The 141,400-nt window shown below is 42.3% G+C and overlaps 2 protein-coding genes and 1 pseudogene across 7 annotated transcripts; 1 reads left to right on the top strand and 2 right to left on the bottom strand.

Moving 5' to 3' along the window:
- Positions 1-62,644: 62,644 nt before the first annotated feature.
- LOC142836633 (CDK5 regulatory subunit-associated protein 2 pseudogene) lies at positions 62,645-65,542 on the bottom strand (annotated as a pseudogene).
- Positions 64,369-68,237, top strand: Gpr160 (G protein-coupled receptor 160). Its single transcript, XM_075950752.1, has 2 exons — positions 64,369-64,504; positions 66,815-68,237. The coding sequence occupies exon 2, from the start codon at positions 66,878-66,880 to the stop codon at positions 67,940-67,942; it is 1,065 nt and encodes a 354-aa protein (XP_075806867.1). The 5' UTR covers positions 64,369-64,504; positions 66,815-66,877; the 3' UTR covers positions 67,943-68,237.
- Positions 68,238-69,939: 1,702 nt separating this feature from the next.
- On the bottom strand, positions 69,940-134,439 carry Phc3 (polyhomeotic homolog 3). Of its 6 annotated transcripts, none has more exons than XM_075950746.1 (16): positions 134,402-134,436; positions 130,622-130,787; positions 126,286-126,441; positions 122,558-122,635; positions 116,730-116,888; positions 114,477-114,575; positions 107,328-107,571; positions 101,053-101,924; positions 100,716-100,763; positions 96,181-96,334; positions 95,208-95,458; positions 88,549-88,708; positions 84,133-84,247; positions 81,939-82,071; positions 81,617-81,848; positions 69,940-77,865 (listed from the first exon to the last, which is right to left on the bottom strand). In XM_075950746.1, exons 1-16 carry the CDS (start codon positions 134,413-134,415, stop codon positions 77,711-77,713), a joined length of 3,036 nt encoding a protein of 1,011 aa, XP_075806861.1. In that variant the 5' UTR covers positions 134,416-134,436; the 3' UTR covers positions 69,940-77,710. The 6 variants fall into 6 exon arrangements, with proteins under 6 accessions (XP_075806861.1, XP_075806862.1, XP_075806864.1 ...); XM_075950747.1 differs by lacking the exon at positions 134,402-134,436 and adding an exon at positions 133,809-133,913; XM_075950749.1 differs by lacking the exon at positions 114,477-114,575 and having other exon boundaries at positions 134,402-134,439.
- Between the last annotated feature and the right edge of the window lie 6,961 nt (positions 134,440-141,400).

Here is a 141,400-nt window from a genome sequence, read left to right as displayed (position 1 = left end):
CAGTAATACTGAGCTTTCACATGTCAGAATCTGCTAAGGCACACCCATGAATGAAAGCCCAGGTCTGCCACCATGGAGCTCCACGCAGTGGGATGAGCGCTGGGTGTCTCTTACCTGCCCAGCTCCTCTTTGGTTCTGCCCACTGAGGGAGACCTGAATGGAGAGGAGCAGTTGACTCTTGTTTCTTCTGATAAGTCCATCACTGAGGGAAGCCAGGGTAGGAGCCAGTGGAGACCTCACAGAGGAATACTGCTTAATGGATCTCCCTGTGACTTGCTCAGTCTGCTTGCTTGCTGTATTGTTGTTTGTTTGGTTTGTTGTTTTTTTTTTTTCTGGGGGATTTTGTTTTATTGTTTTGGTTTTTGAGACAGGGTTTCTCTGTGTAATAGCCCTGGCTACCCTGGAACTTGCTTTGTAGATGAGGCTGGCCTCGAACTCACAGAGATCCACCTGCCTCTGCCTCCTGAGTACTGGGATTAAAGGTGTGCGCCACCACCACCTGGCTTCGGTCTGCTTTTTTTTAAATTATGTTTTGAGACTATAATTACATCATTTCCCCTTTCCTTTACTCCAAACCCTCCTCTATATTCCTCCTTGTTCTTTTTCCAAATTTCTGACTTCTGTTTTTATTAATTTTTGTTACATAAATACATTCCCAAATATATAAGTAAAACCTGCCCAGTCTGTATAACGTTACCTGTATGTATGTTTTCAGGGCTGACCGTCACTTGGTATTGAATAACCGATTGTTATGTTCTTAGAGAAGACCATTTCTCCTGTCTGAGCATACCTGTAGCTCTTTGTGTAGGATTGAGGCCTCATGGAATTTCTCTATTCCATGTTACCATGCCTGTTGTCCTTGTTCAGCTCATGTTTAGGCAGTCATGTTGGTGACTTGATGGGTGCAGTTTCTGACCTTAATAGGAGACAGCAAACTTTGAGATCCTCTGGCCCTTACTGTACATGAATAATAAAAACAGAGACAGATATTGGGATTCAGCCTGAAGATCAGAAAAGCAAAGCAACTAAGCCACTAGAAAGCTCTTATCTCTATGAAATCTTCAGGCTGAAAGAGTTCCTGTCTCATCCTGTCTTATATCCCCTCTAGTGCTGGCATTAGAGGTGTGCACTACCACAGTCCGGCCTCCAAGGCTAACTAGTGTGGCTGCTGGGATTAAATGTGTGTGCCACCATTGCCTGGCCTGTATGGCTGACCAGTGTGACTGTTTTGTGTTTTGATCTTCAGGCAAGCTTTATTAAAATAAAAATGAAATATCAATTTTGTCTGCAATAAAAAAAGGCTATAATTAGCCAGGCGGTGGTGGCGCACGCCTTTAATCCCAGCACTCGGGAGGCAGAGGCAGGCGGATCTCTGGGAGTTCGAGGCCAGCCTGGTCTACAAGAGCTAGTTCCAGGACAGGCACCAAAGCTACAGAGAAACCCTGTCTCGAAAAACCAAAAAAAAAAAAAAAGGCTATAATTAATATAAGAAAAATGGTGCAATAAGAACAGTAACTATATATAATATATACAGGCAATAAATACATTAACAGTGTCTGCTGTGGGACAATGGTCTGTACCCTGTCACTTGTATTTTAATAAAATGCTGATTGGCCACTAGCCAGGCAGGAAATACAGGATGGGGTGACTAGAACAGGAGAATTCTGGGAAAAGGAAAGTCACAGTCTACAGTTGTCACCCAGATGCAGAGGAAGGAAGATGAGAACACCTCACTGATAAAGGTACCAAGCCACATGGCAAACACAGACAAGAATTATGGGCTCATATAACTTTTAAGAGTTAATAAACCTGAGCTAATAGGGCAACCAGTTTATGATTAATGTAGACCTCTGTGTGTTTCTTAGGGACTGAATGGCTGCAGGACCAGGTGGGACAGAAAACTCTGTCAACAAATGTCTAGTTCATTTGCATTTGACAAATTCAGAGAAAATACTTCTTATCTGTCCTGTCTTGGTGAGTCCAAAGTCTTGTACCTAATTTACTTTCTATCATAACTAGCTTTCTACATCTGGTAAACAAGGACAACTATAACTATCTAGTCTTCAACTCCCTCAGAGACCCAAGAAGTAAATAATAGTAATTGAGTAAGCAGGAAGTACAAGTAAGTGACTTCCAAAAAAATGTGAGAAATGACAGAAACAGCTATCTACCTAGGAAGTCACCCAAAATTCCTCTGCAATGTTGGGGCATCCGATCTTTAGCCTATAGGCCAAGGCAATCCAACAAACTTTTCCATGAAGCAGGATATATTGAGGGACTGTTCCTCCTGTCTTGACAATGTTTGGCAGTCACTGTCTTTTGTGTCCTACTTGTCCAGTTAAGCTAGTATACTGTCAGCAGTCAAGGCAGGGACATTTTCTTGCCCAGTGGCTTACTTTTACCACAAAGTAAACTCCATGTGGAGTTTCTTCCATATCCATTGTCATCTCTGGAGTAGATTGGTGCTGCCAGGAGGAGACATGTCTCATTGTCATAAAAAAAAAAAAGAACCCATGCTATTAAAAAAAAATCTTAAATGTTATATTCTATAAATCTCTGAAATGTTTGAAGATGACTTATCTAAAATATCTTTGATTAATCTTGAAAACATTCATAATGTGACTATAAGTTTAATTATAATAGGTGATTTAACTACTAACCTGCATTTCCTTATTATCCTAAACAGTTGGTAATAATAATTTTCAAAGACTAGAAATTTGCATTACATTGTTAAATAAGTTATATAGGTACAATAACTTGAACAAGAGTAGAAATGTATGTACAATATGTTCTAACACAATTTCAAATTTATGTCAATATAAAAAATTTATATACAATATACAAAAGTCCAATCCAGTGTAAAACTAGTAGTTGCTTTTAAAAAGTAGATTCTAAAATCCATGCTTTTATATCCTATCTTTATTTCCTTTTTCAAAACAAGAACTCTGAATCTAATCTCCCTTATTCAACTTTGCTCCTGGCCATAAAAATAACAACTTGTAACCAACCCCTGTAAACAATGACAAATATCCATAACCCAATGAGAGACCCAAAGCCACCTACCTACCCCACCTCTTGGAAGTTGTGTTCCTAAATTTATTTCCTGCTCTCTGGGAGCAATGGCGTTTTTAAGGGATCCTGAAAATAAAAATTGGGGTTACTTGTCAAGTCTTGAAAGAGGTAGCTGTATCACTTGTTGCCCAGTTTCTGCATAGTGAGAAAACGTAGGGCTTATCTCAGTTCCTGGGTAGAGTAGTCTGTGAGGCTGGATTATCTCAGCTAACCACCTTGAAATTGTTCTGATCAGTTTGTACTCCAAAGCCAGTCTTTAGGTGTGTTTTTCGGCTGAATGGTGTTGTCATAGTCCTGGAGGAGTTGTTGTGAGGCCACATTATCCTTTTTAAGACTTCAGAGGTCAATGCTAGGTGTGCTCATTGTTCTCTGCAGAAAACTGATAAAGATTCAAACCCAAAGTCATGTACAGGAAGGTAGATGAAACCTTTTTTTAGAATTAGTTAGTACCATTAATATGTATACATAATAATATGTATATATTAAGTTTACAAATCTTGCACCTTAAGAAAAACTGTTAAAGAGTCAATAGAAAACCAAAGGATTATGAGATTAGGGACAATAAAGTAGTCCTTAAATTTTTGTTTTTCTTCTGTACCATATAAGGTGACTCTTCTGACATGAGACAGAGATTTTGGATTTCACATTAATAAGCATGCTTGGGTTTAGAGAAGGAGGAAGCCACACTCCAACTCCAAAGCAAGCTTTATTTTTTTAATTGGACTGGGACTACAAAAATACCATTTGTATTATATGTCTGTAGAGAATAGCAGAAACAAACATTTAAGACAATTTATGAAATTTTATCCTGTTGGAAATGTGGTGTACCAATAGGCCAATTAACTCTTTCTTGAGACATTTTTTTCTGGATGATTTGTTCTTTTTCTTCATATGTTTCCTTTGTCCAGTGGTCTTCAGATTTCTTAGCTGGATACCTTTATTCTCCTGAAAAGACAGAAACAAAACCCTTCCCCAACCCTAATTTTGGGGAAGATTCTCTTTTACCAAGTTATATCTGATCAAATGAAAAGCACTCGTTAGTTTTATAGGTTAGTTTAAAACATGCTGTTTGATGAACTATCATCTCTCCTAATTAAGAACTGTCTCTTGTTAAAATCACATCTTTATTAATTTTGATGATTCCATAGCTTTTCTTCTCCTGTGGAAACAAAAGCAAACCTTTCCCAGTGCAACACATATCCTGGTTTCCATTCTGAGGTCATTATATCTTATTCCAACTGAATTAATTCTGTAGTTTTTTCTACTATCCAATGTCTCTCTGCAAATGCTGTTCCTTTCTCATTAACATTCAGAAAATCCAAAGTTAGTAAGTTATACTATCTATTTCTGGGGGTATTTATTAGCCCTTTATGTTTATTTAACATTTCCCTTTGAATTCATTTTGGTCTTTCTATAACTGCCTGACCTGTAGGATTGTGTGGTATACCTGTAATATGCTTTATATTATAATAAGCAAATGTTTATTTATTTATTCATTTTGATAGAAGCATATGGTATAGCATTGTCTGTCTTTATTTGTGCAGGTATACCCATGATGGCCTTAACTTGTAGCAAATGTGTCATTACCAAATCAGCCTATTCTGAACTCAAAACAGTTGTCCATTGAAAACCTGAATAAGTATCAATACTGTAGTGTACATGTGTTCGTTTTCTAAATTGTACAAAACGGAATACATCCATCGGCCAGATTTCATCCCTTTGAGTACCCTTTGGTTTACTTCCTGCAGGTAGTGGTGTTTAGTTGTATAAAGAACAAATAGGACATTTCCTTATAATTCCTGTGGCTTGTTGCCACATGATGGGAAAATCTTTTTTAACCTTTGGTATTGACATATCTTTATGAAATTCTGAGTCCTCCAGCACATTTCTAACCAGTAATTAATCCATTTCTGCATTACCTTGTGTTAGAGGACCCGGCAGATGTGTATAGGATTGAATGTGTGTTATGTATATGGGAAGATTCCTATTCCTGAATGTATCTTGTAACTGAATAAATAATAAAGTCAATTCTTTATCATCTGGTATAAATTCAGTGGTTTCTATATGCAAAACAACTCTGCATATTAAAAATCAGTAACTATGTTGACAGGTTCTTTAAAATCCCTTAGTACCATGAGAATAGCATATAATTCTGACTTTTGGACAGAATTATAAGGGCTTTGTTCCACATTACCTAAATTTTCTGATTTGTAACCTACCTTTCCTGATTTATTTGCATCAGTATAGAATGTAGGGGCTCCAGTTATTGTTTTGTCCCATTCAGTGCAAAGAAGAATCCAATGAGTTCTTTTTATAAGTTTAATTCTCTTGCTTTTGGAATAGTTGTTGTTAATCTCTCCCAAAATATTACTACAGGCTCTTTTCTATAATTTATTTCTTTCCCATAATTTGTCAATTTCATTATTATTAAAACGTACTATACTTTCTAATGGGTCTATACCTACTAATTAATAAAGTCTCAATTTTTCTTTTAGAATTAACTCAGAGACCTTCTCCATACAAGTTTTTAGTTTTTTACTCGATTTATGTGGTAAAAAAGATCTGTTCTAAGATAATAACTTCCGTCTGCATTTGAATTTCTGTACGGGAATATTTGGAGGGTGATATAACCAAATTCAGCTAAGATCCGGAGCCACACAATCCACATGAGCATTCTGTAATTTCTCTTCTATCAAAGCCAATTCTCTCTTTGCTTCAGCTGATAATTCCCTGGGACTATTTAAGTCCTTGCCACTGTCTAAGGTTTTGTTTAACTGAATCAGTTCATCAGGTTTTATCTCAGTAGAGCACCATAGATGGGAAATGTCTCCTAGCAATCTCTAAAAGTCATATGGAGTCTGCAATCGATCTCTACTAATTTGTACTTTTTGAGGTCTAATTTTTTGTACATATTTTATACCCTAAATAATTAATATAATCACCGCTTTGCATTTTTTTCAGGAGTAATTTGTAATTCCCAACAAGGCAAAATTGTCTTTACTTCTTCAAATATCCTTTCTAAAGTATCGACATTTGAGTCAGATAGCAAAATGTCATCCATGAAATGATAAACTATAGATTGAGGAAACTGCTTACATACCATTTTCAATGGATGACTTATAAAATATTGGCACAGGGTGGGACTATTTACCATTCTGCATGGGAAAATCATCCATTAATATCTCTTAGCATTTTGAGAATTATGATAAGCAGGGACCATGACGGCAATTTTTTCTCTGTCTTTTTCTTGTAAAGGTATAGTGAAGAAACAATCTTTTAAATCAGTACCTATAAAAGGCCATCCTTTAGGCAACAGAGAAGGAAAAGACTGTAGAGGACCCATTGGCTGAATCACCTTGTTAACAACAGCTCTTAGATCTGTCACCATGCTCCATGTCTCAGATTTCTTTTTAACAATGAATGAAGGAGCTTATCAGCTGTATGCGTTCCCTTATAGAATTTTTGGGGTCATTTATGTCTACTATCATATCATCCGCAAATAGCAAAAGTTTGATTTCTTCCTTTCCAATTTGTATCCCTTTGATCTCTTTTTGCTGTCTTATTGCTCTAGCTAGAAGTTCAAGTACTATGTTAAATAGATAAGAGTGAACAGCCTTGTCTTATTCCTGATTTTAGTGGAATTTCTTTGAGTTTCTCTCCATTTAAGTTGATGTTGGCTGTTGGCTTGCTGTACATTGCTTTTATTATGTTTAGGTACGTTCCTTGTATTCCTGATCTCTCCAAGACCTTTATCATAAAGGACTGTTTGATTTTTTTTCAAATTCTTTTTCAGCATCTAATGGGATGATCATACAGATTTTTCTTTCAGTTTATTTATATGGTGGATGATATTGATAGATTTTCATATATTGAACCATTCCTGCATCTCTGGAATGAAGCCAACTTGATCATGGTGGATGATTTTTTTGATGTGTTCTTGGATACTATTTGTCAGTATTTTATTATTTTTGCATCAGTGTTCATCAAGGAGATAGGTCTAATTCTCTTACTTGCATCTTTGTGTGGTTTGGGTATCAGGGAAACTGTCACCTTGTAAAAAAGAGTTTGTCAATGTCTTTTCTGTTTCTATTCTGTAGAATAATTTGAGGAGTATTGGCATTAGCTCTTCTTTGAAATTCTGGTAGAATTCTGCAATGAAACCATCTTGCCCTGAACTTGCTTTGACTGGGAGACTTTTGATGACTACTTCTACTTTCTTAGGAGTTAGAGGATTATTTAAATTGTTTGTCTGTTCTTGATTTAATTTTGGTATGGGTACCTATCTAGAAAATTGTTCATATCCTTTAAATTTTCCAATTTTGTGGAGTTTAGGTTTTTGAAGCATGACCTGACGGATCTCTGGATTTTCTCTGTATCTATTATTATATCCTCCTTTTCCTTTCTGATTTTGTTAATTTGCATACTCTCTCTTACTCTGCCTTTTGGTTAGTTTGGATAACAGTTTGTCTATCTTGATTTTCTCAAAGAACCAACTCTTGTCTTATTGATTCTGTGTATTGCTTTCTGTTTCTATTTTGTTGATTTCAGCCCTCAATTTGATTATTTCCTGGCATCTACTCCTCCTGGGTAAGTTTGCTCCTTCTTGTTCTAGAGCTTTCAAACATGCTGTTATGTCACTAGTATGGGATTTTTCCAGGTTCTTTATGTAGGCACTTAGTGCGATGAACTTTCCTCTTCCACTGCTTTCAAAGTGTCCCATAAGTTTGGGTATGTTGTGCATTCATTTTCACTGAATTCTAGGAAGTCTTTAATTTCTTTATTTCTTCCTTTACCCAGGGATGATTCAGTTGAGCATTGTTCAATTACCATGAATTTATGGGCTTTCTGTAGTTAGTGTTGTTGAACTTTAAGCTATGGTGATCTGATAAAATACAGGGGGTTAGTCCAATTTTATTTTTGTATCTGTTGAGGTTTGCTTTGTGACCAAGTATATAGTCTGTTATAGAGAATGTTCCATGAAGTGATGAGAAGAAGGTATATTCTTTTATGTTTAGGTGAAATGTTCTGTAGATGTCTATTAAGTCCATTTGAGTCATGACAGCTATTAGTTTTCTTGTTTCTCTGTTAAGTTTCTGACTGGAAGACCTGTTCATTGGTGAGAGTGGAGTGTTGAAGTCTCCTACTCTTAGTACGTGGGGTTTGATGTGCGATTTAAGCTTCAGTAATGTTTCTTTTACACATGTGAGCACTCTTGTATTTGGGGCATAGGTGTTCAGAATTGAGACTCCATCTTGATGGATTTTTCCTGTGATGAGTATATAGTATCCTGCTCCATCTCTTTTGATTGATTTTAGTTTAAAGTCTATTTTTTTTTTAGATTCTAGGATAGCTACACCTGCTTGTTTCTAAGGTCCATTTTATTGGAAAAATATTTTTCTAACCCTTTACTCTGAGGTAATGTTTATCTTTGAGGTTGAAGCATGTTTCTTTTATGCAGTAAAAGGATGGATCCTGTTTTCATATCTATTCTGTGTTAACCTGTGTCTTTTTATAGGTCAGTTGAGTCCATTGATATTAAGAGATATTAATGACCAGTGATCGTTCATTCCTGTTATTTTTTGGTGGCAGTGTTTGTGTGTTTCCTATCTTTGGGGTTTGCTACTATGAGGTGTGAGGTTACTTGTTGCCTATTTTCTCATGGGTGCAGCTAACTTCTTTGGGTTGGAGTTTTCCTTCTAGTACCTTCTATAATGCTAGATTTGTGGATGGGTAATGTTTAAATTTGGTTTGTCATGGAATACCTCGTTTTCTCTATCTATCGTGGTTGAAAGCTTTACTAGGTATAATAGTCTGGGCTTGCTTCTGTGATCTCTTAGTGTCTGCAGCACATCTGACCAGGACCTTCTCGCTTTCAGAGTTTCCATTGAGAAGAGTCAGGTGTAATTCTGATGAGTCTGTCTTTATATGTTACTTGGCCTTTTTCCTTTGCAACTCTTAATATTCTTTCTTTATTATGTATGTTTAGTGTTTTGATTATTATATGGCAAGGGGACTTTCTTTTCTGGTCCAGTCTGTTTGGTGTTCTGTAAGCTTCTTGTACCTTCATAGGCATATCATTCTTTAGGTTGGAAAAGTTTTCTTCTATGACTTTGTTGAATATATTTTCTGTGCTTTGAGTTGGACTTCTTCTATCCCTATTATTCTTGAGTTTGGACTTTTCATGGTGTCCCAGATTTCCTGCATATTTTTTGTTAAAGATTTATTGGGCTTAACATTTTCTTTGACCAATGATTCTAATTCTTCTATCGTATCTTTGACTCCTGAGATTCTCTCTTCCATCTCTTGTAATCTGTTGGTTATGCTTGCAGCTGTAGTTCTTGTTTATTTACCCAGATTTTCCATTTCCAGAATTCCCTCAATTTGTGTTTTCTTTATTGCTTCTATTTCAATTTTCAAGTCTTGAACTGTTTGCTTCACCTGTTTTTTTTTTTTCTTGGTTTCCTTGGGTTTCTTTAAGAGATTTTTTTTTATTTCTTCCAATTTTTTGATTTTTTTTTCCGTTTCTTTGAGGAATTTTTTTCATTTCCTTCTTAAGGGTTTCTGTATCTTCATAAAATTATATTTAAGGTCTTTTTTCTTCTGCTTTTTCCGGTTTAGTATGTTCTGGTCTTCCTGTTATCATCTTCCCATCTCTTCCTCCAGTTGGTGAACGTGGGGCCTGTGGCTTAGGTAGTCAGTCTTCCTCTGTGTACAGGTGGGTCTGTCTCTACCGGATGCTGATAAAGCTCTACGGCTCCTCTCCAGGGGCAGTCTGGGCCAAGGCTCGGGTGGTCACAGATGTGGTGGAAGATGGTAGCCTTGTTACATTTTCAAACTGTCTAACATATTATCATACAGAAACACAAATCTCTCAATTATAATGGTTTACCCCATTTTTTAATGTGGGGGGGGAAACTCTGTTTTAAGTAATTCCTGTCTTAAAGAATTCCCAATTGTCTTACCGAATCTGCCTCTGATGTTGATGATCTGAGGCTTTTTTGCTTCTGTGTAGAACAGTAAAAGCCTGACCGGATTTCAAGACAGCTGCCTAGTTTGGCAGCAGCCTAAGAAGGGGATTCAGGGAGAGGCTGCCAGGAGAAAAAAAAAGAAAAACTTAGCCAGTAGGGCAAAGACTCTGGCCTCTTGTAGCTCTGGCCTATGCCAGTGGCTATAAAACCACAGACAAACGGCTTTTGTTTGAATTTGTACTCCAAACATTTGGAGTAAAATGTAGCATGAATAATAACTCAGAGACAGATATTTGGGTTCAACCTGAAGATCAGAAAAGCAAAGCATCCAAGATACTAGATAGCTCTTACCTGTATGAAATCTTCAGACCAAAAGAGGAGAGTTCCTGTCACGTTCCGCTTTTTACTTCTTTCTAGTGTTGGGGTTAAAGGCGTGCACCACCACTGCCCAGCCTCTATGGCTGACTAGTGTGGCTGCTGGGATTAAATGTGTGCCACCACTACCTGGCCTGTATGGTTGACTAGTGTGGCTGTTTTGCATTCTGATCTTCAGGCGAACAATGGTACCTTCTGGTACTGTGAGATAGTACTCAGGCATTCCGGTCAGTTTCAGCTCAGGGACCTCTGGGCCCTGTGTCGGAAATAGTGTTTCATCACTCGGCCTTACCTTCCTCCTCTGCTAGGACAACCCCGGGTGATGGAAATAGCCTGTAATGTTTGGGAGTCTCTTGGATGGTCATGACCAATAGCTTAAAAGAAGGCTTCTCATACCTGATGTTAAATTATCTTCATCTCTTGAGAGCATTGACAGCCCAGATGGGAAAGTATATGTTTATTTATACACTGACTTAAGTATTGTGAATATTTTTAGGTAGATAGTGAATAGCATGATTCTTTATGACTTTTTCAGAATCTTTATTGTTGTCTTTACCCTCCTTTTTTCCTGTATTTACCAGCCTGCTTTGTGACAGGTTGTGGGACCACCAGCACAGGTGTGGGACCACCTACAGAGAAACGGGACATCCCTATCAATCATCAATAAGGAGATGCACCACAGGCTAGCCTAGGGGTCAGACTGTTGAGGACATTTTCTCAGTTCCCTCCTCCCAAATGATTGTGGCTTGTGTTAAGTTGCCATAAATCTAGCTAGCACAATGTACAAATTAAGAACCGGCAACAAGCTTGGTTTGCCCCTGAAACTACAAGCTGTTCAAGTTTACCTAGACGAGTTTGTACCACAGGAAAGATGGCTGCATTGGTCCTTAGTCTGAAACATAATATGTCCTCCCAGTGAGAAATCACTGTGCTGCACACGTGGAGCTAAAAGCAAAGCTATTCAATGTGCTTGTCTGGCTGGAGCCAACGCCAAGGAAGAGCCAGCCTCAAACAGAAGAGTTTACTAGCTTACGTCACCAGAGGCTTATGCATTTTATAGATGCTGTCATCCTTAAATCTCTGTTATGTCCCATCCCTGTTACACTTGGAACAATTTAAACAGACAGGAGACCGGAGTCTGACCACTTGGGCAGATGGGAGATTTTCACAGCAGATACTGACAGAATTGTTTCTTAAATTCATCAGTGTTTTCTTTCTTTTCAAAATGACGCAGGGTCATTCTGCCTACCTGGCAGAATTATGCTTTTCCTGATAAGGGCACAGGGTACGTAATGGCAGAGGAGGACTTCACGGCTGGTTGTAAGTCGGGTCTATCTTCGTGTCTTTGTTGTGGGAACAGAGCTAATAGCTGATGAATCCTGGTAAACAAATACCTTACATCGCAGAATCCTAAATTGTGCTTCTCTCTAACAGGCCCGGCTAGCAAACTGCTTCTATTCGGGGTGTTTTGGAGGCAGTGCTCCTTTAAGCTCCACTTGGGTGACTTAATGTCTCCTAAGCAAATGTATTAGTAAACCCTTTATAACATGACTTTTACTACTTGGAGAGCACACCCTCACTCTGCAGCAACATGTTGCTCTAACCCCGATACTGGGTGCCCAGCCAAGCCTCTCACCGCCTTGGGCTTCTTGAGTTCCAAGGACCCTGTGGACCAGAAGACGGCAGGAGCAATGTTGCCTCCCCATGAATGAAACTTATCTAGAAATAAAACCCACACAAAGCAAGCAGAGCCAAGAAGAAGATGAAGAAGACACAACACACCAGAATGTGGCCTCCAGCTCTAACTGCCCTGAGCTACCCTGAGCTTTTCAGTCAGAAGCCAAAGAATGATTCACTTTGCATAAGCTACTTGGAGTGAAATTTCTGTCTGGAGCTGAAAGATGACTTGCACTCTCAGTAATAAGTGCCAACACTTTCAACAACAGTGAAAAAGGATTCAATCAAATTTGCATCTTAAACCACACGTGATTATCCTGGAAATTCAGCTGCTCCGGGGCAGTTTTTATTTTGTGCTATTTAATTTTGGTTTTAGACAAGGTTTTGTTATCTAGCCATGGCCCTTATCTCGCAACCCTGTCAGTCTCAAAATGCTAGGGTTACAGGCATGAAAGGAATCTTGGAAAGAAAATTCTGATTTTAGTAATTATTAAATTCCCCCAAATACTTGTTTACTCTTAGTTTTACACATTCTAACTACAATATCTATTCTAGATTTTTAAATATTATAACAGAAAATACTTATAAAACTAAACAGGAAACTTAGCCGCCCCTTCCACAGACAGCAACTCGTGTGTTTTGAAATGCCTGTCTGTATGACACATGTGCCTGTGTTTTCACACAGGTGGGATGAGATCGTACCATGGGTACCTTACTCTTAGAGTACTGACAAATTAATGATCTGGAAAATAGTACGTGGGAAACCAGAACCACCAGCTTCAAGCTTTGAAGTAAGAACTCAACCCTGGAATAAGCACATGCCAAACAAAGACCATTGCTGTGTTAGAATATGTGTCGTGATTGGCATATATATGTGTTCTTTGTGGCTTTTAATATGTTTGCTGAGAAATTTGATGTTATTTTGCTGTGTTGGCCTTTGTGAATGCATTGGCTCTTTCACTAGGGCTTTCTATATTTGTTTAGTGTTGCCTTACAGACTCAGCATAGTCACTGTAATGGGTTCGTGTCTGTTTGAGATTCCAAATGTCGATTGTATTTGAATGTCCATTTATTTCCATGAGTTGGTGGAATTTTCTGCTATTATTTTGATTAGATTTGCTATGCCCGTAAGTTTGCCTATGTGTGCACATGTGTCTATGCACAAATACACACGTTATGGGGGTGTTCATGTGTGGTGGTACACATGGTGGGTATGTGTACACACGTTATGGGGGTGTTCATGTGTGGTGGTACACATGTGGGTATGTGTACACACGTATGGAAATGCACATGCGAAGGCCTCGGGTGCCACCCACTCATATTTCCTTTAAGACAGGGTCTCTTACTCGTCTAGAACTTGCCAACAGCTGGCTAGCCAAAGCTCCAGGAATCACTTGTATTTCTCCTCCAGCTAACTGCTTAGCTTTGTCTATGAAGCTGGCACAACCTAGAGTCATCTGAGAGAGGAATTGCCAAGATCAGATTGGCCTGTGGACATGTCTGGGGCAGGGATCTCTTGATTGCTAGTTGATACAGGAGGGCCGAGTCCACCGTAGACAGTACTGTTCCTAGACAGCTTGTTCTAAATTGCGAAAGGAAACTAGCTGAGAAGCTAGAAAGATTGCTTAGTGGTTGAGCACTTACTGCACTTCCAGAGGACCAGAATTTGGTTCTCATCACCCATATAGCAGCTCACAACTGTCTTTAAATCTAGTTCCAGGGGATCCAGTATCCTCTTTTGGCCTCTGTGGGCACCAGACACACATGTGATACACATACCTATGTTGCGGGAGCTCCTTCCACTCCTTCAGCCAATAGCTGCTGAGATACCAGCCCATTGGGGCGTGGTCTCTCTCTCTTTAAAAAAAGCTGCCACTACCCTCTGCTCGCTCTCTGGCTTCTGGCTCCCCTTCAGGCGACTAGGCTCCCTTCCTGATTGCGCAGAGGGCTGTTGTCTGGGACGGTGATCTGTAAGTTTTTCCCCCTTAAATAAATAACCATTCTATAAATCATAATTCCAAACTGGTGTGGGATTGTTTGTGACTTACGCCTTTATACCTACATTCAGGCAAACGTTCACACTCATAAAATAAAAATGAATCTTAGAAAGACTGATGCTAAAGCTGAGGATAAGGCAACTAGCAAGTCCCAGCATCCTTCACAGCTCCTGCTATCTTCTTGGCTGTGAACTGAGCTGCCTGGTTGAAGGTGGTTGAAGGTATTGATGTGCGGAATAGCACATGGGCCTGCCTTGAGCTCCTGCTCTAACTCCCATCAGTGATGGACTCTGACTTCTCCTCTCCTAAGTTGCTTTTGGTAATGGTATTTGTCAGAGTTACAGAGAAGAAACTAGAAGATTAACACTGGGATTGCACGGGCACACTGACATGCCCAGCCCTTTTATAAAAGTTCTAGGATCAAATTCCTACTCGTGCTTGCAAGGGAAGCACTTCACCAACTGAGCTATCTCCCCATCATGCACGCACGAACACCGTGTGAGTCAGTACTATGAATGCCAGGCCACAGTTACATGGAATGAATAATTTATGGATAGCAGAGAACCAGTTTCTGCCAGTTGGAAACTCAAATGCCTATCCCTTTGCCAGATCATATTCTTATTCCACCCTGTACACCCTGAGAGATGTGATTGACAGGTACTAAGTCCTGGAAACCTGGCTGGGGTGAGATGGGAATGAAGAAACAACAGACACATACAGAAAAGCAGGGTCAGGCGGGCTGTAAGGCTTACTCTGATGGAGGTACTGATACGAAACCCAGAAACTCAGGTAGCATAAGGAGAGGCGTCAACTAGTCTCAGTGGCAGGTCTCTGGAAGAGCAGTCTCAACTGTAAAGGAAGTCTCAACTTCCTCCAGAGTAGGAAGCTAATCTATACTATTTATACACTGGCCTTAGCTAATGGCATTCATTGGTCAATAATACTTGAACCCAAGGACGGCTTTGTCATTTCTGTAGATCTGATGCATTCGTGGTATTGATATGGATGTTCCCCTGTTAGCAATACACATTCACTCAGGCTTCCTCCACTCGCCACAGACAGAGATGAGGAATGCCAGTTAGACTTCCAATACAACCCACAGGTTGGTATTCGGGATACAGGCGCAACTCTACAACACCAAGGCAGAACGCGTCCTGAAAGTGATTCCAGGCCACCAGCCTCTCCTGTCTTCACTCAGCCAACACTGACTGAGCATCTATCGTGATCTGAACAATAAAGTTAGAAACACGAGCCCTTTGTAGTCTCTAAACCCAGGCAACAATCCAGGAAGGAGCAAAGAGCCAACATCAGCCTCATGGGACAGGAAAACAGGAAGGGATTCTCTTTTGCCCTAAAAACTGTAACCCCTGTCATCTGAAAACTGTTATTGTTAAGGACATGGTAAGGGAAGTGCAGAGTAGAGGCCTGTGTGCAATGATGGTCTCTGAGAAGGAAGAGAACGAGAAGGAGACCTCGGGCAGGCCGGAGAGAGCTGCGGGGATCCTCAGGGAGGGCTGTTAGCTGCTGCCACTCCTGACTCCGTCTGCTTCCTTCTTAGCGTTGATGGGAACACCTCCCCAGATTTGGAACATTGCCTTCCAGGGGTTTTCAATGAAAGATACCTGTGATCCGTTAGAATAGAAAACAAAGGCGCAAGAGAGAAAATCAAATGGGCCTCTTGGTTTCAGATGCTCCAGCATAGAGTCCTAACATCTGGGACACTATCAGATAAATTATGTTTGTCTATTAAATATCTGCTGTTTTATCAACATTGAAGTTAAGCCTGTGTAAAATGAAATTATAACTTCAGAAGAGATAACTGTTTACCCTCCTCCTGCCACATTAGAAAAAAAGGAAGCACAAAAGAGACGTTCTGTGCTGCTGGGAGCCGAGAACAATCCCGTTTCCTTCCCGTTGGCTGTTTTTTTTTCCCCATGGACTTTTTAAAGTGTCCAGCAGATGTGTACTATAGACCTCAGTGCTTCCAGTGGACAACATGAGTTTCTCCCAACAGGCAAAGAGAACCGGAAACCCACAGGGAAAAGGGCTGGCTATAATGTGTACAACTCATTTCCTGTTCTATTTTGATGTTCTGGTGCTAGCACAGCTTTATTGATTAATTTATTTCTTAATTAATTATTAACTAATTAATATTTGTATAGTACTGGCTTTATCTTGTTAAAATTAAAAGTTAAACATTTGAAACACCATACTGATTCTGATTTTCCACCCTATAATCTTTGTACTACATGACACATATACTGCCTATTTTTAATAAGCTTTTTTAAATTATTTATTTATTTGAAGAGGGGTGTGCATATGTGTAAGATGGTCACAGGACAACTTCTCTCCTACATGGGATCCAGGGAATGAGGTTGGATTTCCAGGCTTGTCTGCAAGCACCTCTACCCACGGAACTATCTCCCTGACCCCAAATAAACTCTTAGAATGGGTTCAGCAAACTTAGAAAAATGTGCATAAATAAATGAGTTTCCATGAGTTATCACAAACACATCAGTCCACCCATGCCCTCCCAGTCTACCGCCTGTCCCCTCCCCACCACACCAATTTTGAAAATATGAATTAGGTTCGCCTCTGTTTGAATTCAGTGCAAGTGGGACTAAGTCAGCTTTTGTGCACCTTTTCTGTCATTTGGTTTGGTTTTTGTGGGGCTGGAGCCTGAGCCCAGTGACTTGTGCATGCTGTGCTCTGAGCAGCACCCCAGCCTGAGCCCAGTGGCTTGTGCATGCTGTGCTCTGAGCAGCACCCCCCTTTCCTCCCTCCCTCCCCCATGAGATTGGGCTGGGAACTCAGGGTGCCTGTCAAGCACTCTACTGCTAAACTGCTCCCCCAGCCCTTTTGCACACTTCTGACTCTCAACATTGTCAGCATGTAGTAGTAGCCTTTCCTTCATCATCTCGGTACAGATGATTATCACTTCCTGGATGAGAGAGAACTGTACAGATGGGTATGAGAGTCCTCACAGCCTGGGACTCCACTTAAACCTCCATTTCCTTATCTTCCCACTCCATGTGAGTGTGCAGAGCCACCACTGTCTACTGAGGGTGTGTTTCTGCCTGCAAGAATACTTTCCAGAAAACTCTGATCATTGTACCTCAGCCCTGTGAGGAACATGTCTCTGCTTATCTCTGTGAATTCAACCAGGCTTTGCTGAGCCCTCTGTGTGCACTCTGGGCTGTATGAGTGCTGCTAAGCAGAAGGAAGCTCGGATTAAAAGCAGCAATAAGTCCACTACACAGGTTACTCAAGGACACACTCTAATTAGAAATGGTAAGAGAGACAGGTGGTGGTGCACTCCTCTAATCCCAACACTCTGGAGGCAGAGGCAGGCGGATCTCTGTGAGTTTGAGGCCAGCTTGGTCTACAGAGCTAGTTCCAGGACAGCTAGGGCTACACAGAGAAACCTTGTTTCGAAGAGACCAACTGAAGAAGAAGAAGAAGAAGAAGAAGAAGAAGAAGAAGAAGAAGAAGAAGAAGAAGAAGAAGAAGAAGAAGAAGAAGAAGAAGAAGAAGAAGAAGAAGAAGAAGAAGAAGAAGAGAATGGTAAGAGAGATTCAAAGTAGTTCAAGAATTTTTAGAGACCAACTGAAGAAGAAGAAGAAGAAGAAGAAGAAGAAGAAGAAGAAGAAGAAGAAGAAGAAGAAGAAGAAGAAGAAGAAGAAGAAGAAGAAGAAGAAGAAGAAGAAAGAGAATGGTAAGAGAGATTCAAAGTAGTTCAAGAATTTTTAAAGCCAGCAGAAGCTTCACTCATTTCTGGGATCAGAAAAACGTTGAGGAGGTGGCTATAGAGGAGAAGACAATCAACAGGATAATCTGTGGACATAATCTAGGTTATGATTATATCCTTAGTAAAACCTATAGAGTGAGGGTGTAGAGACACGTGTGTGATCCCAACATTTAGGAGACTGAGCTAGGAGGATCATGAATTTAAGGCAGTCTGTACTACATCTGACCTGCTTCAAAAACAAAACAAACATGCCTATAAATCAGGCATTTGTAGATAATATTGAATGTGCAGTTTGGCTTGATCAGAGGGAATACTGTGGCTGGGTCTGAAAGCCAAGTGGAAATCAAATAGGAGAACTCAAATGTCAAGATGAGGAAGGAAATCTGCACCCATCCTTTGAGCTTCCAGAACATGTTAATGCCCTCTTCCAACAGCTAAGTCCACCTACCTTGCTGCTCAGTGAAGTGTCAGTTTCCATTATTCTTTTGAATAATGCTCTTTTTTCTTTTTCCACTTTCAAGTGTGTGCTGTGCATGTGTTTGTAGGCATCCCCTGTGTACACAGGTGTGCATGCATATAGGTGCACATGCATGTGGAGACCTCATCCTTTCAGGTAGCGTCTCATAGTCAAACCCAAAGCTTGTGGATGTGACTAACCCCACTGGTGACCCGCTCTGGGGATCAGCTGCCTCTGCCTCTCAGGGTTGGAAGTCCAAGCAGGTCAGCATGGCTCATCTGGCACCTCCACGAGCTCCAGGGATCTGAACTCTGGTCCTCATGCATGTGTGGCAGGTTCACCGCCGGCCCACACCCCCACTCCTCTGTAATTTAACTATAATCTGGATTCTGAACCCGACATTCTCGCGGGAATATTCCTGTCAAGATACCGTGTTTCTGTACTTTGTTTCTAACAACAGAACCCATTCTGTCTAGAGGAAGAAGGGAGGGGATTCGTGTAGAGGAGCACTGAATTATTCCCAAGATTGGAAGGCAGTCTAGGAAAATGAGCATAGAAAATAGAACAGAAGAAAGAAATCTCTGGTATCCTAAGACTCTGCTCCCAGACCAGACCATCAGGTCTTCATGACCATTGAATATGTAGCAAGCTTTCTTTGTCAAACTATCTTTGGACCTCCAGCCTGAAAATAATAACCCAGAGACTTCTTACTAATTATGAGATCTTAGCCTTAGCTTAGGTTTTTATCCCCCAACTAACTCCTGTAATTTATTTAACCCATATTTTTTTAACCTACATTCTGCCACGTGGCCTGGTTACCTCTTCTAGTGTGGCACTTGCTCCTAGGCTATTAGTGGCATTGCCCACCTACTTCCTTCTCCCAGTTTCTCTGTCTAGAAGTCCTGCCTATTCTCTCCTGCCTAGCTATTGGCCATTTTGTTCTTTATTAAACCAATCAGAAGGCACCTTAGGCAAAGACATATCTTTAGAGTGTAAACAAATATTCTGCAACAATTGAACCCTCCCAGAGCATGTCAGTATAAGTTCGACCTGGGCGCTCGAACTCTTGCAAAAGAGTCAAGATCCTCAGCGAGGGGAATCATCTGTTTCAACTTAAGTTATGATCTACCTCTCTCCCTGGAGCCAAGAGGAAGAGCAAGCAAGGTCTTTTCTTGATGATTAGATTTGATTGTTAGCTTTACACAACCTAGAATTGCCTGGAAAGAGGACAGTCTAAAGTAGGTTGGCCAGTGGGTATGTCTGTGGAAGAATTGGCCAGTGGGTACGTCTGTGGGAGAATTGCCTTGATTCCCATTGATGTGGGAAGACCTGAAAAAAGCTGAATGGTCCTGTAGAACCCGTGCCACTAAAAGATGGTACATGAGCTGGGAACTAAGCTGGAGACTTAAAAACACATAGACTTAAAAAAACATGGAGACACTGGGGGGTGGTCATCCTTGATACAAGAATGCCAAACCCTATTGTACTCAGGGGCAGCTTATAGAGGGATCCTTAGCCACACCCAACTCTTGGGATCTTTCAGCTGCAGACTCCTCAGGCTCAGAGCATCTGCAGGCACAGGTGTTTTTGCTCAGTTCACTCCAGCAGGCAAAGGGTCTAAAGCAAGCAAAGAAAGTCAAGGGGCTAGGGGTCTGCGGCTCCCAGCAGAGCCCTAACTGAAAGTGGTTTGGGATCCAGGACTGTCCAAGAGTAGATGAAGCTGGTAGGGAACTGAACATGTGCACATTCTTTGTCTGTGCTCTTGACTGTGGATGTAACTAACTGCTCCAAGTTTGTGCCTTGACTTCCCAGAAATGAGGGTCTGTTACCTAGTTCTCTTTAAGTTGATTTTCATCTGTGTTTTATTACAAAAATAGAAATACAACTAGAACAGCCCCACGAATAGACGATATTTGGTATAATCTCTCCCATCTTCTAGGCTGCGTAGTCTCTCTCTACGTCTCTGTCTACCTCCACGTCACTCTTCAGCACCAGCTACTGAACACGTCACTTCCTCAGCTCCAGGGAAATGGCTTTTTCCTCATTCTTCTTGGCCTTTCCACTTCTCCATTCCCTTCTTAAGTATCAGGGCTCCTCAAATTCCTGTCTTGGTCCAGCCTCACCTCACAAACTCCTCGGGTAGCTGGATTCATTTCATCAGCTTCCAATATGAGCTTTAATCTTTTGCCCCAGGCTTTACTCTTATCACAGGGCTAAGTCACATGGTCCCTCAGTGACAGCATGTCCCGAATAAAATTTTAATCTCAGCTCCTTAAAGCTTCTCAAATGACAACTGGCCCCGTTAGAAACACAGTCATCCTCAGTTCCCAGTTATATAGACTACCAATTTTATTCCTGCTACTTCAGAAGCATTCCTTTGCTTAAGAGATATTTCATGTCACCTGACTCATGCTGCTTCCTAATAAATTGAATGCTTTATTGTCTCATGAGGAGAGTGACAGTGTACAGAACTGAGGTAGAGGGGGTGACTAAGAAGATAAAGGATGCAAAGGTGGAGAGAGATGGAGGCAGAATAAGAATATAATGAGAAAGGATTCCAGGTTTCTGGGCCAACCAACCAGAGAAGCCAGAAGAAAACTGGGACTTTAGAAGAACATCTGGTTCGAAAGGTAGATGAAGATCGTTCTTCAGTTTTGACCATGCCCTATTTGAAATGGAACACCTGGATTGAAATGTCTAGTGAACTGTGATATAATAATGACAGGTGCAGAGAAACAAGAGATTTGGAGGCCACAGTCTTGTGGTCATTCATTCAGCTATCTGTTGGTGGACAAGATCATGGCAGCAGGTGAGACAGACAACCAGGAACAGACAGAAAACACACACACCTCCCACAAGAGGCAAGTCATAAACCAATCTCTAGCTAAAATACCACCTGGGTATTTTATTATTTATTATAATCCCAGTATGGATCTGCTCGGGAGGCCTCCACCCCGGTGGGTGTGCTGCATTGCTCTGGTGCACGTCCTCTGCATGTACTCTGGCCTACTCCCAAACTCACCTGCACTCCTCAGGAAGTAGGTTATTAGTAAGGATCATAAAAATATCATGAAAGGCGAGACTGCAAGATTGGGTAAAGTACTGGAATTGTTTTATGAACGAGGTAGAATTAGACTTGTAAAAACTCGGTTTCTCTTCTATGTGAGAGAGTTCTGAGAGATAGAAAAGAATGAGGACCTTGATCCACACCAGCTAATTCTCAAGTCACTACACCAATGAAATTACTGGGCATGAGAACAGACCATGAGATACACAACAGAACCCACTTTAAGAGTTTAATTGGGGAGAGAAGGACATGTGTGCAGGCCTGGGGAGCCTGGTGCAGAAGAGAGCCTGGAGCGACCTTGTCTAGCTTTTAAAGGCTGCCTAGTGCATGTGCACACATAGATCACATTGGCCTTGAGGATCCTGGGTGTCTAGGTAACTTGTCTGAACGCTTGATGGCACACGTGTGGCTGTGGAACCCAGAAGTGCCAGCACATGGAGTGGCTAGACATTTTTCCAGAGCTCTGGGTGATGGAAATGATTACAATTAGGTCCGCTTCAAAAACATATCCTGCACAAAATTGGAAAATCTAAAAGAAATGGACAACTTTCTTGATAAGTACCATATACTAAATTAAATCAATACTGGATAAACAATGTAAACAAACCTAAAGTTCCTAAGGAAATAGATACAGTCATTAAAAGTCTCCCAACCAAAAGCAGCCCGGGGCCAGATGGTTTCAGTGCAGAAGTCTATCAGAATTTCAAAGAAGAGCTAACATCAATACTCCTCAAATTGTTCTGCACAATAGAAGCAGAAGGAACATTGTCAAATTCTTTTTATGAGGCCACAGTTACCCTGATATCTGAAAAGTTTATGCACCCCAATAAGCATCTCTGCCAATGCAGTAGTCTGAATCTGACTAAATCAAACCAAATTTTTAAAAAGCCTAGGTTTAATGGATGGAAATGCTCCGGATAACTTTCCAGCCCCCCCGAGAGGAGACAAGACCTTTGAAGAGAGAAACTGGGGAGGAGATCAGAAATGCTCATGGGTTGGCAATATCAAATAGTAAAAATAACAATCCTACCAGAAGAAATCCACAGATCCAGTGCAATCCCCATCAAAATTCCAACACAATTCTTCACAGACCTCAAAAGAACAATATTCAACTTCACTTGGAAAATCACAAAACCCAAAAAAGCTAAAAACAATCCTGTACAATAAAGGAACTTCTGAAAGTATCACCTTCTCTGACTTCAAGCTCTACTATACATAGTAGTAAAAATAGTTTGATATTGGCATAAAAACAGACATGAGGATCAATGGAATCAAATCGAAAACTCTGACATAAATCCATACACCTGATTTTTGACAAGGAAGCCAAAAATACACAATGAACATTAGCTCAACTATGTTCATAACAACATTACTAATAATAGCCAGAACTTGGAAACAACTAGATGCCCCTCAACCGAAAAAATGGATAAAGAAAATGTGGTACATTTGCACAATGACAATTACTCAGTGGGAAAAAAAATGACATCTTGACATTTGCAGGCAAATGAATGGAACTAGAAAAAAAATCATCCTGAGTGAGGTAACACAGCCCCAGAAAGACAAACATGGTGTGTGCTCAATCACAAGTGGTTATTAGAGGTAAAGCAAAGGATATTCAGGCTGCAATCATCAGCCCCAGAGAAGTTAGGTAACATTGAGGACCCTAAGAGGGATGCATGGGTCTCCCCGGGAACAGAAAATAGATGAACTATCCTGGGCAAGTGGGGGTGGGGGGAGTAAAGGTGAAAGGGTGGGGGAGGGGAACATGAGAGATCAGGATGGTTGAGTTTGGGGTGGGACAGAGGGGCAAATATCTTAAAGGAGCTATCTTGATAGAGAGGGACATTATGGTGTTAGGGAGAAACCTGGTGCCAGGAAAACTTCCAGGAACCCACAGGAAAGACCCCAGCTAAGACTCCTAGCAACAGTGGAGAGGGTGCCTGAACTGACCTTCCTCTGCAATTAGATTGGTGACTCCCCTAATTGTCATCATAGCGCCTTCATCCAGTACCTGATGGAAGCAGATGCAGAGACCCATAGCCAAGCACTGAGCTGAGCCTGGGAGTACAGGCGAAGAGAGGGAGGAGGGATTATATGAGTACGGAGGGATCATTACAGGCCAGAGAAAACTGACCTCAGCTTGTGGGCGCTCACCGACTCTGGACACAGAGCTAGGGAGCTGGCAAGAGACCAGTCTAGGCCCTCTGCATCTGGGTGACAGTTGTGTAGCTTGGTCATTTATTGGGCCCTAGCAGTGGGACCAGGACCTGTCCCTGATGCATGAACTGGCTCTTTGAAACCTATTTCTTGTTCATTCTTGATGCATGGGGAAGTAGCTTGGTTTCCGCCTCAACTTGATAGGCCATGCTTTGTTGATTCCCAAGGGAGACCTTATCCCATCTGAATGGAGACAGAAGAGTGGTTGGGGAGGGGGAAAGAAGAGAGGTGATGGGAGGGTATGGGAGGAGAGGAGGGAGGGGAAAATTGTGGTTGGTATGTGAAATAAAATAAAGGAAAAATTATGTTATTTAAAAAAGAAAAGAAAAAGAAATTGAGAATGACAGAATAGAGCCAGAAAATGCAAATTATGAGAGCACTGGGAGGAACTGCTGAGGCTGGGAGGGGCTGCCGGGGTTGGGAGGAGCTGCCGAGGCTGTGATGGGTGGCCCAGGGCTGTAAGGAGCTGCCTAGGCTGGGAGGGGCTGCCGAGGCTGTGGGGGGGGGGGCTGCCTAGGCTGGGGGGGGGGCTGCCTAGGCTGGGGGGGGGGCTGCCTAGGCTGGGAGGGGCTGCCGGGGCTGGGAGGGACTGCCGGGGCTGGGAGGGGTGGCCCAGGGCTGTGAGGAGCTGCCTAGGCTGGGAGGGGCTGCCGAGGCTGGGAGGAACTGGCCCGGGGCTGGGAGGGGCTGCCGAGGCTGTGGGGGGGGGGGGGGCTGCCTAGGCTGGGAGGAGCTGGCCCAGGGCATACATCATTTACCTGCTCATGCGAGTCAGTGCACCCAGCAAATATAACTGCCTGGCAACCCTAGTGATTAGTTGTTTGAAACACAGATATGACTGCAGTCTGCAGTTACATTTAATAATGATGCTACTTAAATTGTATCTAGAACTTCGGGAAACATCCAAATCCCTTGTGATATCATTATTCACAGCACTTTGTGTCCATTCTGCTTACAAAGAAAGTGCCAACTGTAGAAGGAAAGAGTGGGGGTTTGGATTCAGATAGCCCTGGATGCAATGCTCTGCCTCACCCACTTCTGTCTGGAAAGTACTTTGCCTGGGAAGGGTCGGCGTCCTTCACACACAGCCCCTAGGCTGTCATTTCGGCTTTAGCTTGGACCACCATCCAAAGTCTGGGCCTGATGCTCCAGCTTTGCACGAGTCTTAAAGACATTTGTGTGTGTGTGTGTGTATCTGTCTGTGTGCATGTGTGTGTATCTATGTGTGTGCATGTGTGTGTATCTGTGGGGTATGTGTGTGTGTGTATCTGTGGGGGGGTGCATCTGTGTGAATCTGTGGGGAGTGTATCTGTATGTGTGCATGTGTGTGTATCTGTGGTGTGTGTGTGTGTATCTGTATGTGTGCATGTGTGTGTATCTGTGGTGTGGGTGTGTGTATCTGTGTTGTGTGTGTCTGTGTGTATCTATGGTGTGTATGTGCATGTGTGTGTATCTGTGGGGTGTGTGTGTGTATCTGTGGTGTGTGTATGTGTACGTATCTATGTGTGTGTGCATATGTGTATCTGTGGGGGGGTGCATGTGTGTGTATCTGTGGGGTGTGTGTGTGGTGTGTGTGTGTGTGTGCGCGCCACGCGCGCTGACTGAAATGGATGAGGCTCAAGTTCCTCCCACATCCTCACCAATACGTCTTTTCTCCACATTCTTTATTACAAGCATCTCAGGCAGAGTTGATTTCCATGCTTTGTAGCTAAGATGATTGTGGATAATCTCAAAATGATTGAATCCTAAACCTTGCAGATAACACCTCCTCTCACCTTTGTTTGCAACACTTCAACTTTGGGGAAGGATTAAACTTATTCTTTGACAATTTCATACACACACACACACACACACACACACACACACACACACTGCAGTCTGGTCACACTTGCCTCCCATTCTCTTACCCCTCATACTAACCCTCCCTTCTCCCAACAATTTCACCTCCATTTTCGCGACTTTTTGCTTTCAGACTCACTGAGTTTTGCAGCAAGGATAACCCACATGAATGTAGCTATGAACTATGTACTGGAGCGTGGGTAGCTCTCCAGAGTTCACACTGACCCCTCTCCGCAGCAGCCATCAACAGCCACTACTTCCCCAGGAAGGAACAGGATACCATAAGCCCTAAAATATTTTTCTAAGTCTAGAAACTACTTTTCGACATGAGGGTAGAACATCAAGAAGTCAATACTGCGTAACTACAGAAGGCACAAGCGTACAAACCATAGGAACTGTCCACACTGTTTGTAACTGGACCCTGCCTGCAAATCTTAGCACCTGGAGTCCACACCCAAATCTAGTCCCAGGCCCTGGGTTAGTAATATATCCTGAGAGTCTGAACCCCAGACTGCTGTGAGCTGATGGGTAGGCAAATGCCCAGCTCTTCTCTGGGAGAAAAATGTTCAAAAATACTTTTATCTCTTCGTTAAATTGAGAACTCAAGAACAATGGCAATGGGTTTCTGATCCTACTGCACGTACTGGCTTTGTGGGAGCCTAGGCAGTTTGGATGCTCCACTTACTAGACCTGGATGGAGGTGGGTGGTCCTTGGACTTCCCACAGGGCAGGGAACCCTGATTGCTCTTCTGGCTGGGGGGGGGAACTTAATTGGGGGAGGGGGAGGGAAATGGGAGGCGGTGGCGGGGAAGAGACAGAAATCTTTAATAAATAAATAAATTTTAAAAAAATGAGAAAATTCATACACCATAAAACTAATTTCAAAGTTTTATTTCAATGTTTTAATACATATTCACACCGTTATATGACTATTATCATTGTGAACAAGCCAACAACAGCCTCTGCCATCCGCCCACAGGCACCGCTGCTGTACTTTGGATGGGTTAGGCTACGCTGGAAATTTCACATAAGCAGATTCATGTACTGTGTGGCATTTTGTGATTGACTTCCTTCCCTTACCATGATGTCTTCTGCCCCATTTATTATATCGTGCATCAGTAATCCCTTCCTTTGTACCACTGAGTCACATTTCAAGATGTGGATAATTCAACGTTTGTTTACCCATCATTCCCACTTTGGGTAACTCTGAGTAATGTTGCCATGAACATTCATACAAGTTTGTGTGTGAGCACGCTTCTCCAGCTCTCTCAGGTATGTATAACTAGGAGTGAGCGGCCAGGCCACAGGGTAGGTCCGTGTTTAGTTCTCTGAGGGAGACGGAAACTGTCCTCCAAAACAGCTGTGCGTTTTTTATTACTCCCATAATGACTAAGAGTTCTAGTTCCTCTACGTTCTCACCAACACTTAACATTAGAATTTTTCTTTTCTTTTCCTTTTTAGACAAGGTCTTCCTATGTAGTCCTGGCTGGTCTGAAACTCATTGAAATCCATCTATCTCTGCCCCATAAATGCTGGGATTAAAACTGTGTGATATCACACCCAGAGTACCTTCTTTCTTTCTTTCTTTCTTTCTTTCTTTCTTTCTTTCTTTCTTTAAAATTTTCACCTCCTCCCATCCTCCCATTTCCGTCCCACTCCCCCCACTCTCCCTCCCCCTCACTCTCCAGACATAAAAGAAGTCAGGGTGCCCTGCCTTGTGGGAAGTCCAACCCCCCCCCTCCATCCAGGTCTAGGAAGGTGAGCATCCAAACAGACTAGGCTCCCAAAAAGCCAGTACATGCAGTAGAATCAAAATCCAGTGTCATTATCATTGGCTTCTCAGTCAGCCCCCATTGTCAGCCACATTCAGAGAGTCCGGTTTGATCACATGCTCATTTGGACCCAATCCAGCTGGTCTTGGTGAGCTCCCATTAGATGAGTCCCACCGTCTCCATGGGTGAACGCACCTCTTGCAGTCCTGATTTCCTTGATTTCATTGGCTCTAAGCAATAAAGAAACTGCTAGGCCCATTGGATAGGCCCACCCTTAGGTGGGTGGAGTAAACAGAACAGAATGCCGGGAGGAAGAGGAAGTGAGGTCAGACTCCACAGCTCCGCTCTCCGGAGCAGACGCAGGAGAGATGCCATGCTACCTGCTCCAGGGAAGACGCACACCATGCCCCAGCTCCGACCCAGGATGGACTTAGGCTAGAATCTTCCCGGTAAGCGCACCTAGGGGCGCTACATAGATTATTAGAAATGGGCCAGAGCAGTGTTTAAAAGAATACAGTGTCCGTGTAATTATTTGGGGCATAAGCTAGCCGGGCAGGGCAGGTGGCTGGGGTGTTTGGGGACGCAACCCTGCCGCCGCGCCATATTACTACAGCTCATGTTCTCCCTCCTTCTGCTCTTCATCTGGGCTTTGGGAGCTCAGTCCAGTGCTCCAATGTGGGTCTCTGTCTCCATCCATCGCCGGATGAAGGTTCTATGTATGGTGATATGCAAGATATTCACCAGTGTGGCTATGGAACAAGGCCAGTTCAGGCACCCTCTCCTCTGCTGCCCACAGACCTAGCTGGGGACATCCCCTTGGACACCAGGGAACCCTCTAGAGCAAGTACCATCTTTTGTGAAATCATTTTTTTTTCATTATAGAGTAGGCGTGAAATAATCTCTGGTTGTGGTTTAAGGACGAATGGCACTAGATGTATCAGTCTTGAATGCTCTGCCCATTTATATTATCTCCTTTGGAAAACAGAGCAAACATGCGGATCTTCACCCATTGTTGTGGGGTGCTGGTTAGTACCGCATCCAGGCAGCTCGTTCTTTTGAGACATGTGCCCTGTGCTAGCTTGCTTGATGACATGCGTTCTTTTCATTTCACCATCTGCATTGGTTTTTCTAAGTCTATTGTAACAAAGTACCACCAATGTGGAGCCTAAACCATGAATCTCCACAGCCTCTGTCTGAAGCCTGAGATCTGAATCAGTAGTGTGGGTCCTTCTGGGAGCTTGAGGGACTTCTGTTTCATGCCTCTCCTTGATTCTAATTATTTTCAGGTAGTTTGTGGCGTTCCTTGCTCAGGAGAAGAATTAGCCCACTTTTGGCCTTCCTCTCCTCTTAGTGTTCCTCTGTATGAATATCTGAACCCTAATTTCCCTTTCCAGGATGACACAATCACACTGAATCCTACTTCAGTATCATCTCTTCCTAATTAAATACATCTGCAATGACAATCTTTCCAAATAGGATCTCATCTGAGGTCCTGGAGTCAGAACATCAGCATGTGAGTTGGGGCGAGGGATTCTTATGAAAGCTGATGATCTCTCCTGCCTCTTCCTGATGCCGTCTTGATGCTTCTGAGGTCACTGTTTGATACGCTACATGCCCTCAACTCCTTATTGTAGAGCCTGCTTCTGGAGATATTAAAGTTAAAGCAAAAAGGGGGGGATGTATGGGAAAGGGGCCAGCCAAAGAAACCCACCCTGGCCCTAGAGCCAGTGAAAGAAAACACACCCTGGATCTGAGACCTGAGCCAGTGAAAGAAACACTTTTAGCCCTGAACCCAGGATCTAAGAAACATGCCCTGACCCTGAAATCAGCGACTAAGAAATACACTTTGTCCCTAGAATCAGAGCCAGTGAAAGAAATACGCCCTGGCCCTAAATTAGAGCCAAAAGTCTAAAAAGGACCAGTGAATAAAAAACACAGTTTGGCCCTGAAATCAGAGCTATCTCTGCCCTCTGAGCAACTAAACTAAGTAATCCCTAAGCAGAAAAACTTCTCCCTGGGAAAATCCACCTTCAAGAAGCCTTATATAAGTTCCCTGCAAGTTCAGTTGGGGCTGCTGTCCTTTCCCACCCTGGCAGAGCATGGACTCCTCCTTCCCAAATAAATCTCTTTCTCAAAAGAGTCTTGGGTGAAGATCTTCATTCCCCAGCACCGAACAGAAGAACCTGGCTGGGATGTCCCTAGGGGACTAAGCTGAAAAACCTTGCTGAGATGTTCTCTTAAGGGGCAGGGAAGGGGGCCGAGCAAGGCTGAACAGTACAGAAGAATCTTGCTGAGACATTCCCTTAAGGGGGTTGAGCAAGGCTGAGCAGAAAATGTAACTTTTCATGGGAGTTGGAGGAGTTTGCTACATTACTTCAGCGGCTTCCTCTTTAGCAGAGTATAGCAGAAGTAACATCTTGGGGCACAGCAAAAGAAGCAGATAGCTCTGCTAGGACGCTCCCTTAGGGAGACAGAGCAGAGCTCGGCTATAGCCGCTCTATAGGAGAGGGGTGGAATTGCTACACCTTGCAGGGAGACCATCTCCCACAACACCCCAGCTTCAGGTAGCTTCCCAACAAGTCAGAGCACCTTTCCTTCCAGGGCTGAGTGGTCCTATTGAAGCTCCAGCCTCTTCCGGAGCTATCTTATTGCGGCTCTACCCCTCCAGAGCTGTCCTATTGTGATTCTGGGCACAGCCTGGATTCCTGATAAGTCAGGATATCTTTGCAACTCCTACAAGTCAAGACACCTTTCCCTCCAGGGCTGAGCTGTCCTCTCATGACTCTAGCTTCCAGAGCTGTGTCCTAATGCAGCTCTAGGTATAGCCTGGCTTCTTGATAAGTCAGGATATCTTCACAGCTCCAGAGCTGAACACTCACACACAATCAGCATCTCCTGTCCTTCTGACAGGTTGGGAGATTTCAGTAACCCTCATTTTAATGCTCAAAAAGTACCAGAGGTTTTGGCTAGACGTTCTAAATCATGGGCCTTTCCCAAAGAATTGGTTATGATGGTAATTCCAGGAATAGAATTTCATTCAGTAAAATTTTGCAGTTTATACTGTAACAAGTCTCAGACCTGAGTAAGCCCCAGGGATTAGCACAACTGACTCCATGATGGAAGTACCATTCAGGCCATAAAACTCAGCACATAGACAACACTGCCAACCAAAACAAAAACAAAGATCTAATCCATCAAAGTCCATAGTTCTGAGAAAGTCTCTAAATGTACTAACAATGCTTTTTGGCTGCTATAGTTCCAATTTTAACTAACTGTTCTTGTTAACTAAAGTATGACAAGCCAGGACATGGTTTTTGTGCATAAAAACGCACCCTGAGGAAGGCTCAAGGCTACATTGGGACTACCCAATGTAATCTCTGGCCAGCTGGCTTAAAGCTGTGTCTGAGCAGTCGTCTCTGGTAGATACTTCAAAGCTATCTGGGGAATTGTCAAGGCATAAGAATAATTACAGATGAGGTAGTACTTCAGGAGGAAAGGTTTGGGGCAAATTTATGCGGATTGAATATGAATCCTCACCACACAAATTAGATTTTTGTATCCACAAACACACTAAACTTCCCCAGGCCTTAGCCCAGGATCTACCACCCACAATGCTCTTGTTATCTTTCAGTTACAATTCAGATGTGTCTTCTTCTATCAGGTCATTCCCCAGTTAGTCTAACCAATGGGGAATCCGAGAGTGATGTGGGAGCTGCACCTCCCTGGCACCGCCGTATCAGACGGCAACAACGGCAGAAGTCTTGAGGCCAGCACAGCTGCTTGACAGATGCAGCCAAACCGAGCTGCATGATGGTGGCCGGGCCTCCTTCGTTTTCATCTCCACCTGCTGCATACTTGGGGGGCTGTTAATATTTGTACAGTTTGGGGATATTGGATGGATGGAAATTTTCTTATGAATCAGTTATGCCTTCTCCCAGGAGTACTGTTTCTAAGCTTCCCCGGGAAGCTCCTGAACAAGCTACCCCTCCTGCTTTTAGGGAGGTATCCTTATCTACTTGAGAGTCTTCCTTATGCCTTGGAGGCTGGGACACACAGACAGAAGCCACAGGTCTCTTTATGAGGCTCTGAGGCATTAGGAAACATCTGTCCCTGTACTTATGCAGGAACAAGATATTCAAAACAAAGTAAACTCAGAGGGCCAACAAGATTCGGTGGGCTGGAGGAGTTGGCCGAGTTCAGACTGCAAGCCTCTTCCCACTATATACTCAGGCAATTACACGGCATGTACGGCAACTTCAGGTTAGCTGAGTTACCTCTGCCCTACACAGGGACTTCCACTGATGACCAAAGTATGGCGTGGAAAGACGATAAAGAATGAGATGTCAGGACCTCCCCTTCTTAGAAAAGTTAGCCCATGCAGAGCCACTGCATCATCAGAATGCCAAGATTAGACATAGAGACAAATTCTATAAAGAAATAAATGTAAATATTGTGTTATGCCTGAATCTTAATAGTCAGTAGCTTTGGCCTGAGGATAGTTCTTGGCACTCTAACCATGAACTTAATAGACCACTTGGGAGGCAGAGGCAGACAGATTTCTGTGAGTTCAAGACCAGCCTGATCTACAGAGTGAGTTCCAGTACAGGCTCCAAAGCTACACAGAAAAACCTTGTCTTGGAAGGAAAAGAAAGAGTTAATAGTCCACTGTTTGGAACATGAAAATCTGCCTGGACGAGCTTGGAGATTTTGTTTTGCTCTAGTGTCCTTGTAGCCACAAAATCGACCAGCCCGAGAATAGGCCGTCAAATGTCCCTAGATTCTAAAAATTGGGTTATGGGGTTAACGAGTAAGAACGAGTATAAAAGATAGCTCTGCTCATCAATGGTGTCAAAACTTGAGGGAAAATGATTGGAAATGACAATGCTGTTCTGTCATAGTTAATTAACGGTGATTAAAAGACGAGCAAGAGGGAGTGAAATAGATACAGAAATAAAAATGAGTCATTCGCTCCGGGGTAGTTGTTAAAGCTGGGGTGAGTATGTGAGAGTTCCTCATACTCTGTGAATGTGTCAACATTCCGTAATAATAAAATCAGGAAAACATTCCTCCAGCTTTAGTGAAGTAAGAAGACCATAGGAGAATTGGGCACAGATGTGAGGAGCCAGGCCGCTGCTGTAAGCCAGGGGAGAGAGAAAATGGAGCCTTGGCCTAGTGGGAGCAGACGGGTTCTCGGAACACGGAGGCCTTGAACTGAAAGGACTTGCTCACCAGCTATGCACGGGGTAGAGAAAGAGGGTGCTGTCGTGAGTGCAATCTGAGTGAACCACCGACAGAAAACCTTGGGAGAGTCTCAAGGCCTTGAATTTGGATCAATATACAAAAAAATCCATACCAATGTAAAATATTTGAGACTAGTGGTTGTTTAAAAATAGACTCAGCCACCCACCCTTTTATCCCATCATTCTATACTATCTTCCCCTTCCCCTTTCAGAAAGAGATCCCTGAATCTAATTGCCTTTGTTTAGCTTTCTCCCTGACCATGACCAGTAACAATTAGTAACCAACCCCCATAATTGTATGTGCAGTCTGCTCTAACAAAAGTAATCTCGACTTTGTATCACTATACAAAAAATCCAAGCCAATGTAAAATATTTAAAACTAATAGCGTTTTGAGTTTAAAAGCAGATTTGATAATCTACCCTTATATCCCATCATATCCACACCCCCTTTTTTTCAAAACAAGAACTCTGAATCTAATCTCCTTTATTCAACTTTATTCCTTACTGTAAACAATAACAACTTGTAACCAACCCACCTAAACAATGAGAAGCATCCATAACCCATTGAACAACCAAAAATCACCCACCCCACCTCTTGGCAATGTGGGTATCACATCCTTAAATTTATTTTCTGTGGTCTGGGTGTGGCTGCATTTTTAGGGGATCCTGAAAAGAAAAATTTGGGTTAATTGTCAAGCCCTGGGAGAGATAGTTGTATCATTTGTTGTCCAGTCTCTGTGTACTGGGAAAGTGCAGGGCTTGTCCCAAGTCCTGGCTAAAGAAGTCTGTTAGACTGGATCATCTCAGTTAGCCACCTCGAAATTGTCCTGAGCAGTGTGTAGTCCAAAGCCGATCCTTAAGTGGTGTTTTTCAGCTTATGGTGTTATCACAGCCCTGGAGAAATCATCATTGTGGGGCACCATCCTCCTTTTCGAGACTTCAAAGGTCACTGTTAGGCATAGTCTTGGTTCACTGCAGAAAACTTAACTATTTTAAATGTCACATGCAGCAGATCTCAAAGAGGTTAGAGGATCAATAAGTGATATTTACAGCCAGGTACAAAAACTTACTTCTTAGTTACCTAGTTACCCAAACCTGAAATCATGTACAGGAAGCTAGATGAAGCCTTTTTCTAGAAATAGTACTCTATATGACCACTGATATCATTATAAAAAAACTTTAAAATAAATATATTTTAATCTTACAAATCATTAGATAATATTTATGGCTCAAGAAAAGATTCACACACACACACACACACACCTGCTACCATCTTCCACACATCCGAGACCACTGGAGCCTTGGCCCAGCCTGTCCCTGGAGAGCCTTGGCCCAGACTGCCCATGGAGAGCCTTGGCCCAGACTGCCCATGGAGAGCCTTGGCCCAGACTGCCCATGGAGAGCCTTGGCCCAGACTGCCTGTGGAGAGCCTGGGCCCAGACTGCCCTGGAGAGCCTGGGCCTAGCCTGTCCCTGGAGAGATGAGCATCTGGATTCCAGCTGGAGGAATCAGCTCTCTAGGCCCTTGCTCTGGAAGATGTCTCTGTGATTTCTAGAGTTTTGTAAGTTGCTTACTTCTCATTTACTTAGGTAATATTGTATCTTTCTGGAGTCTTTGGAGTTGAAGAATAGTTAGTTATAATTATAGTTTTCCTTAGTTATGATAAAGATTATTGTAATTTTTACTTGATAACTGTTTTGTTATATGTAATTTTGCTATGTTAAAGTTAAAGCCTTTCCTTTTTGTTTAAACAGAAAAAGGGGAAATGATGGAGGAAGGTCATTGGTTAAGTAATAAAGAAACTGCTTGGCCTCATAGGTTAAAACATAGGTGGGAGGAGTAAACAGAACAGAATGCTGGGAGGAAGAGGAAGTGAGCTCAGAGGCCATGCTCCCCTCTCCCGGGCAGACGCACGCGATGAAGCAAGCCGCCAGGTCAGACATGCTGAATCTTTCCCAGTAAGACCGGTGCTACACAGTTTATTAGAGATGGGTTGATCGGGATGTCAGAACTAGCCAATAAGGGCTAGAGCTAATGGACCAAACTCTACCTGGACAAAGCCTTGGCCTAGCCTGCCCCTGGAGAGGAGGCTAAGAGGCTTATCAGCACGGACCGACCTGCACCCAGAGGAAGAGTGACCACCTAAGCCACAGGCCCCACCTTCACAGATTGAAGGAAGAGTGACCCCAGAAGCGCAGGTGCCACCTGTGCCCCCTGGTGGAAGAGATAGGCAGACAGCAGTCTAAGAACATATCCAACAGCATAAAGATCAACAGGCCACCACCAGAACCTACTGATCCTAGAATAGGAAGGCTTGAACATCCTAACCCAGAAGAAGCAAAATAAAATGACATTCAGTATAGTTTCTGAAGATGATAGAGACCCTTAAAGAGGCAATAAAAAGTTCCCTTAAAAAAAATGGAGGAAAAGACAAACCAAAAAAAATGGAAGAAATCAATAAATCTCTTAAAGAAACCCAAGAAAAAACAATCAAACAGGTGAAGCAAACCGCTCAAACAGTTCAAGACTTGAAAACTGAAATAAAGGCAATAAAGAAAACACAAATCGAGGGAATTCTGGAAATGTAAAATATGAGTAAACAGGAACTACAGATGCAAGCATGACCAACAGATTACAAGAGATGGAAGAGAGACTATGAGGAGTTAAAGATACGATAGAAGAATAGTTAATTGGTCAAAGAAAATGTTAAATCCAACAAATCCTTAACATAAAATACTGAGGAAATCTGAAACACCATGAAAAGACCAAACCTAAGAATAATAGGAATAGAAGAAGGGGAAGGGCAGGGCATTTAATCCCAGCACTCAGGAGGCAGTGGCAGGCAGATCTCTGTTAGTTTGAAGCCAGCCTGGTCTACAAGAGTTAGTTCCAGGACAGGTTCAAAGCTACAGAGAAACCCTGTCTCGAAAAAAAAGGAGAAATCTGGCTCAAAGGGACAAAAAAATACTTTTAACAAAATCATAGAAGAAAACTTTTCCAACCTAAAGAAGAATATACCTATGAAGGTACAAGAAACTTACAGAATACCAAATAAACCAGACCAGAAAAGAAAGTCACTTGCCATATAATAATCAAAACACTAAACATACATAATAAAGAAAGAATATTAGGGACTGCAAAGGAAAAAGGCCAAGTAACATATAAAGACAGACTCATCAGAATTACACCTGACTTCTCAGTGGAAACTCTGAGAGTCAGAAGTTCCTTATCAGATACGCGACAGAAACTAAGAGATCATGGATGCAAGCCCAGACTACTGTACTTAGCAAAGCTTTCAACCACCATAGACAGAGAAAATAAGGTATTCCATGACAAACCAAATTTAAACATTACCTATCCACAAATCCAGCATTATAGAAGGTACTAGAAGGAAAACTCCAACCCAAGGAAGTTAGCTGCACCCATGAGAAAATAGGCAAGTAACCTTACACCTCATAGTAGCAAACCCCAAAGATAGGAAACACACAAACACTGCCACCAAAAAATAACAGGAATAAACGATCACTGGTCATTAATATCTCTTAATATCAATGGACTCAATTCACCTAAAAAAAAAAAAAACACAGGTTAGCATAGAATGGATGTGAAAACAGGATCCATCCTTCTGCTGCACACAAGAAACACACCTTAACCTCAAAGACAGACATTGCCTCAGAGTAAAGGGCTGGATCAAAGACCTCAGTATAAAGCCAGACACACTAAACCTTATAGAAGAGAAAGTGGGAAGTACACTTGAACGCATTGGCACAGGAGACCACTTCCTAAATAGAACCCCAGCAGCACAGACGCTGAGAGAAACAATTAATAAATGGGACCTCCTGAAACTGAAAAGCTTCTGTAAATCAAAGGACATGGTCAACAAGACAAAACGACAGCCTACAAAATGGGAAAAGATCTTCACCAACCCCACATTGGACAGAGGGCTAATTTCTAAAATATGTAAAGAACTCAAGAAATTGGTCATCAAAAAAACAAATAATCCAATAAAAAAAATGGAGTACAGACCTAAACAGAGAACTCTCAACAGAGGAATCTAAAATGGCTAAAAGACACTTCAGGAAATGCTTAACATCCTTAGCCATCAGAGAAATGCAAATCAAAACAACTCTGAGATTCCATCTTAAACCTGTAAGAATGGCCAAGAGCAAAAACACTGACGACAGCTTATGCTGGAGAAGATGTGGGGTAAAGGAAACACTTCTGCAGTGCTGGTGGGAATGCAAGCTGGTAGATGTCAGTATGGCAATTTCTCAGAAAATAGGAAACAATCTACCTCAAGACCTAGCAATAACCACTTTTGTGTATATACCCAAAGGATGTTCAATTTTTTCCATAAGGACTTGTGCTCAGCTATGTTCATAGAAGTATTATTTGTCATAACCAGAACCTGGAATCAACCTAAATGTCCCTCGACCGAAAAATGAATAAGAAAAATGTGGTATACTTACACAATGGAGTACCACACAGCAGAAAATAACAGTGACATCTTGAAATTTGCAGGCAAATGGATGGATCTTGAAAACATCATATTGAGCGAGGTAGCCCAGGCCCAGAAAGACAAATATCATAAGTACTCACCCATAAGTAGTTTTTATACATAAAGCAAAGAAAAAACAGCCTACAATTTACAATTCCAGAGAATTGAGACAACACTGAGGACCCTAAGAGAGATATGCATAGATCTTATCTGCATGGGAAGTAGAAAAACACAAGATCTCCTGAGTAAATTGGGAGCATGGGGACCATGGGTGAGAGGAAGAAAGGGGAGCAGAGAAAAATGTATAGCTCAATAAAATCAATCAATTAAAAGAAAAAAGCAGGTTGAGCAACCTATGGGGAGCAAGCTAGTAAGCAGCTCCCCTCCGTGGCCTTGCATCAGCTCCTGCCTTCAGGTTCCCTCCCTGTTTGAGTTCCTTTGATGAACAGTAATGTGGAAGTGTGAGCTAATGAACCTTTTCCTCCCCGGGTTGCTTTGGTCATGGTGTTTCATCACAGCAACAGACCTCTAACTAGGACAAGATGCTCTGCAAGGGCTACAGGGGTGACTCAGTGCTGAGAGCACTTGTTCCCCTCCCAGTGGACTCAAGACAGACAGCTCACAACTGCCTGTAAACAGCCCCAGAGGGTCAGATGCCTTCTCCTGGCTTCTATAGCCATCCACACACGAGGCATACACAGACACAGATACATAAGTAAAAGGCACTAGGCCATTGGTGCTATGCAATGAAACTTGCTATTGCAAAAAAAATATTAATATCTGAATAAGCAGAAAGCAATTGCCTTCAAAAGTGAAACTTGGAAATGAATATTGTCGAGTTCAAAGGAAACTCCCCTCCCCCCAGTTCTGGTGGTTAGACAAAAGCCAACATTTCTCAAGAATTTATGAGGCGGGTTCCTCTCTAACAAAAGAGCCAGTTCCCGTGTCACTGGCAGAAGAGACAAATGTCTAGCTGTGGCCCTCCTAGCACAACAAAGTGCATGCTGGCCTCCTGCTCTCTCAGTGTCACAGGTGCCTAGCTCTTCTCCCCTCCTCCCCTCCCAGGAACTTCTCCACAGGAACTTCCCCCAGCCCCAGCTACTCCTTTCTCCTTCTCAGCCACTGTTTCCGCTGTCCTTCATCTCTTTTGCCCCTCTCTCTTCCGTCTTCCTATCCTGGTCCTCCTCTGCCATCTACCTCCCCTCTCCTGGCCAGGCCGAGGATGCTGGCTGTGTTCAGTCTACTACTTTCTCTTCCTGCTCTGGATTCTTATAGATGCTTCTGACTGTACACAGTCTCTCTCTCCTCTCTCCTCTCTCTCTCTCTCTTTCTCTCTCTCTCTCTCTCTCTCTCTCTCTCTCTCTCTCTCTCTCTCTCTCATACACAATAAAACCTTCCCTCAGCCATACCTTGGAGCAGCCACGTCCTCAGTTTATACAGAATGCTGATACTGAATTTTGCTAGAGAAAAAAACTGGTGGAGGTTGGGAACTGGTAGCTATCAATGATTACTGATAAATCATTTTATATATGCCAAGCACTATGTATCATAGGCTTTTTTTTAATGATAGCTTTTGATTTTTCAATACAAAATCTAATTTCACAAAGTTAGGCAGCTAACATAATCAGCAGAGCTGAAACTAAAACCTGGTCTATCTGATGCTAGAAAACCCCTCTTTCTGCAATGATACCCTTTTAGCGAGTGCGCCAAGCAATGATTTTTTGGCTTGTCTTCTGAAAGTACAGCATCCCTGCTACTGTGAGGCTCATTTGTGTGAAACCGTCTTGGCCAGGAGTTAAACAGCAGAGGAGTTTGCTTTTTTTCTGTTATAAGAAGTCTGGGCACAGTGGGTAAGGGTGGGTACACCCCTTTTTCTGTTGAGTGTTCCACCCCTGCTCACCCCAGGAAGAAAACTGGGGAGGGAGGAGGAAGTCTTCCTTAAGAAAGCAAGCCTTACTTGGACTTCCTTCTGCATTTCCTTTCTTCTGCATTCCGTGTCTGGAATTGTGTAGCTGTGTTCTTCCCAGCAACGACACCTGCTGCACTTTAGCTTGGTAAATTGCTTCCCTGGAGGAGAAGTCGAGGTGGCATCTGACAATTCAGACGAGAGCTAGCTGAGACAGAAGCCTCAGATCTCAGTTTCTAGGAGCTTGGAGCACCTGTCCTAATTCATTTCTCCATTTCTGTGACAAAATTCCTGACAGAGTACCTGTGACCAAATAAGCAGGTAGGCTCCTTTTGGCTCAGTCTCCAGGCTACAGCGCATCATGGCCTCGGAGGCAGGAGTGGAGCCAATGTGGCCAGGAAAGAGAGAAAGAAAAGCTCAACTCGTTTTTCTCCCTTTCGTTCACTCCCAGACCCCCGTCTGCACGGATGCTGTCACCTACATTCAAGGTGGGTCTTCCCACCTCGGTGAAGCTTCTTAGAAAATGTCCTCCCAGACACATTCAGAGGTGCGTTTCCATGGCACTTCTACATCTGATCAAGTTTGCAAGGAAGGTTAACTGATGGAGGAAGGTCATTGGTTAAAATAAAAGAAGCTGCTTGGCTCTCATTGGTTAGGAGATAGGTGGGAGGAGTAAACAGAACAAAACGCTGGGAAGAAGAGGAAGTGAGGTCAGACTCGACAGCTCTGCTCTCCGGAGCAGACGCAGGAGAGACACCATGCTGCCCGCTCCAGGGAAGATGCACGCTATGAAGCTCCGACCCAGGATGGACATAGGCTAGAATCTTCCCGGTAAGCGCACCTAGGGGCGCTACACAGATGATTAGAAATGGGCTAAATTAATATGTGAGAATTAGCCTAGAAGAGGCTAGAGAGAAATGGGCCAAAGCAGTGTTTAAATGAATACAGTGTCTGTGTAATTATTTTGGGGCATAAACTAGCCGGGCATGCGGCTTGGGGTGTTGGAGACGCAGCCCTGCCGTCGCCCCTATTACTACAGTTAACCATCACAACACCCTTCTGAATGAATTTTGTTTGAAGGGAGGCAGAAGAGGCTGGAAGGAGAGAAACTGGGAAGCAACGGGTCTGTCACAGTCTCCACCACCAGCACCCTGAACACGCCCCGGGGAGGGTGCAGTCTGGTAAGTAGTCGTTCTCACTCCTCTCCATTTTTTTATTTTTTTATTTTTTTGGTTTTTTCGAAACAGGGTTTCTCTGTAGCTTTGGTGCCCGTCCCGGAACTAGCACTCGGGAGGCAGAGGCAGGAGTTCGAGGACACCTCTTCATTGGAAAAGCCTCAGGACAGTATTGATAAGAAATTTGGGCATAGAGGGGGAACAAGGGCATGTGAGGATTCTTGGTAAACTAGGAGCATTTGAAGACCAAGTCTGCCTCCTGGAGCACTGAGTAAGGTTCTATGAAAGCGTAGGCTGGCTCCTCGGAGCTACTTCTTCCAGCCCTGATGTTACCAAGGCACCTCTCCTTCTGGGATCGTACTGCCGGGTGTGTTAAGTCTAGCAAGTAAGGATGGTGTACACCTAGTTTAGAGAGATGGATGGCTGGCCCTGTTTAAAGAACACACTCCACAGATAGTGGCTGTTGTTTTTCTTCTGTCTGTGATCTGCCACTGCACACCTCCTGCATCCTGCCCCAACACAAAAGGATCCCCTAGTCATTTCTGGTGCTCTACCTTCTCTTTGCGTGGCGGGAGGGGAGCACAACCACAGCTTCCCTTGAGTTCATTCACGGCTTCTTTCTTCCAGGATGCCACCTCTGAGATAGGAGGCAGGCACACCCCAGTTCCCCTTACAGCCCACATTTAACACCCGGTGGCGGGGGGCTTTATTACCCCGTCAGGCCATTTCTGAGTTCCTTGCGAGGTCAGTTTAGCCCCCTCGGGAGGGCAAAAGGCCTAGACTACAATCCTGAACTTGGATCTGCTTGAGACAGTGGGAGAAAAGCATGTGGTATTTTAAATAACAAGTCATAAATTCTCAACAAATATTTACTGAATTAACGCTGGCCAGCAAAGGAAAAAACCACAAGGTATACTACTGCAAATTTTGATTTTTTTTTAAAAAATCAGAATTTACAGTGCACTAAGGCAATTGCTTAGCAGCACAGGCGTCTCAAGTCATGTCGCCTTGGGAACATCCTCATCTGCAGACAATTGCCAAGGGTAAACCTGAGAAACTGACGGCTTGATGGGAGCACCTCAGGCTGGGCTTGGGTCCTCAAGGTCTCGCACCAGGGAGGGGTGCAACCTTCTGCTAGCTCTATCTTTTCCAGCCTTCCCGGTGTGGCAGCCTTTCGTTGCCTCACCGGCAGGGGACGCCCTACGCACTGTCTAGGGAGTGCGTGCTCACAAGCCAGAGCCTGCTTTTTCCAGTATGAGCCAGATGGGCGATCTCTGCGTGGACTCTGACAGCTTACCCAGAGCGCTCTTGGCCAGGCTGGACTGCGAGAAAAGAGGAGTGACCAGATTGCTCTGTTAATAACCTGGGACAGGAAGGGGTGGGGTGGGCGGGGCGAGCGGAGGTGAGCTCCGCCCCTTGTGGCTCACCTGGGGCGAGTGGAGCGGAGGTGGGCGGGGCGAGCGGCGCGCTGCCCCGCCCCACGGGCGTCACGAGGTTGGAGGCTTGAAGCTGCTCGCGCTAAGCGGGGCGCCAGCCGAAGTGAGCCCACGCCTCTTGGGGGCCACTTGACTGTCGCGTCGCGAGGAGGTTTCCCTACCCGGGACTCGGGGTGGCGCCGCGGTGGGCTTCAGCGGAGCCGAGGCGGACGAGGAGCAGAGTCCCGCGGGCGGCTGGTCCGCACGCCGCGGTTCCCAGGCTTCGGCTGCAGAGGGCTGAGGTGGGTGTGTCTCGTTCCTCGCTGGCTTTCTGGCACACGCCGGAGCGCACCCGGGCGCTGCGACTGAACCTTGGGCTCTGCCAGGCGGTTAGTACTGGAGCGCGGCGACTGGCTCGGGACCCTCCCTGGGAGCGCGGGGTTGAAGCTACTTCTGCGGAGGTGGGCGAGCGGTGGCACCCCCTCCACACACACACACACCTACACACTCCTGGACTGCAAGGAGAAGGAAACACACCAGCTTCGGCTCCAGCTTGTGCAAATGATCCGATAAGGGCTTTGCTGCTCACATCCCAGAGGTAAATAACACCCGTGGTTAGAGGACACACGAAGGTGGTATCGCGTGTGCTTTATATTTATGAATATAAATGTAAACACTGACACACATAAACATTGACACATTGACAGGGCCTATGCCTAGCCTTTCGTTATGAATCAAGTTTTTAAAGTTACTGGAGGTCGACTCCTATGAAAACTGCAGGGGTTGGAACCTGTTTCGACTGTGTCCTGTGTGGTTTTGGAACGTTCTGGAATTTGAGGAAAGTTTTTACTTTTAGAAAGGGTATCATACTTACTTTTACAATTTTTTAAACACAGTGTGCATCTCTCTCTCTCTCTCTCTCTCTCTCTCTCTCTCTCTCTCTCTCTCTCTCTCTCTCTCTCTCGTGTGTGTGTGTGTGTGTGTGGTGTCTCTCTGTTGAGGTAAAAGGACACGTTTTGGGAATAGTTTCTCCACATGTGATAGTGGTTCTGACTTAATGGCAAGAGCCCTGAACCATGTTGCTGGCTTCATAATTACATTACTTAAAAACTGATTTTTTTTTTTTTAGGATTACTGACTGAACTTGACATATGGATTGAGAATTTGATTCAGGGTTTGGGGTGCAGGAGTGCACTGGGCCATGAGAGGTTAGCAGCCAAAGATGGATGTTCGGCACGCAAGTCTTGTCTGTTTTTGCATGTGTTGGGTCTTTTAAAAGTTGCCACACTGCTTTTCTCACTTGTTTTCCAGAAAGGAAGTTCAGCACTGTCCAGGTGACTCTAGTTTCAAAGCCTTTCATATATCAATTATTTTTCATAAGTTGGATGTGAATACGGCCTCATCAGACTGATCCAAAAAGATCATAGTCTCATCTGGCTTACACAGGCTCACAGGTGTTTGTTAAGTGGATCAAGTTCATGCAGGTGGGTGCTGGCTCAGCTTTTTCTGAACACACACCATTGGCAAACCTGGGGGTTAGGCTGCCTCCAGTCAGGCGGTTTGTATCAAATGTGTTAGCATTTTTTTCCCAGTGGCTCAAATCCCCTCTGAGTTATACTCAGCAGAAAGCTAGGCCCGGGCTTTGGGTCTGGCTCAGCAGTAGAGCGCTTGCCTGACAGGATCCAGGGCCTGGGCTGGGTCTCCAGCACCTTCAACTCCCCAAAAGAGACCAGAGTAGTGAACTACACGTGTCCTCTTGGGCTCATGCACACTTCTGGAACATTCTGTATGTCAGTAGTTTTGTAATGATGAAGACAACATAAGATGAGTGGGGATGTACTTAACCCTTGAAAAGATCTGTATTTTTTCCCATATTTATTCCACTTTGCTCTCAGGATCATGAAACAAACATCCAGCCAAGAACTGACTCCCACAGTCACATGGTCCATGCCGTTCTTTTCTTTTTGTTTGTGTGCAGAGATAGATACATTCATCTAAATTATTTTCCTTCAGATTCTAACCTGTAAGTCTTACCGGGCTCTGTCATACTTGATTGGCAATTTGTGAAAGCGTAGATTCCAAGATGGGACAGTTGAAGTACAGTGGATGAAGACAGGGAAGGCAGACTCTGCAGCAAGAACCCTTCTTCTAAGTAACTTCACTACAGCTGGATTGAATGTTCCTTTGATTTAAAAAGAGACACCAGAGAGAGCTGTGCCTGTGATCGTGGATTGCTGAAGTGTTAGAAAAATCACCCCAAAGGGAAGTACGAGTTTATTCTTGAGTCAGGTGTGAAGGACCACGGTCTAGGAACACAGATTCAGGCTTCCCAAATAAATGTTCTAATGTGGAAATGGTTTCATGATGTTTTTATAGTTAGAGGACAAAAGAAAGGCATAACTTAAGTCACTTAAAAACATGCATTGCAGAAACATCAGTTAGGCAATCGCAGCACAGCGGGGAGAGCCCTGCCTGATGCTGGCTGGTAGACCTTAGCTCTGGGGGGATGAAAGTTAGCGGTCTACTAAGTTAATACAGTCCAGAGGATTTTACTGAGAGTCACAAGGCCATTAGGCCAGACAGAATTGGGCAATGAGTGGTTGTTCAGGGGACTAAAGATAACACAAAATGATTTTATCTAGATCTACAGACTTCCTAGCTGTCCACAGTCATGGAGTTCTCATCAGCTAAACTGTTCACAGGTATGGTGGGTTTCTGGATGTTTTCTGTTTTGTTTTTCCTTTCTGGGAACTTGGTTCCCAGTACCTCGGTAAAATCAGTTGGCATATGGTTCAGTTTTCATTGTATGAATGAAAGAAATATGCAGTGGTTGCCAGGCACTTAGATCCATAAACCCACTCCCTTAGTTTCCAAGGAAATAGGAAACCAAAGGTGACGGACTCATTTACAGTTTTGCCAAAATGAGGTGAGAGGTCTGTGTGGCTTTTCACCCCTCTGCTTGTGGCCGTCCCGCCGTTACGGAAGGGTTGAACATAAAGGCTGTAGCATGTAGACTTTGACCCACACTAAGTTAACAAATCCTTCCTGTTGGGAAGGAGGCCTCGGCCACAGGTTACCTCACTGTCTCTGCGTTCGGTTACTTGGCTGCTGAATGTTACTTAAGGAGCCCCACTGTTTAAAGAAGAGTTTCAGTGGTTTGGGGTCTGGTGAGGTAACATCATCACCCATTTCAGGCCTGTCAGAATTCTCTGTCAGTAGACCCTATTTCCTTTCTTTATTTCTGTTTTTTTTTTTTTCAAAGACAGGGTTTTTTTTGTAGTTTTGGAGTTTGTTTTGGAACTAGCTCTTGTAGCCCAGGCTGGCCTCGAACTCACAGAGATCCTCCTGCCTCTGCCTCTGGAGTGCTGAGATTAAAGGCATGCGCCACCACTACCCAGCTAGACCTATTTCTTTAAGAGATACAGCATATCCTTTTTTAAAAAAAAAAAACAAAACTTTTTTTTTAATCTGCTCATGACAGTTTAAAATTACCCACAAACTAGAAAGAGCAAAGTTCTCTATATAAAGGAAAATATTGATGTACTATATAATATTAAATAATATGTATAATATAGATCTCAGAAGCATGATGCTAAGTGGATTAATTAATACATAAACACCTACATTTAAAAAATAATTTAATTCTTTGAGAGTTTCATATAGTAAGTTTCGATCATGTTCACCGTTGTTCCGCTCCTCATCGTCACCTCCCTACCCACCCAACTTCTACTATTTTTTTTTTTTTTTTGCCCATCCTGTCCAATTTATTGCCCAACTCCTCTTGGGTGTGAGCCCTGCCCTGGAATGTGGCTGACCTACCAGGAATCACACTTCCAGCAGCTATTGGATGCCAGCAGCTCTTGGGCTACTGGGTGGGGTTTTATGCCCCCCATTGTCTTGAGCAGTTTTGTGCATGTTGTCACAAATGCTGTGAGTCTGTGTGTTGTTGTCCTGTTGTGTTTTGAAAACACTGTGTCTTTGATGTTATCTGCCATCTTGTTGCTTGCACTTTCTCCCCCTTCTTCCCTGAAGATCCTGACCCTTGGGGAAAGGAGTTTGATATAAATGTCCCATTTAGATATTTTACTGAGCACCGCAGCCTTGTTCTCTGCATGTTGACCAGTTGAGGATCTCTGTGCTAACTAACGGTCATCTACTCGAGAAGCTTGTCTGAGAGGGCTGGGCAATGTGCTCATTGACGGGATAGCCGAGAGTGACTAGGGGTTGTTTTAACACTGTATCCATCTGGCAGAACAGTAGTGCCAGGTTCTCCCCTAGGAGCTGTCTAGCCACAAGTTCTGGGCCCGGCCAGCAGTGTCAGGTATACGGTCCATCTAACGCAGTGGACCTTGGATACAGTCAGGAAGTGCTTGCTCACTCCGTAACTGCTGTGCCTCTGGTTTGCCACTGGAGTAGCCGTGGACATACCTTGTCAGACCATTTCTGATTGTAGTTTTCAGGGTCCACAGTCCAGTGGATGCATAGTACTTCCTAGCAGTCCAGAAGCTATAGCCAGGTGGGGTGAAGCTTCCCGTTGAGTACCAGCTAGATCAAGTATGTAGTGTTTCCAGCAATAGGGTCTTACTGTCCATTTCTGAAGAGTAACCAAGAGCGTTAGCAATAGCCTGTACTGTTTGGGGGTCTCTGGAGCTCCATTGGCTAACACAGAGTGACCTTCTGTATCTTTTCTGTAGAGGTCATCAAACTTAGGATCCTTAAAGCCTGTAAACACACCAATTTTTGTTTTATTTTGTTTTCCAAAACGGGGTTTCTCTGTGTAGCTTCAGTCCTAGAACTTATTTTGTAGACCAGGCTGACCTTGAACTCACAGAGATCTGCCTACCTTTGCCACTCCATTGCTGAGATTAAAGGCCTGCGCCCCCTAATTTTTTTTTAAAGAAAAAGATAATGGCAGTCTGACATCCAGAGTGACCCCCAGAGTATTAGCATGAGATCACAATTACATAACTACCCAACACAGTTTTCTCCCTAGTCCTCTAAAAGAAGATGTTGTGGAGAGAGAAAGTTGCCAGGTCCCTCCGTAGCAAGGCGATGGCCTGATGCTTTCTTTCTCCAGATAGATAGTGCTAAAAGCTGTTATAGCCCTACAGATGTGACACCATCTTTCTCCCGACTTGTTTGCCTAAAGGGGATAAACACATTAGAAAGGCATGTTGGTGCCCTCTTTGGCCTGGATGTGAGAAGGGGAGGAATGGCAGCCAAAGTCAGCAGCCATGTTTGCAAACACAGCTGTCATCTGCCTCAACCTTCTCGCCTGGGAGTGGGGGGGGGGGGGTTGATTTCCTTCCTTCCTTTCTTTTTTATTTTATTTAATTAATATTTTTCATTTATTTACATACTGACCACAGTTTCCCCTCATGCTTTGATTTTCAATGAAGGGTGACTTTGTGGTCTCATGGAGCCAAACATTGACTTTTTTTTTTCTTTCTAAAGATTTATTTCCTTTTATGTGTGTGTGTGTGTGTATGTATTTCTGTGTGTTTGCCATGTATGTGTGGGTGCCTGAAGTGGCCAGAGGAGGGTGTCGGGTCTGCTGAACCTGGAGTTACAGATGATTGTGAGCTACTTAACAAGGATGCTGGGAACCAAACTTGGGTCCTCTGGAAGAGAGGCAAGCACCTCTAACCTCTGAACCATCTCTCCAGCCCTCTTTGTTGTTGTTTTTCTGATACAGTGCCCGTGTAACCCAGGCTAGCCTCAAACTCTGCCTGTGCCTGAGATGACCCTGAGCGTCTCCCACACCTGCCTGCACCTCCTGCTGTGATCCTGCTCTTGGCTTTCCACAGTCCTGGGGATTAAACCCACAGTCTAATGTGTGTGGTGGGCGAGACATCTCCAGTGGGTCTAATGTTCTCATCCTTTTACCACTTTTTTAAAGTATGGAAGAAGAAAAATTTAAGAGTCCATGCTAGTCTTGTTATTAATCATACACCTTTTAATTTTTTTTTTTTTATTTTTGAGACAGGGTTTCTCCGTAGCTTTTGGTTCCTGTCCTGGAACTAGCTCTTGTAGACCAGGCTGGCCTCGAACTCCCAGAGATCCGCCTGCCTCTGCCTCCCGAGTGCTGGGATTAGAGGCGTGCGCCACTACCGCCCGGCTTACACCTTTTAATTTTTGAGATAGAGTTTTACTCTATAGTCCAGGAACTCACTATATACTCCAAGCCAGCCTCGAGCTTATGGGCGATCCTCCTCCCTTGGCATCCTGAGTGTTAGGATTACAGGCATGAGTCATCTGACGTTGTGTAGGGCAGGGGTGGAGGTATGTGTCTGTGCACTGGTGTGCTCACCCGTTCCTGGAGGTCTCTGGAGGCCAGGGGGTGCTGTCAGGCATCTTCTGCGAGACGATCTTACTGAACTTGGAGCTCGCCATTTCGAGTAATCTAGCGAGGTTGCAAGCCCCCAGGTCCACACCCCGCCACGCCTGGCTTTTTCACAGGGATTCTGGGGACCGGAACTCACATCCCCAAGCTTCACCCGCCAATCTGCCCCACCGGTCCTCTTGACAAACGCATTCGATTCTCACAGATCCGCCTTACACTGGGTGTCACATCACAGCCCGTTTTCGGAAGGGAATCATGCTCAGAAGACTTAGTAGTTAGCTTGATGGCCTGTGACTGGCAGCATGACTGCAGCTTTAGAGCAGAGGCCTGAGCTCATCTTCAGGGAAACATTAAATGGAGTGGAGAAGGAATTGAGACGGGCGGGCGGGCGGGAGGTATGTGTGCATGATTAAGCAGCTCTGATTGTCGGACTCGAGCGTCCAAACACCGAGGAGGAGTCGCCCCCAGAGACCATCTCACACACCACAGCCGATGCAAAAGCATGAGGATTTTATTAATTCTGTCGTGACAGGGTCCCCCAGCATTCGGGAAGCCGAGGGACCTCGAATAGCTGGTACAGTCTACTTTTAAAGGGGCCACAGAAGCAAGGGGGGTTGTTCTTTGACTATTCTGATTGGCTTATTCGAAAGGGCTATTACCAATAATTGACTGGAGTGCTGTTGCCAGATCAGATGAGGTAAGAGGTCATTTTGACCCCGTTTCCCAGGGGACCGAAATAAAGCATACGTATATGGGTAATTGTTCAGGAACTGAGTACGTGCGAGTGTAGCTGTTAGGTCTTTGGTTCCCAGGGGAGGAGGGGAAGCACTATGGCACAGAGGCTGAGAGGATTCAGAATTGTCAAAAATGGCTTCAGGATTGTCTTAAAGTCTTACATGATCAAGGGTGTCTGCTTGGCCAGTGTCTCAGTTCTGGTTCTGCAAGGTGGTCTAAGGAAGTTGTTACCTCTCTCGGCACTTTAGGGAGCAGTCTGGTTCCTACAGGGTGATTACTTCTGCTCTCAGGGGGGCCTCACCCAAAAGAGATGTTGCCTTTATCTTGAGGGTAATCTGTCCTGTGAGGGTTCCCTGACCCTGGATGCCTTCAGGGAATGAGCGAGGTTGGGTGTATTGATGTTTCATTTGTATTTTAATAAATAAAGTTTGCCTGAAGATCAGAGAGTAAAACAGCCCCACTGGTCAGCCTTATGACCAAGCAGTGGTGGCACACACCTTTAATCCAATTAGACACACTAGTTTGCCATAGAAACCTGGCAGAAGTTGTGCACGCCTTTAATCCCAGCCCTAGAGAGGAATATAAGATGGGAGAAGACAGCTCTCAGTCTCATTCTGAGATTCCTGGAGGCAGGATCACCATTTCAGACTGAAGTCAAGGTAAGAGTCAGTGACTGGCTGTTTTGCTTTTCTGACCTTCAGGTTGAACCCCAGTTCCTGTCTCTGGGTTTTTATTAATGGTGCTACGGCTAGATAGATAGCTACTCCCGGAGTGGGTGGCATGCGTGTAGGTGTCTGAACCAAAGCGAAGGAAGCACAGCGCTAGACTTTCCTCCAGGTACTCTGCAAGCCTCGGCGCCTTTACCAAAAGTAGAATCTCACTGCCTGGTGCAGCAGCCTCCACCGAGCCCTCGCTGTGAGAAGTGAGCGCTGCATTGTTCCCAGCCTCTCTGCAGTGCCACACATTCTCTAGGATCTCTGCTGTGCACCAGCTGTGCATCATCTAGGTGCTACCCTGATAGTGCAGACTCTCCCAGCACCCTCCGTGGTGACATACACCAGCTGTGCATCATCTAGGTGCTACCCTGATAGTGCAGACTCTCCCAGCACCCTCCATGGTGACATACACAGCTGTGCATCATCTAGGTGCTACCCTGATAGTGCAGACTCTCCCAGCACCCTCCATGGTGACACTCACAGCTGTGCATCATCTAGGTGCTACCCTGATAGTGCAGACTCTCCCAGCACCCTCCGTGGTGACACACACAGCTGTGCATCATCTAGGTGCTACCCTGATAGTGCAGACTCTCCCAGCACCCTCCGTGGTGACATACACCAGCTGTGCATCATCTAGGTGCTACCCTGATAGTGCAGACTCTCCCAGCACCCTCCGTGGTGACATACACCAGCTGTGCATCATCTAGGTGCTACCCTGATAGTGCAGACTCTCCCAGCACCCTCCGTGGTGACATCAGCTGTGCATCATCTAGGTGCTACCCTGATAGTGCAGACTCTCCCAGCACCCTCCATGGTGACACTCACAGCTGTGCATCATCTAGGTGCTACCCTGATAGTGCAGACTCTCCCAGCACCCTCCGTGGTGACACACACAGCTGTGCATCATCTAGGTGCTACCCTGATAGTGCAGACTCTCCCAGCACCCTCCGTGGTGACACACACCAGCTGTGCATCATCTAGGTGCTACCCTGATAGTGCAGACTCTCCCAGCACCCTCTGTGCTGACACACACAGCTGTGCATCATCTAGGTGCTACCCTGATAGTGCAGACTCTCCCAGCACCCTCCATGGTGACACACACCAGCTGTGCATCATCTAGGTGCTACCCTGATAGTGCAGACTCTCCCAGCACCCTCCGTGGTGACATACACCAGCTGTGCATCATCTAGGTGCTACCCTGATAGTGCAGACTCTCCCAGCACCCTCCGTGGTGACACACACCAGCTGTGCATCATCTAGGTGCTACCCTGATAGTGCAGACTCTCCCAGCACCCTCCGTGGTGACACACACCAGCTGTGCATCATCTAGGTGCTACCCTGATAGTGCAGACTCTCCCAGCACCCTCCGTGGTGACATACACCAGCTGTGCATCATCTAGGTGCTACCCTGATAGTGCAGACTCTCCCAGCACCCTCCGTGGTGACACACACCAGCTGTGCATCATCTAGGTGCTACCCTGATAGTGCAGACTCTCCCAGCACCCTCCGTGGTGACACACACCAGCTGTGCATCATCTAGGTGCTACCCTGATAGTGCAGACTCTCCCAGCACCCTCCGTGGTGACATACACCAGCTGTGCATCATCTAGGTGCTACCCTGATAGTGCAGACTCTCCCAGCACCCTCCGTGGTGACATACACCAGCTGTGCATCCTACCCTGATAGTGCAGACTCTCCCAGCACCCTCCGTGCTGACACACTGGGGACCCAAGTCATGGCCAGCCAGATGAGTTAAAAAGAAAACTGAACCTGCATGGAACATCAGATCTGGACCCAAGAGATGGCTCAGAGCGTCCATCTGAGTTCCCAAGCCCAACAACCTGACTTCAGCCCCTAGAAATCACATGGTAGAAGAGAGCTTGCTTTTGCATGTTGTCCTCTGACCTCCACACACATGCCATGACACGTGCTTGAGTATGCACATGTGTGCACATGCACACACAAAATAGATGTTTAAAAAAGAAAAGAAAATTACTTTTTTTTTTACATGATCTGTTCTTCTAAGACATGTTCAAGGGATACTAAACTGGTACCTCTGTAGTGAAAGCCGCTGGGTTCTTGTTCCCGCAGGTCTCCACTATCCTCCAAAGTGTTTGCCGTCCTCGAGTTTCTTCCTATTTCAGTAAGTGTATCAGGCATGTGGGCAGGGAGCATAGATTTGGGAGTGGTGAGCCGATGGCGGAGGCCGTGGCACAGAGTCGAACCCAGTAACTTGTTTGTTGCCAGGCTATCAAAACTGGTGTCCCCCAGTTTAATATCAGGACAGAATTGGTTGGGTATAGTGGAGCGCGTGCCTGTAGTTCCTGTTGCTCTGGTTACTGAGGCAGACTCATAAACAAGTTCAAGGCCAGCCTTGACAACTTAGCAAAATCCTTTCTCAAACAGACACACCCAGGGGCTGGGGCCATAGGCCATGGTAGAGCCCTTGCCAGCATCCTCCAGGCTCTGGTGCATGTTTACATATGAGGGACACGCATGTGGAATGGCATGCTGGTACATATGTTTGCATGCATGTGGGGGCCTTAGGATGACGTCGGCATTGATCCTCAGTCATTCTTGCACTTTATTTATTCACCCAGAACTCCCAGTGTGGCTGGTTTGCTCCAGCGATCCCGTCTCCACCTTCTAAAGCTGGGATTGCAGGCTGGCTGCCACGCCACCCATTGTTTACTTGGGTTCTGGAGACTCAAACCCCAGTACTGAGTCTCACTCAGCAAGTACCTTAGCCACCCAGCCATCTCTCCAGCCCTCCAGTACCAGGGGAAAACAAAAAACAAAAACAACAGAAAAACCTAAAGGGCCAACCAAAGGTAAGTGCAGAGGCTCTTGACCTTTGAGAATGGGAGAAGGCTTGTGTTTAATATCGCATGTGCCTGTGTCGGGAGAACGCAAGTTCGGTTGCTGTGCTGGCTGGCTTTATGTCAACTTGTCAGAAGCTCAAGTCTTTCGGGAAGAAGAAACCTTAATTGAGAAAGTGCCTCTCCCCAAGTTGGGCTGCAGGGAAGCCTACGGTGCACTTTTTAACCTTTAGATTGATGTGGGAAGGCCCAGCTTACTGTGGGTCATGCCAGCTCCAGTCTGGTGGCCCTGAGATATAGAAGAAAGCAAACTGAGCAAGCTGTGGGGAGTAAGCTGGAAAGCAGCAGTCCCCCATGGCCTCTGCTTCAGCTCCACCTGACGTCCCTGGATGATGGCCTGCAGGCAGTGAGCTGGAGTCAGCCCTTTCTGCCCCATGTTGCCTTGGCCATGGTGTTTATCCCACCGAGAGCCCTACGGAGAGCAATCACCATCCTCACGCTCGTCCGCTTCACTGGTTTACATGACGCTCTAGCTGTGCTCAGGTACAGTTGGTGTTGGGGGCCTCAGGGTGGGGAAGCAGTGCCCATAATAGTATGCCACAAGCTCCTTGGAAGTCGGAAGGTAGGGCTAGTGCACCCTGGGAACTCCAGCCTGATGCTGGGAGCAAAGTGGTCCTGAGGCTGAGTTCTGGAATTAACCTGAGCTGGATCCCAGGCATGCTGAAAGGCTGCCAGGATTTGCCCCTCCCCGTTTCTGCTCTGCCCACCTGACTCCGGTCAACTGCAAGTTCACTTCTATATGCTGCTTAGAAGTTCACTTCTATATGGCTTCTCAGAAAGCTTGGCTTGGATGAGGAACTGAGGCACTGGCCCACAGTCCGGCCTCCCAGATGCTTCCGCAAGTCAAGTCTCAGGTGGCTGGATTTCCTCAATTTGAAACTTTCTGTTATGGTCATGGGGTCGGTGTTCTCGTCTCTGCTGTGTCTGCAGTTTCATCACAGCTCAAGTTCTCTTCAGAATATGGTTTCCTTCCCCAGAGCCTTTGTGTTCCACAGGCCTGGGCACGCACAGAAATGGAATGGTTTCGGGAAAGGTACTGTCTTGAGGTCTTTGTCAACAGACTCACTGCAGGAATGTCGTCTGGATAAGGAAGCAGCTTACCGTAGGGCTGCAGATGGAGTTCCTGCTTAGGCCCACATACATAAGCCCGTCTTATAAACTCACAGGTTTTGTAAATGGCAGGTCAGCGGGCTGGTGGTTGACCTTCTGGGGTCTCTGGGATTCAGGTTTGACTCTGTGCTCTGTCAGGATCTCCTTGGCCAAGTGAAAGAGGGCTGCCTGACTGTTGGCTTGAGAACAAAGCAAGAGAAAACAGTCTGGAATGAGGGACTGGGGTGTGTGGGGGACTGGGGTCTGCGGTTTCCATCCCCTCGTGTATTACAGGTCCTCCTGTGTTTAGCCTCTTCTTGTCATACCTCTTGTCTAAAACAGTTAGCAGCAATGTCCTCCTTGGAGATGAGGCTCTGTTAGCGCCTGCATGGTAGAAGGTCATGGGGGTAAGGTGTTCCCTGTTGTTCTTGGCAGTGGGGTTCCCTGTTGTTGACTGAGCCCGTGTGGCTTATTTACTCTGTGGACACGTTCTCTACCCGGTAATGCTAGAAGGAAGACAGAAAGTTACAGGTGCTCTCCAGCTCTAGCCTGTCTTTGTAGAAGGGGCTGTGGGCTGCCCCATGACAAGTGGTGTTGTGTGCTTCCTGCACCGGCAGCTTTGAAACGGGTGCAATTTGCACCCGTGTCCTGGTCTTATGCTCTGTTATTTGGGAAAATCCCCTCTGACTGTGACCATATGGAAACCCGCCCTCTGTGTTCATGAGAGCACCAATGCCCCCCCCCCCCAATGTGAAGAGCAGGCAGGCAATAAAGAGAAAGAGCGGGCAGGGGTCTGGGGTAGAGTTGTATTTGTGCCGACTCGTGTACCAGCTGGGGATATGCGTACCTCACAGATGGCATGAGGGCCAAGAACCATTTTTGAGATCCTGCTTTGGGCACAGTGAAGAGCGCCATCCAACTTGCTTCTGAAAGGGAATGAGAGCGCGCAGTGAGCTGTGAGTGACCACAGTCTGGGAGCAGATTCTGTGTTTCAGTGTGAAAGCAGCCTCATGAAGTCTCTAGAGGCACAGCATGAAGAAGCCACAAATCACGATTCTTTTCAAATACTTAGTGGCTGCATCAGATAGGAGGCTTATAGCAAAGTGGGGCAGCTCTGCCGTGGGCCTCAGACGCTACCACCGCCCTCAGCCCTTCGATTGCTGGAGACTACGGGTCTGCTCGTACAGTCCAAGGCCAGACACAGAGGTAGCCGAGGAATGACTGTTTGGGGTTAAAGCTAGCCCAGGATCATTGGAATTAGGTTATGGACTTGCAACATTCCGCCCTCCACACAACACTGGAGTTGATCGGACAGCCAGGCTTTGTGCAGTTTGTGTCTAGAAGTTCTTACGCAGTTTGTAATGGAAGCTCCAGAGCAGAGTACAGTTTACTTTTGAACTTGGAAAAGTATTGTATTATTAACTAATAGTCCCACTTGGAGTATTAAGCACCTTCTATCCCCTTACAGGGTGCTGCCTGGAAGGAAAGAGGGACATGAACTGAGGTTCTGGGGAGAAGTAGCCTGGAAGTGGGCATCAGACTGGGTGTTATCTTCTTTATCAGAGATAGGGGTGTGCCTGTCCATTGCTTACACCTTTAAGGCGTCCATGAGAAGTGTCTGCTTCTGGGGAGTAAGCTAGCCTGGTCCTGCCTTCCCAAGCCTTGAATAGTTTCCGTTCTGTCCCCTGGCCCTGCCATTTTCCAGGGACATCCTCACCTCCCAATCCTAACCCTGCCCTCGTTCTTTCCTGTTCTACAAAGTTTAAAAGGAATTGAATATTTTTTAAGTGAAATGCTTACAGATTTCTGTGTCATCCTTATATGGGGACCATGGTAGCCTCTGTCCTTCCACCTTTAGTAAACACGCTGAAATGGACCTTTAACCCCTGTGTGAAGAGTAACCACTCCAGTGACAGCTTAAGAGATGCCTAGGAGAGTCCTCAAGCTTGTCCCTGGTGTGACTGTGATGGTGTTTCCAGAGGGGACAGCAACTGAGGGTGGGTTTGGTCCAGGTGGAACAAAAACTGAAGAAGACAGAAGCCCATGGCTACTAGTTATCTCTCCTCTCTCTTTCCTTACGTCTGTCACAAAGTGGGCAGCCTCCCTCTGCTAGGCCCTTCCACCAAGAGGTTTCTGCCTACATGGGAGCGGTAGAGCCAGCTGACTATAGACTGAACCCAAACCATGAGCCAAACAAAATAAATGCTTCCTTCGGTAAGATGATTTTCTTAAAAGATTGGTGGTGGTGGTGGTGGTGGAGTGTGTAGGGTGTAAGTGTATGAATGCCAGCATACATGTGCCATGGAACATATGCAGAGGGCAGAGCACTACTTCAGAGAGTCAGTTCTGGGGTTTGAACTCAGGTCATCAGACTTGTGAGGAAGCGCCTTACACACTAGGCCATCTCACTGGACCAAGATGATGGTTTTTCCTGCTCTTTCTCACAGCAACAAAGTGACTAATACACATACCTTACCCCCTCCCAAGGATCCAAAGATACCAACATTTTGGTATATTTCCTTCTTTGTTTAAGATAGATTCATGCTGTAGCCCATGTGGGCCTCAGGCACAAGGTGATGTTTCTGTATCAACCTCCTGAGTGCTAGGATCACAGATGTAATCCAGCTTTCCCCCAAAACTTAGTACATTTAACAAACAATGTTGGCATTTTAACCCAGTTGTCATGCCATGACTAAAGTTTACCATTTTGTTTTTCCATGCTTTGTAAATATTAGCAGCCTCGTGGCCTTTCGGCGGTTTTCATCCATTCTCTTAAAAATTAGAGGGCCGGGGCTACAGCATCGTAGCAGAGCATTTAACATGTGCAAAGCCTTGGGTGTGAACCCCAGAGCTAAAATAATAATAATAAAATAAAATTTAATTATTTATGCCATTGCTCATTTTTATTTTAAGTTATTCTGTATTGACCATAATAAACCTTTGATCCCATTTCAGAGTATTCAAGATGGTTGTCGTGGTGGTTTGAATAGGAATGGCCCCAATAGACTCATGTGTTTGAATGCTTGGCCAATAGGGAGTGGCACTCTTAGGAGGTGTGGCCTTGTTGGAAGAATTGTGTCACTGTAGGGGTGGACTTTGAGGTCTCACATGCTCAGGCTTCTCCCACTGTGCCACCCAGTTCACTTCCTGTTGCCTACAGATCAAGAGGTAGAACTCTCAGCTACTTCTCCAGCACCTTCTCTGCCTGTGTGTTGCCTTGCTTTCCACCATGACAATAACGGACCAAACCTCTGAACTGTAAGCTAGTTCCAATTAAATGATCTCCTTTATAAGAGGTGCCATGGTCTCGGTGTCCCTTTACAACAATAGTAACCCTAACTAAGACAGTTGCCATAAAAATAGTTATGTATTCAAACGTTCTGCAGAATTACAAATGTACTTTACCTTACGGACTAGGTAAGATGGTATAAAAAGTAAATTGTGCCGGTGTTCTCCTGTGTTCACCTGGAGATGGCCATCTTAGGTTAGTGACAGGGGCACCCACTTTATCTGGGAACTTGATAGAATGCGGACTCTTAGGCCAACTTCAACATACATTGAACCAAGATCCTTCTCTTAACTGTGCCGTCTTTTCCCCTTCCTGAGGATGGGGGAATTCTGTCAAGCGTGCCTCTGAAAGGCCTGCTGTGTGTGGCTTAGTCTTCCATCTCTGGACACTGTTAGTGACGGTCTTTTCCTGTTTGTTCTCTTTCTCCAGAGCGTTGTATCTCATGGCTTCAGGAAACAGTCTCTCTGCTGACTGTGGCATAGTTCGTTTGACTGATTCCCATTGTTAGCAGGTTGTTTTGATTCTCAGCAGGGAGGGCATTTTATGGCTGTTGGAAATACACCAGAATGAGCTGGTCTGGTGGTTCCCTCCCCACTTCCTTTTAGTTAATTCTTAGAATGCTGCTATTGGACCGAAGGTACGGTTGCTATAAATATTCTTTATGTCCTCCCGGAGTGTGCAAAGTGCCCCATGCTAGCCTAGGTCTGTGGGAGTGGTCTACAGACAGTGGGGGAGCAGAGCTTATGGCTCCATTTTTGTCGTGCCTCCAGGACTGGCTCAGAGCAGACGCTGAGGTCATTCAGGGTGAATGGAGAAGGGAACGTAAGTGACAGAGGGATGGGCAGTTGCCTGTGGTGGCAGGGTTCTTTCCTGGCCGAGTCCTGCGTGGTCACAGATACCACTGGCTGGGAAGTGGCCTCTTCTCTGGTATGTGTGCTGTGTGCACAGTTCAGACTTTCCTCCCAGTGTCCCAGGGTGCAGGCGTGAAGTCTACCTGTAGTAACTGCTGGTGTGAAGTGACAAGTCTGTAGAATGTGACTGTGACCAGGCTTGGGTTTGCTTCTTAAGTCTGACACTATTAGGTTTCAGAACACCAGGTGCTCATAGTATGTAAACTTTATTCTGGAAGGTGTCCTAAGATTTTTTTTTTTGATAAAGAAAAAGTCAACTGTCATAAATGTGATTCAATTAGAGTTTGAACTTGTGTACACACAGAAAGCGAGGGGGGGGAGGCAGGGAGGGAGGGAGGCAGGCAGGCAGGCAGGCCGGCCAGAGCGTGTTGTTTTTGAGATTCATCTCTGTGACTGTATGTTTAAGAGTGAGTGTGTTGGATGCATATGGTTTCTCTGTCATAGCGGCTCTCAATCTGTAGGTCGTGACTCTTTTGGGGGTTGAATGACCTTTTGACCGGGGTCACCTAAGACCATCAGAAAACACAAATATTTACATTAAAATTCATAAACAGTAGCAAAATTACACTTATGAAGTAACAACGAAAATAATTTTATGCTTGGGGTCACCAGAGCATGAGGATTAAAGGGTTGCAGCATTAGGAAGGCTGAGAACTCCTGGGGTACCACTTTTTGCCTTACTCCCTTGAGACAGGGTCTCTTACTGAACCTGGAGATAGATTAGTGCCAGTAAACCCACACAAATCTCCCATAGTTCTGAGTTACAGGTGTAACAGCCTTACCCAGCCTTTTACATGGTTGCTGAGGATTTGAACTCAGATCTTCATGGTTGGTCAGCAGTTGTTCTTGGTTCTTACCAACTGAGCATAGATAGATGTGAACCACAGTGCAATTGCTGGGAATTGAACTCAGGACCTCTGGAAGAGCAACCAGTGCTCTTAACTTCTGAGCATCTCTCCAGCCCCTCTTAAGTAGTTTTTATTAACAATTAATATTTTGTTCCTTAAATAAATCATAATTTTTCCATGTATCTTCTGCGGCCCTCTGAGATGCCACTGAGCTGTCATAGATAAAGCTGCTGTAAACATTCTTGTAGAAATCTTTAACACCGTCTTACTGAAGCCACTTGGAAGTTCTTAAGTCTATGTTTTTCAAGATTTGAGCTGTTGTCACCAAGTGCAGTTTAGAAATTCCTGTTGTCCCCAAACCTTCATGTCGATCCTGCCCTCTGCTGGCCCTGAGCAGCCAGCAATCTGTTTTGTCTCATAAATACTAAGGTATGTTATCTAAATGGAATCTTAGTACATGGTTTTGGGGACTTGACTTTTGATGGGGAAGTGTGTACGGGTGTGGGTGCTCATGGAGGCCAGAGGACAACCTCGTGTATTTCTCAGGAGTCTTTTCTGAGACATGTTCTTTCACTGGCCTAGGGATTCCCCCTGTCTGCGCCTGTCTAGCTGGATCACAAACATACATCACCAGGCCTGGCTTTGTGTGGATGCTGGGGCTGAACTCAGGCCCTCATGATGACACACAAGTGCTTTAGTAGAGGAGACAGCTCCCCAGAGTTTGACTTCTTAACTTCCATTTTTGAGATTAATCTGTGTTGTAGAATATATCAGTAGTAGTAGTAGGCTATTCTTTTGTATTGTTAAAGGATTTGCTTTTATGAAACAACATCATTTCTTATCTATGAACTGATAGGCATTTTAATTGTTTCACTTAATTTGGTTTTGGTTATTTATATAGTTTTGGTTATTACAAATGCTTCTGGGAACATGTTGTTGTGTATATGTATTTGTATAGATTTCATTTTTATGTCTCAGGTGAATTTTTTTTTTGATTTTTCGAGACAGGGTTTCTCCTTAGCTTTTGGTTCCTGTCCTGGAACTAGCTCTTGTAGACCAGGCTGGCCTCGAACTCACAGAGATCTGCCTGTCTCTACCTCCCGAGTGCTGGGATTAAAGGCGTGTGCCACCACCGCCCGGCTTTCTCTGGTAAATTTTTAAGAGTGTAGTTGTCAGATCAAGTTTATGTTCAACTTTTTAAGAATCTGACAAACTATTTTCCCAAGTGTCTGTGCAGTGCTAGACTCCAAGCAACAGCGTGTGAGGGATTTGATTTCTCCACTTTCACAGCAACATCCAGTGCTGGCCATATTTATTATAGCCTGCCTTCATTACTTTTCTGTTGTGCTGAGACACCATAGCCAAGGCAAGCTTATAGAAGAAAGGATTTAATAAGGCTTTACTGTGGAATAATAATCCCTTTGTGCCCTGTAAAGATTTGTCACTGTGATTGGTTTAATAAACAAATTGGCCAATAGCTGAATAGAATAAGGTAAGATGGGAGAGCCAAACAGAGAATGCTGGGAAGGAGAAGTGAGGAGTCAGGGGTTGCCAACCAGACACAGAGGGAGCAGGAGATGAATGCACTATGCTAATAAAGAAACTACCATGTGGCAGAGTGTAAAAAAAGTGTAAGAGCTAGTTAGTAATAAGCTTGAGCTATTAGCTGAGCATTTATAATTTAAATTATGCCTCTGAGTGAGTTATTCAGGGAAATGGCCTCTGGGTATTTGGGAACAGGCAAGTGGGAGAGAAATGTCTAATTCCAGGGCTTACAGTTTCAGAGGGTGAGTCTATGACCATTATGGTGGGAGCATGGTGGCAGGCAGGCAGGCAGGCAGGCAGGCGTGATTCTAGAGTATTAGCAGAGAGCTTGCAACGACAAGGCAGAAGAGATAGCTGGGAATGGCTTGGGCTTTTGAAACATCAGAGTTCTCTCTTGGTGATGCACCTCCTCCAACAAGACCACTTTCCAGAAAGTTCCACCAGGTGGGGACCAAACATTCAAATATATGAGCCTCTGGGACTATTCTTTGTTTTTGTTTTTCAAGACAGGGTTTCTCTGTGTAACAGCCTGCTGTCCTGGGACCAAATCTGTAGACCAGGCTGGCCTCAAACTCACAGAGATTCTCCTGCCTCTGTCTTCCCAGGGCTGGGATTAAAGGCATGCACCACCACTCAGTCTAGAGTGCTGTGCTTATTCAAACCACCACACAACCATTCTCTTGAGCATGTGACAGTGTAGCATTATAGTTTTTTATTAACATAATTTTTATTGATTATTTGGGAATTTCACATAATGCACCCTGATCTCCTGTTGAGGGAATTTTGATCTCATTGTTTACCTTGAATGGGGGTGGAGCTAGCAACTATCTGACTGGAATTGAGAAACCAGCAGTTTGAATAGAGAAGACGCACAGGAAGGAAAGGACAAGGACTTGAGCTTGGTGATTCCTTTTGGTTTTAGGACCAGTGAAGAAACACAACTTCTGCTAGGTCTGCAGCCGAAAAGCAAGGTCAGCTTGTTGCTTCTCAGCTTCTCTGGTCTAACAGGTTTCCACACACACACACCCATCTGACTTCCAAGTCTTTTCTGGCAAATAGAATGATAGATACATAGTTTAAACCTGTATATCATGGCCCTGGCGGCCACGGCACCAGAAGGTCCTCTAGGCCTGAGTGGCCATCAGGGCATTGACTGTGGGACTGTGGAGCCCAGATGGTAATTGAAATACCACTGCAGGAGAAGCTTCCTTGTCCTTTACAGCCAGCTGGAACACGGATCATGAACTTCCACAAACCACAGACCTCCACCTGGCCTCCAGCATCAGCGCCTGCCACAGACCTCAGTTGCTCCAGTGCGCAGACCAGACACCAACATGATCCCCAGCAACAGCCCGGCCCACAAACATCCACCTGACCTCTTCTCCCAGCTCTTCAGAGAATCCCCCACCTCCCCTCCCACTGGTCACTGAACTTTTAGAATTTTACCAATGAAACAAGTCTCATAGATTGCCAGTGGGCGATTTCTTTCCTGTTCTCTTTTTGTATGAGAAACTACCGTTGAACTTGAAGGTCCTTTGGCAGGTTGGCTTTGTAGGTAACAGTGATTCTTTCATCTCCTCCTCTGACGAGTGACTTGCCTCCATCTTGAACATCTAGGGCTGCAAAATGACCCTTTTCAGGTTTTATCCTTCCTTTATTTGACGGTTGCTTGTCTACACTGTTCCGTCTCCAGGTGGCGCAGTAGTGCAGGAAATCCAGCAAAAACATGTCGCTCAGTATTTTCTCATTTAAGAATAGTGATTTGGTGATTAGTGTCCTCCAATGTCACAAATAAGGCATTCTTCTTCATTTTCTCTGTATGTGTGTGCGCATGCCTGTGTAGAAAAAACCAGTCTTCAAGGAAGACGTTGTTTTCACAGATTAAATCACCTTGCACTTTCTTGGAAAATTAATTGACCATAATTTTTTGGATCTGTTTTTTTAATTCTTTTCTGTGCCACTGACTTATGGGAAAGTCCTTATGCTAATACCATGCTGTTTTTGTTTCTGTACTTTACAGCAAGTAAAGGTAAGTTATATAAATTGTTAGATAAAACATTACATAAAATCATTCATACAAATCATTTTCATTCTCCTGGGACATGTATCTTTCTAGATAAATCATAAGTCAGTTTCCACAAGATAAGCTTTCTGAGTCTTCTAGTATGTGTCTCTCTTCACTGATTTAGGACTTCTCTTCCATAATAATTTTTGGTTTTCAGAATATTGTGCTTTGTCAGTTGTATCCTTAAGTTTTTCTGATTTGTCCTGTTCTTGTACAGCTTTGTAGTATTACATAAATATAATCATGATTTGTGTTAATTAGCCAAGCTTTACTTTGGTTCCATAAAATCCCCTAAGTACATGGCCATGTCTCCCTTTCCTTCTTTTTAGTCTGTGTTCCTTTGAGTTCCTATTCCTGCACATTGCGTGGGTGGGGGTCCCTAGTGAGACACTCAATAGGCATGGCGAGTGGATATAGGATGATCTCGAGGGAAACTGCTACCCTGGGAACTAAGCATGAGGTGTAGGTGTGTCTTAATCTTGCCTGTCTGGTTGAGAAACTTCCTTTCTGTGGCTTGTGAGTTTGTATCCTGTTGGGTTCTATGAAATGCTTTCTGTATTTCCTCTGTGGATCTTGAGGCTTTCCCTACCCTCAGCTAACATGGGGAGTTACTAGTTCTAAACTGTTTGGCACTGGTTCTGTAGGACTTTGTGTTGGTAGATTCCAATGTGAGTGTTTTCTTAAAGGTTTGTGTTATTATGTTCATAAAGTATGTTGATTTATGATACACTTTTCTTGAACACAGTCCATACTTACTTTTTTTTTCTCAGAACCACAAGCTTTATTAGCCGGAAGATGTCCTCATGAGCCCAGACTGCTGGAACTGGATGTTCCCGAATGGGCAGTCCTAGTCCTAGCCCTTTGTTCCAGGTTTCGACTGGCCTTTTGAAGGACTTGGTGAGTCATGACCAACTGATCACACATGACTTTCTCCTGGTGCTTTTTCTGCTGCAGAAGTTTTGCTGGTTCTGCAGCTTCTTTTCCCGTTCAAACAACTTTCTGTGTAGTTTGGCGATCTCTGCCTTCCTTTCTTCCATCTGCTCACAGCGAAGTGAACACTGGCCATCTTTGGGGACTGAGACCTTCTAGAAGAGTGTCAGCAACCTTGAGGCTTCTTCCAGGATCAGCCTGGCTGTGCTCATGCTGAAGAGAAACTTGCTCAGAGGTACAGAGAGTGGAATCGTTGGCCCCAGTTTTTGACCTGTGGGGCTCAGAACCTCTTGAGTTTGAATGTCCATCTCGGCAAGCATTCTCTGGCCACGGCTGATCTGCTTATGGGGGGGAGCATCATAGTCCTCAGTGAGGCCCAGCATATGGTGGCCACTCTTGCTTGCCCACACATGGTGTTCAGCAGTCAGGCAGGGCATGCAAGGAGGACGGATGATGGACGTGCTACTGTCACAGGAGAGGGAGTCCACGTCAGTTCCAGAGAGCAGAGGCGTCCGGAAGCTGGTTTCGGTGCCATTGCCCGGGTGGACTCAGATAGATCAAGTGAATTATCGCTGGCCTCAGGACGTTTGTTGACATCATGTTTGTCCTGCTGAAGGGACCACTTGGTGACAGGGCCTTGACAGCCAGAGTGAGGCCCCTTCCTGGGGTGTCTTCACTCCCTGTGACAGCTGCTCCCCAGGGTGTTGTTAGTCTGGATGCCCCTCTGTAGCTGCTCACGGAGAGCCCCCATCTCTGTCAGGAGGCCACGCAGGTCGCTGAAAGAATCGGGCCCATTCCAGGCTTCTCTAGATGCCTCGCCTTGGGCCTCGTTCTGTAGCTTCCTATGTTCCTCATCCAGCTTCTTATCCACCTGCAGCTCCACTTGGAGGGCTGGCGCAGCTTATCGTTCTGTGAGAGCAGCTGCTGCCTTGACTTCACTTCTTCATGTACCTGCTCAGCTCCTGGCGGCGGCTGCAGATCCCCTGGGTCAGCTGCCGAGCGTGTCTCTCCTCCTCGCTGATGTCTCTCTGCAACCTCTCATTTTCCCCCTTCACACTGGTGTGCTCTAGCTGAAGGTGCTTGAGACCTGCAGCCTTCCTAGACAGGGACTCAAGTCATTTCCCATTGCCTTTCTGTTTATTTCTGGACCCTTTCTCGAGCGTCATACGGAGGGCCTGGTTCTGCTTCCTCAGGAAATGTATCTCTGATGCCAGAGAGCTGTGCAGCTCTGAGCGATAAGCAGAAACATTTGTGGAACCTTGGTCAGTCTCAGACCCCTGCCGTTCCAACTGTTTCCGGAGCTTCTCATTTGTTTTAATAGGTTCATCCAAACGCTTTCTCAAAGTTCGAATATCCTGTATGTGTTCCATTAGTAAGTCTTGAGGAAAACGGCTCTTTATACTCGGGAGCTTCCCAGTCTTGTCTGCCTTCTGGTCTCGGGACAGGAAGGACTTCCCACACATCCCACCATCCGACAGTGTGTGAGAGGCAGAAGGCCCAGGAGAGTCAGGCAGGAGGTGATGATGGGTTAAGTCGTCTTCCTCAGTTTGTAACCTTTCTTGCAGTTTCTGCTCCGGCCAACACTCCATGGAGAACCAGCTTTTCCAGTTGCTCAGGCAGCTCAGCACACTGTGTTAGCTGTTCCCGGAAGCCCTCAGCCACTCAACTATCCACATCGCTGGCCTGCAGAAGCTCCTCGCATGCCTTGATCATGGTGCTCATGTGTTGACGGTAAATGACAGGTGTCATGGCTATCCTTAATCTGCTGCCGCTGAAAGGGGAGCTCCCTGGCTTGGGACTGGACCAGTGAATCCTATCTTGACGGGGAGTGGTCTCAGAACTTGTTCTCCAGGTCTTGGATTTCACTGAAAAGTTTCAAGTTAAAATTCTGCTCCTTCTGTAGCTCCTTCTGTTCCACCAGCTGCTGAGTGAGGCTCTCTGGCATCCCGCTGTCAATCATCTCTGGGGTTAGTGGACAGAGGATTTTCATATGCTTCACATACCGTACTTGATGCAAACTTGAAACTGTCATCTCTTCATCTGTTTGGCCCATAGGCTTGTTCAAGCCATCTTGAGCCCCATCTGCCCCACAAAAATCTGTGATAATGGCCTCACTGCACTGAGCGGCTTCTGTAACTGGACAATGAAGTTCCGGTAGCTATCCAGCTCAGTTTGCAAGGCATGGGTTTCCTGTTTTAAGTCTTCTGTGTCATTGGGGATATTGATGTTCTCAGACTGGTCAGTCTTTAATGGAGAGTTGACTCTTAGAATTCAAGTAAGTGGCTACAGAGGTTGGGCCTAAGAAGTCTCCAGTGTTCTCTTTGCATGCTGGTAATAGGGCAAGGTCATCAGGTGGACACATTTCAGAACCCATCTCAAAGCTCGTGTATTGGTCACTGTCCACTTCCTTGTCTTTCCAAGCAGAGTGTGTGGTTTCAGGTCCTGCTCTCCTGGGTTGTCCTGGTAGGCCGCTCTCACAACAGCTGCAGGCCCATTCAGCAACGCAGAGCTGGGTAGTGCATCCCCCTCCATCACTGCCTCTGCCAGAATTAGCTTGTCATGGAGTTTCTTATTGCATGGTTCACACTCTTCCAGCTCCCCCTGCAGCTCTAGAACCGGAACCTGGAGCTGAGCTACCACCTCTGGGGAAGCAGGAAGGTCATACACACTTTCCAGTAACTCAGAAGCTTTTAATTGGAGCATCAAGTCTGTCTTCTCAGCATCCTTGTTGATTGTACTAGGAAATGGGAGTGGCTCATAGCCCTGCATCTCACACAAGGCCTCCTCCTCCTCCTCCTCCTCCTCCTCCTCCTCCTCCTCCTCCTCCTCCTCCTCGTCCTCCTCCTCCTCCTCCTCCTCCTTCTCCTCCTCCTCCTCTTTTGGGTGTCTGTATTCATTCAACACACATGCCACTATGCCTCTATGTTGCGTAATATTACACCTTATATTTCACTTAAAATATTGTAGAAATTTATCGTTACTTTAATGTGTGAAGTTTCAGCAAGAATAGAAATAGTGCTTTCACTAGAATTAATCTTCCTATCTGAATAAGCTTTTTAATGTTGTTCTTGTAGAAGGGATCAAACCCAGGGTTGTGAACATACAAGGCAAATGTACTACCTACCACTGTGCTACATCCCAGCCCTCTTGATATTTTAATGGCTGCATACAGCACATCTTAATGATATGCCTACCATGTGTTGGGTTAACCCATCTAATTGTTGACATCCCTCAGACTTGTTGTTAGGATTCCGCTGTTTTTCTGGCTGGTGTGTGTGTTTGAGATATATGTTGCTGTCTGGGGTTTTGAGAGGGTAGAGTGCTGGAGATTACTCCAGGAGAGGTTTTGTATATTCCAGACAATAAACTTTATCCAATCTCTTTTTCTTGAAAGGCCATTTCTGGAATATTCTTCCTCTCTGACTGCTTTCCCACTTGTCCATGCATTTGACACTCAAGCTTCAGCTCCCACCCTTTGCTCTTGTATTTTTGTTCTCGGGCACCTATGCCTCCTCCAGTCCTGCTCTTTCCTGCGTTCTCTGCCCAGCTGCCACATTTAAACAAGTGTATCCTGAGGAGAACTCCTGCTCTTTCATAGGCTCCCAATATTCTCAACCTAGTGATTTTTGAGCTTCAGAGAAATCTAGATGGAAAAATGTGAAAATGCCTACTCAGAATGGCCCCTACACATAAGCTCTAAATTTCACTGTCAAAAGGACAAAAAGAGAGCTTGTCTGGAGCAGCTGATTACCCTGAGCCTGCTTCTTCTAATGTTCTGACTGAGGTAAATGCAAGTTGTTAAAATTATACATAATAGAGAAGTCACACTTTTATGTAATATTTAAAGACAGCTCAAAAACTGACCACGTTTGATCGTGATCTCTATTCATAGCGTTAGGAGAGATCACTGTCTGTGCATCTGTTTGTCACTAGAAGTGCCACTTCACTCACAAGTCACGAGTCTGTGAGATGGAGAAGCAAGTGAGGTTTTACAGTAGAGAGACCACCGAGATAACATCAAGGTTTTTCTTCTTTTTGCAGGGAAAGAAAACAAAGTGAAGCTGTTTCTTGTCCTATGTCTTCATCAGATCGCCTTGAATTAAAATGACAGCTCTTCCTTCACACCAGTCGAAGCAGCCCGTAGATGCTAGCTGTCTGTTGTTCCTCATCATCCTTGGGAAAACGTTATTGAATATCCTCATGCTAGGGCTGAAAAGGAAAGACACCCACTGGGGCTTTATGGAGTGCTTCTGCTTTTCACTAGCATTTGTTGATCTTCTGCTGTGGGTTAACCTTTCCATTCTGTTCTACTTCAGGGACTTTGTAGTTCTAGGTATTAGGTTTACACAGTATCATATCTGTCTGCTCACACAAATTATTTCCTTCACTTATGGCTTTTTGCATTATCCGGTTTGCTTACTAGCTTGTATAGATTACTGTTTGATTCTGTCTGGAGCCACCAAGCACTCATCTAAGTGGCGAAAGTTATTTTATTTCTTGACAGTCATTTTAACTTGGATTTCAGTCTTTATGTATGTTCTAGGAGAGCCAGCCATCTCACAAAGCCTGCAGACACACCGCGCTTCTCTGTACCAATGCCCTTCCTATGTCAGTACACAGAGTTACTGGCTGTCACTGTCTATGCTGGTAGTTTTATGTGTGGCTTTTCTGATTTCGTGGCCGGAAGTTGTTGCCATGGTACAAGCTATTAGGATAGCATCCTATATGAACAAGACCATCCTCTACTGTCCCTTCCCATCCCACTCTGGAGTGAGCGCTAGAGAAGCGCTCTTGCCCAGGCTTATTGTGTGCTTTCTTGGTACCTGGTTTCCCTTTGTAGCACTTCAGGTCCTCACCCTCTCACTCAGAGTTCAAATCCCAGCATACGTAGAAATGAATGTGCCCTGGCTGTACTTTGTCAACAGTTTTCTCATTGCTGCAATTTCTTGGTTTAACTGCCAAAAGCTTTATTTAAGGGACAGCACATTACCTCTGGATCCTTTTGTCAACTGGAAATGCTGTTTTGTTCCAATCCATAGACTTAAGCAAGTGGAGAGGCCCGTATCCATAATCATCTGTTCACAGGCTGCTGTGCTGGGAGGAACTCCAGAAGCACCACGGACAGACCTGGTGGCTCCGGACACAGAACTGAAGCTCGTGTGCCCCTAACTTAGAACTTCTCAGCACAGCCTCTCTGTAGTGGATATTAAATAGTGCTAAGGACACAACAAAGTTTCTATGCCTGTTCAGCAACACAGTGTGAGTATTTGATGTTAATCCAAAAGTAAAATAAACACATTAACGTGTGGCCAGCTTGATGTTTACTCCAATTTGAGATTTCACTGCCAACTTTAAGATCTGAATTTAAATATTTTATCAACTTTAGAGAAAAAAATAGACTTAAAATTATTTGGTATAAATAAACTTTAAGGGAAATATTAGCTCATTTTATTTTTTATTTATTTTTTTATATTAGCTCGTTTTAAATATAGCTAAGATATTATAAATATTCATGGAAAGTTTCAGCTGTTCAGCTTATGGAACTGGGATCCATAGGGGCTCTTGCCATAACATACCAATTGCCAGATCATAATCATGTTAGCAACATAGACTATAAAAAGCCTCAGACTCTTATTTAGGGCTAGATGATTCTGTCTTTTAGGGTAACTCCACACATTGTATAAATGCCAATGACACCTTCCCCAAAAGTGGCAATCACATATTCCCAATAGGGCTAGATGATTCTGTCTTTTAGGGTAACTCCACACATTGTATAAATGCCAATGACACCTTCCCCAAAAGTGGCAATCACATATTCCCAAACCTCCTGGGCACAACTCCTCATCACTTCCAATCTTCTGGGAAAACAACCCCTAAAGAGAAGCAATGTAAGTCAGAATAAGCTGAACTCATGTTATGAATTAAGCTACATAGATATGTTGACTGCTCTTTAGAAACACCATGTGTTTCAAGAACCACTCCTAGCATTTCTAACATGAGTAGCTTAGAGGCTGGGGCTAGACTCACTAGGAAGAGTGCTTACAGCACACACAAAGTTTATGTATGCTGTAGTGTAGTAGTGTGTGCCTGCAATACCTGGGGAGCTGTAAGCAGGAAGACAAGAAATTCAAGGTCATCCTTATAACCTTGAGGTCAGCCTGGGCCACAAGAGATCTTTTAGTCTCTTTCCCACCAAGCAAAATGTTTTAACAAGTACTTGTGACCTGCGTTTGATACTTAGGATATCAAACATTCCAGACAACACTTTGTGTTGCAAATCTAACCCGAGTCATTCTAAGAAAAAGGGCAGGGGGCTGGAGAGATGGCTCAGAGGTTAAGAGCATTGCCTGCTCTTCCAAAGGTCCTGAGTTCAATTCCCGGCAACCACATGGTGGCTCACAACCATCTGTAATGAGGTCTGGTGCCCTCTTCTGGCCTGCAGACATACACACAGACAGAATATTGTATACATAATAAATAAATAAATAAATATTAAAAAAAAAAAAAGAAAAAGAAAAAGGGCACAGGCTGGGTCACGGTGGCACACGCCTTTAATCCAAGCACTCAGGAAGTAGAAGTGGGCAAATCTCTTGAGTTCAAGGCCAGCCTGGTCTACAGAGCAAGTTCCAGGACAGGCTCCAAAGCTACACAGAGAAGCTTTGTTTCAAAAAACCAAAACTAAATAAATAAAAGCGCTGGCACAATGAGGTGGTGAAATAAACTAGGAGACGATCACTGGGATGTCATGTTTCATTTGTTAATGCAGAGGAAATGCCAGCTGCCTATAACCTGAGCTTTTATTATCCCAATTTATGGCTCCTATTTTCAGATATAAAACCTCGGTGAATGGCTGACCTGATTTAAGTCATTGCTGATCTGTGACGCTTGACGCTGGGGACTGAACCCAGGGCAGCAGACATGCTCCTGTGATGGGCACTGAGCTCAGATGTCGGGAGCTGGCCATGTAGTTCGTGGTGCACGCTTTCCTCGCCATGTTTGTCCCCGCCTTCCAATGGCCATACATGAGAATAAAACATACTTAGCTATATTGAACTTAATGTATATTTTTAGTAGATTGTATGCTAGGAAATGTATAATCAGTTCAGCCCTCCATTAAGGTCTTTACTTAGATTTTCCCATCTCTCAAAATCTTAAAGAAGTAAAAATACAATAACCAGTCAGGTTTTTATTTGTAAAGAACTGAAGTTACAACTAGTCTACAATATATTATTGTAATATAAACAACATAAATAAAAGATCCTGTAGGCCCACCACTAACTTCCACCCAGACCCACTCAAAGCCTTGTTACAATACTCTATGTGAAAGTGTGCAGGTAACAAAGGTGCAATCCAAGCAAGTTTAAGCAGCAGAGTATAAGGTGCTTCCATTAGCAGTTAACATCGCCAGCAAACATCTGATGCTCCGTTTTACTCACTGAATAGACATACGAACAGGAAGTCTAAAATTCATACACATGCGACTTAATATGAAAGTGCTTTCTCTTTTCTTAAAAAAATACATCAAATGAACAGTTTTTACATAGATAATGGTGTGCTCTTATAATGCAAAATTAACTTCATTTTCAGGTTATACATTGTAAAACTGTAGCTATGAACACCAGTCTAGGAAGTCTATGCTAAGGCGCTACAACTATGTCATTTTCTGTGAGGGCTCTAATACAACATCCCATGTGAGACACATCCATAAAACCTTAATATTTGCTTTCTCTAAGATTAAAACACATTTTCTTTCCCCGTTGGTGGTGCTTTTTTCCTTGATGAAACTTTGATTATAGAACAATGGGAAGAATCAAAAGTAAGATTATTTTTTTAAAATGTGCTTAAAAAGGTTAAAAAGTAGTTAATCACAGCAACTTGCCCCTGTGGAACAAATCTGAAGCAGTAAAGAGAACATTCTACCTGAATCAAGAGGCTGGAGTCCTTTCCTACCGTCAGCATCCGCTCCTGTGCACACTGTCTGCAACACACAACCTGCATTCCTAGCACAATCCTGCACTTTCTAAGAACGTCTCAATTTTGGGAAAAAAAAAAAAACAATAAGACCCATCTTTTGAATAAGGTGATTAGCAGTCCATCAATGTGAGAAATCACACACAAAATTACAATTTCTGTATTCTTGGCTGAAGTATGAAGTTCCAAGAATACATCTACAAAATCAGTGTTAATGCTACAGAGATCTAAATAGCATGGGATATTTTACAATTTAGGTATACTTTAAAGAACTTAAAACACTTTAAGAGTGTTAGAACAATTTAAAGGCCAGATTACTGGGCTATTTAGATTAGTATGCCTTAAAAAAAAGAAAATCTGTTCGAATACATCCATTATATATAGTCATCTAACACTTTACTTGGACATTTTCCCATCTTAAAAAGCTACAGCTATGATACATAAAAGTTTTTAAAATATATTTTTATATCTTTATAAAGAATGTTAGTATCATCAACTGATATTAGTATTTAAAGAAAAAATTACAACCTGATTCACAGAATCCCAGAGTTACAAGAGAATTTACCCAATTATAACTGATTGTGACTCCATGTCTATTCCCCAAACACTTGCCAGCGCAGCAGGACCTGCGTTATTACCAGTCCTGTGTGTCATGACGCAGTGCATCCCTCCTCTGACTGACAGCAGCGCACACCACAGTCAACACTGGAGAAACAGCAGCAGCCTGTTCTAGCCTCCTCTCAGATGTTTCTGTTTTGGAAAACTGCTCTTATCAATACTGGATCTAAAGATGTCTAAGATTCCACATCAGCTTCTCATCTGCCACACGCCATGCCCAGGACTAGTCTACACTGCCTGTCACAGCCCTCACAGCTGTCACGGCAGGTGTTCTCACTGTTGTCGACAAATGTGCAGTGTGAGGGGGTGATGTGACTGGACCCCTCGGTTGTTAATAACCCCAGTTCCCAGGCAACAGGGCATTAACTGGGAGTGAGTACATATATGCTTAAGCAGCAGTGAGGCTGTCTGGGAAGACTGGACTTGTTACTTTGTTTTTAGTCGTGTATGCTGCACACAGCAAAGTGTCCAGTAGTGACAAATGGATGAACAGGTGCGTGTGGAGAGTAGTCACCTGTCGTTCAGTCACCTGTCGTTCAGTCACCTGTGGTAATCCCAATTATGGAGCTCAGGACTAGTTTTAGAGCTGGGGGAGGATATTTCTTCAGTAATTACTTAAGCCAAAAATCAACAGTGCAGGAATCACACTGCACATTCAAATGAGATTACAAACCAAGCTAATTTGCCATCTGGAGCAATCCCAAGCTCACAGCCACAGTGTTTCATCTCCATCAGCAGGGCAATGCAGCTAGTGGATTTATGTTACTCTCTACTAAAGAAAAATAGCAATTTTGCTCATTTTTTAGTACTACCAAAACATTTAACACAGGTACTAAGTACATGAACTTTAAACACTGTACATATTTAGTTTACTTGAGGCAAGACTACAAAAGTCCCTTCTACAGTGGGTTCCTGTTTGTTTCAATGATGTAATCTCCACACCTTTTCACCACTGTCAGAGAAAGTCCACAAAGCAGTTAACACTGACGTACTCCATTAAGCCAATAGGGACTATGACATCTAAGATGACGACTGATGTTGATTTAGACAGTATAAAAGGACTTAATACATCCCTCTTATATTTCATAAAGTTATGCCATGCTAGCATGTTTTAAATTTATACTGATTGTTTCAAAATTAAAATTCATTCATTACATACCGTCTTTAAAATTTTTCTTTCTACAGATTCATACCCAATACCAGGAATATCACGGAGAGCAGTAGGTGTACACTTGAAAAGCAACAGAAAGACCTCTGCCTAAATATAAGGTGTTAGAATCTCATTTTGTACCTAACATTTTACTTTAATTGCATTTTTAAATAAAACACAATGTCCACAAGCTACCAAAAGGGAAAAAAAATAAAATCACCATGGAAATAATTTCCCGTAACGATGGCACTTGCCAGAGAGTGTGGACACACATGGGACTCTGACTTAGGGAAGCTGGGACCACTTCACAACAGAGGGCAGGACCTGCTAATATTTTACTCTGGAACATGATGGTAGTAATTGTTTTTCAATTGGTACCTTGTAACTTTCAAAAATAAAAAGAAAAATTTCTCTTAGTATAATTTCAAAGTAGCTTGAACTCTAGAACTAATACGCACAACTTATAAGGTCTTAATATTTTAGGTAACTTTTTAAAAAAGCTAATGTCATTTTCAACATTTTAAATCGAAGAAACAGCTTTTATTTCAACTATAAACTATAGGGTAATGCATTTTATAATCTTCTAACACAAAAGAAATATCTTCCCAGAGAATTTAAGATATATGATTCAATAGGTTAAAATTAAATATTAGTAACATATTTACTATTTGTAACACTTATTTTTACTCATCTAAACTGAAAACTAATCTTTGAGATGAAACAAAATATTCTAAATGGACTGATAAGATATCAATACTGGTGGCTGTGAGTTAAACAGTTCATGTCATGAACACAGGCAGGCTTGTGCTTACTGGGACCCAGTCAGGGGAAAGAGCCAGTCACTGATCCTCAGACTGAGACACAAACTGCCTTACAGTGCCCTGAAGACTGTGTCAACTGTGATATCCAATGTGGAAACTCCTCTAATTTCTGTCTACTCACAACAACTTCTAAGTTCTGACAGATACTCTCTGTCCCCCTCTTACTAGTTATCCTTAGAAATTCAGGACTACTCACTTGGGTACCAGTGGTACCAGTAACATCAGCCCACCTCAGAGCAGGGTCAGGTGATAAGAGAAAGAACTCATTTGATTAAAGGCAAATCTTGACATTTAAAACCACCAGGGCTAGGTTTGGCATGGTGGCACAGACCTGCACTCCAGCACTTGAAAGAAGGCCAGAGGATCACAATTCCAGGTTAGTAAAGGCAATCAAGCAGAAAGCACAGGATGTAAGCTCAGAGGTGGAGTGTGAAGCCCTGACCGCAGACCCTAGTACCAGCAAACAGAACAACTAACACACTGTAAGACCTTCACATTGCTACCGTGGGAGTCCAACCACCCAGCACCATGGGTCTTTCTAAGCTGCTAATGACCACCATCATGTTAAATGTCTTCATTTAGCTAGCCATGTCGTCTTCCTGTCAGCTCCCAACCACACACACACACACACACACACAAAAAAAAAAAAATGGGTCCAAGGTCCAACTAGTCACACAGTTAGATGTACGGTGCACAAGAAACATACCTAGGAAATGATTTGCATAGATGGACAAACCTTTCATTGAAATACAACTGGTATGGTTATAAAGGTCTAGCCCGTTACAAAATCCTGAAGATTTCCAAGCAGGATACTACCCAGCCCCAAGCCAAGAACTAATAAGAAAGCTCTATGCAGCTTATTTGGGGTAGGATTGGGGGCAGAAGGGGCTTAGTGAAGGAAATGAGGTGAAGCCATTCCATGCCACTAACGATACCAGTTGGCAGCAAGTGTTGCCGGCATCACAAAGGATGAAAGTCTTCAAACCGCAACATACAGCCTCTCAGGCTGAAAACACGTCTGAAATGCGTTAACAGTATTACCAGTCAGAGTTCACACAATGACAGCAGCTGCAAGATCAGCTTCATTCACATGCATCAGTAATAATTTATTCTAAAATCACGTATACACATGAAATCAAAGCCTAAAATCACACGACTCTATCTCTTCCCTACCTCTCTGGTTCAGGATCGTACTGAGTCCCTTAAAGCATGGCTCTGAGTTCTGAGGCACACGACTAAACAAACTTGTAAGAAACTGTGTCCTGTGCAAGACGTCAATCCAAGACTCGTATTGTAAACAGATCTGTGACTAACAATTTTGCACTTATTATATGAAGATTGACTATGTAAAAAATTATTCAAAAGCATGGTCCAATACAAACAACAAAAAGAGGAAAGCAGCAGGATTCCTAAAACACACACAAAAAAACCCCACTTCTATTTATTTAGGTAACCCAAAAAGTGCAGAAACGTGTTCAATGCTGCAATAATGGAACTAACACAAGTGGGAAGTCCCATTCGCCTCTTAGCCACTCTCCAGCTCATTCACTGCCATCTCTCTTCTCTTTTCTGCATCTCTCCTCCCAGGTGAAGCTTTAATCCGGATGTCACAATGTGAAAGAACTCCACACAAATGGAAGTGAATGTAACCATCGCAGTTCCCTGCCCGCAAAGCTGTCACGGACGAAGACAGCATTCCTCTGCTGTGCTGATTTATAATGAAGCTGTGTAGCTGTGCCCTGCACACGTCTACACAAAGCTTGTAAGTACTGTCATATAAAGTAACTTTTACAAGCCAGCTGTTTGTTTCCCTAAGAACATAGAACTTAAAACAAATAAAATGTGAAAGGTATGTCCCATGGTGGAAAGGGGTTTAAAGTAAGGAAATGCAAACTCGAGTAGCAAAAATAGGATGAACCCATATTCCCCTCTGCTTGTCATTTTTTTTTTCCTCCAGGAAAGTTCTTAAAGCACTTAGTAAAACAACAGGGAATGAAAATGGCATTCTTCCTATCTATGTCCTACTGAACAGTCTAGTGCTCAGGAGAGAGAGGGACATACATATTATTAAAGCTTTCAAATTAGGATGATTAAATTAAAGAAATACCTGCAGCAATGGGAGAACTACCAAATGACAGCAAATAAGCCATTTCTTAATAAAACAACCCACTTGTAGGGGAAAAAAGTGTATTTTCTTGTTGAATTTAAGTGCGGACAACAGAAGATCTGGACTACATCTAAGATTAAGGACAAGAAGGCATTCTCCAGTAGAAACTCTTCTTGTACGCTGCTTAGGGATACTTAAAGGCAGTGCTAGGCCCAGGGGCTTCTCATAAGCACACAGTGGGCTGATTCTAGTAGAACTGTAGAGTTAATACCTTAAATGCTATATATATAAGCATTTGCAAGAGGGGAAGCATTATTGCTGGAGGTCTATACTGGACAATCAATTCTGTATTAACTGTGGATTACTACAATCCAGTTTTAATTCCAGAGGAAATCTACCTTTGTGCCTCCTTCATATAGTAGCAATCTCTAAGTGCTGCTTAGTCTATGTTTAGGAGGATGAGGGGAAAATCTATGACAACTCCCATGACGACTCATTACTACCAATAAATGAGATGGACTGGAGAGTACCTACCTTTCTAGAAACGTTAATAACAAAATGTGATGCAAAGAAATATGTAACAGAGACTATACTACTGTAGGTTTGAAACATGAGCCTCCTGCTACTTTCACATTCTGAGTCTACACAGGACTACAGTGAACACCTCTTCAACTACTACGTTAACAGTCCCACAAAGCATACATTCAAACAAGAGGCATCTAAAGATTAAAAAAATTACCCACTATATTTTTGTATAAAAATAACCAACATTTTCTAATGTACACAAAGACAAAAGATAAATATTTGTGATACCTTTGTGACATCTGTTAGTCTTCTACTGGCTCAACAGAGTCTCTGGAAAAAGCAGTGAAGATGAGTAAGCTTAGACTCTGCTGTCTCTTACGTCTGTGGCCAGGATTTGTGAGCCGCTCCTTTAACTGTTGAGATTTCTCAATGATGTAGTAAAGATCTTCTGATGCCCAGCACTTAAGGCTCTCAGAGCACCCACAGAAATTTCTGTCTTAACATCCTAACTCTACAAGAAATAACTGCTGAGTGAACACTCGATTAAGAGAAATCACTTTCAATGCTTTATGGGAAGAATCCAAGCAGGGTCACACCCACTGCCAACTCTCCCAGGCATGACTGCATCTTCCACCCTCACCAGTACAGGGCAACAGTCAGGAAAAGGTGACCAGTGCCGTACACCCATCAGTCACATGTTCTGTGAATTACGCTAATCTTGTAGACCAGTTTTACGGATTTTCTTCCCTTTTCTAGTATATAGTTAAAGTGTAAAAAAAAAAAAAATACTTCAGCAGAACATTAATGCCATCTGAATAATACTTGGCTATACATGTACTCCTTATCAGACCTTATCTTTAAAGTATGTTCCCTGCACGTGAAAAAGACCAACACGCAGCACTCCTTGCGCACCAGCTTCTGAACCTTGGCACTACTGGCATCTCTAACAGGTCACTCTTGGTAATAGTCCTGTGCACTGAAGAGCTTTCAGCAACACCTCTGGCTGCCACTACCACCTCCTCGATTCCTGTAACAGCCACAGGCTGTGGTAACCAGAATGTGTCTAGAGATTGCCAAATGCCCCCTGGAGGACAAAAAGAGACCTCTCCAGTGAGAACTATTGCTCTTAATGTACAAAACCAAGAGGAAAACTGTCAGTCATGCCGATCTGGGTGAAGTCTAGAATACAGACTTTTGTGACCCCCATAAATACTGCTTATGCAAGAACACAATCCTGTTTTAAAGACAAAGCATTTGTCAGGAAGATATGTTTTTTAAACATACTGATACTTCATTGCATTCGATTCTGTCAAAGGGCTCCTAAATTACCTTATATCTCTATGATAACCTTTGGAAAACTAACAGGGTAGAAAAATGTATAAGAAAACAGAACCAAAGGAGGGGGGTGTAAATCAATAATTATTTTTAAAAGGCTTCTTTTATACTAATGATAAACATTACCTTTAAAAAATTATCTAGTATAACATGTTTCTTTGAAAAATATGGGCCTCTGTAACAAGTCTTTCAGTGTTGTATGTAACTGGTAAAATTAACTTTACCAATGTTGGCTAATTATGAAAATGTATGATGAGTTAGGGTATCTGAAGAGAAATGTCGGCACTGCAAGTGGCGATCCCAAAGTGCTTGGCCTTCCATCATCAGTCTGATATTCTCAGCCAAATGAGGCTTTACCATTACCATTAAGAGGGATAAAACTGATATTACATCATCGTCTTGAGTTCCTGTTAAGAGTCCTTCAGAGAGTTGATGCGTGCACAAATCTTCAGGGCTGGGCCCAGCTTGATGTTCATTGCACTCATGAGATGGTCTTCTTTTAGCAAGAGCAGGGCCTGTCCATCAATCTCTTGTGCCCTGAACTCATCTGCAACATCCTGGCAGCCTGGAATTCCAGGAGAAGAAGGTTAGAGTTACACACAATTAGACGGAGCTCCTAACAGTGACAATTGTTCTGTCCCTGGGTCTGAGAGTTTGTACAGAAGCTAAAAAACCATTGTCTTGGTAAGCCTGGGCTTCATCCTTGAAGAAGTCAAAACCAAGGAAAGTTTACTTGGAAATCTTGCTTTTAAAAACAGTGCAGAAATAATAACAATAGGTAAGAGCAATCAGTCAATACATTGCATTTCCCATGCAAAAATGACTTCATTCTGAGGCTTTACACTTCATGGGCTCATCTTCCCAAAAGATAACTTCACATATAGGCAGAGAGGAATAAAATGTTATGCCATAAATAATAATCTGGAAATATTTTCTCAAGTGTCAGATTAAACTTCCATGACCAACCAAACCTTCTTTGAATTCACATGACTCCAAGTGTGTCTAAAATATTTGTATTGCTCCCTCAGAAGAGAACAAACCCCCCAGTATTACATATACAGGACTGCTGACACACACCATACTGTTCAACTCGTAATGTCAACTTCAAAGCTTAACATCACTCAACTCATTTCTACTCATTTTTCTGTTAGCCTGTAGGCTGGTCTTGAACTTACCTTGTTTTCCTACATACATGCATGGATTACAGGAAAGTGCCTTAGCCCCCATCTGTTTTTTAGAACCCAGATCCCTGAGAATGGCAGGCGAGTGCTCTACCTCTGAACACGTCACCACACCCCTTAGCACTCTTCACCTTAACTTTTTGGTAAAAATAAAACAATGCAAAGCAAGCTGTCTCTGAGATCATGAGATCTTACCTGGCAATCTTCTACCAAGCAAGCAGTGCAAAGCCTCAACCTAAAGTAGGCTCTTACTATCTAAACCCCACTATTCTATGGCCTACCAAAATACCCAATCATTCCTATCATAGGAAAGAGACCTCTAAGCTCAGTAATGAACTAAAAAGCCCAAAGAGAAGAGAATGCAAAAACATGAAAGCTTCCTTACAAACAGTGAAAGTATAAAGTTAGCTTAAGAACAAGACCTAACAGCTATACGGCCTTTTTGTATTCAAATCAGTATTCCAAGGGGGAATCACGGAAACAGATGATTAGAAAATAAAATGATTAATTTGCACCTTGGAATACAACACTTTGCTAGGATGATTCTCCTTTCCATTGTGAATGTCGTCATCGAGCTTGTAAGATGACAAGGTCTACCCACAGACCCAGGAGCGCCCCCAAAGCACTACAGTGCAGCAGACATCTACGGAAGGATGGATGAAGAAATGACAGAGTGGAAAAACGTCACCCACTGTGGAGAGCTGTCTGTGGAGTAACATGCTCCACGCATGTGTTCACGTGGCCATCATTTTCCTCAGTGTCCCTACTGGCTGTTATTTCTTCCTTTACTGCATCTTATAGAGCAGCCAGCTTTTCATTTCTCTATTTTGGTAATTTCTCAGACTTTCAAAAATTTATATTTCAAAGTCCTGTATATGATTTGTATGGTTTTGCCCAAGTACCACACATATAGATGAAACGGGATTACTCACCATAGAAAAGCCCCTTTTTCTTTTCCCAGAGGTAGCTCTCAACAAAACTGACTAATCTTGCATCTAGTTGTGACTTCATCCTTCTTTTATGGAAGAACTAAGGTTCTTCTCTCCAGTCTTATTTATAAGAACCAGGGAAGGAAAGAGAGAGAGAGGATAGGCTTACTTAGATTCAGAAATGAGGAGTAAAAGAGAGGGGACCACAAAAGCTGCACTGGGAAGAGAAATAAAAAGCTCCTGAGAGGAAGTACTCAGCATGCTCTTCTTCCTCTTGACTGGGGTTCCTTTACAGATGTCAGTTTGTAGGTAGACAGTAAAGGTGCTAGCAAAATAATTTTAAAGTGTATTGGAAACAGCATGATTAAATAATGTGTGTTATCATTTTTAGATCCCAATTTTCTCAAGCCAACCACAAAAAGTATCATTAGCACAGAAATGAAAAAAATATAAAGTGACTTATAGAAAGGAGACAAGCACACATCTAGAAACTCACTGAGGAAAAACAAGATGGTTTTTTAAGTATTCAAGATAGTCAGAGTAAAAGTTCTGTGAGAGCCCAACACCCTGAGGCCAAGCACTGAATACATTACACACAAAGGAGGCAGCCAGGCAGCTCTGCTGCCTCGTGACCGAGTAAACAGCTCTAGGTCACACACTGGCCCTGCTCGTGTCCCACCTGAATTTTCCAGTGTCCACAATCAATTCTCCCACTTTCAAATCTAAATCAAAACATTCTATGCACAAACTGACCTCACTAAAGTTGCAGGAAAGACACCAAGTGCCACTCAATACTGCTGTATAAACATGTCCCCAAAGACATATACAGAAAGAGTTATACTTTAAAAAAAAAAAATTCCTACTTTACATTCCTAAAGAGAAATCCAATCTATGGATTCACAGATCAGCAGTTCACTAAAGGACAGTACAGAAGATAGCCTGCAACTGGTTAACCAGAAGGCTCTGTGCCCACAAGTTCATGTTACTTCTCACCCTAACAGCTCTGAGACTGAATCTCCTACCTGGGTGCTTTAACATAGACCCACTGAGTACTTAATAGCATGGTAACACACAAAAATAACAGAAACCCAGGAGTGAAAATACAGGGGCCCTGACTATAAGGAAGCTCATCCTATCTGGAAAGAAAATGTAAGACATCACAAAATGTATACGCTTGTTCCCACTATAAGAAAAGCTGGTAAAAATACTCAGGAAAAAGAAACAGCCTGAAGGAGCTCAGAAAGATATTTATAAATGCCAGAGAGGCAGAAAGAAAGCGAAACACATTTTCCTAGTGTAAGATTTACCCTAAGCTACTCTAAGATAAACTTTTGGAAAGGCAGTAACTGACTGCACAAATAGGATTATTTGGTTGGTTAAAGCAATTCATAAATACTCCCATTTCATCAGCAAGGAAGGGAGGGAGGGAGGATGGCCTAAATAGAACCAATCAACACAGTCTCTTCTTAATGATATGTAATGATCTTAAATGCAAATGAACTCAGTAAAACAAGAAGGTCTAGCCGGGTGGTGGTGGGGCATGCCTTTCATTCCAGCACTCGGGAAGCAGAGACAGACAGATGGATCTCTGAGAGTTCGAGGCCAGCTTGGCCTACAGAGTGAGTTCTAGGACAGCCAGGGCTACACAGTGAAACCCTGTCTCAAAAACCCAAAAGAGGGGGAGGGGAAGCTGAAGCTAGTGGGTAAGTATCAGAGAGCAGGCAGACATAAGAAGTTACCCTCAGCATTAGAACGGATGTCACGTTTTTACAAAGGAATCAAGTTTGTCCTACTCTACAGTGTGAATTAGCTTTCAAAAATATATGCACGCCTTTCTTGTTTCAGTTTCTAAAAGAATCGGCTGAGGAAATGAAGAGGAAAATGATTAGAAAATAGACAAGCAGAAGGGGAGAAGTGTCTGATTCACTCTCCTGCCCTCAGAGATCAGGACAGAGAAGAGAGCACCTTACTATTCACCGACTGGGCACCAGAGCAATGGCAGGACTAGTCAGTCCGTTTTTCACTCGTTTGGGGGCATGAAGGAGTGCACAGTCATTCTGAGGACAGGTAAGAGGGAGCAGGTCACATTTCAATAGCAAATGCACACACAGTTTCTCTAGCCTTGAATGCCAAAGCTGTGGATGGACGTAATGTCACTTTCTTGTGAAGGCACAAGGAAAGCATCCAGGCTAAGGGAGTCACATACCAGGCAAAGAATGGATGAAGGCCCAGACATCATCGACTGTCCATATAGAGGGCTCTGTCTGTGAAACTGGAAGCAAGTCACTGTTCTCAGGCATTTTCCTCATCCTCACATCACGCAGCTCGCGTTCTCTTTCCCGCTCACTCTGCCTGCGCAGACGAGTTGTCATGGCAGAAGGCACAGAATCCTCATGAGAAGCCAAGTCTTCTTCTGCAGATGGATAAGTAATTGGAAGCTGGAAAATGCAGTAAAGTAAAATACAGCATTGCACTTCCCTTGCATTTCTGAAAAGGACATTGTACATTGAAGCAAGCTTTCTACAGACCTGCCTAAGGATATGTTCTCTTGCTGTTCCTTCAGGGCCACTTGGACGACGGCCCCGATGCCCAAGACTTTGATTATCAGGCTTACGATTCCAACGACTAAGTGCAAATTTTTTAGAACAGCTAACATTGTACCTAAGAAATTCAAGAAAGAAAAATCAAGCAAAATATGGGACAACCAATTTAGAATCTAACTGTAATTTTAAAGTACAATTGTGACATAGAAAGTACTAGACAATTATTAAGGACTATAATATCTCACAAAGTACAGCTATCTTATTGAATGGATTACTTTAACCTACAGGTCAAAAATAGCCTCTGTGTATATTATAAAATCTCTCTCAACATAATACTGGACACTTATAACAAGGTAATGGTATTTTCTCCTGATTATAGAAAAATAATGAAAAACCTGCAAAATGCAGAAGATAACTTGCAACATAGCAAGAAAATTCATGGTTCCAGAAGAGATACTTTGTAATAAATATTTCCAAAGCTTATTTAAACTATTTGACAAGTAATATATTTGGAGTTTTGCTTTGTCTTTTGCTTTTAATGTATACGCAGGTACTGGAGTACATATGTGTGCAGACATATCTACACATGTGGACACTAGGGTTTGGTTCTCAGCACACAATGAAGGCCCACAACTGCCTGAACCCCCAAGTCTAGGGGCTCCAATGCCCTCTTCTGGCTTCTCTATCAGGCACACACAAAGTGCACATATATTTTTAGAAGCAAAATACACATATTAATTTTGTTACTGATAACTATTCTAGAATAATATATGTAATTTTGTTTACCTATGTTTTATGAAAATATCAGAGATGGAAGTAAGGAAAACTCTGAGAAATAATAGACTATTTGTTCTCTAAAGATGCAAATGTCCCTGAGAGCCACTGAAATAACTGAAGAAGTCCTGCTGTGTTCCTATGGGTTTATCTGTGGGCTCAGCAAAGTGACGTTCTGATATAACTAACATATCAGGTGACAAAACTTACTACTGAAGAAAGGAGAGAACTAGTCTTGTGCCTGGCAATTAGTCCTTATATATTTAGCTCTCCAAGAATGACAGCTAAGCACTTCCCTGACCTGACTCTTCCTCTCTTCCTTGCTCTGTCAGCCAGGCTTCACTGTGCTAGGGTCCCTGACTGAAAGAGGTTCATCTGAAGTAGTCCCTATCTGGGAAAGGGAGTGGCAGACAGTGTTAAATATCCTGGTATACTTCTAAACATCCAAGAGGTTCAGAATACCCTGAAAGACAGACCATTTCACAATTTGTAAGTGGTTTTGACCAGCATTAGAAATTTGCTGTTCTTTCATGTGTTTCATGCAAAGTGAAATTCAAGTTAGAGCATAAATCCTACATAATCTTATAGACCTACTACTAATCATGAATAAACATTTGAGTAATGAACTGAAGCAATGAGTCCACTTTTGATAGAAATTTACTTTTATTATTCTCACTAAAGGTAGTTCTGTGACAAGTATACAAAATGGTATGGTCAAACAAGAAAATTACTGGCTTCTTAAGAGAATATAAATTTCAAAATAATTAACCTAAGCATACCCCCCAGGTCTTCCAAAAGAGCATCTGGTATTCGTAGCTGCTAAGCCTTCTCTCCAGGCCCCGTATTCATCTTTATAGACTAGTGTTCTATCTGGTATGGTGGTACATTGCTATGACCTGTATTAATCTTTACAGACCAGGGTTCTGTCTGGGATGGTGGTACATGGCTATGATCCCAGCACTTGGGAAGCAGAAACAGGAGGGCCATAGAACATTGGAAACCAGCCTGGTCTATACAGTCAATTCAGGTCAGCCAGGGCTATAATACAAGATCCTACATAAAAAATTAATTTCAAAATTAATTAGTAATTAATTAGTTATGATTTTTAAAACACAAAAATTAATATTCTATCATATACTTACATATGCTATAGGAGAGATTCTCCAAAGCATATCCTTGTACCAGATGACTGATGCTTCATGAGTATTCACTATGAAACTGCATTATTAGTACATAAAATTTACTTAGTAAATTCTAGTAACGAGACACAGAGTAAGTGGCTGCTGACCTAACCTTCCCCGTTGTTACCATAGCTAATTCCTACCAAAGCTCATCTATAACCATGTCTTGACGTTTTTGCAAAAGTTACTGGTTCTCATAAACAAATCCAAGAACACCAACATACCTTTTGGCACATGACATAGTACAGAATCGTTTTGACCGTAAAAATTCATTAGGATATCCCATTTTTCCACAGAATTCACACTTAAGCAATTCGCTATCCATTTCTTCTAATGTCTCTAAAAAAAGAAGGGAAAAGCCAAAAATCTGAGTGGTCAAAATTTCTTTCAGCCTCTAATTTTAATTACACAACATTGTCAGATCAAGATTTCTTCACCTTCTTTGGATCCAGAGCTACTCTGGCTGGGCTCCTACTAATTCCTTGTTTCTACATAAGAATGATGTGTTTTTTTCTATACAATAAATTCATCTATACAAATAAGCATAGGCTAGTTTTGCTAAGAATCCAGCATGTCTAGAATGTACAAACAGCAATGTATGAGTTACAAACACTGAGAAATGAAATGAGGGCCATGTACTCATGGTCCACTAGAAAGAAACAATTTCAAAAGGCAGAATGTGATATATGAATTTAGTGCCCTATGCTATGAAGATTTACAGCAGAGAAACCCTTTAAATTCCTATGAAGAGGAGACTGGTTTCAAAATGGAGACACTTCTGTATGTTTGATTTTAGTAAGACATATAAAATATTATGTGCAGTGTATGACTAATTTTATAAAGATATACTGTCAATTTATAAAACAGTTCCTTTTAGTATTAAATAAAATTAATTCTGCTTTTAAAATCTCAAACAGTGTCATAATGTCCAACTACTGGTGCATTTTCTAGGGTGCTCCCTGCTGAGTAAGAATGCTAGTTCTAACCCCAACCCCAACCTTTTTAAAACTCTCTCCTTCACTATTACCTCTTCCTTCAGGCACCTAAAGCAAACAGCTCAATCTTCATGACCTTTCCCAAAGAGCTGAAGTAACTATTACATGGATGTCTGCTCCACTTCACAGTTTCCATGTAAGGACTAAGAGTACTGGGGCTGAGAGATGGCTTCTCTTCCAGAGATCCTGAGTTGAATTCCCAGCACCCACATAGTGGCTCACACTCATCTATAAGGGATCTAATGCCCTCTTCTGGTGTGCATGAAGACAGAGCACTCACACATAAAAGTGGGAATACGTTTCATATTGTGATACTAATATGGGATCTTGAGGTGCACAAGAAAGGAAAGGTTAAAGTTTAAAAGTGTTTGTATTAACTGTACTGATTTTTTTTTGTCAACCAGAAGGAACTCAAATGAGGAATCACCTCCAGCAGTTGGCCTAGGGGCATGTCTTTGGAGCTTTTTTTTTTTTTTAAATAAAAGATTGAGGTGGGCCAACAGTGGGCAGTGCCACTCCTGGGTTTTGTACAAATCAGCAAGCTGAGCAAGTCAGTAAGCAGTGTTCCTTCATGGTTTCTGATTCAGCTCCTGCCTCGGCTTCCTTTGATAATGGGCTGAAATAACCCTTCCCCTGCCAAGCTGGCTTTGGCCAAGGTTATCACAGTAGCAGAGAAGCAAATGGTACATACCATGAATTTAATAGTTTGCTTATCTTAAAAATGGGTGGTTTTTAAACTGAAATTATACACACAAAAAAAAACACAGCCACAAAGTAAATGATCACACCATTTTACTCTAAATTTTATTGCATGAATACTGGTTTATACAATAAAAAAATGCCGAAATTATAAAATGGCCTTGGAAAATTAAAACTATGAAAGACTTAAAATGTTAGCTTGTAGAAAAAGACAAGATATCCTGAGTAAATTGGGAGCTTGGGGACCTTGGGAGAGGGTTGAAGGGAAGGGGAGAGGCAGGGAGGAGAGCAGAGAAAAATAGAGCTCAATAAAAAATCAATAAAAAAAAAAAGTTAGCTTGTTTGTTTTGGTTTGGTTTTTCAAGACACAAAACAGAGATCAAACTCATAAGAAATTCACCAAGCTGAAAATAACTTCAGTTCTGTCTTCTTGTTATCTAAATCTAACATTTGCTGCTCTGGAGTGGAGATTCCCTAATCTCCAACAAAACAAACAGTTCCGCCGGGCGGTGGTGGCACACGCCTTTAATCCCAGCACTTGGGAGGCAGAGGTAGGCGGATCTCTGTGAGTTCGAGACCAGCCTGGTCTACAAGAGCTAGTTCCAGGACAGGCTCCAAAACCACAGAGAAACCCTGTCTCGAAAAACCAAAAAAAAAAAAACACCAAAAAAAAAAAACCAGTTCCTTATGGGAAGGAGGGTATGCTTTCATGTCTTTCTGTACATACCTTTCATATGCCGGCACACTAGCAATGCTATATGTTGCCCATTATAGTTTATAAACTACAAATATCATGAAACATGTTCTAAAACTTCCCAGAAGTCCATGCTCCTTCTGTCTATTCAGCAGGGTTGACATGACAAACACATTTTAGCCCAGAACTTTCATTTATGTACTTCTTACAGATACAAGCAAAAGAAGAAAAAAGAAAACCTAAACATTCATCTTCACTACTTTTCATCTAAAATATGAAATGTCCTCACATATAATCAACTAATTAAAAACATGTATTTGAGAATTAAAATAAATAAAATTAAATTCTAATAATGAAAGTCACCATGGTGACCTTGTTTGGATCCTGATGTTAATCAGATGACTGTGAAAGAACATGCTTCAAATAACTAAGAAAATCTGAATATGGATCAGGTATTACACCAAAGAATTATTAATTTTGTTATTTAATTATGTAAGAAAATATCTGCTTTTAAGAGATACATACTATATCAGTGAAATAAAATGGCTACAACTTTCATAAAGAGGGAGGAAAGGATGGAGGAGAAGTAGGAAAGAAAGGCAGCGAAGGGAAGTTTGGGAGAGAAGCAAACAAAAAGATGCATGACATGAGACCGTTCATAGCAATGGACCTAGGGATAAGGGAAGAGCACACAGCTCTCTCTAACTGAATGCATGTTTAGAGCGCTTCATGGTTAGGAATCTTCTACACAGAAAAAAATGAAACTGAGCTCAAAATAACCAAACATTAGTAAAAGTCAAATGTTATACTATTACAGGCTTGGTGGTTCAAATAAGAAGTAAAAATGTTGACTACTTCACAATAGCTTATAAAACACTACCAACGGCAGGTGCCACCCTCTAAGAATCTGAAGGATGACGGTTTTACTTACCAACATGCCACTTTGGTAAATTTAACATTGTGTAAAAACACCCAATAAGGGGCTGGGGTGATAGCTCAGTAGGTAAGAGCACTGGCTGCTCTTCCAGAGGACCCAGGTTCAATTCCCAGTACCCACATGACAGCTCACAACCTTCTCTAACAGGAGATTTGACGCTCTCATATAGACATACATGGAGGCAAAACACCAATACACGTGAAATAAAAATAAATTAAAAAACCACAATAAAGAAACATAAATTAAATGAGTATTTGCAAAAGAATAAATTAATTTTAGAGATCCCAAGGATAATTACAAAGACAAAGATGTTAATGAGTTTACCATTATAAGACCCTGACTAAACACTTCAGACTGAATATCATCAACTGAAGGGCCATGATCAAATGATAAGAACAATCTCTTATGAAGACTCCTACACAATACAGCTAGGTAGTTTTGTTTCATTGGTTATTTCTTTAAGCACACATTCAGAATCCCATTTTTAAAAAAGTACAAGCTTTGCTAACTATAAATAGGTGACCTAAAAGGCACAGAACATCAGTTTTGTGTTTACCTCAACCATTTTTATCAGTTTGACTTCTAAGGGATATCTGGTATCAGAGTATAGTCAGTTGAAAAGGAGCTGGGACAGTAAGGAAATTAACAGTATTTTTTTTTTTTTTTAAAGATTTATTTATTTATTATGTATACAACATTCTGCCTCCATGTATGCCCACATGCCAGAAGAGGGCACTAGATCTCATTACAGATGGTTGTGAGCCACCATGTGGTTGCTGGGAATTGAACTCAGGACCTTTGGAAGAGCAGGCAATGCTCTTAACCTCTGAGCCATCTCTCCAGCCCCAGTATTTTTTTTTTTAGAACAAATGTTATCATCTATTGGCTGAAGAGAACACCCTGAATGTAACTGTAATACCCAGTTTATAACACCCATCACAAGAATAAATCTAAAACCACACACCTAAATGCTCTATATTTTGAAGCAAATTCAGCAAAACACTCATTTGTTACTTATTAGGTCTGCTTTTTAAAAGCAAGAATTGATTGTTCTGATTCAGAAACTTTTAAATTGCTTTTCCCTCACTAGAAATCTACTGTACAAATCAGCACCAATATTACTGATCTCCTAGTTACTGAGTTATCAGAGTGGTTAGCGCACCCATTATTCTGGTTAATAGAGTGTTCACATACTCACTGTATGTAAGCAAAACTAAATTCTTTCCAAGTGAAAACCTATGCAGAATAAAAAGTTTATCCTATTTCAAGCAATAAAAGTCCTAGTTAAAGAAAAACCTTGATGGGAACCACAGACCTTCAGCAATCATGTCTTCCATCTCGGTGTCAGATGAATTATCTGCATGCTTTGTGTTATTCTGTAGTTCTGGCTGAACACACACAGAATTCACCACCTGACTATCCAAAAGAGGCCTCTTTTTCACAGGTTGGTCTATCAGCAAAGATGAGCGACTCACCTTTAAATGGAAAAGAGAATAAAAAGAAATAATCCCTAAAAATTAATCAGAAATAAATGAGTCTATTTTTAAAATGACCCCTCAGAAAGAATGGTAGTTGTGATATTTACTTACTCAATCATCAAATCCAATAATTAAGGGCGAATCATCAAGTAGAAGGTTCTATACATATGCACTACTGCTAGCCAGCAGCAGAATACACACTGCAGTCATATACAATGCACTGCTGCATTAGGCAAGTAGATTTTTAAAAAAAGTCTTAAAATCTAGTAATTCCTTACATTTGTAATATTAAAAACAGGAGCAATCAAATTATCCTGCACAATAGGAAAGCAGTGAAAGGGAGGCAGTTGCTGCTTGGATTGATTTATTTTGCAGTTCTGGGAACTGAATCCAAGGTCTTGCACTAACTATACCCTCATCTGTTTCTTTAGAATGTTTTGTTATTGCTGTTGTTTATGCGCCTTGGTGTTTTGCCATGGGTGTTGGGTCCCTTGGAACTGAAGTCACAGACAGTTGTAAACTGCCATGTGGGTGCTTGGAATTGAATATGGGTCCTCTGAAACAGCAGTCAGGGCTCTTAACCCCTGAGCCATCTCTCTAGCCCCTCTTCAGAATTCTTTGAAGATAGCCTCTCACCATGTAGCTCCTCTTGTCTCAGCCTCTGTCCAGTGCTGGGATTACAGTCCTATGCAATGCCCATGTCCAGCTTCACTTTTCATGGTACTATTCAGTTCAGCAACCATCTCTTTTTCCCAAAGCTTGAACACACGAGACTAGCTCTTTCTAATACAAGGCTGTATGAATCTGCAAACATTTTATGATTTGGTGGTGAAGACTGGGGAACAGTCATGGGTGTGGTGTGTTCATACTTACACAGGGGATGCCTTTTCCCCAGTTCACACTGCCCAGAATGTCTGTGTGTTATTTACTTTGAGAGGGAATCTTGCTCAGACTGGCCTTGAACTGGAATTCTAACATCAACAGCCTAAGTAACTGAGGTTACAGACCTGTGCCACCAGACCCAACTTATCATCATTAGCTCGCGCATGTGGGGAGGGTGGGGGTGGGGAGGGTAAGGATGTACCACAGCACATATGTGGACAGAAGAGAACAAATTTATGGGGTTAAGTATGCTCTTTCTACCTCTTTGTGGGTCAGATTGTCAAGTTAGCATGGAAATGGCTTTTACCTGCTGCACTATCTTGCTGGTAGCTTTTAAAAATACAGAAACACCAAACCTACTGGACCAGAAAACAAATTCTCTTTGGCACATAATAATCACTAAATACACAGAAAAGAGAAAGTATTAGAAGCTGCAAAAGAAAAGACCAAGTAACATATAAAGGTAGACCTATCAGAAAAACAGCTGGCTTCTAAATGGACACTCTTAGAGCCAGAAGGGCATGAACAGATGTTCTACTCACTCTAAGAGACTATGGATGGCCAGCCCAGACCACTATATCGACTAAAACTTTCAATTTCCATAGATGGAAAAAGTAAGACATTCTATGATAAAACCAAATTTAATCCTTATCAAGGAGATACAAATTGGAAAGGAAGAAGTCAAAGTATCTTTATTTTCAGATGATATGATAGCATATATAAGTGACCCTAAAAATTCCACCAGGGAACTCCCTACATCTGATAAACACTTTCAGCAAAGTAGTTTTCTGAACAAAACACCATTAGCACAGACACTAAGATCAACAACTAATAAATGGGACCTGGTGAAACTCAGAAGCTTCTGCACAGCAAATACCATCAATAGAACAAAGCAGCAGACTATATACAGAATGGGAAAAGATTTTTACCAACTATATATCCAAAAGAAGGCTAATATCCAAAATATATAAAGAAAAAAAAAACAAAATATATAAAGAACTCAAAAAACTAGATATCAAGAAAACAACCCAATTTGAAAATGGGTACAGATCTACAGTGCCTAGCTCAGTCATAATCAGAGAATAAATATAGAAACCCACAGTCAGACAGAGAGGGACCTCAGAATATTCAGCCCTAAATGGAATGTCTCCATCAAATCCCTCCCTTCACAGTTCAGGGAGCCCTGTGGAAAAGGAAGCAGAAAAAGTGTAAGAGCCAGAGAGGACTGAGGCCACCAAGAAAACAAGCCTTAGAAATCAACATGATTAAGGGTCACATAAACTCAGAGACTGAGGCAGCAAACAAGCACCTTCCCAGGTCGGTACCAGGTTCTCTGCATATTATTTTATGGCCTTCAATTTAGTGTTCTTATGGGATTCCTGAGTTTGCAAATGAGTAGGCCTCTGATTCCTGAGCCTTCTCTTGAACTTTTTTCCTTCTGTTCTTTTGTCCTGTCCAACTTTGAAGTAAGAGTTTTACTTTATTTTATTTATTATCTCTTAGAAGCCTGTTTCTTTTCTAGTGAGAGACAGAAAGGGAGTTGATCCAGATGGCAGAGGAGGTAGGAAGGAACTGGGAGGAGCAGAGGGAGGGGAAACCATAATCAGGATATATTATGTGAGAAAAAGAAATCAAATTTCAATAAAAGAAAAAATGGGGTACGGATTTTAACAGAATTCTCAAAAGAGGAAATCTAAATGGCTGAGAAGCATTTAAAGAAATGCTCAACATCCTTAGTCATCAGGGAAATGTAAATCAAAACTACTTACAGATTTCAGCTTACACCTATCAGAATGGCTAAGATCAATAAGACAAATGACAACTCGTGCTGACAAAAATGTGGAGTAAGGTAAGCATTCATTCATTGTACAATCACTATGGTAATCATGTGGCAACTCCTCAGGAAGATGTGAGCTGCTTTACTCATGATCCAGCTATACCACTCTTGAGCATATAGCCAAAGGATGCTCCATCCTACCACAGAGACACTTGCTCAACCACGGCCACTGCTACTTTATTTATAATAGTCAGGAACTGAAAACAACCTAGATGTCCCTCAAAAGATGAATGTATAAATAAAATGTACATTTATTTACACAATGGTATATCACTTAGCCGTTTTAAAAAAAAAGACATCATGTAAACAAATGGAACTGGAAAAATATTATCCTGAGTGAGGTAACCCTGACCCAGAAAGACAAATATGGTATGTATTCAATTTTATGTGGGTATTAGCTGTTAAGTCAATGATAAGCAAGCTACAATCCATAGAACCCAGAGGTTAGGTGAGTAAGGGACTGGGGGAGGGGGAATAAGAAATAAAATAAATAGTTATGGATGGATGGAGCAGGAGACTGTAATGGGAAAATCAAGTGGGGAGGTGGAGGGAGAGGGGTACAATGAAGGAAACATGAGGAGAGACCACTAAAATTTGAGGGATAGTGGTGTAGGAGATCCTTCTGTTTATGTGTTGCTTTCATAAAGAAACCGCCTTGATAGGGCAGAAATTAGGTAGGCGGGGGACAGAACTGAATGCTGGGAGGAAGAAGGGCAAAGTCAGAGAAGCTATGGATCCTCTGCCTCAGACAGACGTCAGTTAGAATCTTGCCGGTAAGCCTCAGCCACATGGCGATACACAGATTAATAGAAAAGAGTTAAATTAAGATGTAAGAATTAGCCAATAACAAACTAGAGCTAATGGGCCAAGCAGTGTCTTAATTAATACAATTTCCATGTGGTTAAACCGGGCGGTGGTGGCGCACGCCTTTAATCCCAGCACTCGGGAGGCAGAGGCAGGCGGATCTCTGTGAGTTCGAGGCTAGCCTGGACTACAAGAGCTAGTTCCAGGACAGCCAGGGCTACTCAGAGAAACCCTGTCTCAAAAAACAAAATAAAACAAGTAGTTTTTATTTTCACATAATATATCCTAATTATGTTTTCCCTCCCTCTATTTCTCTGTCCCTTTGAACTCCCATCCCATATAGATCTACCCCCTATCTGTCTCTCATTAGAAAACAGGCTTCTAAAGGATAATAATAAAATATGATCAGATAAGACAAAAACTAATACATTAGAAGAGGAAAAAGAAATAGAAGAAAAAGAGACCAAGAAAAGACACATGAAACATTTGACACAGAGACCTACTTGTTTGGACACTCAAGAATCCCATTAAAACACTAAACTGGGAGCCATTTATATATATGCAAAAGATTTGTAGGGTAAAAAGAGACAGAAAAAATATCCATAAATAAAATAAAAATAAAAAATAAGATAATTAAAAAAGTAAGCCCTGATATGATACTCCTAGACAAGGAACCTCCAGTAATGCTATTGGATGTGTTTTCGGTTGACCTGCAGCCTACATGCAGACTGTCTCTGCCACCTGAGTGTTGGATTAAAGGCGTTCATAACCACCACCTGGCAAAAGCTACTTTCAATAAAAGGGGAAAAAATCTGATTAAGCATGTTTTCAAGTTCTTCCTTAATAATAATAATATAATAATAATAAATTCAACACACAAAGATGAACATCTTAAATGCTAGAGATGAAAGTCATAGCCACCTACATGCTAAACAAGACTGTACCAAACACTTATACCCTAAGTTCATACTTTATATATTTTATAGATAAGGATACTAATGTTCAGAGAGTTTAAATTACTTCTTTTTAATTTATTTCTGGTTTTGGCTGTCCTGGAACTCAGACTGTAGACCAAACTGACACCAAACTCACAGAGATCCGCCTGCCTCTGCCTCCTGAGTGCTGGGATTAAAGGCGTAAACCACCACCACCTGGCTAGATTACTTCTTTACAAAGCACTTAAGTCTTGAGCAAGCTAATCACTGTAATTACAGGACAAACAAACTCCTCAAACACTGAGATACTAACATCAACAACAAATAGTCATTGTGTTCAGCATCGTGAATCCTTATTTTAGAAATATTTTCAGGAAAATTTTAAACCAAGAAAATGTACTAATTCTTTTTAGGCAAGCCCTCAGCTAACCTGGAAAGAAGGCTGGTTGTAGAATGGGAGGGAACCATGGCCTACTGGAAATTTCTGTAGGGGCTGGAGAGATGTTCAGCAGTCAAGTACCGTAATTGCTTTTTCCAAAGGACCCTGGTTTGATTCCCAGCACCCATATGATGGCTCACAGCCACCTGTAATTCCAGTTTCAAGGGTCTTAAACCCTCTTCTGCTTTCTGAGGGCCATAAGCACACACATGGTGCATAGCCACATGCAGACAAAACACCATACCCAAAAATAACTTTTCTAAAAAAAAAAAATATTAAAGTAGATTCAAAATTTTGTAATTAAAACATCTGTACTTATGCCGGGCGGTGGTGGCGCACGCCTTTAACCCCAGCACTTGGGAGGCAGAGGCAGGCGGATCTCTGTGAGTTCGAGACCAGTATGGTCTACAAGAGCTAGTTCCAGGACAGGCTCCAAAACCACAGAGAAACCCTGTCTCGAAAAAACAAAATAAAATAAAATAAAATAAAATCTGTACTTATTTCAGTATCTTAATATGCCTCAAGCAAAATTTATAGAAGTAATTCTACTAAGCAATGTTTGTAGCAGATGAGGAAACAAACTTTCCATAAAATAATGTTTCAAAATACTATTACTTTTAGGAATTTACGCTACAAAAACTATTTAAAATGTGGATAACTTACATAAAAATGTATAATATCTTTCTCCCCACCCCACGTGAGTGGGGGGTACTGAAAATATCAACAAGCACCTCAAACATGCTAAAAATGCATCCTTTCACTAAGTTGTATCTTAGACTATTTAAACAGTGATAAGATGAAAACAGTGTTTGAGAGGATTTATATATTATGGTTGTACATAAGGTAGATTATGTCACATTTCAAAATGTGCAAAAATGTTATTATTGATAAATAAATGCTCATATATTAAGTAAAAAAGGAATTGTATGCATAATAATAATCTTGATTACGTGACTATACATGCACAGTGATATTATTATTTGTTCTAGATAGTTCAAGTTTTAAAGCATGAATTACTTTTATAATATGAAAAAGTTAAGTTGTAATTATCACTACAATGACAATAATAAGTAATAGCTATGGTTAATAAATGCCAGGTACAGCAAAGAATAATGCTAGCATATTTAATTCTCACACCCAAAAAGCATCTCCATCAGGCAGATAAGCAGAATTAAGATCAGAAATGTTTAATACAAAATGTCTCAGAACCTATATAGGAAAATACATAAAATATTAGAGAGTAAAATTCTTTAAAATACTGAAAAAATCAACCTTTAAAATAAGATTATAAGTATTTTCTTAGAGAACAGCAGCAGATAATTTTTTTAAGATGGTGTTATATGGTTAAAAATAACTTCTAAATTCCCTGCCCTGCGGGAAGTCCAAGGCCCTCCCACTTCTATCCAGGTCCAGGAGGGTGAGCATCCAAACAGGCTAGGCTCCCACAAAGCCAGTTCATGTATTAGGATCAAAACCTAGTGCCATTGTCCTTGGCTTCTCATCAGCCTTCATTGTCCACCAAAAAAAAATAAACAACAACAAAAAATAAATAAATAAAAATAAATAATAACTTCTAAACACAAAAAGCTTTCTACTTACAGGAAATGGCTCCAATCCCTCCTGGATCACAAAGCCTTCAATAACGTGAGTCAGGATCTGTGGTTTGACAATGGCCTGTGGAGGTTTGTTCTCTAGGCTGGGAGCGCTGCTGGCCATGGATGTGCTATTGCCCCTCCTGGCAGCAGCTGGAATCAGGAGCGGTGGTGGAGGAACAGAGCCATGGGCAGGATCTGATGGAGACTTAATCACTGAAGCACTGACTGAGGCCACAGCAGGCAACTCCACTTGCTCTGAAAGAGAAGGGATGGACCTTTAGCCACCTGCCCTGCAGAGATGGAAGCTCACTCAGACCTGCTGTCTTCCAGAAGCATTATGCTTACTGTCTAATTTCATTGCACAATATCCACAGAAGGAAGAAGCTAATATCCCCTTTCTATAGACGTACACTAACATGCTCAAAATTATCATCTAAACCATTATTATCCCCATAAAACATGAAAATGCCCTAAATATCATTTTCAAAGTAATTTCAAAAATGATCAGTTGAATTTGTCTGCTTTTAAGCGATACAGATAATAAATACCTTACATTTCTCTTTATTCCACATGATACCTAGATAATCATTTGAAAAATTAAAAAGGATGGAGAAGCTCCCAAGTAAGTAGGAATTCCAGTGATTAGGCAGGTTGTAGACTGTAACTGCAAAGCTGGGAGGTCCACCAAATCTCAAATGTGTTTTGCTTTCTAGCGTTGCTGTATGTTGGCAGCCCACAGGAAGGGTCAGCTGACAATCATACCTAGGATAGTGTTTTTCCTTAATTGAAAACAATCATGAGGGCCATGAAATCATCAATCACAGAACAATTTAAATTAAGCCTGAGTCAATATTGGTATAATCTATCTTTGGCTACGGTTAACAGTAATATCAGTTTAATGCCATCTCCAATGAAAAGAACATTTCCTATTTTGCCATCTATCAAAAAGAATCTCCTCCTATATTTTGTCTCCTCACCTAACAGAGGATGTTCCGATGTCAGGTCCTCCCCCCGGCCCACAGTTACGGCTGCGGGAGACAAGGTGGGTGGTGGTGGTGTCCTGTCCATCCTCGCACACTCATCCGACTCCTCGGCCATTTCTTCCTCACACACATCTTCTACTTGATAAACCTGCAATGACAAGTCATACTGCCTTCAGATATTTTCAAAACTACATCTAGTGTGGTATTCTGAATTTAAAAAAAAAATTAATTCTAAATATATTAAACTAAAAACAGGGCAAACGTCTATACTGACAAGCTGAAAGGAAAACTTTGAAATCACTCACAAAAGTGTTTACACTACTCAGCAGTGCACCACTGAAAGCACACTGTGGGCCAGTTATGGGACCCCGGAACCACGGGCTTTCCAAATGATAATGACCATAGCTGAACATATTTTCAAGAATTAAAAAAACAGGGTTTTGGCTTTATTCAATCAAATAACTATTTTAAAAACACCATTGCTTCTGTTAATTTCAACCTATCATGAATCAAAACAGGGGCCAATACTTTATAGACACTCTGAGTAAACTTCCAAAACAATATATGCCAGGGCAATATAATGCCAAAAATTATATGTAAGATTACTCATTGTTAATAAAAACTAAATTAGGAAAATTATTGTATATGAAACTACAGAAAAGTCAGCAATCATATTTTCATTCCCTTTCTGTTCTACTCAAGAATCAAATGAATTCTTAGAGTTAGTACAATACATACAGATCTTTCTTTAAAACTGAACACATAACCTAAGCTATGTGGCTCTACCTCTCGGTTCCCACAAAGAAGTAAACGTTTAGTGCCTTTAATGCAACTGTGACGGTTTTACTGAAAGACTTTTGACATCAAAATCACAGAGGAAACCGGGCAGTGGTGGCGCGCACCTTTAATCCCAGCACTCAGGAGACAGAAGCAGGTGGATCTCTGTGAGTCTGAGACAGCCTGGTCTACAGAATAAGTTCCAGGACAGCCCCAGCTACACAGAGAAACCCTGTCTTGAAAAAAGAAAAAAAAGAAAATCACAGAGGAGAAACCATGTAACTAGAGCTAAATTACTCAACTAAGGTTTTATTAAACTTAAGGACTAATTTTCAAAGTGTCTCTAGAAATTAACTGATGTACTTTGATTGGTTGCTATTTATGAAAGATAATCTACTAACACAAAAATGTAAGACAGTTCATTTCCATTCGTGTGGCAAAGCTTCCACTTAAATTTACAAAGATTGAGGGTTTTTTAAGATTTCTTAACTAATTAACATTGAAATAAATCTTAACAGTTAAAAAAAACTTGTAACATTCACAAAGTTAACTTTAAGTGACATCTATTTTAGTTAAACTGTTGAAAAAAATGATAATTTGAGGTGTCTAGAATTTAATACGAAAATAATTAAGATTTTTAAATCTGGCATAAACCATGTAAAATACTATAAAGTTTTATTTATGAACATGTGCATAACCACAAGTAATACTGGTTTAATAAAAAACAAACAAATAAAAAAAAACAGAAACAAAAACTCAAAGCATCTACTTAAAATAAAACACCCATCCAGGAATGGTGACACAACCCTGCAATCCTAGCATTTAGAAAGCTAAGACAGAATACTGAGTTCAAGACCAGCCTGGGAGCATAGCAAGAGCCTACCTAAACAACAGCAAAAAAGGATTAAACATGATTTTTGCTTAAAAAATAAATAAAATTTCTGAGGGTGGTAGTGTTGCTCACTCTTAGTCCCAGTATTCAGGAGACGGAGGCAAGCAAATCTCTGAGTCCAAAGCCAGCCTGGTCTACAGAGTGAGTTCAGTGATAGCCAAGCTACACAGAGAAACCCTGTCTCAAAAAACCAAAACCCAAAAACCTAAAATCCCACCAGAGTTTTTTTTTATATTTAACATGATATCTTAAACTATGATCCTAATTAGGTACTAAGTAGGCAACATTTTTTAAAAGATATCTTTTTGCAACCCAGAAACAGAAAACTGCTTCACGAGAACCTCAGTCACAAGTGGAATCAAGTCAATTGTTACTGTATGCTACACAACTGACAGCCACTACTCTGCTCATGCTAACAGAAAGGTTTAGTATATATTAAATAATATACTAACAATATAGAATAATACTCATCATAGAATATATCACTACCAACATACCTAGGGGTTAACAAACGACAATAACAAAAATAAAATAAAGTTTGTGGGACCTACAACCTAGAAGGTGCGGAGTTAATTCAAAGGAGTGGCTGGAGAGCTGGCTGAGGGCAGCCATGCAAGAGTGGCTTCTTAGCCAGTTCAGTCCATGGCACCCTTTCCCTCACAAACAGTTCTTTCAAAGATGGCCACAGCCAAGCTGCTAACCCTCTCCCTCAATGCTGGGCCACCTGCTGCTGCAGCATCTGGTACACTATCTTTTAAGAAAACAGAGCTCCACCGTGCACAGAATTCTGACTTTTTGAAAAGTAGTTTTTAAAAAAGGACAAGACCATAATACAAATAGCATTGTTTTTTCAAATTATCAATCAAAGAACACTATAAAATAATTTTCCTTCTTATGATGAGATTAAATAAAGAGAGCTCTTTATAATCTCCCATATAAAAGAAAACAAGTTTACAGGTAAATAAAGTAGGCAAAAGAAATTTGTCACACGTCTGATACAATCAGCACAAAAACATCTAAATGCAACAGCTAGACTCCTGAGTAGTGATCGGAGGCTTTGCTCGCAAGATCACAACAATCTACACAAGTCCTATTTAGCTCATAACTGTAACTATTCTAAAAATAACGAAGACCGCCAAACTTACCTTAGTAAAGTCCACATTCCCATCTGTCTCCCTTCCTAAATAAACTGAGGAACATGTGTTTATTAGTTCTAAATCATCTATCCTCAACATATCTTATTTACACCCAATTTTTTAAAAAAAACTGTTTTTTTTATAGAAATATCTTTTTGAAAACACACTGATTTAGTTTGATAATTCACCTTTTCTTTCAATTTTTACATCTTATTAGAAAGAAATATATCTACACTTAAGTACTTGAAATAATCAAGGGTAGAAATGGTGTTTTTGCGGGAATGACAAAAAAACAGCAACTTAAGTGAGCAGCTGCTGGGAAAGGACTCAGAGGACACTGTGTGCAGGGAGCGGCTGCTGGGAAAGGACTCAGAGGACACTGTGTGCAGGGAGCGGCCTGCTGTCACACAGTGACGGGACAAAATCAGCAAGACAGGCCCAACAGTATTTTCGGCACAGTATTTAAAGTGTTTTATTTTGGGCATTTCTGCCCTAATTATTTTAGCCCAAAGTCTTCTTATTAAAAGGATATAGGGAATATGGAAATTTTATTGTTTACTCACTGAAAACCAATCTCCTAATTAAATGTTAAGAAAATGAAATGAAATTTGATTCTTTTGAAGGTACTGAATTTTTCCTAAACCTCTGTTTTCCATGCTTTTGTTTTGGCAGTACTGGGGACTGCACAGGGCCTGGCCCATGCTAAACAGGTGCTCTACCACTCAACCATACCCTCAAAGCGAAACCTACTATAAGAGCTCTAAAAAACCATGAAAATAAACACAGAGGCAATCAAAGAACAGGGTTTTCTAACATCCGTTTCTCCTGGTTTCTGGCTTTCCAGGGCAGTAACAGGCAAAACTGAGCAGCTCCGTGTCTGTTAAGATCACTTAGGATAGAAAAACAAACGACAAAATAGAGTCATAAGAAACAAATGTTTCTACTAATGAAGAGAGCAAGACTCCTTTCCTTTCTGAGATTAATGTTACTTGATATCTAAATATTTCAATTTAGAAATATTCTGTATGGACTCTGTAGCCAAGGCTGCTCTTGAACTCACTGGACAACCCAAGATGGCCAAACTCATGCCCCGAGAACTGGTCTGACTTTCAGTGATGTTCAAAGTTTAACACAAAACTTCCTTTTAGAAAAATTTTTTTTCCTGAATAAGAAACTGAATCTGGTCATTCTGATTAAACTCATAAGGACCTTATTTCAGTTTTTGCATAAAACATTTAATGAATTTTAATAAGTCCTTCAAGAGAAAATTTTGAAAAAAGCTACTTTCAAGATAACCTCCCTTTTCAGGCCTCATGTGTCCGTTTCGAGAGGCTCACTCTGACACATTCCACTGAAATCCCAATTACTCAAAATTCTTACTTCATATAGTGCACTTCTGTTACTCTCAGTGTCAAAGACAGAGACTCAGGGTTTTGAGCCTTTTAACTGAGAAATAACTTAAATATATATTTTCTCTTAGTAGATAGAAAGTTTAAAAAGTCAATTGTTTTTTGCAAAGTTGAATTCTACCCTGGAATAAATGTTTTTACAGTTTTAATTACAAAACACAATTTTGTCAAAAAAGTTATATCATACAATCATACCTCTTCCTTGAAAGAAAAGCTGCTCAAGGCCCAGGACTTCCAAATGCACCCAACTGAAAGGTTAGCTAGATAAACCATGCGCTTAAGAACATACAGAAGGGATCTATGAAGGATAATCACCTTAAGAGAAAAAACTTTGTGCAGATGACACTGGTTCAAATGCATTCCCTTGGGGAAAAAAAATCAACTCTGTAAAGATAGCAGATGGATTTGTTTAAATAGTAATAAAATTAACGAGGGACTTTAATAACCATCACAAATTTAAAGCATGCAACCATACTACAACAAACGACATTTTTTTCCTTTGCCCATACAATACATTGTTGGAATACTGACACAGGAAAAAGGCAAGCTTAAAAAAATCATAGACATTTAGATTTAACAGTACAGCACAGTGTGGGGGAACCAGCTTTACGTTCAGTTCAGCAAGAAAGTCAAAGAGCTGCCGAGGGCTTACCACTGGTGGATCAACAGCTGCTGGTGGCTGTACTTGGAGATTTACCGCAACAGTCTGTGGAGGAGGAAGAGTCTGAAATGGCAACTGGACCAGAGCTTCTGCAGCAGGTAGCTCTTCTTCTGACACCAAAGCATTCTGCACCAAAACCTGGCCCTGGGATAGAATTTCAGGCTGCACTTGTAAAGACTGCATAGACTGCAAGGGCAGTGGTGGGATCTGAGCTGGAGGAGATGTCGACATCTGTGGAGGGGTTGCGATTGGAATTGGAGATGACTGCAGGGCTGAGTATTGCTGGTGTGATGTTGGAGACACAATCTGCTGAGCAGGGGACACCAAGGCAGACTGTTGGACTGGGCCAATGTGTACAACAGGGGATGCTGCAAGTGGAAGATGGGATGGAAGATTCAGCTGTGCTGTGGGTTGTACCTGATCAGCAGTAGCCTGCTGCAAATTTGGCCCTGTTTGAAGAGCTGAAGACACAAGAGGGTGTGGCTGGATAAGTGCTTGTGGATGGATAATTATAGTAGGAGACTGACTTGGGGAATGAGGTGGAGGAGGAGACACCACTACAGACTGCTGTGCCGACTGTGCCTGATTAGGAGACACAGTTAAAGGAGGGGGATGGCTCTGAATTGGTGAGCAATGCTGTGACTGGGCATTACTAGGAGCTGGAGAAAGGCCATGGTTTGGAAGCGGGATACAGTGCTGGGATGGGGGCGGATCTTGAGTTGGACTCTGAAGGGTGATTGGCTGAATCTGCTGTTGTTGCTGTTGTAAAATCAGCTGATGATGGGAAACCTTAGGAGGTGGTGAATGAAGAGGAATCTGTTGATGTTTGATTAGAGAATGAGGCTGAATTGGAGAATATGAAGCTGTGAGAGAAAAAAATGACAATTAGTACTGATTTCAAAACAAAACAGTTTTTACATAAATCTAAAGAAGGAGAGTTTTCACATTAGAGTCATAGTCATTAGCAGTCTGTTACAAGTCTTCTAGTTTGACATTCTATGACATTCTCCTTGCAAGGCTAAAATACTAGATGAATAAGCTATGCTGTGAAACCCTGACAGAAAAGCAATCTAGTCACATATGTACAGCCTCCCACGTTCTACTCTTCCAGGCGACAGAACAGCTTTACTAGCTTAGCACTTAGGTCTCTGCACTTGAGTCTCCTGACTCTGCCTCTTCTCTGAAGGGGAAGTATCAGCACTCAAGGATGACTTCAAGATAAGATCTCATCCCCTCTAAGACAAAACACATCCCAAACTAACAGCATAATCAATTAGCTAGAAAGTTTCCTAACTGAGCATTTTAACTTGAATGAAGTCTTTATTATTTGATCAGAATGAAATTGTTTCACATAAAATGTCAATCAATTAAGCAAAATACATGGCTGAATCTTATAGTGGAGGGGCCATTCCAAACCTAAGTGAGCAACCGATTTTTTGCAGAGAATGCAGGAGTAAGATCATGATACCTAAATAATGGTGTTTATTCCTTTGCACTCAATGGCAAGTCCAGAGTGAGTGGTAAGCACTGAGTGGTATCGATCAGATCTCCTCACAACGGGAACAGTGCCCACCATGCTGACTCTTTACGCCTAGGACTGAAAACTGAGTGTACTAAAATGACTGCTTAATACCACACACAAGTCACACACAGTTAAGCTGTCATGGTAAGCACACCTTTAATCCTAGCACTCACAAGACAAAGACACATGGATCTCTGAGTAGAGGTGAGCCTGATCTTCATACATAGCAAGTTCCAGGCCAGTCAGGACCATAAGGAGACCCTGTCTCAAAGTCTCCACCCACACACACCCAAAAAATACTCATCTAAATCAAATATAAAGACAGAATTTATCTCTCCATGTAAATATGAAAGTTACACAGCACTTTACATCCTTCTATATTCAACGACAGTTATGGCAACAGCCTTACACAAACTTCTAATAACATTTTTACATTTTATTATAATTTAAAATTTGGGGATCAAGCTGGTGAGACCTTTCGCAGTTAAGAACATTGGTTGCTCTTCCAGATGACCTGAATTTGGTTCCCAGCACCCATGTGGCAGCTAAGAACTATCTGTAACTACAGTCCCAGGGGATCCGATACCCTCTTCTGTCTTACTGAGGTACCAGGCACACATATGATATACATATATATGCAGGCAAAAGTCATACATATAAAATGGTATGTTTAAAAATTATAGAGAACCTAGCCGGGCGGTGGTGGTACACGCCTTTAATCCCAGCACTTGGGAGGCAGAGGCAGGCAGACCTCTGTGACTTTGACTGGAGACCAGCCTGGTCTACCGAGCAAGTTCTAGGACAGGCTCCAAAGCTACAGAGAAACCCTGTCTAGAAAGAAAAAAAAATTACAGAGATTCTTTAAAGAAATCACTGCCAGGCAGTGGTGCACACCTTTAAAGCCAGCACTCAGGAGGCAGAGGAAGGCGGATCTCTGAGTTCAAGGCCAGTCCAGTCTACAGAGTGAGTTCCAGAACAGCTGGAGCAACAGAGAGAAACCTTGTCTAAAAACAAAAAAAAAAAAGAAGAAAAGAAAAAGGAAGGAAGGAGGGAGGGAAAGAAGGAAGGAAGGAGAGTTCCAAAACAGGCTCCAAAGCTATACAGAGAAACCCTGTCTTGAAAAAAAAAATTTACAATTTCGCTATCTATTAATTATTTTTAAATGAAAGGCTGGGTTATAGCTCAATACTAGAACACATGTGTGTGGCATGGGCTCAAATAGCACTAAAAAAGGAAAAATGAGTTCTAAAATTTAATCTAAAAATAATTTTTCACGTAAGCTAGTGACTGAGATGAAGACTGCCAGCCTCCACAAATGTGGTGCCAGCTGTGTGATACAGCGTGAGGAGATGGTGACTAGATCCTGTGACTCCAGAGAGTGCTTCCCGTTCTCTCAACACCTAAGAATGTTATAATTTAACTTTAAAATCTTTGTCAAGTACTTTTTAATTTTTACTTATGTGTCTGTGTGTGGGTCCCTGAGAAGGTCTGAAGAGGGCATCAAGATTCCCTTGAGCTGGCAGTTACAGGCAGTCCTGAACCATCCAAGGGTCCTGGGAACAGATCTCCAGTCCTTACAAGAATAATCACTCTTAAATGCTGAATTTTCTTTCCAGCCCCACGTTTCGTGGTCCTAAACACAGGCGATATATACACTAGGATGAGTTTTTGTGCTGTTTTAGGTAAATTATCTGATATTTCAATAGAGAAACAGTCTATAATTTATCTAAATTAAATTCTTCTTAGATCAGAAGTCAGAGCACAAGAACAAGTCCTAGATTACAGGATGAGAACTATGAGCGAGAAAAGCTGACAATGTCTACAAAATTGTGTCCTGCTTGTTAATTTCTCTGACTTTAACGAACACTTTATTATTGTCAGAGCAGCCTAATATTTGAAAGATTAATGACTGACTTAGTTTCTCTTATATTAAAATATCATTTCATTCAACAATCACTGCAACCCCATAAAGAAGAAATGATACTAAACTAACGCAATACGACGGATCAACTGAAAGCACTATCAGACGAGTCCTACAGCCTGAGCTGAGGGCTCTATTATGAACTGTTTGCCCCTTTCCCAAATTCACCATGCTGAAACGACAACCCCAAAGTGGCTACATGTAGAGATGGAGAAGGCAGGGAAATAAGATCACATGGGATCCTGGGAGTGAGGCCCTGGCACGGCAGAGATTTGTATACCAATAAAAAGAGATACTAGGGCTAGTGAGATGGCTCAACAGGTAAAGGCCTTTGCCGTCAGGCCTGATGACCTGAGTTTGACCCCTGGAACTCACATGATAGAAACAAAGAACCAGCTCCTACAAATTATCCTCTGACCTCAACATGGACTCTGTGAAATGCTCATGCCTGTCCTACCCCTACAACAAATAAGTAAGTACCCCCAAAACAATGTTTTTAAAGAAGTTATCAGAGCTCTCCTCCCTCACTGTGCACACACAGGGAAGTCCAAGTGAGGACAAAAAGAAAGTGGCAAGAAGGGGGCTGGAGAGATGGCTCAGAGGTTAAGAACACTGGCTGTTCTTCCAGAGGTCCTGAGTTCAATTCCCAGCAACCACATAATGGCTCATAACAATCTGTAATGAGGTCTGGTGCCCTCTTCTGGCATAGAGATATAGTGTATATGTAATAAATAAATATGTATATTAAAAAAAAAAAGAAAGTGGCAAGTGGCAAGGTAAAAAGACAGTCCTCATCAGAAACTGGGAGTGGCCAGACTTGGCCTGAGACTTCCAAGATTATGACATTTCTTGGTGGCAGCCAGACCAAACCACTAGAGGATTTTTTTCACTGCATGTTGAATTAATTTCTAAAGAAAAGAAAAAAGGGGAAAAAAGCCCTCTAAAAACTGCATAGAAAACCCCTTTCCTGATTTCTCGGGATGTGGTTAAAGGTGAATTCTCGCCTTTATATATTAAAACAGAATTATTGTCACGTGTGGTAATACATTCCTTCAATCCCAGCACTTGGGAGGAAGAGAAAGGCAGATCTCTATGAGTTTGAGGCCAGCCTGGTCTAGGGAGGGAGTTCTAGGACAGCTAGGACTATACAGAGAGACCCTGTCTCAGAGGGAAAAAAAATTATCAATCAGGCACAGTAGGAGGCTGAGGCAGGAAAGTTGTCATGAGTTCAAGGCCAGTCTGGTCTACTGTCTTCTAAATAAATAAACAGAATTGCTAACACCTGAAAGCTTCCATCCTCAAGGTCAAGAAAATCAGGTTATTTTTAGACCCTAAAATTACATGCAAGAAAACAGTAACCATCTCCACTACAGTAACTATTAGGCAACCATATTAGGATATAAATAATACAAATAGAGGGTCTGTTTTCTTCTCTATTTAAAATGACTGCTGGCCTAGGTCTAGCTAAGGAAAGAATAAGAAGACGGGTCTCACTGGACGCTGCCCTCTGACCCATCAGCCCAGGCACAGCAGGCACTGCTGCTCCACACACCTCGAGCCCTGGTGCTGCTGTGAGGCTGAGAATGCTCTGGGCAAAAGCACAGTCTTCTGGCCAGAGACAACACAGACCAGACCAGGGTATAGACACTTACTACAGAGACAGAAACAATATCTAACTATAGCATGAATGGATTTACTAGCAAAGTTTATAGCACTTCTCTAAGATTCATTCATAACAATCCTAAGCATGGTAGCTAAATAATGCTAAGGGGAATGACTGATAATTTCCAAAGCGTCAGTGTGGAAACTGGGTGATTAGTCCACATATACCCACGTACCTATCACAGGCAAACGAACAGAAGACAAACCTTCGTGCTATTACTATGAAAAGGTGAAAAGACACAACAGAGTGCTGAAAACCGGGCCTATCACAGCCGTTACTAAGAGCATCCGCAAGGAGCTCGCTGTCCAGTAAAGAGGTCTGGGTTCAGAAAGCACTACAGTTGTAACAGGTCAAAGGAAAGAGACATTTCAACTTAGAGGAATCAGACAATGCCAAGATTTTGAGAGTTTGTAGAGCTAAGAACATGGACAATCCTAATAGAAGAAACATAAGAAGTTAAAGGGCTGTAACTCCATGTTAGAGTGCTGTGTGCCATGTGTGGGAGGCACTAGACTCAATCCTCAGTACCAAACACACAGAGGAATCAGTCTAGGGGGAGAGTAGACTTCAATAGTATAGAACAAGGGTCAGAAAGCTCACTCTGGTTGAGGAACCATGAAGCAGGATTACCTGCAGGAAAGAGATCCGCATGGCAGAATAAGAATGAAAAGGACTGCTTCCTTGACAGCTTTCCCTCAGATGGCATCCCACACTGGTAGTGGTGGATGAGAAGTTAGGAAAATAATTTCTTTATTTGCCCAATCTGTTTTAGTAACAAATTTCCACTAATGACTTAATTAAGATGCACTTACTTTTTACTAAAAGCTTAAAAATATGTACCACTAACGCATACTAAATAAAGACAATTCTTTTTTAAAAGCTAAAAGATTTAATTAATATAAAGAGAGCAACACATCATAAAGACATTAAGTGCCAAGTAACAACAATGGAAGACCATTGTTTTGCTGTATAACTTGTTTCAATTACTAGGTTTTCTAAATTTTTTCAAACTACTTAGTGAGATCTTCTTTAGCTGACAAAAATTCTCACTTAAAAATGTTTTAAAATTGTTACTCTTATTCAAGTAGCATGCATCCTTTGTTTTGCTGTCTGATAAGAAAACAAATAAGGCAACTATTTTTGACGAACATTCATCCCACCTGGTGCTATTAACTGGTGAATGCTTGAAGTCCGAGTGACCGCTGTGCTTCGAGATTCCAGGCTTGGGCTTCCTCCCTTCTTGCTCTCTGGAGAAGGGTCTCGTTGGCTGATTTTAGAACTGGTCACTGTTGTTTTATTATGACAAATTGTCAATGATTGAGTTTGACCAGTGCTTTTTGGTGGGCCATTCTGTGAGCTAGATAAGACACCCAACTTCTGGCTGCGTAATGTTAAATTCTGAACCTAAGAACCACATAACAAAAAATAAAGATGAAAACATGGCTTTAGCTGATACAGCAATCATTACAATAATGACAGTAATTAATATTGTGCCTCCTACACAAAGAGGTCCACACTCCTGAGACAACCAATAATCTTTAAGGAAACCCTTACAGAAAGGTCGCTCCACATGAGCGTGTCTTAACTACTATGTGGCAGGCTGGAAAGGACATAGAGGGTGGGTATAAGACAGTTGTGAGTGAAAGAGCAGGACAGGAAGACCAGGAAGAACTAAATGAAAACCAAACCAATATTAAGGGGAATAAGGGGAGGGGCTGACGGCAAATGCAGTATGAATATGAAGAAACGGCTCTGCCATGCACTTCATGGAAAGTGACCAGTTCTAAATGCGTTAGAGGGAGTACTGTAAGACAACTGACTTATCTAAGCATCTGCTCCGGCGTGATACCATGAGAGCATTTTCCAAAAGCTTCTTAAACTGAAATTCTGTTACTGACCACTATTGAGTGGTCTTTGAGAACAGAGCTCTAAAATGGGTAAACACTGTAAACTGACAGGATTATCCAAATTCAGCTCACTTGAGCTTATACCTCTCCAAAGAGCAAGGCAGAAAATGCCTCACCAACAGTAGCTTCTTGCCTATCTGAAACATGTACCAAATACACTTAGTACTAGCAATGGTCTCGGAGGGTCAAAGGAGGCTCCACCTAGACAAAGCTAATGAATGACAAGCTGCTGAGGTCTAACTTCTTAGTTGGTGCTCAAGGCTCTATTCCCTGTCCAAATGCCAAAATAGTATCAACAGAAGGTAAATAAACAGTCACGTCAGGCAAGTTTCTATCAATTCTACAGCTACTGTTAATGTGTGCAAATGAAGTTCCTCGCCATTCCACCTCAAAAAAGATACATGTGAACAGGCATGGTCCCAGGACAAACAGTGCTAGGAGGGGGTAAGGTCTCTGCCTCTACCAAGGGAGTAGTACGCAAATGGACTTAACATCTGAATAGACTGTTGGGAGGCTCTGGAGCAACAGAAGAAGTGAGTGGCTGTAGAGAGGGTCACTAAGGGGATATCTTTGAAGGAGAATTGGGGCCCTGATCCCTTCCTGTCACTCTCTCTGCCTGGCTGCCAAGGAGTAAGCAAATTAGCTCTAACACACACTCCCTGCCATGACACTCTGCCTCTACGCCCCAGAAAACAACAGCACCAGCCCATCATGAACCAAAACTACAGGCCAAAATAAATTTCTTTTATTTTTTTTAAATTGTTTCTCCTAGGTTGTCAGAGCAAAAAAAACTGACTAATACAACAATCACCGGAAACCCCTCTAAGTGAGAACATATGGAGCATCCTCTCTGATTTCCCTCCCATAGTTCCTACTGTGTCAATATGTATCAAATACCATTGGTTTTAAAGTCTCATACAGAAAGTAAAATGTACTGTATTCCTTGCGTTGCCACTCAAAGTCAACAATGTAGGCCCAACCCACTATGAATCCACTTTCTCTTCTCCAGTCTACAATCTTATACAACTGCCAAACTGCTCTCACTGTCCTATAAATACACCATATACTTCCTTCATTAGGTGCCTTTTGTTCTGGCTCTGCTTGAACTTTCTTTCTCAAGCCATTATTAGCAGTTCAATAATCTGCTTGGCTCTCTCAGAAGAGCTTCCTGGAGTTCTTTGTGAAGAATTTGCCCTTTCACTCCGGGATGTTTCCATGGAATCTGAGTGAGACTGGCCTACAGCACAATGTCTAGCTTGTCTGTACATGACCAACATACACATTTGTGAAATGGTGAGAGGAGACTCAGCTAATAGGGCCAGAGCCTCCAGCATTGACTTTTGCACCCCTAGCAATTCAGAACTACAAAAACTGGGAACTTCCTAAGTCTGGGATATTCTCTTACAACTGATTTTGAAATCACATCATATAGATATTTGAAAGGTTATTTAGTTCCACTTATGGCTTTTATGCTAACACTAGAATTTGTTCATATTTACTAACAAACTTCATTAAATATCTTGGTGGAGGCACATTAAAATATCTCAGGAAGGACAGAGATGTAGCTAGGTGGGCCTAATATGTATGAGGCCCTGGGATCCATGTCTGGTATGACAAAAGAAAAAACAAAAAACTATTATCAGTATAGTGATAGTAGCACAGGCCTATTATCACAGCATAAGGAGGCAGAAGCAGGAGGAACACAAACAAATTCAAAGCCAGTCTAAGAACCATAGTTAATTCCAGTACAGTCTTGGCCATACAGCAAAACCTGACTCTAAAATATGTAAGTAAATAAACAAATAAGTAAAACAATAAATTCACCCAGGAAGAGCTACATAATAGAGAATATAGCATTTTCCACAAATGATTCATGCAGTAGACCATATAATAATGATAACTGAGAACAAATATGCCAAAAAACTTGAATGGCTCCTTCAGGATGAATAGCATCTGAACAGTAAATGAAGATCTGACACAATGACCCCTAATGCCTACACACCACACTGCTTCCTGGAATCCTGAAAGGCAATGTTCATGCCTCCACAGTTAAGTATGATGTTATGTTCTATATGAGCTTGTAGACTTTAGATAACCTGCTGCCATCTTCACTCAAATACTAACTTAAAGTAAATAACTTACACTGTAGAAACTGCAGCACCAGAAGTAACACTGACTCACTACTGGAAAGACCACATGTTCCAGGACAGTACCTTTCTGGGGAGAGAGAATCCATCCCCAGAAGAGGAGTAATGGGCATCCTAGCCTTAATTTTCATTTCCCCTAAAACAAGCCTATGATTCTATAAGAGACTTTGACATCATGCATGAGGTATTTTTGCTAACTTCACTCTAACATCCTATGATATATAATGAATATATCACTACCAAAATAATTCTCGGAATCGTTTAACTGAAATCAAGCACTGCAGATATTACTGCAGCATTCTCACTGCAGAAGAGGGGACTGGAGGTGGGGGGGGTAGTGCTGTGCTGAGCTGACTTCTCAAATCAGCATCCCCTAGGTTGCCCTTTGATAAGCAGGATCTTATTCTTCTATAAACATCCTTTTTGTGCCAGTCATGGTGGCACACACCTTTAATCCCAGCACTCTGGATGTGGAAGCAGACAGATTTCTGTGAATTCAAGGTCATCCTGATCTATAGCTTTCCAGGTCAGCCAGAAGTATACAATAAGATTGTCTTAAAAAAAAAAAAAACATTTTTACTGATGAAAAAGGAATTGATATAGTGACTTTTGTAGTTTAAATAATAACATTAAACTACAAATCTGATACTCTTAATTTTAAAGAACACAATTTTTAAACTACATACTTAATTTTTTTTTAAAGTAGAAAAGTAAAAAAGAAAATAAAAAAGGACCATAGTGGCACACTCCTTTAGTCACGGCACTCAGAAGGCAGAGAGAGGCAGGTAGATCTCGGATTTCAAGGCCAACCTGTTCTATCTATAGAGTGAGTTCCAGGACAGCCAGGGCTGCACAGAGAAACCCTGTCTTGAAACACACACACACAAAAAAACATTCATACCCAATAGTCCTGAACCTGAAGCTGTGTCTCTGTTGGTCAGCATCGCCTATCACTGCCAGCCTCATTCACTGTCACGCAAAATCAGTGTTCACAGAGAGATCCCTTCAGTCCCCTGAAAGCTTTAACCAAGTCAGACCCACAGAGCCACAGACCGTGGACAGGTCACATCCTATGTCACCAGAAGACCAATTCACAAACTACATTAGCTGCATTAAAGACTCATAAGAATGTTTTCGTCATGAGAAACAGTAAGAAAATGGAGTACCATATTAAAAAGAAACATTATCTCCTAAGCAGCTGGTTGGTTTATCATGGAAACTATCAATCATTTAAATGGTTATTTATTATCTCTTCATTTCTAGCTTCTTGAAAGCTAAGAATCACATGTGTGATTTGTCCTCACACAATGTCAAATAATAACAGTAGTCAGTAGATAAGATATTTCATTATGTGGCAGCACTGTGATGAGAAGCTTCTGATTGCCTCACTTGTCACTTGTAACAGCTGAGAGGTATCATTTCCAATATAAAGTAAAGCAATTGGAGCTGAGCAAGGATCATCTTAAAATTAGCATTTAGTGAGCACTATCTAGCAGACCCTGTTAAGTAACTGTAAAGAGCCAGGGAGCAAGTTAAGAAAACTCTGTGTTTACTCAGCTACAATCTTTATAACTAATACATGAAAATTAGTCTTTATTATTAAATGTATCAATACATAGAAGTTCTATTAAAAAAATCAAAGAATATTAATTATTACTATCTCATTTACTTCTTATTGTTGTTGTTTGGTATTTCAAGACAGGATTTCTCTGTGTAGTTCTGGCTGTCCTGGAACTCACTTTGTAGACCAGGCTGGACTTGAACTCAGAGATCTGCCTGCCTCTGCCTCCCAAGAGCTAGGATTAAAGGCGTGCGCCACCACCACCCAGTTACTATCTCATTTCTTGCATTTACCAGAAAGCCAGAGTATGAAACGATAAATAAAATCCACCAGGCAATCCCAGCACTGAGGAAGCTGACACATAGTGAGGGACAATTCTGTATTCTGTCAATTATGTTTTAAATAAACACTGATTGGCCAGTTAGCGAGGCAGGAAGTATAGGCAAGACAACCAGACAGGAAGTAGAGGCAGGGCAATGAGAACAGGAAAATTCTGGGAAGAAGGAAGCTATCTCTGCAGTCCTGCCCAGACAAGGAAGAAGGAAGATGGGACCTGCTCTGCTGAAAAAGGTACTGAGCCATGTGGCTAACATAGATAAGAATAATGGGCTAATATACGTTATAAGAGCTAATACGAAGCCTGAGCTAATGGGCGATTTATAACTTATGTAGACATCTGTGTGATTTTCTTTGGGACCTAATGACTGTGGGAATTGGGCAGGACAGAAACCCCAACAAGCAGGCCCACATGTTACACAGGGTGACTCATGCCTGTGATCCTAGCACTGAGGAGCTGACACAAGAATATTGTCTCAAATTGAAGGCCTGGGGCATAATATCAAGTACTAGGCCATCCAAGGCTACTACCAAAACCTTTTCTTAAAAAAGAAAGTTAAAAATATACCCAAATGAACAAAAGCTATTTTAAAATGTGTAAATAAATAAAAGGCCAAAGATGACCAACATCTGAGTGAATATCTGTCATAAACATTCACTACAAAAACAACAAAATAGTACCACATAAAGCAACAGTCTATTCAACTATTTTAACTTAAAGTTTATTCAATCTAAATGATCATTATGACATTTACTGAGATATGACTTACAATAAGATGCAACTATTCTATAAGTTTTGACAGTAGGTCAAAAGTTATGGAATCAGAGCCAGCAGTGGTGGCGCATGCCTTTAATCCCAGCACTTGGGAGACAGAGGCAGGCAGATTTCTGTGAATTCGAGGCCAGCCTAGTCTACAAAGTGAGTTCCAGGACAGGCTCCAAAGCTGCAGCAAACCCTGTCTCGAAAAAAATCAAAAACAAAACAAACAAACAAACAAAAAAAGAAAAAGGTATGGAACCAACACACTGAACATCCAACCACCACACTGAACATCCCTCCTAGTCAATTTTTCCTACCTCTATTAACCTAATTTTTTCACTATGGAGGGTTTTTCTGATTCTGGAATTCTAAAACTACAGAATCACAGAGGACATACTTATTGTGTCTAGTTTCATCTGCTAGTTGTGCTTATGAGATGTACCAGTGGTTTGCTCTATTCCCCTCCGAGCACCATCTGTTTGTAGATTCAGCATTAGAATACTTAGCCATTGAGAACTATTGTACAGTGTCAGTCTTCATCTCAGCCACCCAGATGGATGTATGACGATGATCGCTATGATATATGATGTTGGACATTTTTATCTCGTGCTCATTGGCCTTTTATATACTGTCTTTTTGTCTTTTTGTTTGTTTGTTTGTACTTCTGACTGTCCTGAAACTCACTACATAGACCAGGCTGGCCGCAAACTCAGAGATCTATTACCTCTGCCTCCTAAGTGCCAGGATTAAAGGCATGCATCACCATACCTGGCCTATATAGTTAGAGTTTTGTGTAAACTATCTCTTCAAATATTGTTTCCATTTTTAACTGATATCATGATCTATTACTAAACTATAAGCATTTCTTTATATTCTAGGTACAATCATTGGTCAGATACATATATTGAGAATAGTTTCCCTCAGCTTGTATCCTAGATACTCATTTTGTAATGTCTCTTTAAAGAATAATTTTTAGTTTAAGTCCAATTTATCACTTATTTTTGTTTCTAGTTAATCTTTTTTGTGCCCTAAGAAGTCTTGCCCACCTAGACTTGCAAAGATGCTGTCCTGCTTTCTCCTGGAAGATTAAATTTTTTATTTTTACCTTTAGGCCTACATACTACTTTTAGTTTACTTTTTGAATAAGAGAAGTTTCATTTTTTTCCATAGTACCAAATAAAGTAATACTCTACTTACGTTTTTAACTTCAAATTTGCCTGATTTAACTCATTTTTAAACTTAAATTATCATCTACTTTGACGTATCTGTTATGTAACTACTTGCAAAGGAAATCTACAAAAAAGAATATACCTCATGTAAGAAAGAAATCTGGTAGACAGCAAAACTAAAAATACTGTGTCAATAATAAAACTCGTGTTAATCTTGATGAATCAACACCTAATAATCTAAATCTGTTTGATTATATGTCATTTCTACAAAACAAGCATGCTCTTGGAGCTCTCAGTGCTTTATAAACTTCACCTGAAAGCCATGGCAATGCACTCTGAAGCAGAGGAGCTGAAACACGAACGCAGTGACCGCCTTTCCACTGAGAGAGACCCAGACCTCCAGTACCACACTGTGATACACAATCTCACCTGAGCAGCTGCAGACTGACAGGAGGGTGACGATGACGACGAGACAACAGGAATGTCAGACTGCACAGCAGCCACAGTGGTAGCGGGTGTGAAAATCAGCTGTACAGACAGAAAACCAAAAATAACACCCTAAGACTAAAGAACATGTCCCACACACAGTGTGTAGCAAGCAGGCAAGAGACTGAACTTTGTGACAGAGAGACAGTGCAGTCAGGACTACCTCCTAAGCAAAAGGCTTCACACGACAACAAAGTTGTGATCACAGAGCTCAAAAAGTCACCAACAGCTTTGAAATCGCTCACAATTCTGAGAGTAGGGGAAAACTACTCAAAGAAAAGAATGTGTTTTGGTGAGATGAGATCCTCAAACCAAATTCTGTCCCAAATAAAAACTACTACCTCAGGATCCCTAAGATGGAAATGAAAATAAAACTGCACTAGGATACAGATTAATTTTGGTAAGAAACAGGCAAAGAAACACCAAAAAGTCTCTTCAGTCCACACATTAACAGTGCCACATACTACGATGTTTCTCAGCTACAAAGGACGGATCGTAGGACAAGTAAGGTTGCTCTTGATGTTAACCCTGTTTGTAAAGGGCGATTTGTTCTAAATAGAAATGCTCAAATGTTAAAACAGAGGAGCAACCCAAGGCCTTCACCCCAAAACAACAAAAGAGAAAAACAATCCATACATCACCATCTTGTTTTCAAACTTTTAATATTAAACAAGTACCGTTAATTTCTAAGACAATACAATCTACTCAATCTAACTGGATTTAGTAAATAATGATGGGCTTTAAAGTGTGGAGACACACTATTAAAAGTCATTTCAAGAAGTACTTGCTACCTTCCTGCTATTTAAACTAAAATAATCAATTAGGGACCTTTTCTAACCTTGAACATTTACAGTATGTATTAAATACAATACTGGGTTGCACTGTGATTTTCATGCATGCACATACATGGCCATCATATTCACTATCCCCTGCTCCCATTTACCACCCCCCCTCATTTCCTGAACCCCTTATTTTCCTCTAAACCCTTTTACATTTGAATTCTTTTTTCATTTACTTACTGAATCTACGTAAATTCACCAACAACTTTTCTTACTTTTGGTGCATGCAACCAGCCTAAAAGCACTCCACCCAAAAACGAAGATTTTCTAGTTTGAGTCATATGAATTACCCATTTTAAAGGTCAAAATCATCAAAACAAAACAAAAATATTTCAAATGGTTCAAATCATATTATTAAAGACAATTTCATGAGAGAAAAGTAATCCAGAAGAGGTGATATTTACAATTTGTGAATAAACGTTGTGTCACATCATCCCTTCCTGCCAAAAATAAGACTGAAAACTTGCTTTCCAATTTTCAATGAATAGGGATCAGATATATAATCAGTTCATTGGTCAAAATCTGCATACTAAGGAGGCCGAAGATGGTGAGTATTGATAGGATGCTTGTCTAATCATCATGATGCCCTGGTTTCAATCCCTGATACTGCAAAATTAACTAACTAACTAATTAGGTTCATATATATATGTATATATATCTTATATAAATAAAAAGATATATATTAAAACATTTGCTTAACTGTATAGAATTACGTCAGCCAATGTCTACATGTCTTTAAAAATGTCAACAATAAAATCAGGAAATCAGTAGGTATCTAATTATAAAATTATCAATTAACATTCCTATATTAATAAAAATAAAAGCTGAAGTAAACATAAGAATGCGACCTTACAGAATTTGAGACTGTAATAACCAAAGCTACGAATTATCTGAAGAACTATCGGAACTCCAATCCAGATTTCAGAAGGTCCTTGGACATAAATTCTTACTTATCATTGAAAACTAAGTTTTTAATATTTCTAACTATTTCCTCAAATCATCAATGTCAACAGAATAATTGATTTATATAACACTGTAAATAATAAAACTGTAAGATGGCATCAGTAATAAAAAGCTCTTCAATTGTAGAGATCTCAAAATATAAAAAAAGATTTTAAAATCAGTACCAGTATTAAAAAATATTGTTACCAAGAAGACCTATTAATTCACAGTGGAACTTTTATGCATATTTATAAGTATTCAAAGGCTGAGCATACACACATGCACACACGCACACACACACACACTCACTTGATAAATACTGCTTAAGTATTAAAAATGCCTTATTGCATCAAATCCAAAAGCATTGGAACTCTCCAGTACTCAGATACTGAAGAGCTGGTATCTTAAATCTTACCATCTGAGCTCGGAGATACATTTGAGCTTGGCTGGCAGTCAAGGTAGGAGAGGTACTCCCTAGTAACATAGTCTGTTGGGTAATACTGCCGCTGGTGGAACTGGAAGCCTGGGAGCGACTCATCAACTGAGCAGGTGTAGGAGAAGTGGAGAGGTTGATCTAAGGAAGAAAATGTAACAGGTAATGCCTCCATATTCTCAACTTCAGGAAGCTGAAGCAAGACAATCAATGGTAGAAACCTCAAGGATAGGCTTTGATCTTCGACAGAGCCCTTCATTTTGGGCATCAATTTGCATACAAGCACAGACTGCATGCAAACACACAGCACAGACTACTTACTAACTGGAACAACTTTCAAACACATCCACATTTCAGGAAGACTTCTAGAAACTTAAAAATGGCTTTACTACTACCTCCCCCAAAACTAGGGATGATGTCCAATTACTTTATATTACAAAGAGTGACTTTAAAGTTCTAATTGTAATACATTGTTTTGTCACACTGTCATATTTTGAGGAGCTTCTGAAGTGAACAAAAATTAAAACACAAATAATTCATTTATATACGAAAAACATGTGGGTAACGTATAATTACTGTAATGTTTTAACTTAAAGGTTCTGAAAACAAGAAAATATAATTGCTATCTGTTAAACAGATGGAAAAGTCCTGAATATTGGCTATGAAATTAATGTATCAACATTTTAAAGTTTAAAGTCATGCTTAAGAATTAATTAGAGCCGGGCGGTGGTGGCGCACACCTTTAATCCCAGCACTCGGGAGGCAGAGGTAGGCGGATCTCTGTGAGTTCGAGGCCAGCCTAGTCTAGAAGAGCTAGTTCCAAAAGCTACGGAGAAACACTGTCTCGAAAAATAAAAAAAAAAAAGAATTAATTAGAAGCCAGGCAGTGGTTGCACATGTCTTTAATACCAGCACTCAGGAGGCAGAGGCAAGCAGATCTTTGTGAGTTCGAGGCCAGCCTAATCTACAAAGCAAGTTCCAGGACAGCCAGAGCTGTTACAGAGAGACCTTGTCTCAAAAAGCAGAAAAAAGAAAGAAAGAAAGGAAGGAGGGAGGGAGGGAGGGAGGGAGGGAGGGAGGGAGGGAGGGAGGGAGGGAGGAAAAGGGAATACTTAGCAAGTTAGCAAGCAGAGGTAGTGATTTATGCCTCATGTAATCCAGCACTCAAGAGGCTAAGGCAGGAGGCTTGTGGATTAACAGCCAGCCCTGGGCTACTGATGATTAAGTGCCAGGTCAACCTGGGGAACATGAGATCTGGGCTAAATAAATAAATAAATAAATAAAATTAGTATGTCGCTGAATGGGTGACACAAGCTTGTAATGCAGCACTAGAAAGGCTGAGGCAGGAGACCTACTAGTTCATGGTGAGTCTGAACTAAGCTGCACTTCAAGTTCTTGGCCAGCATGAGCTACATAACAAGATCCTAGCTCAAAAATAGAAAGTGCATAGACTAACAGATCCCTGGAAAATACATTAGAAACTGTCAACTTGCTTGGATCTGTGAAGGGGAAATGGAAAGAGGTAGGTGGAGAAACAGGGAAAAGAGAGATACACATCCTTTCTCGTCTTTCCAAGTCATTTCTGTTCATGTACCGCCCATTCTTAAACAATTTCAGAGAATAACATAATTCAACCTCACCTTAAATCATTTTTGTGGAACAAAGTAGAGAACAAAATTAAGAAATAGCTTACTAGACTTCTGATTCAGAAGTACAGTTGAAATGCACAGGGAGCAGGGAAGGTCAGTGCCCAGGGTCAGTCACAAATGCAGACCCAGACATGTAGGAGGAGGGAAGGTCAGTGTCCAGGGTCAGTCACAAATGCAGACCCAGACATGTAGGAGGAGGGAAGGTCAGTGTCCAGGGTCAGTCACAAATGCAGACCCAGACATGTAGCAACAAATGACACCAACGCACCTCTAGGTTTATTAAGCCTACAAAGATGGAATGTCCACGTTGGTCTATTATACGGTAAAGCTGGAAGTGAAATCTCTATTTTGAAACAAGATTCTGAGAAAGGCTGATCAATATGTGAAAAGTTCCACTCATGTATGCTGAGAAGCAGCTAGGAAGTTGTTACACCTGTCCTGATATACTGGAAGAGTAGAGGGAGGCATCTTAGAGATTCAAAATTTCAGGGGTTTACCATGTGTGGGTATAAAATCCAAATTCACACTCCCTGCATAGTCCCCTAATATAATCTCATACATTAGCATTTGATGGGATAAAATGGTGAAGCAGGGCTCTTCAGCAATATTCTATCAGGGAAACGTCAACCTGAAGTATCTGTACATGAAACTCCCTTCATGAGACCCAGGTGTGACACACAGGAGACGGTCATGGCACAGTAAGAAAAGACGCTGCTGAAGAGGAGAAACCCTTTACATCACCTGGGTTACCGTTCCCAGCCCCAGACAGACTCTCCGACCCCTAAAAACCCTAATTCTAGACTAGTACCCATTGACTAAATCTTTCAACCTGCCCTTGCCCTAGATAGGATTCATAAACTCTGTGATATGAACTGAAATTTAGTTGCCTGCAAAGACTTGAATTGCATACAAACCTCAGGAGCAGAGGTGGGGGCTACAGGTTAGTACTGCATCAGCCACAACAATCAGAAGGTTCCAGTCTGGGGCTAAGGTGTTCCTGGAGATCACAGGCTATAACCCAGGCTGCATTTTCAAGTTATGTCTTTGAAGTCCAGAGATTCTTGTTTGGCTTGGTTAGTTTTACTCTTGATGTTGGGTTCGTTTTTTTCTTTCATTCTTCTTCAATGTATTTTTCAGTTCCAGGACTTGTGTTGGATTTTTTGTTTTAAATTTTAATCTGTTAACTATCTCTGATGAAATCTCTGAATTGGTTTCTGTATTTAAAGTTTTCAGCTTCCTCAAAGCAGCTATCTGAAATTCTTTGTTAGGTTCACATAATCTATCTTGCTAGGGCCAGTAGGGGATGACTTTTGTCCTTTCAGTGTGTCACAGCTCCTTGGCCTTTTCCCTGTCTACCCCCAGGTCTGATCCTTGCTACTTCTATATCTGTTTGTAATGAAGTAGATGTCTGTTTTCAGTCCTTGCAGTCTGGCATGCTAGGCAAGTACTCTATGATCAAGTTACACTTTTAGGCTTAATAACTAAATTTCTGAAAACAATCATCCTTGTTTTCAAATTTCCTGAAAAGTGCTTAATACAACACCCTTGTTAAAATAATTACAAAAGGTATGAATTAGAAATTTTCAGGCATACTAAGGATTCAAGTTTATCGCCAATGTGCTCACTACAAGTAAGGCATCAGAAAACAGCCTGTCAAACAGAATGCCCACCATAATAGCCTTTGACTACTTACTTGTATCTTTGGTACCCAATACTGTGGCTGACAGCACAGCAGCATTAAAAAGTACTGAACACAGGCTGGAGAGATTCAGTAAAGTGCCTGTCGCACAAGGATGTTGGTTCCAGTACCAACTGATGAGGTGGAACACACACACATCTATAATCTCATCTCTGGGAAGGCAGAGACAGGAGGATCCCTGGGACTTGCTGGATAGCCATTCTGAGGCAGGCAGGGAGCTCAGTTTTAATTAGAAACCTTGTCTCAAAAATTAAAATGGAATATGATCACAGCATCACAAAACCCTCCACAAACAATCTGTCCTGCCTGCTAGATGTGCTCAGAATTTGTGGGAGTGGCCAGCCAATGTCTGGTTTAACTTGAGGTCCATGCCACAAGAGGGAGCTCCTACCCTACACTGCCTAGATGGTCAGGAACAAGACACTGGTTACTAGGGAAGAACTAAACACAAATGATTTAAAAAAAATAAAATAAAAAAACAACAGAAGCAACGAAATGATTCCTAATGATATTCTGCTATACTCCTTGTTCAGTCTTCATCAGATCTTTCTCCGGCAGCAGAAGGGAGCAGGTGCAGAGGCCTATACCAGAAAACCCCATGGACAAGGGGGAGAAAAGACTGTAGGAGTCAGAGGGGAAGGAGATCACCAAGAGCATGAGTAGACTGTCACCTAATAATTCATTGCTCATTATTACTTCTGTTACCACATCTGTCTCTGTTGTGGGCTATGTGCACAATGGGTAAAGATACATTATTGCTATGACTGGTCTAATTAAAGAGCTGGATGGCCAACAGCTAGGCAGGAGGTACAGGAGTACTTCCCGGCAGAGAGAGGGAGGAGGAGTTGAATCTAGGCGCACTAAAGACACTCCAGAACAAGTCAGATACACAAAATGGGCGAGAGATAAAAGTCACATAACAAAACATAGACTTAAAAAATGAGTTAATTTAAGCAATAAGAGCTAGTGGGACAAGCCTAAGATAAGGTCAAGCTTTCATAATTAATAAGTCTCTGTGTTGTTATTTGGGAGCTGACAATCCAGAGAAAAATCCAACTACATTGTCTCTTCTACTGTTGAACCAAGTTTTGCAAGCTATGGCACACTCCACGGTACAGTGCTAGCTATCCTAGGACGATATCATTATGACATTAAAAGTATATTCACGTGGCCAAGATCAAAAACACTGATGACGACTATGCTGGAGAGGATGTGGGGAAAAGGGAACACTTCTGCATTGCTGGTGGGAGTGCAAGCTGGTACAGCCCCTTTGGATGTCAGTGTGGCGACTTCTCAGAAAATTAGGAAACAACCTTCCTCAAGACCCAGCAATACCACTTTTGGGTATATATCCAAAGGATCTCAATCGTGCCACAAGGACGTGTGCTCAACTATGTTCATAGAAGCTTTGTTTGTCATAGCCTGAACCTGGAAACAACCTAAATGCCCCTCAATCAAAGAATGGATAAGGAAAATGTGGTGCATTTACACATGGAGTACTACACAGCAGAAAAAAATGATGACATCTTGAATTTTGCAGGAAAATGGATGGAGCTAGAAAACATTATTTTGAGTGAGGTAACTCAGACACAGAAAGACAATTATCACATGTATTCACTCATAGGTGGTTTTTAAACATAAAGCAAAGAAAGTCAGCCTACAAACCACAATTCCAGAGAATTTAGACAACAATGAGGATATTAACAGAGATTTACAAAGATCTAATCTACATGGGAAGTAGAAAGTAGAAAAAGACAAGATCTAGTAAGTAAATTGGGAACATGGGGACCTTGGGGGAGAGTTTAAGGGAGGAGGGGAGAAGCAGGGAAGGGAGCAGAGAAAAATATAAAGCTCAATAAATATCAATAAAAAAAGAAAACATAAAAAAAAGTTAAGCGTTAAAAAAAAATATATTCACGGCCAGGAGGTAGTGGCATATGCCTTTAATCCCAGCACTCAGGAAGCAGAGACAGATAAATCTCTGTGAGTTCGAGGACAGCCTGATCTACAAGAGCTAGTTCAAAGACAGCTAAGACTGTTACACAGGGGAACCCTGTCTCGAAAAACAAAAAACAAATTTTTTATTCACCTGGAATCACAGTTTCTGTAAGTACCTCACACATAAAGTCATAGAAAAAATGCTTGCTGTTGTTTGAGACAGGGTTTCTCTGTGTAGCCCTGGCTGTCCTGGAATTCACTCTGTAGGTCAGCCTGGCCTTGTGAATTCACATAGATCCACCTGCCTCTGCCTCCAGAGCTTTGGGTTTACAGGTATATGCCACAACTGCATGGAAAAATAAGCCTTTTTTTAAAACCTCAGATTTTCAAAAGTTCTATCTCCAACCTATTACTCCCATTTCCAGGCACTCGTTAATTAAACAACAGCCTCATGACTACTAAGTTTACTTTTGCAAAACAATAATTAAAATTTTTAAATCTAGGAGAAATTTTAGGATACTTACAGATGTCTGGGACATACTTGACTGCTGTGTGACACTTCCTGTCGGGGACGTAGCTGGCCTTCCACTGGACAAGCTTGCCTAGAATAAGAAAACTATTGTAATATGTCTGTAAAAACATAAAGCTAAAAACTTCCTGGGGGGAGGAGGGAACAAACTCTTCCTTGAGTCACAATAATACAAAACTACAATAAAAGTTCTCAAGTCTATCTATGAAACAAATCATTTTATGTTCAACATGGCTTGACCCTGGTCATTTTTTTTTAAAAGAAAAAAACAAAGGTGAAAACAAATGCCACACTGACTGGTCTTACTTCTACATTTCTGTATGGATTGGTTTTATGTTACTGCACACATGTGCTTCACAGAACACAACTTCTACCATGTGGGTCCAAGGAACCAAACTCAGTTCATCACATCTATCTGTTGCCAAGCATAGCAGCAGGTGCCTTTACCCTCTAAGCCATCTCAAAGACCCTAATCATGCTTTATTAGCTGCACTCTCATAATGTATACTATGTTGGTAAATTGTCATATGTTGTCTGAGTTCACTGAGCAGTTAGTACTAGAAGTAGAATTGCCCCCTACAAACGTCAGCCCCAAGCATGTTTCATTATGTCAAGTGTCTACTGAGACTCCTTGCCTAGAAATGAGCTGGACCTCACAAACTCTGTGAAAAAAGGGAAGAAAGAAGCAAAATAGCCCAAGAGAAGAAAACATAAACCATTCCCATCAGATATTATTATTGTCTATTCCATGAAATAAAAGTGCTCAAACTGGGGCTGGAAAGATGGCTCAATAGTTAAGAGAGCTACTCTTGCAGATGGAGCAGAGTTGGATTCCTAGCTTCATGGACAGTGGCTCACAACTGCTTGTCACTGCAGCTCCAGGGGATCCAACGCCCCTTTCTGGCCTCCACAGGCTCTAGCATACAGGTGAGCATACAAACACACACATATACATAAATAAATAATACAGGGGGCTGGAGAGATGGCTCAGGGTTAAGAGCATTGCTCTTCCAAAGCTCCTGAATCCAATTCCCGGCAACCACACGGTGGCTCACAACCATCTGTAATGAGGTCTGGTGCCCTCTTCTGGCCTGCAGGCATACACGCAGACAGAACACTGTATACATAATAAGTAAATAAATAAATATTTTAAAAATAAATAATAAAATACTTAAATATGTAAATATTAAAATAAAAGGGAAAGAAAAGCTGGAAGTTTGGTCATAGGGGAAAGGGTGTAGGTGGAGCTCAAACACACAGAGAAAACTCTAGATGACTCTTTGCTGTTTTTTGTTGGAGTCTGTAAGTACCAATTTGATGATGCTATCTTTATACATTACTATGCATTCTTTTACTTGGAAGCTTCACCCAACAGGATACTCTGCTCCAACTGGCCATGTCCACTGGGAACTTCAGCTAATTGGGTGGGTTTTTGCTGGTTTTGCAAATCCCTGATCTGATATTACTTTTCTGCTCTGTTATTTGTGCTGGTACTTGGGAGTCTTACCTGATAGGATACTCTTCTTAACCCAGGGCGTTCCATTAGGAACTCCAACTAACAGCCTCAGTGGGGCTTGCTTTGCTGGCTATTTTGAGCACCTAATTTGATGTTTTTATTTCTACCTATTTATCTATACTTTACTTTCGCTTACTATCTACTTAACAAACTCATTCATTCAAAACATAAAATAAGCCAGGTGGTAGTAGGGCACACCTTTAATCCCAGCAGTCGGGAGGCAGAGGCAGGTGAAGCTCTGGGTTTGGGGCCAGCCTGGTCTACAGAGTAAATTCACCAGGACAGCCAATGCTACACAGAGAAACCCTGTCTCAAAAACCAAAACAAAACAAAAAAATAAGACTATAGTAGATCATTCTCCAGACTGTAAGAACACTCATCATCAATTTCACTCTATGTTATCTTTAAAACTTGAGTTCCGGGCTAGAGAGACAGCTTAGGGGTTAGGAGCTCTGGCCACTCTTCCAGAGGACGCAGGTTCAATTCCCAGCACACACATGGCAGCTCACAACTGTCTGTAACTCCAGTTCTGGGGGTCCAACACCTTTGTACCAATGCACATAAAATAAAGTTAAATAAATTAAAAAAAAAAAAGAAGTTGGCCGGGCGGTGGTGGCGCACGCCTTTAATCCCAGCACTCGGGAGGCAGAGGCAGGCAGATCTCTGGTCTACAAGAGCTAGCTCCGGGACGGGCACCAAAGCTACAGAGAAACCCTGTCTCGAAAAACCAAAAAAAAAAAAAGAAGTTGAGTTCCTACTTCATCATGAAAAAGAAACTAAGAGTTGCAGAGATGGCTCTGAAGGTAAGAACACTTGCTCTGTAAGCCCAAGGACACTGAGTTTGAATCCCTAGCATTCACATAAAAAGCCAGACATGGCTTTACACTCCTTTAAACCCAGGATTGAAGGACAAAGGCAGGGAGATCCTGCAGGCTGTAGCCTAGCTGTAACAGTGAGCTCTGGTTCCTGAGAGACCTGTTTCAAGGCAAACAGACAGGAGAGCTACAGAGAGAACTAAAGACACCTGGCACCCTGCTCTGGCTTCCACATGAGCACATTTAAATACATACAATCACACACTCATAGGGAATCTCAAACAAACCAAAACCGCTAATAATTTATTTAAAAAGGAAATCAAAACAGGTAGTTGTGATGCACGCCTTCATTCCCAGCACTCGGGAGGAAGAAGCAGGCAGACCCCCTAGTTCCAGGCCAGCCAGGGCTACACAGAGAAACCCTGCCTCAAAAAAAAAGAAAAGGAAAGAAAAAGAAACTCAAGCTATAGCAAGTCAGTGGGTTTCAATTTTCTTAAATCATATACATAAGTATTATTCAAAACAGTATTCTAAATTCTACTACTGAAGCCAGTTGATGGTGGCGCGCGCCTTTAATCCCAGCACTCTGGAGGCAGAGGCAGGCAGATGGATTTCTGTGAGTTTGAGGTCAGACTGGTCTACAGAGTGAGTTCCAGGACAGCCAGGACTAAACAGAGAAACCATGTCTCAAAAAGATAAAACAAAACAATAACAAAAAAAATCTACTGTAGAAGCCTAGCATAGTGGTACACATCTCTAATATCGCATTTGGGAGGCAGAAGCAAGTGGATTTCCATGAGAATGAGGCCAGCCTGGGCTACATAAGTAAGAAGACACTGTCTTTGAAAAAAGAAAAAAGAAATCAAAAGTACACTATTGAAAAGAAGCAAAATACCTACGATCAGAAAAACATCTTTTTTCAGGTTCTGCAAATTAAGATTATTTTTTGTTGAGATTTAAGATTAACAACTAAATCTCACAAAAAGTTTAAATTGCGAAAATGTTTTTAAGACACAAACATTTAATGATAAAATTAAGTTACTGATAGGACTGATTTCATTTTCCTCTTGTACTTTTATTCCACTTGATATTCTTTAATGAATATAAACTACAGACACAAAAAGAAAAAAAAACTAGCTTACTTTTGGATTTAAAAAAAAATGTAATTCATGTAACGTTAAGTATTCAATGTTGTCCCTAAAATTTCAGAGACAAAAGTACATCATATACAGAACATTTATCTAACTTGGATAAGAACAACAAGACAACATACAAAATCTATCCATTCTCCTCCCCTCTAGGGAAACAATCACAGACGTGAAGAACGCTGACAGGACACCTGCCTATGTGTCCAGCTGTGACTCTCTGACACACTGCCCGCTGTGTTCTCACCTGGACAGCAGCGAGGCTCTGGAGCTGGGAGCTGCTGAGATGCTGCTGCTGAAGAGCAGCCGTGTGCAGCATCAAGTGCTGTTGCTGAGCCGCGTACATCTGCTGGAGGTACTGAGCAGCCGAGCTGGGGGGGCGATGCAATGCCTGTTGAATTACCTGTGATAAGGTAAGGACCCTATGTCAAACCAGCATCTCAATCTCTGTCTTTTCCCCCTTTGGTTTTGAGGTTTTATGCATGCTTAGCCTAGGCTCCACCATTGAAACGTCACATCAACCATCAGCTTAACCATAAACTTCAGGATAAAAAGTGCAGTTTAAGTTTTTACTATTTTAATACTCATTAAGCTTATTGAGACATTTACCTATTGTTACATATCACTAGGTTAAATTACCCAGATCATTCACTTAAAGTAGAATGGCAAAAATACATGAAATCTTAAAATCTCATTAGTAGTCAAAAAAATTACTAATTAAAGGGATATGTTAAGTTATACCTATAGGATGGACAAAGATCCAAAAGAATACTACTACTGACTACAAAAATAACCCTTCCTACACTAGTAGTAAGAATTTAAATTTTAAAGGTTTTCTGAATACAACTTGGTAGGTTTCAGGGCATATGTAAAAAGGGTACTTTCACCATGCAGTCATTACCAACAGTACAGACAAACGCAATGACCACCAGCTACACGTCCAGCAAGTACATAAAAATGGCTGGAACAAAGAAGTAGGTTTAACTTTCAACTGAACTTGAATTTTAGTTTTAATATAAATTGCTACAGGTGTGCCTAGTGACTTCTCTATTATACAGTGCAGATACAGGGCTATATGATACAAAGTACCAATATATTTCAAGGTGAAGAAAATCATTGAGTAGGATACCATTTGGTCTTAAAATACTCAAGTAAATAACAAGTAAATATGATAAAATTAGTGTCTGGTTTGAACTTTTCTACACGTGTCTGAAAGTCCTTCAATTATATTAAATATTGTATAAAATTAAACAAGTATAAAAAGACTCAATAATTTTTTAATTTTTAAAAAATACCTGATGTTTTGTTTCCACATAGGACTAGTCTTAATCTTTGTTTTAAAACTGTATTTCTTAGCTGGGCGGTGGTGGCGCACGCCTTTAATCCCAGCACTCGGGAGGCGAAGACAGGCGGATCTCTGTGAGTTCGAGGCCAGCCTGGTCTACAAGAGCTAGTTCCAGGACAGGAACCAAAAGCAACAGAGTAACCCTGTCTCGAAAAATCAAAAAAAAAAAAACTGTATTTCTTTATTTGTGTACTGATGTACCATGGCATGTGTGCGTGAGGTCAGAGGAAACTTGCAGAAGATGGTTCTCTCCTTCCACCATGTGGACTCTAGGAATCAAACTCAGGCTGCTGGGCTCAAATACAAATGCCTTTATCTGCTGAGCCATCTCACCAGCTCCTGGGACTCTGGCAGAAGAATATTTTAACAACTACTGGAGCTGGGGACCTGGCTCAGTGAAGGACCTAAGTATGGCTCCCAACACCATGTGGTCGTTCACAACTGCTTATAACTGCAGTTCCAGAGCACCTGACACCATCTTTGGGTGGGAAAGTGGCACACACGTGGTTCACATATATACACGCAGGCAAACACACACATTAAAAACATATATATAGGGCTGGAGCGATGGCTCAACTGTCAAGAACACTTGCTCTTCCAAAGGACCCAGACTCAGTTCCCAGCACCCATGTGGTGGCTCTCAACCATCCACAGCTCCAGTTCTAGAGAACGGGACACCCTCTTCTGGCCTTCATGGGCACTTCATGCACTTGGTGGACATACACACATGCAGTCAAAACACTTACATAAATAAATCCAATCTTTTTAATAACATTGAGTAATTTTGTTAAAAATAAACTTATAAAAATCATTAATTACAGTGATTATTAATAGATATAAAATCTGAGCCCTCACAGAGGCCAATCATTCTAAAAAGACAATAGAAAAGCCTCCTCCCATCTGTTCAAAAGGTAAGTCATACTGCCTCATCACACGCACTGTGACTCTGGACCAGCAGAGCTCCAATCTCAGCACTACAGCAGGGTTTCACAGCACCCATGGAGCAAAGGTACTATAACCCACAGGAAGTCAGGAGAGCTGACATAAAGCTATGAAGTCCTTTACTCAGATTCCCATGAGTTACTGTTCATTTGTGTTCCTATCTCTCTCAAACTACACACCGTTCCTGTTACGAAGTCTTCTTAGATTCCTAGCTGAGTACTCATAGCCAAAGACCATGGACAATACACTAAATAACCCAGACCTACAGTATTTCTCTTTGGTCATATAAATCCACATATGCTCTTCTAATTCCATAACAAATTTCTACAAACTCACACTGAGTAACAAGTGAACAGGCAGCCTGATGCCCGGGTCTCTCAGTACCGCCGATGTCGGCAGTCTACGCACCACAGACACCCAGCACTGAACTGCAAGTTACAGCACAGCACACCATTCTTACTGTTTCTCTACGGAACCAGGGTGAAGACATCGTAGATGAGGTAATTCAGTGGTCTGTAATAACTAGAGTCTGAGCTTCCTGAGAGACCTATCAGTGCCTGCTCAGTAACATTTCATTCATGAATTTATCCAGTTTAAGTGAAAAATGAAAAAACAGCATAGTCAAATATCATACCATCTGTATGTTCTTCAATATAATATCCTTCCACATATCACTCACACAGAGAAAACGGAAGGTATTAAAAGCATACTGTGCATTCAAGTTTGAATTTCTGCTGTGCTGACTAGTCTAAAACTGTCCTCTATCTACCATGAAGGACAGAGCACAGGGAGGAGTGTAGGATAAACAGTGAAGAAAGCAACTATTAAAGAACATTTTGATTCCCAGTACAAAAAAAAAAAAACCACACAACTTTAAAGAACGCAACTGAGGATCCTATAAAATGAAGGCAAGTACATGGAAGCAGAAGCTGAAGTCAGAAAACCTACCAGCAATGTGAATTTGTAATTATTTAGCCTATTTGAAACTCTGGTATTCCCATTTGTAAAATGCCTACTGTACAGAGGTCTGCTGAGGATTAAACAAAATAATCCACATAAGGAAAGCATTCATTAAATGCTTGGCACAAAAAGTTGTTCAACAGACAGACACTACTATCATTTATTAGAAACTGTATGTCCCCCACACAGTTCTAGATGCTTCATTTAATTCTCACAGTAACTGATAAAAATACAGTGTTATCCTCATCTTACTGTTTCCTGGGGCTCAGGGAGACAATCACGCCTTTTGCCCAAGGACACACAGATATTAAGAAAAATGAAAACAGAGTTCAAACAAAGAACCCATCAGACTGCAACACTCGTGTCTTTTTTAAAACAATACTTTATTGTCTCTACAGGTATAAAGTTCAACTAAGTCAATTTTACTTTCTCAATTAAGTGACTGCATAAAGGTCTTTCAAAATATTCTCTTCCCTCTCTACCAAGAGGCTGTAGAGCGTCCTGCTTAGAGCTCTTACACTGCCTGGAGGTGAGATGTTCTCTATAAATCACTGGTGGGCTCAAATATTACATAAGTCAGAAAAGCAGCTATCCTAAACATCTTACACATAATATTTTCACTCTCACGGCGGCACATAAAGACATTCAATTATAATTTTCCTGACACATAATCTTTTTTTTATTTGTTTTAAAAACTACCTTTTCTCATTTTATATGCCAAATCCTTTTCCTACTCCTTCCCCTCCTCCTGCTCCTTCCACCTTCCCTCCCCTCCCACCCCCCATCCCACTCCTCAGAGAGGGCAAGGCTTCCCACGGGGAGTCAACAGAGTCTAGCACATTGCTTTGAGGCAGGACCAAGGCCCTCCCCACCACATCTAGGCTGTACAAAGTATCCATTCAAAGAGAATGGGTTTCCAAAAAGCTAGTACAAGCACTAGGAATAAATCCTGGTCCACTGCCAGTGACCCACAGTCTGCCCTAGTCATACACCTGTCACCCATACTCAGAGGGTCTAGTTTGGTCCTGTGCTGGTTCCCTCACTGCCTCACACATAGTAAGATTCATATGGATAAATGTAAGGCCTCTCAATAGTACAATTATTAAATACCTTTATTGGTTTTTAAAAACTTAATATTATTTCTTTTCTTTTACTTGATTCTTGACAATACTAGAGAACAAACACAGATTAGCAAGCACTCAACCACTGAGATGCATTCCCAGACTGAACTTTTGCAATTCTATCTTAAGATATGAATCAACACATACAACTGACTTAGGAACAAAACAGTACACCATCTTCAGTCTTAACCTCACCACGCACATAGCTGAAATACCTGAACAGCATGTCGGTCTGAACCACTGTAGACAGAGATCTGCGGTTGCTGCATTCGAGAGGAGGAAGTGGTGATAGTGGTGGTGGTAGTGCTACTGGCTGTTGTTGACACTGAAGATGTTCCAGAGTTTGGTTCGCTATCCATAGCTGCACTGTGATCCTTAAATCTGCAGACAGCACAAAGGATCAGTACTGGTAAAAAGCACTATTTTATAAACTTTAATGAATACTCACTACAAACACAATTAGTTGAGAGTCTAAATGTCTTAATACAATAAAGCTAGCACACAATCACCATATAGAAGGGAAACATACTTCTCCCATACACAGAATAGTTGATAGTAATATCTGCTAAACAGAATTCAAATGACTCAGAACATTAACTGAGACCAAGGCTAGATTGAAGTTCATGTTTGTATTATTGAAAAAGGACAAATTTGAGAGACAAGCGAGTAGACACAGGGTCCCAGTCCTAATCAAGAAGCTATCCGCAATTGACACCCATTGGCAATGGGAAAATAAATTTTCTCCCAAGAAGTCTCACTGGATATATCTATCAAGGCACACTTCAGGGCAGGTCCCATGCCCAGGAGAAGTCAGCCAATGCAAAATGAACTTTTATGGACCTTTTGCTTCATTTTGCTTTGTTTTGGCAATTTTTGTCTAGAATTGATCTTTTGGTTATTTATTTTCGCTTTTGTAGGCCGTTTGGGGGGGGAGAGATATATTTCTGGGTTTCTTTTTTCTTCCCATTCCCCAAGACAAGGTTTCTCTGAGTAGCCCTGGCTGTCCTCAAATTCAGAGATCTACCTGCCTCTGCCTCCCAAGTGCTGGGATCAGGCACGCGCCACTACCACCCAGCTGTTTCTGGGGTTTTGCTTTTGTTTTTATGTTTGTTTAAAAAAGACTGAGAGGAAAAGAACAGAGCTGGGTAGGTAGGAAGATAGGGAGAATCTGGGAGAATTGGAGAGGGAAAAAACATAATCAAAATATATTGTATGAAAACATTTTTCAATAAAAAGGATAGATTTAAAGCCCAGAGGTGGTTGTGCACACCTTTAATCCCAGATCTCAGGAGGCACAGAGGCAGGCAGATCTCTGCGAGTTCGAGGACATCCTGATCATCAAACAGAGTTCCAGGACAGCCAGGGCTACACAGAACACAGAGAGACTCTGCCTCAAAAGAGGGGGGGGGGCAGATTTGATAGATTTGAAACCAAGCAATATCAGAGTTCTTTGCTTATTTAAGCCTTCTTGGATGTCTACGGGGAAGATATGTGTCTGTGTGCTCCTGTACATGCATATGGGGAGTTATGAACAGTTCTAAGCCACAATGTGGGTGCGAGAATTGAACTCGGGTCCTATGCTAACTGCTGACCATCTCTCCATCCCTCAAAGTCATTCTTAGCTATACTTTAGAGAAGATTCCTCAGGACTTAAAATCACTAGTTTAACTGTAGGTGCCATACGGTTATTTAAAAAGTCTCAGGAAACCTGGTATGGTGGCACACACACATGTAATTCTAGCATTTAGGGAAGGTCATCCTTAGCTAAATATGGCCAACCTGGGCTACACAAGATCCTAACTCTTAAAAAGAAAAATAATTAATTAAAGAATAAAAATTAAAAAGTTAGTGGGGCTGAAGAGATGGTACAATGGTTAAGACCACCAGTTGTTCTTGCAAAGAGCCTGGGTTGATGCTCAGCACCCACACAGAGGCTCATAACCCTCCGAAACTGAGTCCCTGGATCAGACGCCTTCTGCTGGCCTCTGAGGAGCCAGCCACAAACCATGGAGTAATGCAGAGACATATAAGCAGGCAAAATACCCATACATATAAACATTTCAAGTTAATTTTTTTACAGCTCTCAGTAGCTTTTTTTATTAGTCTACAACATTGTCCTTACTAATTCTAGTACAGAGTTTAGCTTACTAACAGATTAGTCCACTGAAGGAAACGAAGTAGTCAATAAAAGCAACTTCTTTTTTGTTTGATTGTTTTTTTTTTTCGAGACAGGGTTTCTCTGTAGCTTTGGAGTCTGTCCTGGAACTAGCTCTTGTAGACCAGGCTGACCTCGAACTCACAGAGATCCACCTGCCTCTGTCTCCTGAGTGCTGGGATTAAAGGCATGCGCCACCACCACCCAGCTCAACTTCTTACACCCTTACAAAAATCTTTTTTCACGGAGAATTGCTTTAAAATTTGGGGCGGTGGTAGAATACAACTGACTCACTTTCCTATATACAGCTAGTAAAATACATTTTTGTAGCAAACTTTATAATCTTTTCCCCCCAGTATTACAATCTTATGTCATTTATGCTATGGTGCAAAGTTTCACCTAACTAAATGTTTTAATAATCTCGAACCTCTGAGGTCAATCCCAAAGGCTTCCATGTTGTTCCAAACTGAAACCCACCAGCTGTCACAGCAGGGTCAGAGCCCCACGGGAGGTTTTACTAGTTTCCCCTTTCCTTATCTGTCTTTTTCTCCTGAGAAATAAAATTTAAACCAAGTGACATTCCCATCGTTGACAAGAATGTAACAAGGACATTGCTTGTCTTTCTAAAACAAAGCAGCGGATCACTATGTAGCCCAGGCTGGCCTCAGTGAGACTCATTCTCCAGCCCACCACCCCTAAATTAACATCCACTTTACAGAAGGGAGGGGAAAACGGGGAGGCGTGATTTCTCACTACTTCTTTTATTGTAAGTTGAACCATACACTTTTATACTTCGCTGCTATTTTTTTTAATTGCCTTCTAATCAGCAAACCACAGTATCATCCGGCACCTGTTCAATATGACGCGCAATCAGCGGTAAGGTAAAATCTTACTCCAACTACCCTCTGTCATGACACGTTTGCACCATGTACCAACGACATCAAAATCCCAGCCCAGACCCTGGTCTTTCAAAGTCTTATTCTGCTCAGCTGTGTTCTCAAGCCCAAACGCGATGGCAAGTAGTTCTGACTAACCAAAAATAGTCACAGAGAACCTAAACATTAATTCTAAACATTGGTGAGTGCAACTGACCAAAAATCATCGCATTACGTTTCGAGGCCTGGTACAAAAGAACACTTTCGGTTAAGTGCATGGGCTTGGCGTGGAAATAGCAGCACCGTTCGGCTATGCCCCCACAGGGGCCTACCCGGGAACCACTGAAGTTTCGAGTCGCTAACCCAGCATACCATCACAGCGCCACCCAAGAATGCGGCCCTCCAGGGAGGAGGCACGCCGCTGCAGCCCGAGCCCGGAGGGGCCCGCCAGGAAAGGCCCGGTGCCTCGGCCGCCGCTGCTGCCCGCCCGGACGCCTCCCCGCGGTCCCCCGCCGTCCCCCGCCGTCCCCCGGCTCCGCGGTCCCGCCGCACGGACGGACGGACGAACAGCTTCGGGCCGCAGGAGCCAGCGCGGAGGCCTGGCGGCGGCCGCCCAACCCGACACACCTCGGCGGGGCCCGCGGCCAGGGTGACAGCCCAGGAAGAGCGCCCCAGGGCTCGCGTCCGGGGAGACCTCGCAGGCCCGGGCCCCCAGGGTGGCCGCACGGGTAGGGCCGCGCGGCGCCGGGGCCGGACCGCGCCGTACGCACTCCCGAGGGGAGGCTGACCCGACCTGCCACCCTCCTCCTCCCCCCCCGCCCCGGCTCCCCCACCACGCCGGGACTCTCGCTTCTCCTCAGCCCTGCACTGTCAGCTTCAGGGCCCTGAGAGCTCCCTCGGGGGGGACGTGTCGCTGCCCTCCCTCGCCCCCCGGTTACGACATCAGTCACCAGCAAGTCACTCACTCCGCTTCCGCCATCTTCTCTCCTCCATCACTAACACGGCGTGCGCATGCGCCTCCCCTTCCCCTCGCCCGAGCCGAGGGGCGGGCTCCGAGCTGCCCAGGGGGCCCCTAAGGTCACGTGAGGCCAGCGAGCCGCGGTCTCCCTCCCACCTCAGCTCTCTGCGGAGTGGCCCGAGTCTCCCTACCACCGATCGTTAGCGGTCCTTCGCAGCCACCCGCTAGTTCTAGTCAGAATCTATGCCCGAGGCCAGGGTCTGCGACTGAAATAGAAAAGTTCTGCTTAGCGCAGGAAATGTAGAAGTTGATCAAATACTTGCAAGAAGTCCTGGGTTCAATCGCCAGCACCGGTGGGGCGGGGCCCGTAGAAAATGTAGGCAGGAGAAATTATAAAAATCCAAAGGCATCCTAGGCTATATAGAAAGGCTAGACTGGGCTATATGAAACGGGAGACCTTGCCTCAAAAAAAGAAAGCCAAAAATTGACTACAACGGGGGCTGGAGAGATGGCTCAGAGGTTAAGAGCATTGCTTGCTCTTTCTTCCAAAGGTCCTGAGTTCAATTCCCAGCATCCACATGATGGCTCACAACCATCTGTAATGGGGTCTGGTGCCCTCTTCTGGCCTGCAGGCATACACACAGACAGAATATTGTATACATAATAAATAAGCATTTTTTAAAAATTGACTACAACTGTAAAATATTAAATATGTGTATCCGAAGTAGTCTTAATCTGCTGAGTGGATTTTGTAGACATCCGTACACTTACATCACCTTACTTCACAGATCCGTGAAGCATGTAACAGATAGTTCTGTTCTTGACAGAAAAAGAAGCATTCTGATCATAAATAATGTCTCGTGTTTGCTGGGATCAGTCAGGGTTGCTGTTGCTGTGAGGAAGGACCATACCCAAAGCACCTCCATCACAGTTCACCGTCAAAGGAAATCAGGACAGGAACTCAAACATGGGTTGGAACCTGGAGGCAGGAGTGGATACAGAGGTCCTGGAGGATGCTGCGAACTGGTTTGCTCAGCCTGCTTTCTTATAGGACCCAGGACCACCAGCCCAGGGGTGACCCTACTCACAATGGGCTGGACATGCATCATTAATTAAGAAAATGCCCAGCAGGCTTGCTACAGCCTGATCTTATGGAGGCATTTCCTCGTTGGAGGCTCTCTCCCCTCAAATGACTCTAGCTTGTGTCAAGTTGACATAAAACTAGCCAGTACAACTGACTCCTTGTCAATTTGACACAGAAACATATATCACTTGGTAAGCCACAATCATTCCATTCTTTTTCTTGCCCAAGATCACACATAAAGACATCACAATAGAAAACTTTACAAACGTCAACAGTCCCATCCTACAGCCCTTAAACATTTAAATATTTAAAAATGTAGTCTCTTTTTAAAATCCAAAATCTTTTCTAATCTAATTCTCTCAACAATAGGCTCCCATAAAATCAAAAATAAACTAAATACTTCCTTACTTCAAGAAGAAAGAACCACGGATAAGTCACAATCAAATCAAACCAAAACCAAACTCCAACTGTGTAAATTCCTCAATGTCTGATGTCCAGAGTCCACTCACAATCCCCTGAGACCCTCTGAAGGGCTCAGCTCAAGTCTCTGGCTCCATGTTCTACAGCACACACAGCTAGGCTTCTAGTTCTAGCTGGCTCCAGGACTGTCGCTGGTTTTGGTGGTCATCTCATAGTACTGACACCCCCAAAATGCTGGGGTCCTCTGTGGCAACTGGGCTGCACTTTCCCCAACAGCCTCTTCTGTGCTGTCTTCATGGGGCCAAGCCTCAACGTCCTTGTGTGACTCCTTTAACTGTTACTGCGGCTGCATTTTCACCAATGGCTTCTCCTGGCCTCTCCCAGTGCCAAGCCCGAGCTGCTCTTCCTGACCCCATCATGTCTTCAAAACCAGGACCACCTGGGTGACTTCTACACTACCAAAGTCAGCTGTCTGCAAGAGCTACAACCTTGGTCACCTCTGGAACGCCGCTTCTGTATGCTGGCTCTGAGGGAAAACTTCCTAGAAGATTTCACCTTAATGATGCGGCTCTCTTCTTAATCCTCCTAGTTTCTCAGCACCGGGGGACTGCCGTCAATTGCCCCACTTCTTCAATGGGTTCTGCTCTCTTGTTAGCCACGGCTGACTCTTCAGTTGACCAGAACCACCGATCCTTAATTCATATTGTGCAACAGCGACACACAAGCTGGGAGGCCTCCAGCCTCTGCATTTCACAGGCATTCTTATCTTCCAAGGCCACAGAACAGCTGCCAAGCTTTGAACACCCAATGGCAATCCTGGTAGCAAAATCTCTATTAGTCAGGGTTCTCTAGAGCAACAAATCTCATAGACTGAAACACACACACACACACACTCAGAGAGAGATGGGGGGGGCGGGGAGAAAGGAGTTTTATTCGAGTGGCTGACAAGCTGTGGTCCTACAATGCTGTCTACCAGCAGAGAGCACAAGAATCCAGCAGTTGTTCAGTCCACGAGGCTGGATGTCTAAAATGATCTTCAGTATATGCCAAAATCCCAAAGAAATAGGCTCTAATGCCAGAAAAGGAATGGACTTGACAACCAGAGTGAGGACAAGCAGGCAAAGATCGAGGGTCCCTCTCCCGTGTCTTTTATATAGGCTACCAGAAGAAAGTGTGGCCCAGATTAAAGGTGGCTCCTCCCACTGCAAAAGATCCAGATTTAAAATGAGTCCTCCCAACTGGGCAGTGGTGGCACATGCCTTTGCACGCCTTTAATCCCAGCACTCAGGAGGCAGTAGCAGGTGCGTCTCTGTGAGTTGGCGGCCAGCCTGGTCTACAGAGCAAGTTCCAGGACCGTCAGAGGTACACAGGGAAACCCTGTCTCGAAAAACAAAACCAAAAAAGTGGGTTCTCCCTCCTCAAATGACTCAGTTAAGAAAAAAAATCCCTCACAGGTGCCATGAGCACTTTAGTGATTCCAGCCATAGACAAGTTGACAACCAAGAATAGCCATCACACACATTCACTGAGAAAATCAGTTTTACTGCAAACCCATCTTAATTATGATATGCGTGAGTGAAAATTACACTTAACCTTGGAAGGGAAAGTAGCATTTCCCAAGTAGCCTCACAATGTCCCTGTTCCTCCTTTTCAATCTGTTAGCAATTTTTAAACATGATTTTAGATTGTCTCAGACCTATTGAAAATCATTAAGACCCTTTGAAAGTTTTATATACTAGTTGGGGGGGGATGCACAATTATATATTTGAATGCATGAGGCATAAAATTCCACTATATAAATTAGAAAAGGGCATATAGACTTACTTTCTCTTATTAACAGTAACGTGCTATAACCAAACACTTACTAAATCAAATAATCTAGGAGCTGAAAATGTTTCTATAGCCTGCCACCTCTCTGTCAGTCACACGCTGGCCAGTCCTATCTTCCTTTGTACACTTGTGAGTAGCAGTACACACTGTTGGCTTTATCTCCCCAGGTGCTGAATAGTGACAGCACAGAGCATTAAACTGCAAGGGCACTTAGCTGTCACGTGATCCAACAAACATCCATGTTAACTGCAGAATTCGGACCATGACCACCCATCACCCACTACAGAGGCATTTTGTCATGAGACCTCAGTACAAGTAGGAGAATACCCAAGAAGCACTCAACGATGCCTCGGACCGTTCCTGCTCAGCCTTTCTGTATGGTGTGCATTTAACACTCCACCAGCATCCCAGAGAGTTTGAGAAGTGGGACTTTAGGATGAAGCCAGTTTGAGTCCTTTTTCTGTCGTACCATCGTTTGTGAACCCCTGAAATCCATTCAGCCCCAGCTTCAAATGATATGCTCATGTATGTCCCCACCACCGTGGGCACAAATGAATTCACCCAAGTGCAAAGTTGTCATTGTATACCGCCTCCACTGTTACAAACTATGGTAGTTAGCCTTAATTGTCTACTTGATGCAACCTAAATCATGGGAAGAGAGCTTCAGTAAGAAATTGTCTGTTTTAGGTGTGTCTGTAGGCTGCTGGGTTAAATCAACTGATGTGGAAAGACGCAGTCCACTGTGGGTGGCCTCATTCCCCAGGCAAGGGCTCCGGAACTGTATAGGAGTGGAGAAACTAAGCTGAGCTCAAGCAAGCCAGCAGGTGTGCATTAATTTCTCTTGGCTCTTGGCTGTGGATAGGTGTGAGTAGCCGTTTGATAACCTGCCTTGACTTCCTCATAATGACAGGCTGTAACCTGGACTTGTTAGCTAAAAGAAACCCCTTTCTTCATGGGTTGATTTTTGTCAGGGTATTTTAGCACATGAGCAGAAGGGAAACTTGTTCACCAGCCTCGGCCAAACTACCATTCTCTTTCTCCCAGCCCGCAGCAGTGTGCACCTCCAGGTCACCCTGTTTCAACTCCTGTTCTGTGCTCTGTTGTTCACACAGTAGCTCCCAGATGGAACGTAAACCACAGTATGACACTGTGCTGCTGAAACGCTCCAGTGTCTTTCCGTCCTACCTCTCTCAGAGCCTTGAATTCTTAGCACTGGCTTGAGAGAGGCATGCTTGAACACTCTCTTATTTCCCCCCTCCTCTTTCCTCACTCTCCCCAGCCTGGACCTTCACTACACACTTCTGCTATGATATTGCACCTCACCACAAACCAAAAAGCACCTGTTCCACTGAGCGGTATTGACACACACCTTTAATCCCAGCACTCGGGAGGCAGAGGCAGGTGGATATCTTGAGTTCGAGACCAGTCTGGTTTACAGAGCAAATTCCAGGAAAGCCAGAACTACATAGGGAAACACTGTGTTGGAAAACCAAAAACCAGGGGAATGGAGATATAGCTCAATGGTTAAGAGCACTGACTACTCTTCCAGAGGACCGGGTTCAATTCCCGGCACCCACATGGCAGCTCACAACTGTCTGGAACTCCAAGATCTGACAGGCTCACACAGACACATATGCAGTCACTAATGCACATAAAATAAGAATAAATAAATTAGCCGGGCGGTGGTGGAGTACGCCTTTAATCCCAGCACTCGGGAGGCAGAGGCAGGCGGATCTCTGTGAGTTCGAGGCCAGCCTGGTCTACAAGAGCTAGTTCCAGGACAGGAACCAAAAGCTACGGAGAAACCTTGTCTCAAAAATCCAAAAAAAGAAAAAGGAAAAAAAAAGAATAAATAAATTATTTAAAAAATGAAAGCCAGGTGGTGGTGGTGCATGCCTTTAATCCTAGCATTCGGGAGGCAGAGGCAGGTGGATCTCTGTGAGTTCAAGACCAGCCTGGTCTACAAGAACTAGTTCCAGGACAGGCTCCAAAGCTACAGAGAAACCCTGTCTCGAAAAACCAAATAAATAAATAAATGAAAAAGAAGCAAAAACCAAAAAAGCACCTGTCCAAAGAAAGTATGTGTCCCCACTAAAATCTCTGAAATCAAGAGCCATTTCCTCCTTTCTAAGTTATTCATCTCAGTTATTTTGTTATAGTAACAGAAAGCTGATTTACACCAGATTATTTATCCTACAACAAATGTTAAGCCTCAACATAGTATTGAAGGAGCAATGTACTTTGGAAAGGGAGTAGAATATTTTCCAGGCAATTCAGTATTTGGAAAAGGGTAGCTGGGCGTGTCATTCCCAGCAATTAGGAGGTAAAGGTAGAAGGACTAGAAATTCAAGGTCATATTCAGCTAGCATGTATATATATATACATGTATATATATATATATATACATGTATATATATATACATGTATATATATATACATGGACCCAGGGACCCAGGAGAATTGATCACATACTTGGTAACAAAGCAAACTTCCACAGATATAAAAAAAAAAAGTTTAGTAACTACCTGTGTCTTATCGAATCACCATGGAATAAAGTTAGAATATAACAACAATTCAACCCCCAGAAAACCTACAAACTCATGGAAACTGAACAGGTAACTACTGAACCACCCCTGGGTCAGGGAAGAAATAAAGAAAGAAATTAAAGTCTTCCTTAAATTCAATGAAAATAAAGATACAAAATACCCAATCTTATAGGACACTATGAAAGCAGTGCTAATAAAAAAGTTCATAGCGCTAAATTCACAAATTAAAAAAAGACGGAGAAAACTCACATTAGAAACTTAACAGCACAGGTAAAAGCTCTAAAGAAGAAGAAGAAGAAGAAGAAGAAGAAGAAGAAGAAGAGGAAGAGGAAGAGGAAGAGGAAGAGGAAGAGGAAGAAGAAGAAGAAGAAGAAGAAGAAGAAGAAGAAGAAGAAGAAGAAGAAGAAGAAGAAGAAGAAGAAAAAGAAGAAGAAGAAGCTGACTCACCAAGGAGGAGAAGAAGACTGGAAAAATCAAGTTGAGGGTTGAAATCAACAAAATAGAAACAAGGAAAACAATCCAAAGAATCAATGAAGGAAACAGGGCTAGTTCTTTGAGTAAAATCAACAAAATTGACAAACCCCTATCCAAACTAGTTAAAAGGAAGAGAGAGAACACACAAAATAACAAGATCAGAAATGAAAACGGAACCATAACAACAGACACTGAGGAAATTCAGAGAATCATTGGGTCTTGTTAAAAAGCTTATGTGTGACAAAGTTGGAAAATGTAAAAGAGATGGACTTGTTTTTAGATAAAATCCAAATACCCAAATTAAATCAAGACCAGGTGAGCAGCACACAATGCCTGTCTGCACTCTATGTGCTACCATACAGTTTGTGAGCTACGAGCAAGGGGCTAGAGGTTAAAATACACAAACACACAGACAGAGAGACAGAGACATGGACCTCTAGTTACTGGTAAGAAGCCCTTTAAACAACAGCACCCTGGAGGCTTAGCACCCAACAGTCAATTGGGCCAACAGGTGAAAACCTTATCCTCTGATCCTCAAGGCCAAGGCAACCTCTTTTGGCTAGAGAAAGAAGAGCTGGAGAGATAGCTCAGTGGTTAAGAGCATTGGCTGCCCTTCCAAAGGTAACAAGTTCGATTCCTGGCAACGACATAA

This window comes from Microtus pennsylvanicus, chromosome 16 (assembly GCF_037038515.1).
Source record: "Microtus pennsylvanicus isolate mMicPen1 chromosome 16, mMicPen1.hap1, whole genome shotgun sequence".
Taxonomy (NCBI): Eukaryota; Metazoa; Chordata; class Mammalia; order Rodentia; family Cricetidae; genus Microtus; species Microtus pennsylvanicus.
The sequence above is the reverse complement of the archived record's forward strand: the minus strand, read 5'-3'. Positions and strand labels throughout refer to the sequence as shown.

What these genes read in the sequence shown, in the direction of transcription:
- Gpr160 (XM_075950752.1), top strand. Translation starts at nt 66,878, where the DNA reads ATGACAGCTCTTCCTTCACACCAGTCGAAGCAGCCCGTAGATGCTAGC.
- Phc3 (XM_075950746.1), bottom strand. An exon ending in TCACCAGTTAATAGCACCAG is followed by an intron (nt 101,925 to 107,327) that starts GTGGGATGAATG and finishes TTTCTCTCACAG; the next exon opens with CTTCATATTCTCCAATTCAG. An exon ending in GAGAACATATCCTTAGGCAG is followed by an intron (nt 81,849 to 81,938) that starts GTCTGTAGAAAG and finishes TGCATTTTCCAG; the next exon opens with CTTCCAATTACTTATCCATC.